General features: G+C 38.4%; 13 protein-coding genes across 17 annotated transcripts; 6 read left to right on the plus strand and 7 right to left on the minus strand.

The window, feature by feature from the left end:
* Nucleotides 1-5,655: 5,655 nt before the first annotated feature.
* On the minus strand, nt 5,656-24,479 carry LOC106178427 (uncharacterized). 2 transcript variants are annotated; one of them, XR_015333428.1, is made up of 10 exons: nt 24,348-24,479; nt 14,958-15,198; nt 14,122-14,180; nt 13,741-13,842; nt 13,035-13,253; nt 12,666-12,851; nt 7,990-11,682; nt 7,394-7,489; nt 6,925-7,008; nt 6,314-6,454 (listed from the first exon to the last, which is right to left on the minus strand). XR_015333428.1 is itself a non-coding variant. In XM_087008456.1 (9 exons), exons 1-9 carry the CDS (start codon nt 24,436-24,438, stop codon nt 5,835-5,837), a joined length of 5,307 nt encoding a protein of 1,768 aa, XP_086864582.1. In that variant the 5' UTR covers nt 24,439-24,479; the 3' UTR covers nt 5,656-5,834. The 2 variants fall into 2 exon arrangements, 1 of the variants encoding a protein (XP_086864582.1); XM_087008456.1 differs by lacking the exon at nt 6,925-7,008 and having other exon boundaries at nt 5,656-6,454.
* Nucleotides 24,480-26,728: 2,249 nt separating this feature from the next.
* LOC112042211 (leukocyte elastase inhibitor-like) lies at nt 26,729-28,418 on the plus strand. The gene is made up of 3 exons (XM_024076431.2): nt 26,729-26,734; nt 27,003-27,680; nt 28,011-28,418. Exons 1-3 carry the CDS (start codon nt 26,729-26,731, stop codon nt 28,416-28,418), a joined length of 1,092 nt encoding a protein of 363 aa, XP_023932199.2.
* Nucleotides 28,419-34,490: 6,072 nt separating this feature from the next.
* On the minus strand, nt 34,491-35,820 carry LOC106159101 (hepatocyte growth factor activator serine proteases). The gene is made up of 2 exons (XM_013535287.2): nt 35,661-35,820; nt 34,491-35,059 (listed from the first exon to the last, which is right to left on the minus strand). The coding sequence occupies exons 1-2, from the start codon at nt 35,743-35,745 to the stop codon at nt 34,692-34,694; spliced, it is 453 nt and encodes a 150-aa protein (XP_013390741.2). The 5' UTR covers nt 35,746-35,820; the 3' UTR covers nt 34,491-34,691.
* Nucleotides 35,821-38,887: 3,067 nt separating this feature from the next.
* LOC106159099 (leukocyte elastase inhibitor) lies at nt 38,888-41,694 on the plus strand. The gene is made up of 3 exons (XM_013535285.2): nt 38,888-39,575; nt 39,857-40,256; nt 41,006-41,694. Exons 1-3 carry the CDS (start codon nt 38,937-38,939, stop codon nt 41,182-41,184), a joined length of 1,218 nt encoding a protein of 405 aa, XP_013390739.2. The 5' UTR covers nt 38,888-38,936; the 3' UTR covers nt 41,185-41,694.
* A 670-nt stretch (nt 41,695-42,364) lies between these two features.
* Nucleotides 42,365-57,755, minus strand: LOC106159103 (leukocyte elastase inhibitor). The gene is made up of 5 exons (XM_087009510.1): nt 57,550-57,755; nt 47,098-47,214; nt 44,707-45,110; nt 43,608-43,688; nt 42,365-43,275 (listed from the first exon to the last, which is right to left on the minus strand). The coding sequence occupies exons 3-5, from the start codon at nt 44,852-44,854 to the stop codon at nt 43,193-43,195; spliced, it is 312 nt and encodes a 103-aa protein (XP_086865636.1). The 5' UTR covers nt 44,855-45,110; nt 47,098-47,214; nt 57,550-57,755; the 3' UTR covers nt 42,365-43,192.
* Nucleotides 49,040-65,309, plus strand: LOC106159080 (uncharacterized). Of its 2 annotated transcripts, XM_013535260.2 has the most exons (9): nt 49,040-49,186; nt 49,412-49,652; nt 57,968-58,026; nt 58,307-58,408; nt 58,569-58,805; nt 58,980-59,165; nt 59,585-62,248; nt 62,780-62,875; nt 64,444-65,309. In XM_013535260.2, the coding sequence occupies exons 1-9, from the start codon at nt 49,102-49,104 to the stop codon at nt 65,061-65,063; spliced, it is 4,290 nt and encodes a 1,429-aa protein (XP_013390714.2). In that variant the 5' UTR covers nt 49,040-49,101; the 3' UTR covers nt 65,064-65,309. The 2 variants fall into 2 exon arrangements, with proteins under 2 accessions (XP_013390714.2, XP_086865635.1); XM_087009509.1 differs by lacking the exons at nt 49,040-49,186; nt 49,412-49,652 and adding an exon at nt 57,666-57,705.
* LOC147762988 (uncharacterized) lies at nt 52,285-55,876 on the minus strand. Its single transcript, XM_087009348.1, has 2 exons — nt 55,749-55,876; nt 52,285-55,634 (listed from the first exon to the last, which is right to left on the minus strand). Exon 2 carries the CDS (start codon nt 55,469-55,471, stop codon nt 52,292-52,294), a length of 3,180 nt encoding a protein of 1,059 aa, XP_086865474.1. The 5' UTR covers nt 55,472-55,634; nt 55,749-55,876; the 3' UTR covers nt 52,285-52,291.
* Nucleotides 65,310-65,810: 501 nt separating the features above from the next.
* LOC106159072 (D-beta-hydroxybutyrate dehydrogenase, mitochondrial) lies at nt 65,811-69,293 on the minus strand. Of its 2 annotated transcripts, none has more exons than XM_013535251.2 (6): nt 69,187-69,293; nt 68,200-68,394; nt 67,827-67,979; nt 67,330-67,514; nt 66,765-67,010; nt 65,811-66,416 (listed from the first exon to the last, which is right to left on the minus strand). In XM_013535251.2, exons 2-6 carry the CDS (start codon nt 68,378-68,380, stop codon nt 66,324-66,326), a joined length of 858 nt encoding a protein of 285 aa, XP_013390705.1. In that variant the 5' UTR covers nt 68,381-68,394; nt 69,187-69,293; the 3' UTR covers nt 65,811-66,323. The 2 variants fall into 2 exon arrangements, with proteins under 2 accessions (XP_013390705.1, XP_013390701.2); XM_013535247.2 differs by lacking the exon at nt 69,187-69,293 and adding an exon at nt 68,774-69,175.
* Nucleotides 69,294-70,609: 1,316 nt separating this feature from the next.
* Nucleotides 70,610-71,011, minus strand: LOC106159074 (N-acetyltransferase 8-like). Its single transcript, XM_087008009.1, has one exon. The coding sequence runs from the start codon at nt 71,009-71,011 to the stop codon at nt 70,610-70,612; it is 402 nt and encodes a 133-aa protein (XP_086864135.1).
* Nucleotides 71,012-81,536: 10,525 nt separating this feature from the next.
* Nucleotides 81,537-81,944, plus strand: LOC106159085 (N-acetyltransferase 8-like). The gene has a single exon (XM_013535266.2). It carries the CDS (start codon nt 81,537-81,539, stop codon nt 81,942-81,944), a length of 408 nt encoding a protein of 135 aa, XP_013390720.1.
* A 72-nt stretch (nt 81,945-82,016) lies between these two features.
* Nucleotides 82,017-86,782, minus strand: LOC106159073 (retinol dehydrogenase 5-like). The gene is made up of 6 exons (XM_013535252.2): nt 86,569-86,782; nt 84,956-85,150; nt 84,572-84,724; nt 83,993-84,171; nt 82,946-83,188; nt 82,017-82,673 (listed from the first exon to the last, which is right to left on the minus strand). Exons 1-6 carry the CDS (start codon nt 86,780-86,782, stop codon nt 82,599-82,601), a joined length of 1,059 nt encoding a protein of 352 aa, XP_013390706.2. The 3' UTR covers nt 82,017-82,598.
* Nucleotides 86,783-86,909: 127 nt separating this feature from the next.
* On the plus strand, nt 86,910-90,191 carry LOC106159098 (putative N-acetyltransferase 14). Of its 2 annotated transcripts, none has more exons than XM_087009581.1 (2): nt 86,910-87,060; nt 88,465-90,191. In XM_087009581.1, exons 1-2 carry the CDS (start codon nt 87,029-87,031, stop codon nt 89,222-89,224), a joined length of 792 nt encoding a protein of 263 aa, XP_086865707.1. In that variant the 5' UTR covers nt 86,910-87,028; the 3' UTR covers nt 89,225-90,191. The 2 variants fall into 2 exon arrangements, with proteins under 2 accessions (XP_086865707.1, XP_086865708.1); XM_087009582.1 differs by lacking the exon at nt 86,910-87,060 and adding an exon at nt 87,800-87,947.
* Nucleotides 90,192-110,914: 20,723 nt separating this feature from the next.
* On the plus strand, nt 110,915-114,868 carry LOC106180299 (uncharacterized). The gene is made up of 2 exons (XM_013564257.2): nt 110,915-111,962; nt 113,660-114,868. Exon 1 carries the CDS (start codon nt 111,046-111,048, stop codon nt 111,943-111,945), a length of 900 nt encoding a protein of 299 aa, XP_013419711.2. The 5' UTR covers nt 110,915-111,045; the 3' UTR covers nt 111,946-111,962; nt 113,660-114,868.
* The last annotated feature ends 1,527 nt before the right edge of the window (nt 114,869-116,395 follow it).

A 116,395-nucleotide genomic window follows, 5' to 3' on the forward strand; every position in this document is an offset into this window, starting at 1 on the left:
AAGGCAAGTTGCTAAATATTACGTACGTCTTGATAAGTGTTAAAAGGTAAAATCAGCGATTTATTGGGGCAGGATGCCATATATTTCTTGATATAAAATTGAATTGCGAAATCAATATTTTCTTACATTTTATTAAAATAAAATTGGATCGCTAATTCATCATTTCCTTCATTGTCTTTGTCAACTTAACACTCTCTTCGTTATTTATTCATAAAAACAAAGTAAACGTATATTTTAGATCAGTTATTTAATGTCGTTCCATCCGAAAAGAATTTAGCACCTTCTTTTGATGCACCAGGTGCGCTTTACAATCTCTGATGACAATGCCTGCTTTGCCTTTAACAATTGAATCACGGCTACATAGACGTTTTAACCGCTTGAGTTTGCAAAATTTCGCCTATCAAGAAACAAGGACGGGATACACCACGAGGCTTCTATTATGTCGAGTTTTATTCGATGAACTAAATTTTCTAAAAAATCACCTTTCACTTGAAAGCGACCGTGAAACTGTTACAGGCTCAAAGGAGGCATGGTGTTCGCTTAGACTACAGAAAGGATGTTCCCGGGCTGATAGCCCTGATAACGCTATTGACGTCGGCGATTACCGAAGTTTTTTCCCAGCAAACAAGTAATAAATAGCTCAATTAAGGAACACCACAACTGACTGCTGTCACGTTCTGTACTCAGTTAAAATCCCACAAAAACCTGGGTTTTTCGTAAATTTCGCAGATTTCTACCGCAAAACCTGGTGTATGTATCAGAAAACGAACCTTCGGCATGGATTTTTTCGTACTTTGTCAAAAAATCTGAGAGCCAATATCACCACTTCATTTGTGACGTTGTTGTTTGTGTTTTTTTTCAGTACCTGCTTATAAAATTTTTCAAATATTAAAACAAGTCTTTGTTTTTTTTTTTATTCATTAGTCAGTGGTTCATTTTACAGAGAGACAAACTGAAGCTGAGCTAAAAGTCCGTATGACCGCGAGAGGTTTCCGTGCCATTGGTGGGAGGGTAAATGCTGCCATGCACTTGATGCTATCCTCTCAGTAGACAAGTTTGATGAGTCCACACTGATTTAATTTTATCCTCTGGAGACCCAGAAACTAACGAGAAGACAAAAAACAGCAAAAGTGACGCTTTTCCATAGTAAAGGCCCTACGCCCAAACAAACAAACCGTTACTCTAGTCTTTAAGTGGCTCTATAAACCAATATATCACTGTTTGTTCACTGTGCGATTTTTTCCAGTACCTGATTATAAAATTGTTCAGTTGAAACAGTTCTATGTTTTTTATCCATCTGGCGGAATTTTCATAGAGGAAAATGCTAGACTAAACGACCATTCGTGCCATTGATGAGAGGGTAATGCTGCCATGCACTTGGTGCAATCCTCTGAATAAACAATACCGATAAGGCCACGCTGATTTAATTTCATGGACGACATCCGCTGCAGACCAAGGAACTAATGCAAAAGGGGAAAAAAAAAAAAAAAAAAAAAAAAGATGTGGCAAAAGTAAATGAAAAGACAGTTCTGAGAATTAACACTTAATAGTCAGCAGCCATCTACTTTGTCTCAGTGTATGAAACAAAATAGTCTTTCTTCGCGCTGAGAATATTAAAGAATTTGCTCTCAATTCACATGCGTCACCTTTGTATCATACAAACAACTGTGAATATTTAGGGTCACCATATATCTCACCCCCTTCCCCGTCTTCTCGTTAAGTAGGTAGAGGTGCACTACAAAACACACAACATGCTGAAATAATGTAGCATTACCAGCATTATAAATTATGCACTAATATTCTTCGTTTGCAAACGCCAAAACAAGGCATAAATCAATCATTGTCACCGTTATTTCAGAGTCCCGCTTGACATCTTCATAAAAATGGATTTAGTGCTTAAGTTGCATCTACCTTACCTTCACCTCTAACGTTAGATTGACTCGTTATTGGAGAATACGTTGTTATCTGTCTCTTCCCAGTAAACGACAATTATCCTTCATTCTTCCTCTAAAGCTACCGCCTCAAAAACATTGATAGTTGCTGTTTGTTACTGATTTACATATCTATTTATTTATTTATTTATTTATTTATTATTTTTATTTATTTATACAAAATGCTTGACAAGAAAAGAATATACATTTCAAAGTAAATTATTTTAATTTTATTTAGAGAAAATTGCATTGTTTTTATCGACCTTCAATAATTTTCTAGAATATTTCTGTTTTTTTTAATCAAAGGTGTAAGATTGATGAAAAGGCAAAATGGAAGTGTAAAACAAATAATAATATAATTATATTATTCATTTTCTAACATTTACAACGTCTGTGCAGCGTTTTATTTGCATTCAGTGAATGTAATTGAAGCTTAAAATGGGAGAACCTGTTGCATTTAGTTGTGACTTAATTTAATGCAAAAGGTGAAGCACTTACAAGTATCCCAAAAGTTATCGTAGAACGAACACCTTATCGTCATACACCCTAGACAGAGATCATAGGCCATCATCAGTGAAAGGAAATGTTGTGAAATATTGATAGTGCTATCGCTAATTGAATTGGTTGGTGTCAGCAATGTTATCAGAGCTGATGAGTATAAATATCATCTGATGAACTGCCCACTCTTTAATCTATGTATTAGTTTATCGTCTGTACATACAAGGATCAAGAAATAATGTTAATGCATTTTGCAGGAACGGATGCAGGAGCGGCAATAGCCACGGGAGGCCCGTCCGCAATGAAGCTTGTGGAATTCAAAGCAGATCATCCTTTTATGTTCATGGTATACGAGAACATAGCACTGAAACCATTCTCTGTCTGGGGACACTTTTTGAGGCCCCGGGGAAGAGCATTACAGCTCTGAGATTTAATTAGCAGCAATACGGTTGTTCCAACTTTTTCTTTGCCTGTTGACAGTGTGTTTGACAATTTGATAAGGTTTTCAAAGTCCATGTTATAATTCATATGAACTGCATGTACTTAGAGGCATATGATTATAGTTGCAAAGTAGATTTGTTGCAAACCTGCCTAAATCAATTGTTACATGTACATTGCTAAATTTATTAAGAGTCCTGAATTGTGTTATATTCTCATAGTCCGACAAAAATGAAATATAAGTTATTTAGTTTACTTTTTTGTCTGCCCCAATGTCGATAATGACATTAAGATGCCTGCTGATTTTAATCCATTTTTAAGAAGACTTCCTAACGGCATGAGTTCCAGATGCTAAATGAGCTCCAGCAAAATTATAATGACGTGTTCTTCATGCTAACTAATTAATAACTTTGTTGAAGATTTAGACTAAACTTGTGCATTTCAATATGAAAAGCGGGAAAATTGTTTTAAGTATATTGACCATATCATCAAGCCAACATTGGAATTAAACATTTATCATGGTTTTGAACGTCTGAACCTCTCAGTGTGAGTTGTTTGTAACCACGTGCCTCACAAATTCCCATTGCGTTTCCAATTAGCAACTCCAAACCGTATACTAGGTCTCTACCACCATCCACCTCAACTAGGGCGCCACTTGTCGGTGACTAGTCTGATTGATTTGTAGGGGATGGTTTTTTTAAACCAACTCGGCCTACATGTATAATTTTGTTCTCTCAACCTGCACACACAACGCGCGTATTGAAGTGTGTGTACAATTTAGGCTTGCCTGCAGGACTCGCAGCGAATATTCGATTTACACCGTAATACCAGCCAATAAGCCACCACTGAACTGACATCTAAGACTGGCCAGACAGGACAAACAAATCAGTAGTTTGGTAAAACAAGACAAAATAACACACGCCACAGCAATCCCAATAGGTTGTTTCATCACCCTCATCAGTTCGTACGTACCATTTGGGGTCTTCTTTCAAGGGACGGATAGGGACGTTGCTCCCGTTATTGGTCTTTGTTGCCTGCATAGTGATTGGCTGGTGAACAATTTCTTCCTATTTTATAAGTAAGAAATTAAAATGTAGGGCTTACAAGGGCGATCAATATTGTACTCTTAAAGCCAAATATCTCTCAAATCAAAGAAATTACGAAGTTATACAGAGGCTGGTTAAAAGTCATAGGTGGAGATTATGACAGTATGAAATAAGCACTGATATTTGACCTATGTTTCAAGGTCAAATGGGCCAAAATATTGTAAAAAACTTTTGTAAAAAAAGAACAAAATAAGTACATGTATCTGTGTTTGTTTCTGTATTTTCTTTGTTTTGAACGACTGGTATGCTATTATGATGAAAAGAGACATCATTTTTAGACCATTTTTTTCCAAATGATATGCTGTTTTTTTCTCTTTTCAACATATACAATATGCGTAAAATAACACAATTTTAGGAAGACCAAGATACTTGCGTTGTCTTTAAACTTACAGGAGTGATCAATATTAGTATTAAAGCTAATTATCTCTGAAACAAAAGGAATTAATCGAAGTTAGTATACGGTAGAAGCCTGGCCAAAAGTCATATGTGGAGATTATGACAGTATACAATGGGCCAAATTTGCATTCTTTTTATTCTGTGGAAAATTTATATATTGATTTACACTTGGAAACTTCTACGTCTATAGCCACCGTTTAAGTTGATTGAGCTTATTCTTGTTTAAACTTAGTGTTGATTTTTCTGATTTTTCTGTTAAAAACTTTTAAAGGAGCATACAAAACGGCTTTACTTAGAAATTATTCACAAAAAGAGCACTTTCTCAGCATCAAACACTCCAAATAAACAAGATCTATTTCGAATATAACGTCTAATATGCGCCCAGTATGTAGAAATAAAGAACTAAAATTCGCATTTACATCCCGCGATTGTAACATACAATATTAGCGTATCACGTTACTCAAATGCTAGCATATGAATGAACGGGCGGGAACAAGCGTGGAAAAACTGCTCAAACTTTCCATCGGTGAAGGTCGAGTGAACAGGCGTACCAGGCGTAACAAGTCAATGCAGCGGACGATCCGAAGAAAAAAACTTTTTAGCACATGAGAGAGATAAAAACAAGGAAGTACGTACGGCACAAAACTTGCACGAATAAAAGTAGGGTTATAACAGAGAGGGCAATGGCATGTCAACAGAGGTAAATAAGACGTTTAACGTTCGGGAACTTTGCACTGACACAAAGTCGAATGATGCAATGGCCACAATGGTTAGGAAACCCTGATAGTACTAGTAGTAAAGGGTGCGCGCGCAGTGAATGAATTGTGCGTGCGGCAAAACGTTTTTGAAGACAACAGAGCGTAAACCTAAAAGCGAAGAACGGAGAAAAAACGAAATTAAAACCGCGTTTTGACGAATAATATTTATATATCTAATGGTGATGATAATTTAACAATTTTAAGCACCACTCTTATACCGTCTCAACAACTATGATAGCACCCTCCCTCGGTAAATGTATGCCGTTTTAAAAGAAAAATGACGACACTGCATTACAGCCATACACTTGTGGTAAACTGCCAATTTTGAGATAAAATTCTGTTCAGGGATAAAGTTACGCCGCATCCCGATTGCTGTCTCACCTCAAAATAGAAAGGTGTTAAATTGACGATTAAAGCTTTGAGTTGCCTATGCTTATGCATTGCAAACGCCGATGGTTTAGATTTTCTGGTAGATTTTCTTTGAGATTTTCGTTTTAAATCAGAACAAAGATAGATGCATTTCTGATTTATTAGATGCAGGAAAACATCATTTTCGGTATAGATGGCAATAAAGGTTACAATACCCTATAGGCGATCTATCTTACGTTACTGCCTGCATGGCTACATAGTTGACACACTTTCAAACTAGTATCACACAGAAAAGTGTACCGCTCGAGGTGAAAAGGGTATTTAACTCTTCCAATATTTTACCCAATCAAACTGCCAGACTTGACGTTACAGTCTTTGCCTGTGTAGCCAGGGTCACAGGCACATTTATAATCGTTAACCAAGTCAATACATGTGCCATACCAGCATGGATAGCTGTTGCACTCATTTTCCTGAGTCTCACACTTCTTCCCGATGAACCCAGCTTGGCAGCGACACACGTGGCCGTCAGTGGGACTGTAGTCACATCTACCTCCGTTCTGACACAGGCATCGCTCACAGCGGGTCCCGGTCCACAACTTAGGGCACGTGCAATTGAAGGTCCCATCGAGCTGTGTGATACAGCGTCCGCCATGAAGACAGGGGGAGCTGGTGCAAGGGTTGACACGGGTTTGGCAATGGGTTCCCTTGTGGGTGGCTGGACAGGTGCAGTTGTAGCCCCCAAGCTTCGGAGCGCAAGTGGACCCATGCTGACATGGGTTGGACTGACAGAAATCGATTAGGTTTTCACAATACTTGCCAGTGTAAAATGGAGGACATATACATTGGAAGTCACCGAGCTGGTTTTTAAACGTACCGGTAGCGCCATAATCAGTCTCCTTACATTGCGCGCCGCTTTTGCAGGGATTTGCAGAACATGGCGCTGTTGTAGATGTACTTCCTGTGAAAAAGACAAAAACATTAAATCGATCCAAGTCAGGGCCCGCTTACAAATCAGCCTATAATTAAAAGACGAGTCTCTATTTTAACTCATAAAACGAGGAATTAGTGATGATAAATTGCTGTCAATGTGCTTAATGCATATTTGTTATTTTTTCGCCAACATTTCCCCAGCTATCTCTTCAAAGCCTGTAAACACGAACTGGTTTTAATAACACATCACCGATAACTGTGGTAAATGCACTCTCTTAAAACCCTATTAAAGTGTATTTAGAAGGAACGTGCCACATGCACATATACGTGAGATACAAACTGCTGTGTAATACATGTGATACATGCAGCAAAACAGTACTAGTACAATGTATTATGGGCCTAGTGCCATATTATCTAAATGTGTTTCTATATTTTTTATGATTTCTAAGGGTAAACAGCACCTATGGATATTTCTACGTTTTATTCCAAAATACTGACCACGAGTTTGCTTCCTGTCGAATTGATAACTTGTAAAATTGTGACTGTGGACATTGGCTTACTAGGTTGCGTCTTGCCCAAATGCTAAGTTTTAAAAAACAAATGTTTACATAGAAATATGAACGATCCTTGTGTATATTCGTCTCTATATCCTTTTTTGTGACTCAGATATGCTAATTTTTTGGTATTTTCAAGAAGATTTTTTTATCACCTATTATTAATCAAATTTAAATTACCTTATGGTATACCCAGCCTTCATTCCCAGTCTCGGGCCAAACGTAGTGGATGTATTGAATCATGGCTGCTATGAACAGCACTATCATGCCCCCCATGCCTATGGTAAATATACTGTCTGATAATGCCAATATAAACTATTTATCAGTGCGATACTGATAAATTCCTTAGACTGACATGAGCTTTATAAGCTTCAAAAGCATCTTCAGTCCCCATGTTGTTTTCTAGCACTCACCATTGGGTGGAAAACATCCATAGCCCCCGTTAAAAGGTTGGCACATCATTGGTTGTCCTGGTTCTTTTTCTAAGCATGGGTTCGGATGGCAAGGATCTTGAAACCATTAGAAATACACGTGATGCCAAATGTTTAATTATTTATATATACTAGCTCATTACAATAGAGATGATGAGAAAATAGTTTAATCTAATACTTATTGAAACGGAGACCTTAACGTCCCGGGTCAACTCATTTTGAGTTGTTTCCAATGACGCGTGGTGACGTTCTTCCCTTCACTGTGTAGAAAACCCTGCCATAAGGTCGAAACGTCTTGATCTCCATTTCAACGTCAGATTTTAGTTTTATTTTTCTCATTATCGCAGTATAATTTAACTTGATGAATTAAAGTATTCACTTTCAGTTAATTTCCAGTTCCATTATCTTTTCAAAGGTAGAACTACTTGGTAGTAGGTAAATCGTAATCTTAATCCATTCTAGACAAATGATTATCTCCAATTTGAAGATGTACGTATACTCCTTTAGCCAATGCATATATATATATATATATATATATATATATATATATATATATATATATATATATATATACTCACCCTTTGTCGTCTTTGTAACCGTCGTGGTGGGCAGAATCGTGGTGGCACTGGCACTGGTAGTTAGTAACACTCCACACGTGTCTCCACTGTAACCAGCAGGACAAATACACGTGTATTCGTCCACTTTATCCACACAAGTACCATCGTTTAAGCACGGGTTGGAGGAACATTCATCAATGTCTATCAGGCAGGTTGGTCCGGCATATCCAGCCTGACAGAGACAAGTAAAACTGTCGATTCCGTCGAGACATAGTCCCTTGCTGCAGGGGTTAGATGCACATTCATCGACGTTTGTCTGGCAGTGAGTCCCTGTATAACCAACTTGACAGTTACACTTGTATCCGTTTACACCATCCAAGCAGGTTCCCCCATTGTCACAGCGATTAGATGAGCATTCATCGACGTTTGTCTGGCAGTTAGTCCCTGTATAACCAACTGGACATGTGCATGTGTATCCGTTTACACCATCCAAGCAGGTTCCCCCGCTACCACAGGGGTTAGACGCACATTCATCGACGTTTGTCTGGCAGTTAGTCCCTGTATAACCAACTGGACATGTACACGTGTATCCGTTTACACCATCCAAGCAGGTACCTCCGCTACCACAGGGATTAGATGAACATTCATCGACATTGGATTCACAATGCAAACCAATATATCCCGCTAAACAATTGCATTTGTACCTGCCAATATCGTCGGTGCAAGTTGCGCCGTTCTTACAAGGGTTGGAGGCACATTCGTTTATGTTGATTTCGCAAGTGGGACCAGCAAAACCAGAGCTACACATACAAGTGAAACTGTTTATTCCATCGAAACAAAGACCATTCTTACACGGATTAGAGGCACACTCATAGATATCAGTCTCGCAGTTTGATCCTGTAAAACCGGACGGGCAGGTGCAGATGTATCCACTGATTGCATCTTTGCAACTGCCGCCATTTTGGCAAGGGTTTGATTCGCACTCATCAACGTTGGTTTCACAGTTATAGCCTGAAAACCCTGCGAGACACATGCATGTATACCCATTTACGCCATCCGCACACATTCCTCCATTGAGACAGGGGTTGGATGCGCATTCGTTTATATCGATTTCACACAAAGAACCAGTATGCCCATCCAGACATACACAGTTATACCTGTTAACGCCATCTACACATGTTGCTCCGTTCTGACACGGGTCAGATGTGCATTCGTTGATATTGGTTTCGCATGTAGCATCGGTAAAACCAGGTTTGCATGAGCATGTGAATCCATTTATACCATCAAAACATGTTGCACTATTCTTACAAGGATTAGACTCACATTCATCAATATTGGTTTCGCATGTTGGGCCAACAAATCCAGGTTTGCATGAGCATGTGAATCCATTCACACCATCAATACATGTTGCTCCATTCACGCAAGGGTTAGATGCGCATTCGTTGATATTTGTTTCACATGTAAGACCGGCAAATCCAGGCTTGCATGCACAAGTAAATTCATTCACACCATCAATACACATTGCACCATTCATGCAAGGGTTAGATACGCATTCATCAACGTTAGTTTCGCAGATAAGGCCGGCATATCCAGGTTTGCATGAACATATGAATCCATCTATGCCATCAATACATGATGCACCATTGTTGCAAGGGTTAGATGCACATTCATCAACGTTAGTTTCGCACATAAGGCCGGCAAATCCAGGTTTGCATGAACATGTGAATCCATTTATGCCATCAACACACGTTGCTCTATTCTTGCAAGGGTTAGATGCACATTCATCAACATTGGTTTGGCATGTCAGGCCGGCAAATCCAGATTTGCAGACACATGTGTATTCATTCACACCATCAATACACGTTGCGCCATTCTTGCAAGGGTTAGATGCACATTCATCAACGTAAGTTTCGCACATAAGGCCGGCAAATCCAGGTTTGCATGAACATGTGAACCCATTTATGCCATCAACACACGTTGCTCTATTCTTGCAAGGGTTAGATGCACATTCATCGATATTGATTTTACATGTAGGGTCGGTAAAACCAGGTTTGCATGAACATGTAAATCCATTCACACCATCAATACATGTTGCACTATTCTTGCAAGGGTTAGATGCGCATTCATCGATATTGGTTCCACATGTTGGGTCGGTAAAACCAGGTTTGCAGGCACACGTGTATTCATTCACACCATCAATACATGATGCACCATTCTTGCAAGGGTTAGAAGCACATTCATCAACATTGGTTTGGCATGTAAGACCGGCAAATCCAGGTTTGCATGAACACGTGAATCCATTTACACTATCAATACATGTTGCACCGTTCTTGCAAGGGTTAGACACACATTCTTCAACATTGGTCTGGCATTCAGAGCCAGTATAACCAGGCAGACATTCACAGCTATATTTGTTGACGGCGTCTCTGCATGTGGCACCATTTTGACAAGGCGACGATTTGCATTCATCTATGTCCAATTGGCAGTTATTGCCAGTATATCCTCTTTGGCAGGTACACGTATAGCCGTCGATCTCATCTTTACATAAACCGTTGTGTTGACACGGGATAGATGAGCACTCATCAATGGCAACCTCACATAACGGACCGGTCCATCCACCACGGCAAGTACAACTGTAGCCATTAACAGCATCATTGCATTTACCGCCGTTCTTACAAGGAGTAGAAGAACATTCGTCTACGTCTGTCTCACAGGTCAAACCCGTATACCCGGCCACACAATCACATTTGAATTTATTGACTTCATCTGTACAAAAGCCGCCATTTTTGCAAGGTTGAGAGGCACATTCGTCTATATTCGTTTCACACTGGACACCGGTAAACCCAGCTGGGCAGGTGCATTTGAATCCATTGACTGTGTCAACACATCCGCCATCATTTTTGCAAGGACCAGAGGCGCACTCATCAATGTTTGTTTCACAACGTTTGCCAGTGAAACCAGCCGGACAGAGGCATTTGTATCCATTCACTGCATCTATGCAAAGTCCTTTGAGACACGGGTTCGAGGAACATTCATTTACATTCACATTGCAAGTTAAACCGGAATATCCCGATAAGCATTCACAAGCAAATCCATTGACTTTATCTGCGCAGAAGGCGCCATTTTCACAAGGCTGGGAGGCACATCCGTCTATATTTGTTTCACACTGGACACCAGTGAACCCAGCTGGACAAGTGCATTTGAATCCATTGACTTCATCGACACAACTTCCGCCATTTGTACAAGGTTGGGAGGAACACTCGTCTATATTCGTTTCACAATGGATACCAGTGAACCCAGCTGGACAGGTACATTGGAATCCATTCACTCCATCGACACATCTGCCGCCATTTTTGCAAGGTTGGGATGCGCATTCGTTTATATTCGTTTCACAATGGACACCGGTGAACCCATGATCACAATGACAAGCGTATGCAGCCTTAAGGTCGCGGCAAGTGCCATGTTTACACGGATTCGATGTGCACTCGTTAATGTTTGTCTGGCAGTGTTTCCCAGTGAAACCAACATTACAAAGGCAAACGTACTTATTTATACCGTCTAAGCATCTTCCGTTTGAAAGGCATGGGTTAGGATCACAATCGTTAATGTTTACGTCACATCTTCTTCCAGTAAAACCAGTTGGACAAGAACACTTGTATCCGTCAGCAGTGTTTGTACATTTACCGTCATTTTGACAGGGGGATCTAAAGCACTCTGGAATAGATGGAAATTGACCATTAGATATGTAAGATTACAATATAGCATATGGATTATCTTGGCGTCAGTATCCATATTTACTTAATAACTAGTTAGTCTGGCTCTTGCTTTTACCAAGCGAAACAATAATTATCAGACGCGACACCGCTCTTGCCTAGTACGCGATGTGATAGTGACGATTCTCAGGGGTTGAAAAGTATTGCATCACCACTCAAAATTTGTTCGGGGTATGATACTGTGAAATGCGTACTGACTCACACCTTGAAAACGGGTAGTGTGGTCCGATCTACCGGTGAATTCGGGATCATTCGGTGCCGAGTCTGGTAGTTGGGTAGGCCTGACATACGTCCGCGGCGATTTAATTTTCATCCTGCGACAACGATGGACGCACGATCTCTTAGCACGCACGACGTGTTGTAAGAGAGGCATTTCCCTTACCGTTGGTACCAGAATTTTCCATTCCCCCGAAACTGTTTAATTCATAGCGTCATGTAGGAAGCTCGGAATTTTCAAAATGTTTATCAAAATACATACAGGGCTGTTATACAGCCCTACGAAAGCTTCTGTGAGGCGAAAAAGTAATAAAAATAAAATTGTTCTGTATTCCTCCATATGCAAGATAGTTAATAAAAGATGTACTAAACTAAATATTCTATTACTAATATTGCTTTACTATGGACGTGATTAATCTTTTCACAATTAGTCTTGCCTAATCGGATTTTAAAACTGCCTGGATTTCAATCTTGCAAGACAAAATACACACACACACACACACACACACACACACACACACACACGCACACACACACACACACACACGCACGCGCGTTCATGAGCCAAATCATATCAATTTGATTTGATTGTTATGCATAAAATATGTTTCCAATCTAAAACGCTCTATTGCGATGTAGGGTGTTCCATTCACAATAAATATATCAAAGTAAACTGTTACCGATTTTAAACAAAAGCAGCGCATTTACCGTTACGGACACACGTTGGTGCCGACCCACTCCATTTAGTTGACGATCCTTGAACTTCACATCTTCGCTCGAGATCCCCAGCAACAACTGTGTAACCAAAGTAACACCTGTAGATGATGTTTTCTCCTACGTTGTTTCGGTCCTGAATCGTTATGGTTTTGGATGGACTTGAAGGCATCGTGCATTCTGGGTAGTGGGAAATATCATGAAAAATTTTAATTGCATCATGATGTCGATTAATCCTCCTTTTTATTATTTTTTTTTTTTTCGTTAATTTCTGAAAAATTATATAGGAAATTATCACCTTTAATTATTTGTGATCTTTTTGGATCGTTTTGCACAAAACACGTAAACTACATGTATACCTACGTCTTTTTTCACAGTTGCTGCCACCGAAGCCAGCAGGACATTCACAACTATAACCAGTGTTCTCTGCGGAACTAGAATTCCCCTTCGGTTTAAATAAAGCGGAGACGAACCCCGAGATAGAGCTTTTATTACCAGCCTCCTTGCATTTTCCGCCGTTTTTACAGGGGTTTGCAGAACACACCGTTGCTGTTGATGTTGGTCTTGAAGTTGATGCACTTTCTGTGAAAAGGGCAAAATATTCAATCGATCCCATGTCCAGTTATGAATTAGGGCGTGGCTTCAGATCAACCGTGAAACATACCAGATAATGTAACAACGGTTTGGTACAAAAGAGGCAGTCAAGCCTACCAGGATTGATAGATTACGTCTTAATAATAATAATAATAATAATGATAATAATATTATTATTATTATTATTATTATAAAATCCATATATTATGCAAAATTTTGGACGTTTTCAAGAACACCGAGAATAACCTATTATCAATCAAACTTAATTATACTAATTTTACCACCCTTGATTTTCAGCATTCGTCCAAACGTAACCTCTATGTGTCTTAGCTGTCTAGCAGATGATATAGAATATTTCAATGTCCGTTCTGATCTTTTTTCTGGCTGATAGGCTTTCCATTTAAATCTTTTTCACAACAAAACGAAGACTATGCTGAACACCATAAGGAATGGAAAAAAAGGAAAACATATTTACCTGCCCGCTTCTCGCAAACAAACCGCCGTAATTCATTGCAGTCATCATCTCGTATTTTTGAAGTGTCGGTTGTTTTTAAATACCCACATGTGCTACCTCTTTCTTAAAGAACACGAAGGCATTTGTGTCAGTTTGTAAACACGTTAATAAGTGTAAAAATGTTCTTGAAAATTAATAAAAGTATTTATACGGCCAAATGCTCACAAACTCATCAAAGTTCTGTTTTTACCAAGGGGAAAAGGTACATTAGGTCTATTTGAGAAAAAAAAAAAACTATCATTTATCTTTTAAAACAAACATTGACCTGTGTGAGTCTTGGCCCAAAATGATTGATAAAAGACCCGAGTGGGAAAACAAATACAAATGTACTGAAATACTCACTAGTCTTACACCTGTCGTCAGAAATGGCCAGATAGCTGTAGTAAGTTCCCGTTACAGAACTGAAAATCAAAGACAAAGACCAAGCCTTAAACCAAGATGACGATCATACACACGCTTAAAGAAATATTCAGTTCCAATCTATATGCTTCATATGATTTATATTTCAGGCAATATCCTTCTTCGACTGCGTTCTAGGTCAGACCCTAAATTTGCCCTACCCTCCATCGTATGCGTAAAAGTACTTTGGGATGTTCAAATTGGTTAAGAAAATTATCTATATGACTCTATTGATTGACTATGATCTTCGTTTATTATTTCCCCCGTAGTCTCTGTTTGTAATTTAGTATCCGGGATATTGCTGCTGGCGTTGGGGGGAGCATGTATAAAATTGACCATTTTCTCTTGTCGTGCTTTTATTTACTATTTTATTAATAATTAATTATTGTTGGGGAGAAAGCTTAAATTTATATTTGAGGTATCAGAGGAGATATATGGATAGGGCATGTGCCACACTGTGTCTCCCAGGGATCCGTCATAATATAAACATACCTTTTTTCTTTATTTTGACTGCAACAATAAAGTTTAAAAAGTGATAAGATATAAAAAAGTGATATGATATAGCACAACAATCTTTCTTTCACTAAGCAGTCGCTAAACAAGAGGACAAATGTATATACTCTACCTTGATACATTGTATTAATACCCTATGTCTGTGATTGATATATATTCGCTGTTAGATGTATTAACTTTTCACATTTTAGTGAAGGATACATATATGCCTGTAAATATCTTTAAATTAACATAATTTGGTAAACAGCTTAATTTTTTGTAGTTACCTTGGTTTACAGGAAACTGACGATCTTCTGACAGTGTAGCCGACCCACGCTTCCCCCACGTTCTTTATCAAATCGGACAAAAATTTATTCTCGTCCCTACTGTCAACCACGGCGAGGGTTCCCCCTAAATCCTGGCAGACTTTGTGAGCGAATGCCCATGTCTGTTTGGTGCAGGATAGTTTAAACTGCGTACGAGAGTTGCCTCTTGGATACCCAACCCACTGAGAGTTTGAACATGAAACTGACAAAAGAAAAAGAAATGAATGATGTTTTTTGTCAAATTGTGAAATTGTTAACTTTTTTGTATCTTCAATTTGCCTCACATAACATGAATTGGCACACCGATATAAACAATTGAAGTTGTGGCTTATACATGTACATGTGCATACGATATCACGTTCATTTTGTCCTTTTTGTTTTCATTTTGGTATTTTCTTTTTATATGAAAATTCAAGATAGGAAAAGTAATCCAAACGTTTAATTAATAAAAGTGTGCGTGTGTTTTATGAAGCCGATAAAGTGTACGTTGAACCTATAATTTGCTTTGAATGTCCAGAATGCATATCGGTTATTACTTTTCGCCCAAATTTTCCAAGCTGTCTCGTTAAATCCGGTAAACACGAGCTAGCTTAAGATAACACTCCCCCGCTGTCTATGGTAAATATACTACCTAAAGGCCCTCTTAAAGTGTTTAGAAGGTACATGTCACACGTATTTACACGTGAGATACAAACTATTGCGTAATAAAAGTATAAAAACATAGTATGAGTTATTTTAGACCATTATTTGCTATTATTGCATGACGTTATGGGGTTTTATTTTTTGTTTTCCAAGGGTGAGCAGCATTAATTGTATATTTCTACGATTTATTTCAAAATACTGCGTGACAGTTGACCACGAGTTTTAGTCCCCCACCTGATACGAATAAAGGCGTTTAGAAAAGCTCTTTCCTTCAATTGGCCAAAGGGCCAAACAATTTTCACGTTGCATGAAGATAAACAGTTAAAGAATATCCACAATAAATTCGGCAAACGAGAGATGCGCCAACATATAGATAATCCCGATAGTATTTATGTCGATATATCAAAACGAATAGCCCCGCCGTTCGAGCCTTTTAAAACAAATGAAAGCAACGGAAAGGGGGTCACGTCACCTTCCCATCAGGCCAAGCTATGTAAACAAAGCAGCATGGCCGACTGTTATGGAGATTCTGAGGAGGGAGACGTGAAATTTTCGCCAACCCTTACGAAAATTTCCTATAGGATCCTTTCCTATAGGATTTCCTATAGGATCCTATAGGAAATTGTTGTAAGTTAAAATCTTGAGAAAAATGCATATCTTATAAACAAATATCATTCTAAACAATAAATATTTGATATAGGTCAATTTTATCAGTTGAATTGTCAATTATATATCACTATTAAAGTCTTTTATTGTTTATAATGCACAATCTTATAGTCTTCTATAGGATTCTATAGAAATTCTTTAATTTTTATAGAAAACTTGAAAAAAATGATCATTTGTAAAGTAATCTTTTATGGAGAAATATTTTATCATTAGGAATGTTTTTGTACCAAATCATTGAAGCTGAAATTATTTTTTAAAATTTTTGTTCAGACCATTACAAAAATTCCTATAGGATCCTATAGGAAATCTTATAGGAATTTCTATAGGAACCTATAAGAAATCCTATGCTAATTCATACAGGGAATTTTTATAAGGGCAGGTTGAATAAAAATAATGAATCTAGTCTAAATATCAGTATATAATTTTAATTTTAAATTTATGTTCAGACCATTACAAAAATTCCTATAGGATCCTATAGGAAATCTTAAAGGAAATTCTATAGGAATTCCTATAGGAAATCCTATGCTAATTCATATTGGGAATTTTTATAAGGCCGGGTTATATGAAAAATTATGAATTTGGTCTAAATATCAGAATATTATGTATTTTTACTTTTTGTGTGATCATATTCACTTACTTCATATTTCTTCTATTATATTGAAAGTCAACCTTATCTAATCAGATTTTACTTGACCTTGGCTGTTTTAAAAAGTGAAAGTGCAATCCTGCCTAATATATAAAATATAATGTAAAAGTAAGTGAACATTAATACTGTCCCTCATAAAGAATGGTAAACGAGGACAAATTAATATGTTTATAAAGATACATTTTATTATAAACCATGCCCAATCATTTGTAAGGTTTAACAGTCAACTGATGTTAGCTAGAGAATGCCCTACTTCACCAGCCATAACCACAGATTCAACAACTGTGAATTTCTTTTGTTAGCCTGGCACCTATTAGTAGGTCACTACTCCTGTAGCTATTGTTACACTAGTAACAGTGACCGCCTATTAGGTGTTATCAGATGTGTGGTATCCTGTCAAAGTCTTTGTATATATGAGACAAGCAGCAAATGAGTATACAGCTATCACAGGCCTACCCAACTACCAGACTCGGCACCGAATGATCCTGAATTCACCAAACCACACTACCCGTTTTCAAGGTGTGTGTCAGATCGCATTACACAGTATCAGACGCGACACCGCTCTTGCCTAGTACTCGATGTGATAGTGATGATTCTCAGCGGGGTTGAAAAGTATTGCATCACCACTCAAAATTTGGTTAGGGTATGATACTGTATAATGCGATCTGACACACACCTTGAAAACTGGTAGTGTGGTCTGATCTACCGGTGAATTCAGGATCATTCGGTGCTGGTAGTTGGGTAGGCCTGTATCAAGACAGTTTAAATTCAGGAGCATAGTGGAAGGGTACAGAGTGTAGAAAAATCGGATTTAGGAAGGTATGTATTACAGTAATGCATTGGATCATTTGGGCATCTAATCAAATTGAAAATGAGATAATTGATCTAATTTGTAGTGTACCTTGTAAACATCATACCTATATTACATTAAACAAGTTATAGTTTATAATGTATAGCTTCCTTTTTAGCCAACAAAGAAACAAGGATATACATAATGCAATCACTGTTTAGTACGTTTCTTTATTTCATATAAAACTGTGATCAATTGCTCATCATTTATTTCTTTAAATGCAGTTGAATCTAAAAAAAATTACATTTCATTTAACTTTTGGTTTGTGATTTATTAAAAATTATCTATTAAATGTTATCCACAACTGCCTCCAAGGGACCATCATGATATATAACTGAGAAAGACCCATGCTTATAAATAACATACAATTAACATGTTAGAGGGGCTGTCAGGGCAAATTTCATTACCTCACATGTTCTTCAGGATCGTTTATTTGCCAAGTTTTCTTTCCCTTCAATTTCTTTTCAACCCTTAATGTGAGGTAAACACCATAGTTTGTTTAAAATTATTTTTTGCTAACCTATACATAATGGAAATGAAATGTCCATTGTGAAAATCTGACCATTTTGCTTACACAAAGGCTATAAATTTTAACTTGGGGGTTGCTTTTTTGTGGTTTGGACTGATGATTTAGGTGAAGCAAAGACAGGTGAGAATATGGAATTACTGTTTACCCTCGGAAATTAGTTTTCTATGAGTTTTTGGGACTTTTTTTTGGCCCTGGCAGCTCTGTAATGGCCCAATTGCATATTTAACCAGAGTAGAGGTTTCTCCACTGCGGATTTCTGCATTTTAAAATTCGTTTCTGATTGTTCCTGTGGGCTTGGTCCTATGAAATATGTTCATGTTCTTTATATATTTTGTATTACAAATTATCCAGCTTTAATACCTTGTCTTTGAAAAAAATTCAGTTAACTAAAAAAGGCTATGAATTGCTCAAAATAGAATCGGTGCAATGATTATAATTGATCTCATTAGACAATTTTTCCTTCATCATTTTGCATTTTTGTAGACATGTACAATTAATTGAAATTCACAATGTCTTTCTTTCAGAATAGGTCTGCAAATGGTTCAACACAACTCAGACGGAGGTTAAGAAGGCTATCACAGTTAAGTTGAACAATGTGCAAAAGACTTTTGTCTGAAATTCTTCAATTATTAAGTGACTATAGCAGTATGCTGACAATGGACACGGTCTGGCCAAGGGAGGTTTTAGCCACTCATTCTGGCAGGAGTTCGAATGCACACAAGAAAAAGACAGTGACGCCACAGCTTGACAAGACATATTGGATCCTTGTGATAACTTATAGAACTTATAATTAAAAAGCAGTAGCAACACCATTAAATTTGCAAAAATCTATGAAACAATTCTCTAGTAAGCTGGTTGCATACCATACTGTGGAATATGTACATACATTTATTCATATTGAATAAAGAATGTAAACATGATACTCTCTTTTGTTTTGAGGGACCAGTGCCTATTACCAATTTTGCCCAAGATCCAACAATAAATAAAAAACTGTAAAAATATTCAAAGCAGTTAATATGAATTTCTATAGGTTCCTATAAGATTTCCTATAGGATCCTATAGGATTTCCTATAAGATTTCCTATAGGATCCTATAGGATTTCCTATATGATCCTATAAGATTTCCTATATGATTTCCTATAGGATCCTATAGGAAATCTTATAGGAAATCCTATAAGAAATTTTCGTAAGGGAAATTCTCATCTTTCGTGTTGAAGAAGGTAGCTCAGAGACTGTAGATACATGTACTATCACACGTGTTCGCTGGGTCACTTTTAGAGTCGCCGCTAAACAATGGCTGAAATATGGTGGCAGAGAAGCCGCTGCTGTTCAGTGGATCCGTACGGATTTAGGCAAAGGATTCCATGATTTGGAACCCAAACCACGATGTCACTTTTCTTGCTACAGAAAGCTAACAAACAAGAAGGGGTTATATCAGGCGGCAAAGAAGTATGAGAAAGCTGAGAAACAAGGCAGTCCTGCTGAAGAAGGTATGTCAACATATTGTAATTTGTTTTTAAGTCAGCCCCGATCGTGTGATGTTTACATCGTACGTGGCTGATGTTACATAACAACATGTGACTGATAAAAGTGATATGAAAGAAAGAAAAGAAGAAAATGATAAAAAAAGTTTATTAGTGTTATTATTATTTTATTTGTACATACTTAGAGGTTTTAAATTTTAAACAACTCATTTCCTGTTGAATAAGATAGTACAAGCTAGCTGGATGTTCTTGCCATGATTAACATCTCATTATTAGTTCATTGATATTAGCATTGCATTTACACAAAATAATGTAAGGCTTCACACAACAAGATATACAAACAAATGTTATGGTGGGATTTTATGAGACAAGGGCTTAAGTATCATGGTAGAATATTTAATGTTATTTGTGGAGTCCCCCCCCCCCCCAATACATTGCTGCACATGTGCACCCATTAGTGGATATAAAGATGTATAGGCTAAGCCCAACTTCAATGAGAATGTATTTTAGGGAATATTTACTGTATCTTGTGAGCCAGAAAAAGTAGGGTAGCTTTTCTCAGAACAGAGCTGCAATGTGATTAATTTAATTAGGACTGTTAGGAATAATCCTTTGACTTTCCCTTATGAATAGAATCAATAAAGGCATACATAAATAGCATCAATGAAGAAATGTGTTGACAAACAGTATCAATAAAGGAATAATGATAATGAGTAGGATGACTGGTAGATGTAGTTCAGTCAAAGAGAGGAGGCACTTTTATTCAAGGCATCTTATATTAATCTGGGCAGCAGAATGCTAGTGGGCTCCCTTTTACTTATTAGATCTATAAGCTTGATTAATTTGTCTTTGTTGCAACAGATATTTATTAAACAGTGGATCTCATTTGTCTGTAGTTTGTTACAACTTAAGCTTGATTAATTTGTCTTTGTTGCAACAGATATTTATTAAACAGTGGGTCTCATTTGTCTGTAGTTTGTTACAACTTAGTTCCTCATAAAAGGAACACGCTGAGCCACTAATATGTTTAATCCTATACAGGTACCTACCCTATGCCCTTTGAATCATGAGGATATATGTAATTAGTTGTCAGTATCACTTAGTGTCAATCATGTGATAAACTCACATGCTACTGTCTTATCTTATTTCATTATTATTAATTTATTTGATAGTTAAATCATAGTGATTGTATATACAATTGCACTTGCAACAATCAAGAAATTGCGGTCTGCTCTGTATTTTCTAAATCATTTGTGTATCCAGGTATCTAGATGTTTTTATTTGAAATATGTGTTCTCTCTTGTCTTTTTATGTACAAACACAGATGTACAGATGTGTCTGTAGATGTGTCTGTACATATAGCCGTCATCTGCGTCTGTCGTCGCCGTCGCCGTCGCTGTCGTCGCCGTCGTCGCCGTTGCCGTGCACTTTTGCCGATAACACTATAAGTGGAAAACTGTTTTTTCTTTTGGTTTGAAACTTACAGAACTGATGAATTTTCATAATTTGCAGGTCAAGTTCGAAAATCAGCATGATCGGGCCACTTTTAGGGAATTTATGCTGTTTTTTTCACTTTTTCAGCATATATGCAGCACCTATAACACAATATCAGAAAAATCATTGTACTCACAGGAGTGGTCAATCTTACTAAAACGCAGGTTGAGTTCGAAATCAGCGTAATCGGGCCATTATTTTAGAAGTTATGCTTTTTTTCACATTTCCTCAGATTCAATTCTTAGGCATGTTAATAGTCTCATTATTTAACTAATAAGATACGTAAAAGTGTTTGTTTTACATGTCCTGCATCTTTACAATATTGTTAGTTGATTATGTTAAAATGATGGTAAACTTGTTATCGTGTATTGTGTAATAAAGTGTCAAAAATGGAAATAAACATATCATTGCAGTTTGTCAGATTTAATCATCCACTATATTCAGAATCTCAGAATGGAGGAAATTGGACATTTGACGCTGTTCTATTGATATTTTTCCCATCTCATCAATTTTCTTAGTTGGTCATATAAAAATGGCAGTAAACTGTTTATTTTGTTTTATGTTAAAAAGTGTTAAAAATGGAAATAAACCCATTTCAGAACAGTGCTGTCTTGTTTACATTTTGGCATTTTCAAGATGCGACTTTGAAGTTCCATGGGCCTGGAGACCTTTGCTAGTCACATTTTCTGATTATCCATGATACTGATATTTTATTATTAAAATTTGATAGTCATTATGCTGTTAAACATTATGTAATATTGCATGAAAATTTGAAGAAACCCCTATTTTGGGCACTGCTCCCATGATGACCATTTAAGGAAAATCATGCCATTTACTGTTCTCAAACTTACAGGAAAGAAACACGGAACTAAAATACAGCTCCAGTAGGCAATGCACTCTGTTTGGTAAATTTTTCTGGCAATTAAACATTTTTTGTGAAAATTTAATTTTTCACTTATTGGCATTTTCTAGGTGTGACTTAGAACCTCCACGGGCTTGAAGACCCATGCTAGTCACATTTTCTGAAAATTCATGATACGTTTATTTTATTATAAAAAATTGATGGTCATTATGCTGTTAAGCATTATGTAATGTTGCATCAAAATAGAAGAAAACAAAATTTTGGTGCTGCTGCCATGATGACCATTATGGGAAAACCGTGTTACTTATATGACTGTCAAACTTTCAAAAAAGAAACACAGGACTAAAATGCAGCCTGAGTTGGAAAACAGTCTAATTGGCTTCTTTTTCTGGAAGTTATACATTTTAGTGAAACATTCATTATTATCTTTTTGGCATATTCATTGTGGGACTTGGAGCTCCCATGGACATGAAGCCAAATGGTAATCAAATGTTCTACATGTTCATGCTATTTATAGTCAATAAGTCAATAATCAAAAATTGGTGATAATTATTATGTAATGTTACATCAAAATTGACAAAAATCTTTTGGTACTGCTACTGCAAACATATTAAAAAGAAAAATGTGTTACTTATTGTTATTTTTAACTTACAAGTATGATTTTTAGGTTTGGCATGCAGTTCAATTTAGAAAGCCAGGTCAATTGGGTTTTCATTTATTATTGAATTTATGCAATTTTGTGTGAAATATTTCTCATTCTGGCACTTTCTAAGTATAAGCTTGAACTCTGATGGACCTGAAGCCTTATGCTTTTACTTTCGTCGGTGTTACCTGTTGTGCATAATTCAAATTTGATGTTGACTGTGCAGTTAAACATAATGTATTATTGCATCAGAATTGGTAGTCTCCTATTTTGTGCATTATTGTTTTGTGATTTTCTTAACATGTGACTTATGGGCCTGAAAGACCTTTGAGAGGGTCAGTCTGTAAATTTCCCTTGGGTATCACTTAGCTAAGCTCAGAGTTATAAAGTCATTTGCCAAATTAATAGGCCATTAAATGAGATTACATAAGGCACACTTGTTGATATTTCCCTGTAAACTCCCAAAGGTTAAGCTCTCTGCTAGATTAATAATAAGGAAGCAATGATAATTATGCAGGTGAGTTAAATATTGTTAAATATTGCAAATAAGATTTTAATATATATATATATATATATATATATATATATATATATATATATATATATATATATATATCAAACTCGAAGATTAAAAGTTTGAATAGCAGCTTCATTGGAATTATATTTACATCTGCCAAGGAGGTTATGTTTTCACCCCTGTTTGTCTGTCATCAACATAACTCAAAAAGTTATGGACCGATTTTGATGAAATTTTCAGGAACTGTCAGAAGTGGGCCAAAGAGGACAATGATAGTATTTGGTGGTTGTCTGGCTCAATAATCAATCAATAATCAATAATAATCAACAATTGCTGCCTTGGCAGAGGTCTGCGCTCTCGGAGTGCTTTTCTTGTTTTGTTATGTTTTCCTTTTTTTCTCAGACATTGGCATTTGTGACTGTGGCTGAGGCTGTGCACATTTTCTGTATTTCCACATAAGCAGTTGTATTGTTTTTTATGCCTTTAAACATTATGTAATATTATTTTATGCACTGTCATCATTTCTCAAATATTGAGACTTTCATCATGTGAATTTGAACTCTGTAGATCAAGTGGTCACTTGATCCCTTTCCGTTGCTTTGATTGATTTAAAGGGTCGAACGGCAGCACTCGGAACTACTCGAAAGTCTCCGCACTCGACAGCCGAGGACTGCCGATTGGAACGGCAGGGCTATTCATTTTGATATTTCGACATAAATACTATCGCAATTATCTGTATATTGGCGCATCCTACGGTTGCCGAATTTATTGTGGGTATTTAACTGTTTATATTCATGCACCGTGAAAATTGTCTGGCCCTTGGATCTTTTAACACAATGAAACGATGGGCCACTGTAGGTGAGGGACTATATATATTTGTGCCCTGTCGAACTGATAACTTGTAAATTTGCGACTGTGACTGGCGACAGTGGATAACTAGCTTGTTTCTTGCCGAAATGGTAGGTGGTAAGAGCTAGGCAATTGTATTACGAATGTTTCCATAGCAAAATGAACAATACCTTGAGAAGATCCGTCCTTATTTTTATCCGAATTAGCAAGGGCAATCGGACAGAAAACTGTCAAAAACCAAAGCTGTAAACGTATCTTCATCCTTGATGTCTTCTGTTCCCTTGGTGCATCAGGCAAGTGGGTTATCTCTCTAGGTGGCTTCAAAATCTAACATGTGTTTCCATGTAGCGAAAAATGACTGTACCTGGCTTTGACTTTATTTGATATCGGCCAACAAACACTTAATCCCTTTTTTTTTCTAGTTAACATAAAGCTAGACCAAAATTAGTATTTAAGATGGAGTGTTTTTATCTAAAACTTGGCAATGGTGTCTTTTCATCCTGAGGCGAACCAGGATCGCAATAAGAACAGCCTACTTTGCATGTTTGTGTGGGGAACTAGGTGAAGGCCAAAGCGTGTGCACGTGGCATCATCCATCTATCATGAAAAGAAGGCAAGTTGCCATTGCTCAAGATTACGACTGTATTTGATAACTGTTTAATGGTACGCGGCGATCAATTGGGGCAGAATACCTTACGTTTTATTAAAATAAAATTGAATCGATTCTCATTGTCAACTAAACACTTCCTTTGTTAGCCTATTTATCCGTGATCTTTATTGTGTAAATAAATAAATATACAGGTATATATATATATTAAACATATATATAATAAAGCAGTCATTTATTGACGCTCTATCCATAAAATTTTCTCCAAGTGGGCTTCTCAATATCGCTGACTAATCTATTTCTATTTAGGCACTTCAAATGCAAAATGAAGGACATACAGTGATCTATTGTGTTCAGCACCCAGAAAACAAGGTTACACATTTATATCGGCAACACCGTTGTTCTCTGCTTGAGTTTGCCAATGTTTCGCCTAACAAGAAGCAAAGAAGGGAAACGCCACGATGCTTATGAAATTCATTCCTTTTCATATTTCAATAGACGGTTAAATTCAGTCAAGTTTTTGTAACGAACATACCTAGTTGTTGATCACCCTGTGAACCTCACTTTCTTATTAACTGGCAAGACATAAACGTCCTGTCAGTAAATAAGTAATAATTAACTCAAATTAATCACAATTAGTTGTCACTCAGAGGATAGCACCAAGTGTACGGCAGCATTTACCCTCTTATCAATGACACGAGAACTAAATCTTACAATCATATGGCCGTTATGTCTAGCAATTATCTCTATGTAAATTCCACTACTGGCTGATTGATCAAAACAAACAAAATATATTCAATTTTTGAAAAATGTCATGACCAGGTGCTGGAAAAACACACGTGTAAAACTTGATAATAGATTTAAAGTCATCCACAAACTGTAGGATAACAGAGTTATTTGTGATTATGTCAGGGGCTTTACAATGTAGAAAAGTCACGCCCCTGTGACTTTATCATTGATGTCTGGTCAGATGTTAAACCCTGCGAATATTTGTCTCATTAACGTTCACTTACGGTTCTCAATCTATGCTAGGACATTTTTTACAGTTCTAATGGTGTTCCTGAATGAAGATCAAAAACTAGGTAAACATAGCCTTCCAGTATTATCATTTGACAGTATATGATCATTTGAGGCGGTTGTTCCATTAATTATACCAAGTTAGTTTCCTGAAATAAGAGAAAATGAATAATTATAAAATCCATCCCAAATCTATTTTCAATACTAGTAACCGGGCTTATGTGATTGTTATTGTTGTTATTGTTCTAACTTGTATATGTCAAAGACCCGGACCAAATCTAGTCCCATGCATAAAAAGCCCAGACCCTATGTTTATTACGCCCTGGCTGGACCCATTCTTAATGGTGTCTTTGCATTGTTAACAGCATAATGAGCAAGTTAAATGACCAAGTTAATTGACCAAGTTAATTGGCCAAGCTGCCAGTTTGTTTGTATGACAAGTGCAGGATATGTCTTAGGGCGTAATAAACATAGTGTCTGGGCTTTTTATGCATAGGACTAGATTTGATCCGGGCCTTTGACATATATACAGTATGTTTTTACTGTAAATCTCGGTTATCTTTACAAAACCCTCTATTTTTCTTACTTATTTTTTTATTATTTTTATACCTTAATTACTAATATAATGAAGGACATGGGGAAGATAAATGTAAAATTTAACGTGTTTTTCCTTAATAGAAAACATTTTATAAATAGATAAATGAAACCCCCCCCCACCTTATGGGTCACTATTATCCCCAGGAGCGGATTCAGAGATATTTTCTGACAGTATTTCAAATAATCTTTGTTGAACCATCTTCCATTTCAGATAGTCTTCCAACAGAAAAAAATAGATACCCGTCAATGTTAACTGACCGGAAGACCCACAAGACGGTCTCAATCCGCCTCTGATCTCCGCCGTCTCCACTCGGCTGAGATATGCTGAATATGCTGGTGAGCTTCCAGTAACCCCCTTAACACAAGATGTAAGTGCGCTTTACCGGGTAATCAACCTTTAATCAAACTTAAGTGTCTCAAGAGCTGAGAGATAACTTATAGTGCGATGAATCAGACTGGGCCTGTGGTTATGAATTTGTATATGTTGAAATTGACACATGTCATTAAACATTCATTGCGTATATCGAATCGTAAAACGCCCGATAAAATACCTTATTGGTCCCGATTGTTTGTCCATATAAATGACGTCCCTTTGATATCAAAGCCAAGCTGTCCAGCTAGAGCGCACAGTCTAGCAAAACGCTCTAACGTGGACCCTACAGAAATCAAACATGCCAGCGTTTGTGATATTTGTGACAATATACTTTCTGTGGTGTCATCTGGAGCCACGGTGCAAAAGCTAGCAGTATTAAACACTGAATTTGGGTTGGCTATTTACAAGCAGTTGACCGCCGATACAGAGGTTAAAGACATATTTTTCTCGCCTATTAACATCTCCACCGCTTTGGCCATGCTACAACTGGGCACTAACGGCACTTCTGAAGATCAGATAAACCGCGCGATGAAATTCGGCACACGCTGCGGCTTGAACGCTAAACTGCATAATGCAAGCAACAACTACACGTTGAAATCCGCCAACAGGTTCTTTGGGAGCAAACGTTTTCCATTTCGACAAACATTCCTTAGCGACATGCGAGACTATTTTAATGCAGTACCTGAGTCTGTGGATTTCATGGCAAATCCCGAAGGGTCTCGCGTGCATATCAATAAATGGGTGGGAAATCAGTCAAATGATAAAATCAAAGAACTTATGGCAAAGGGAACAATTACCAAAAGCACTGTCTTTGTTTTGGCCAATGCCATCTACTTCAAAGGACAGTGGAATATGCCATTTAACTACACCATGACATCTATCTTACCTTTCAGAAGCAAAGGGCAGGAGGTAGGTCTGCATAGGTTTTGGTTATTCATGCTAGTTTTCTTTTTTTTTAATGCTCACACGTCTAAAAAGAAAAAAAATCAATCATTTTGCATACATATAATCCCGTATTGCTTTTTACTTGAATATCTTTATTTTCTAGTATGACAGAGCCCTACTGTAGAACATTGTTTACACGACCGTCTCCGGTATTCGTTCTAATCTTCAGAAAAGTGATCACCTGAATATCATATTAATTCTATTTCATAATATAGTTTCTAAATTAAATTAAATTCTTAATGCTTCTCAAAGTACCACAACAAGTTTTAATACGGTGCGGTATTCTGATTTTAGGCAAAAGTTCCGATGATGAAAATGTTAGGCCAGGCACACCGTTATGGTATTAGCACAAAATGGAACTGCCAAATAATAGAACTACCGTATACCGGAAATGTCAGCATGTTGGTCCTTCTCCCCAATGAACCCGACGGTCTTCCTCAGCTTGAGAGTGCAATCAACAGCGTCGAGCTTAACTCCCTGGTGAAAAATCTGGCCAAAAGGCCCGTGGATGTTTATTTGCCCCGATTTGAAATAAAGGGCGTTACCATTAAGCTTGCGGACCATCTGAAGAAACTTGGTATGACGTATATGTTTGTGGACGGGGAAGCAGACCTGAGTGGTATAGGCGGTGCTCCGGGACAATTGTTCATATCTACAGCTGTTCATCAAGCATATGTTAGAGTGGACGAAGAAGGTCAGTGAAGAAATTTACAGTTTCACTTATCATAAAACATCTTTCTTTGAAAATATACAATTATTTCATTTTCGACTTTTCAAATCGTTAGTGTCCGATGTAAAATAGTGCACGGTACTAATATAATATCGTATAATATCATTATCGTGGTATATTGATAAAATGTTGGTCAATTCCAAATTCTTGTATTGAATGAAGTCGATGATATTTTTTGATAACAAAAAACAAATAAATCCTACGACCACAAGGCATTTCCATTTGCAGCACCCATTTTATATATGGAATGAACTACCCTCACACATTCGGACTATTGATAGTGTTGAGGTTTTAAAAAAATACTTGAAAACACTCTTATTTGCACAATTAAAATGTAATACCTGAAATTATACATGTATATTTTCTCATTTTATCAGATAAAGGTTTATTGTTTAGACTATTACTATTATAACAAGCATTAATCATTTTAATTGTTTTATTCACCTACGCTTTTATTATTCATATGATTATTATTAGTAGTATATTTGCAATATACCTGTAAATAATATTGTATATTCGTTGCAATGCACAGCGTGGACTAATGGGATTTTGCATAGACAAAGATACAGTATACATCAGCAGATTATTGTGTACTGAATTCATTATCATTCTTAGTATCCCAATACCCTGGACGGGGTCACAGGCTATCATCACGAAAGATGCAACTGTTTAGGGTAAATTGTATTATCTTAATGTAACTTAAAGGGTGTTGATACTGTAATCAAAATAGCTTGATGTTTAAACGCCACTTGGTTAATTATTAATACGATGTTTATTTATTTATGTCTGTGTTTATTGAAACAGTAATAATTTATTTCAGCTGGAATATTTATCATTAAAATTATATTTTTTTATTCAGAATTCCTTTTTCTCTTATAAATATTTATACAGTGGTTAAGTGTACAATGTTCGACAATTTAAGGATTTTTATATTGACAACTGGTGAACGTCACCAACGTCTATTTGTGTTTTATCAGGTTAAAAGTAAAATATAATGAAACGTATGTTACAGGGACTGAAGCCGGTGCAGCGACAGGTACGGGAGGGGCCGCAACCGTCAAACCCCCTGTCTTCAGTTCATGTTCATGATACGGGACAATATCACTGAAACTATACTCTTTCTGGGGAGACTCCGCGAGGCACCGGGAAAGAGTTTGCAACTTGGCTTGAGTGACTCCTCTGCGAGGCACTCAACGGCAAACTGGTTTTTACTGATTTTGTGTATTTTCTTTGCGATGTATTTGGGCGTTTAGTGTTCTCATATCTGTGGATGTCCACTAATTGAACTGGTTAGGAAAAATGATGTATTTGCTTCTCCGTTATAAAGCTAAAGTTGTAAAATATCATATTTACAGTTTTGGTAGAATATTGCTTAGGAACAAATGGTATATTTTACCAAGATGAAAGGCAAATATTTGTCCAAGTGATAAATGTATGTAAATTTGATTGTTCAAAATGAAAGATTAAAGTCACTGGACTACCTACAAGTTAAGGTAAAATGTGAAAAAAACATAATTGCGATATTGTCTAGACATACACAGTTGCCGTCAAGCAAGAAAAATATGATAGTTGGTTTGGACAAGAAAGTACATGTGATGTGTTTACCTCGCCCAACCAGCATAGCGTACTTACTCTTTGATTCTCATTTTCGAAACCAATTCTATTTTCTTGTTAAATGCCTCATTTCAGCGGTAGTCACTGTACAAATCTTATGCTGGCTTGCAACAGCCTATTGTTTCGAAGTAAGCTTCGGAAGGAATTGATTGGATTAAACACATATAGACGTAATACACGTTCACCTTAAATTTGTTACGTGTATTTCATGTTGCTTCAAGAACACGTCGATATATTTTGGATTTGGACATATTCTTCCTTATTTCAGAGAATTCGGATTAGTTTACTAATGAAATGTTTTCATCATCGTTCCACCCTCTCTTGAATAAAAGTCTGGGTTTGCAACTGTTTGCGGGATCTTTGTGAGACATTTGCTCTGAAAGATAAGATTCTGGCAGTTTCATATAAGATCAATACAAAATATGGTTCACACCAGCAAAGCGTATGTCTGTCTGTTTAAATAAGAAAACTACCAAACGGCATGCGATCAGACAGTTACTATCGCAGTTGGGGTTTTTACAATTAACTTAATGATACGACGCACACTGTATACGTAGGGTGATAGAAAGTGAAGTACATGTACAGTAAAATTCCATATGAATATCAGATAATCTTTAATACACTTGGACTGATTTACCATTATATCGTAAAGTCTTCACTGAAAACAGACAATCAACCTGTTTAAACAGGTCCCTATTTTTGCCGTTGGTGACTCAGTAAGACCAACATTCACTGTAGTTGCATTGTAAAACAAAATGTTTGGTTTTGCTGGGGATGCTTTTCGGTCCCGCACTCCTTATAGTTTCTCGATTTTTGACTGGGCCGCCTGGTGCCCTCTGGTTATAAGCATCTCGGATGGAGAAACATGATATATCCATTGTGTTAGCTGACGTTTCTACTGCCTGTATTTCTCTCTGTCGCTTTTGGTGACCATGCAATGTCCTTTTTGTCCTTCCTTCTTCAGTCTATTAGCCACCACTTTCCGTATCCATCATGTCAATCTCTGATAATAAGTACCTGATACCCCACATCATCCAATGTATTTAACTACCTGCTTGTACAGTGTATGCACCCCTCAGGGACGTACAGAAATAATTGTGTGCAGCAATATTTTCAGAAGTCAAATTATTTTACCAAATGTCAGTTAAGACAGATCGGAATGCACGAGGTGCATTACAGTCATTCTCTGTTCATGATGTGGGATGATTAAAAAATCAGTGTTACCAAAACGAAAAAGATATATTCTTTTATGAAAAGCACTTACAAAAATTATCCACATTTTGCAGAAACCACGTCTTGTTCCCAATAAAACCAGGAAATTATAGTTCTACATAAGATTAACCGAAATGATTGAAAAGTCATAATCGTTTACAACATACAACGTCTTGTTTACAAAAAAAGAAGAAAAAAACCCAGTGAATGTAAACCATAAATTAAATTTTACTCGATGCGGGATCTTATTTTAGTCAATAACTTAAAGGTGATTGTGCAATTTAAAAGTTGGGAATTCAAAACATTTTAGCAAGAAATGTTAATTATCTTGATGGTTGGGTCAATATTATACGATAATTATTAAAAAAAAAATTAAAAAAAACAAGCTTGAAGATTTTCATATGTATACCGTTGGCTCACGGCCAACCTTGAAGTAGGTCTTTATCAGACGATATATCATAACTCACCACTTAGTGGTGTAGCGGCCAGGACGCATACAAAATATTTTTGTTAGAATTTTTATATTTTTTATGTTATTTTACTTTACTTTATTTTATTCTATTTATTGGCCAAGAACATGAAAGCTTACACCATGAACGATCCTTCATGGTGATCATAACTGATAGAAAGCTTTTTGAATTAGCATCATGGTTGTGGCACTTAATTGCCTCACAGTCAGAATAAACTGTTTAGCCCCCAGTTTTTTTCTTTTTTTTTCTTTTTTTTTTTTTTTTTTTTTTGTTTCTGTTGTCTTTATAGTGTATAGCGCGAGTGTCACGGCATTAAAGATTACGTAAGAGCGGTTTGAAACATAAAGTATACCGATGTTAAATGCGGCGATATAACAGTATGCATCCTTGTTTTGTTAATTACTTCGATATTTCAAGTAAGCGATTTGTACTAACCCATTAATAGGTATATTGCGATATCTGATATGTCAGAAAAAGATTAACTAGTAACTGCACTTTCTCAGAATGGTTTTGTATTAACTGTATTTCTCTTTGACTTCTACAGAGATAAAGAAGGTAAAGAAATGTCCATTAACTTGAGAGGACACTACCAAATGTCACCAAATTTACACACAATTAACACTAGGATGTATTCGTTATAGGTTACGGCGTGTGTCTACCCGTGCAGCGGTTGCAAAAATTCCAGCTGTCAATTTAATGACACTTAATGGCTGAATGTTTTCCGGTAATGGCAACAAAACGTAGATATTATACGTTAATTATAACCTTAAAAGATCAGTTCATTTTAGGAAATACAACCAAAGGACTTCTTTTCAGCAAAAAACGCATACGTGTTGTCTCAGTCTCTATGGTCCCTTCCCGTTGAGCGATACACTTTTCTATACCAGTTTAACTGGTCTTAACACGTAATTGCGCTGTCAGAGGTTTAACCCCCCCCCCCCCCCCCCATATCACAAGTCCCATTGTACCAAACAGAATTAACCCAGTAAACTTGCTGTGTCGAGCGCAAGGGCTCCGTGAAGGATTATTGTACCCTGAAACTCTTTGCCAAAAACAACTTATTTACTACCTTACACACATTATTTTGGACAACAAAATTACTAAATTAATTAACGGTTTCTCAATATTTACCTTTACCTGAGCACCAACGAATACCGTTTTAACGCCAAATTATTGAGACTATTTATTATTCTAAAACCTTGTCACCGATTTTTCTTAAAGGGATAATAACTCTTCGTTTTGGTGAAGAAATGAATTTTCCTGGAGTAAACAACAATTTCCCCATACTTACCAATGGTTAATGAATCCATTTTTACATTCAAAGCTAGTCCTTGTTTTTTTTCTAAAAGGTTTTTCTTTTGTTATAATCTCTTAAGAGATTATGACTGGGTATAGCCATCATTGGAGGTCACGTGGTCTAAAGACACGCTCAGATATCAGAATAATAGCTATAACCGCTGTTTTTGTGGAACAACAGAAAATATTATACTTCGCATTGTTCACAATGTTTTTATTGTGAAATATAGATCTCATACGAAGAGTTATCCCTTTAAAATTCTCAGTTTAGATTTCACCATTAATAAAGTAAAACTGCCTTTGTTTAATGAAAATCTGCACTAATGGGGTCATAGCTTAATAACAAGCTCTTTGAAAGTAAAATGACGGCAAGGGATTGTGGCCCATACAAATGTAGCAAATTATGCCAATTTTGGTGATAAAATCTTGTTCAGGGATGAAGTTACGCCCCATACCGATAACTGCAGAAAAAAAAAAACATTTTCTGTATCGATGACAATAAAGGGTTACAATACTCTCAACGACTTTAGGCGATCTCGCTTACTTAAATGTCTGCATGGCTTCAAAGTTGGGACTCTTTCAAACTGGTACCATATAGAAAAGTGTACCGCTCGAGGTGAAAAGGGTATTTTAACCAATCAAACTGCCAGACTTGAAGTCACAGTCTTTACCTGTGTAGCCAGGGTCACAGTCACATACATAACCGTTTACCATGTCCATACAAGTGCCATACAAGCAGGGCCAACTGTCGCATTCGCTCACTTTAGTATCACACCGATGAACCCAGCTTGGCAGCGACACACGTGACCGTCAGTGGGACTGTAGTCACATCTCCCTCCGTTCTGACACAGGCATCGCTCACAGCGGGCACCGTTCTACAACTTTGGGCACGTGCACTGAAAGGACCCATCGAGTCGTATGATACAGCGTCCGCCGTGAAGACAGGGAGAGCTGGTGCAAGGGTCGACACGGGTTTGGCAGTGGATTCCTGTGTGGGTGGCCGGGCAGGTGCAGACGTAACCCCCAAGCTTCGGAGCGCACGTGGAACCATTCTGACATGGGTTGGACTGACAGAAATCGTCACAATTACATGTATAGGGGAATGTTACCGCTCTGCTAAAACACGGAGCTAACCCGAATAGTTTAGATGCTGACAATAACGCATCGCTGCTGTTTGCCGTTAGAGGACACCATGTCGATTTTATTTTATTAAATCTGGCCAAAGTCATGTGAAGATTATGACAGTACGACATAAGCACTGACATTTGATGTTTATATCAAGGTCAAATGGGCCAAAAATTTGTAATTTTTTTTCTGTAGAAAATTTATTTTTTTATATTTATTAATTTATTAATTAATTAATTTATTTATTTATTTATTTGAACATCTGGTTTGCATCAAAACATCCAAACCAAAGTTGCGACACTGCAAAGAGAAATATAAACGTTGACATTTTATATTTTCGGGGAATTTTTATTGCTTTAAATCACAACAAAGATAGCTGCATTACTGATTTATCAAATGCAGGAAAACATAATTTTCGGCAGCGATGGCAATAAGGATTGCAATACACTTAATGCAATCCCTCTTATGTTACTGCCTGCATGGCTACGAAGTTGAAAAATCCTCAAACTGATGCCATACTAAAAAGTGTTAACCAATCAAACTGCCAGACTTGACGTCACAGTCTTTGCCTGTGTAGCCAGGGTCACAGTCACATTTATAATCGTTAACCAAGTCCATACATATGCCATTCCAGCATGGGTAGCTGTCGCATTCGTTCTCATCAGTCTCACACTTCGTCCCGATGAACCCCGCCTTGCAGCGACACACGTGACCTTCACTGGGACTGTAGTCACATCTACCACCGTTCTGACACAGGCATCGCTCACAGAGGGCCCCAGACCACACCTTTTGGCACGTGCACTGGAAGGTCCCATCGAGTCGTGTGATACAGCTACCGCCGTGAAGACAGGGGGAACTAGCGCAAAGGTCGGTCCCCTTGTGGGTGGCTGGGCTTTCTGTGAAAGAGACAAAAACATTCAGTCGACCCCAGTCAAAGCACCCTTGCAAATCAGCCTTTTATTGAAAGAAGTGCATGTATTCTAACTGATAAAACCGTTAAAGTGCACGAAGAACGGCATGTAGTAATTATAAATTGCTGTTAATGTCCCGAATACATAGGTTTTTTTTTTCGCTAACATTTTCCAAGCTGTCTCTTTAAGTCCTCAGCTGATTTTGATATTATTTCCCTGATAACTATGGCAAAAATTCTTTCTGAAGTCTTTCGTAAAGTATCTTTAAAAGGATATGTCACATGTACACACACGTGAGATGAACACTATTGTGCTATACATGAAGAATAACATACTGAGGTATTCGGACCATTATTTGCTATTATCTAATGGTGTTATTAGGCCTACATTTTTTTTAACAGCACCGGTTTTATCATATATTTCTACGTTTTATTCTGTAAGACAGTTTACCAAGAAATTGTTTCCTATCAAATTGATAACTTGTAAAATTTTGACTCTGGACAGTGGACCACCAGCTTGCCGAAGTGCTTATTTGTAAAAAAAAATAAATGCATTAGGTATGTTTACACAGAAATATCAACGATACCTTCCGAATATCCGCCCTTATTCTCTTCACCGAGGGCAATCGGACAGAAAACTGCCAAAAACCAAAGCTGTAAAAGTATCTTCATTCCTGATGTCTTCTGTTACACTGGTGCATCAGGCAAGTGAGCTATCTTTTTAAGCGACTTCCAAATTTAAGGTGCATTTCCACGTGGCGAAAAATGAATGTACCTCGCTTGGACCTTAGATTTGATATCCAACCCCAAACATTCAAGCACTTTTTTCTAATTAACGTCAAGGTTTAAGTATGCAAAACAAAGTGACATCCACTTGATTCGTGATCCTGTTGTTTTTTCCTCAGGCGACCCAGGATCGCACTCAGAACAACCTACTTCGCATGTTTGTGTGGGGAACTCGGTGAAGGTCTCGAGCGTGTGCACGATAAAGGCGTAGATGTCACCATGGCATCAGCCATCTGTTCAAAAAGGCAAGTTATCCTTGCTAAAGATCACGTATGTCTTGATAATTGTTAATGGGTAAATATTGCAGGAAGGACGTCACGCGCTGATAGCCCTGATAATAGGCCTACTGCTGACATCGGCGCTTACCGTATAGTTTTTTTCCCCAGACAACAAGTAATGAATTAAGGAACACCTGGAACTGACTGCTGACGCCTGTGTTCAGTTAAAATGCTGCAAAACCTGGGTATTTCGTAAACTTCGCAGTTGACTTTATCGAAAAACGAATCTTCGGTACGTTTGTATTATCTTACTTTAAATATTTAAAAGCCAATATCACCGCTTTACTTATGTTGTTTTTCTTGCTTGTGTTCCGTGTATTCCCATCCATTAGTATGTCGTTCAATTCACAGAGAATCAACGACTTAACTAAATGAACATTCGTTTGTGAGAAGTTTTCGGGTCATTGATGGGAGTGTAAATGATGCTATGCACTTGGTGGCATCCTCTGAGAAGACAATTCTGATAAGTCCACACTGATTTAATTTTATCCTCTAGAGACCCAGAAACTAATGCAAGAGCGCAAAAACTGTAAAAAAGATGTCTCTGCATCGTAAAATCCCTACTCACAAACAAACAAATCGTTTCTCTGGTCTTAGAATGGCGTTATAAACCAATATCACTGCTTTACACGTGTGTCAATTCCACAACCGGATTATATATTTTTTGGAAAAGTGAAACGATTCTATGTATTCTTATCCATCTTGGTCTAGATTCATTATCACTGGATGGCGCTATCATAAGGATAGCACTGTCCACTGTATAAATTTGCTAGCCTATGGACAGTTGTCTCGAAGAAAGCAGTCATTTTTAACCACTGGATAGCAACATCAGAAACAAAAATATTTGTCTAGTATTAAGGAAACATTACTTTACCCACAGGATAATTGTCCAGAGGTTAACAATATTATCCAATGGATAGTGTTGTCCATAGGATAGCGCTATCCAGTGTTGATGAAACTGCACCCTGGTGGACTTTACAGAGGGAAAAACGTTAGACTAAACAGCCACATGACTGGAGAGGTTGTCTTGCCATTGGTGAGATGGTAAATGTTGCTTTGTACTTGGTGCAACCCTCCGAGTAAACAGTTCTGATAAGGCCACAGAGAAGCACTTCATGAATGACATCCTCTGGAGACCAAGAAACTAACGCGAGAGAGCGATAAAACAACAAAAAGATGCTCCAAAATTAAAGAAAAGACAGCGCTGGAAACACTTCAACACTCATCAGTGCATCAAACAAAATTCTTTCGTCGAGTCGAGAATATTAAAGAATTGGCTGTCATGTCATATGCTTCACCTTTGTATCATACAAACAACTGTGAATACTATTAATCTTCTATAGGGCCACCAAATACCTTAGCCCTTCACCGTCTTCTCGTGAAGATTTTATGTTTGTGTATTTCAACTTTGAAATCACGTTTGACGGCAATCAGCTTATGCCGATAACTTGGTGATTTCTTTGGGTAGTACAAGTATGGCTATTGCAGAGGATGGTTCAGTCAAAAAAGGTCCCAATACTTCGACAACGCCTTCACAGAAGATTTTTTTTTTTAAATTTTGCATATACGAAGCGAATGTTACGGTGAGCGTACTAAGCGAAGCACTGTGTTACAGCACTGTAGCTCCAGCTGCCCCAGAATGGCGCAGGAAAAGACATCCCCAGACAGAGTATTACAGCGGTATTCCCAGATCAGTGTGCCTGTACAGAGGTCACGACCTACGCATCCAGCTAGGACTTACCACCGGGAAACAGGATACGTTGTTCTTAGTATTTTGTTGGTACAATGTAACAAAGACAAATAGTTCCCTTCAGAATGAGGGGAAAACTATCACCAAGCGTTTTTCAAAGACCATTGTTAACAGGTTATTTACGCAGGTTATTATAACAGGCGCCCCTTGAGGAACCCTCCAGCACAGCCCAACATTGTCACAGAGAGATGTATAAATCGTTGTTTAATATACATACTAAGAGCAAAGGTATGGGTGTAATACAAAATACACCATATGCTGAAATACTGATACCAGCATTATAAGTTATGCACTAGTATACTTTGTTTACGTACACCAAATAATAATTGCCTCCCCATTATTTCAGAGTCACACTTGACATCTCCATAAAAGATGGATTTGGTGTTTAAGTAGCCTTAAACGGTGCTTCAAAAACGTCGATAGATACTGCTGTTTGTTACTGATTTATACAACCACAATTTATTTATTTATTTATTTATTTATTTATTTATTTATTTATTTATTTATTTATTATTTTGGTTCTCATTTACTTTCAAGGATACCCGCAGTTCTTTACATGGTAATTAATGCTGTTGATATAAACATTAATGCTGTCACTCGGATACATGTGGCAACTGTGACTTTCTTATCGTATTGAACAACAATGTAGCTGGGGTAGCTGTCATTGACTGCCCCTGATCATTGGCAATACATGGTGTGTATTTTATCGTTCATATGCCCGCAGTAATCGTGATTGCCTATTGTATACTTTTAATCCAAATCACGTTTTTCAGCACTATCGGCAGTGATTCGACAGGCTATAATATTCAGCTGTCTAGTGCTGGAAGAGTTTAACTGTTAAACTGATAATAAGATATGAAGACTGTCACAGCGGCACCTGTCGTGTAAAATACCTTAAAACAGAATGATAGACTTATAGATTATCAAGTGTCATGAGCTATTTTATCGACCTTGTTTGATTACTGATGCATATAAATGTCGCTCCACCAGTACTGCTGTCATTCTTGACTACAACTCATTATTACATTTTTTTGTCCCAGTATATAAGAATGTCCACTTTTGCGATTTTTGTAGCACTCCTTTGTGTGATGTCAACTGACGCAACGGTGAAGGAACTAGCAGAACTGAACACAGACTTTGGGTTCAGTATTTACAAGCAGTTGACCGCCGATCCAGAGGTTAAAGACATATTTTTCTCGCCTATTAGCATCTCCACCGCTTTGGCCATGCTACAGCTGGGCACTAACGGCACCACTGAAGATCAGATAAACCGCGCGATGAAATTCGACACACTCAGCCAAAACGAGAACGTTGCTGTTCTTTTCCACGACCTTAACGCTAAATTGTATAATGCAAGCAACAACTACACGTTGAAATCCGCCAACAGGTTCTTTGGGGGCAAACGTTTTCCATTTCGACAAACATTCCTTAGCGACATGCGAGACTATTTTAATGCAGAACCCGAGTCTGTGGATTTCACGGCAAATCCCGAAGGGTCTCGTGTCCATATCAATAAATGGGTAGAAAGACAAACAGCAGATAAAATTAAAAATCTACTGGCAAAAGGGACAATTACCAAAAGCACCGTCTTCGTTTTGGCCAATGCCATCTACTTCAAAGGATTGTGGAACACGTCATTCAATTCTAGCTTGACCGAAGAATTGCCTTTTAAAACTAATGACCAGGAGGTAGGTTAGGTCTACTGCGGATTAATTATTTATAACAATCTGCTACAAACTTTGCATTTTTTTCTTAATGATGATTTCATTTAATAGTTTACCTTCTTTTTTGTTATTAATTATCTGAAACTATTTAAATATATATATATTTCATGAAACGGTTTTATATGTATATCTAAAGTGCATATCTATAATTAAATTGGCAACATATATGTATCGAAAGTTATTATATTTAAAGTTTATATATATCACAATGGATTTTTAAGATAACACACGTATTCTGGTTTCAGACAAATATCCCAATGATGAAAATGTTGGGGGAGAAATACCGCCACGGTATTAGTGCAACATGGATCTGTCAAATACTAGAACTACCGTATACCGGGAATGTCAGCATGTTCGTCTTTCTCCCCAATGAACCCGACGGTCTTCCTCAGCTTGAGAGTGCAATCAACAGCCTCGAGCTTAACTCCCTGGTGAAAAATCTGACTAAAAGGCCCGTGGACGTCTATCTCCCCCGATTTGAACTTAAGGACGTTACTATTAAGCTTGCGGACCATCTGAAGAAACTTGGTATGACGGATATGTTTGTGGACGGGGAAGCAGACCTGAGTGGTATAGGCGGTGCCCCAGGACAATTGTTCATATCTACAGCTGTTCATCAAGCATATGTTAAAGTGGACGAAGAAGGTTAGTCAGGTGACTCTTAATTTTTAACGAGTACGTGTACAAAGTGCTTAACCATAAAGAATAAATATTCATTTCAAAATTAGTAAACTCATTATAATGTAACCATTATATATAGAGAAAACTGCGTTATTTTGATACATAATTTATTGATATTTTATTGGTGTCAGACTACTGAAAAGACAGAGCAGAAGTGTTAAATAAAATTTCAATCTCGGCAATATTTTTCAATTCATTAATTTTGACAAATTCTGTACATCATTTCATTTGCATCCAATGGATGTACTTTAATTTTCGAAATAATGGGAAAAAATGCAGCATTTGTTTATGACTTAATTTTATTCAAAATGTGAAATAGCTTGTATTCACTTATGCGATCCCAAAGGTGTTAAAATCAAAAGGTTAGAACGAATACCTTATCGTCAGACACCCCTAGGCAGAGATCATAGGCCATCATCGGTGAAAGGAGGTGTTGTGAAATGTCGATAGTGTTATCACTATTAAATTGGTTGGTGTCAGCAATGTTATCAAAACTGACCATAGGCCATCAATAGTGAAAAGAGATGTATTGAAATGTTGATAGTGTTATCACTACCGGTATGATGTCAGCAATGTTATCAAAACTGATGATTGAGTGCTGTTTGATGCATGATCCTCTAACTATAGTTATTCATCTTTTCGTTTTATCTTCTTTTATTTATCGTCTGTTTAAATTCGGTAAATCACTGTAAATAACGGTGCTTGTTTTATAGGAACAGAGGCAGGAGCCGCGACAGCCAGTGGAGGAGCCGCCGCCATGAGACCCCAAGAGTTCAAGGCGGATCATCCTTTTATGTTCATGATACGGGATAATATCACTGAAACCATTCTCTTCTTGGGCAGACTGCACGAGGCACCAAGGAAGAGCGATACCACTCTGCGATTCAATTAGCACTTTTTTCTCTGTCTGTTTTTTTTTTTTTTTTTTTTTTTTCTGGCAGTGAATTTGGCAGTGTGATTAAGTAATCATAATCCTTAATGTAATTACTCTGAACTGTTTACAAGCATATGGTGTATCATTTTTTTCTCCTGTTATACATGTATGGATATTGCTACAAATTTGGAAAACCATAGATTATTATTTCTGTGCAAGAACATGCACAGATTATTTTGGTATCCACATGTGGGACTTTCGGTCAGGTACCTCGCTGTTTGATTTTCATTTTACTTTACATTATGTAAGTTACCTTTGGGTTATATTTGCTATACTGTAATTGCAATGAAGGACACGTAACAAAATTCCTGAAAGTTGTAATAGTCGGCAAGGAAATTAACTTTTCTAAAGTATATAGAGATTTGACACTGTCATATATATATTACTTAATTTGTTGGCAGTCCTTCGTTGCTGGGCTTCCCATGACGGCATTCGAAGATAAAATTGAAACATAAATAATGAAGTTGGTATTGCGTGTTATTGCTTTCTCGATGAAGATGTCAACATTCGTGGCATCTTTCAATCACTTTAAAAGAAGTCACCCGCGCATATGAGTTTCAGTTGCTATTCTGAGTTCCATCAAATTATTAGCACGTGTTTTCATATATAAACCCTTTAACATGATTTAAAATAATGCTAGATTTAAAGCAGTGCCCTGCCGCCCTGTTGTGTAAATTTACAAAGTCGAGTTATGTTGAATGGGCATGGCATTCACCGGTCTTGAATACCTCTCCATTTTTTTCCTGTGGGGGGTTCTCAGAGATAACGTGTACCAGAACAACCCTCAAATGCTTGGTGAACTGTGGGGAGCAATCACAGCAAAAATCAGTGAAATCCCGAAGGAGGAATGTGTTTGAAAAATTTGCAATTTTTTCGCGCCGTAAACAGGTGTGCATTCAATGCATTTAAAGCTATTTGGAGCATTTTTTAAACAAATTGACTTTTTATGAAACGCGACCAAGAAAACTGAAACTTTGGGGAATGATCATATTAGTTTTAGTCCAGCAAATTTCTTGAACTTTGATGGGCCTTTATAAGATTTAATAAAAATTTTAAAGGGTTCTTTTTTTTTTTTTTTTTTTTAATTTTTTTATTTATTTTTTTTTTTTTTTTTTGGGGGGGGGGCAGGGGGCCACCCTGTATATAGATAACTTTAGGTAATAGTATAGCTGCACTGGTGAATGCAAAATTGACAAAAAATGACATATTTAACACAAACAGGTTGCTGTTTCATCAGCAGTGTATGAACATTTCTCACATTATAAAAGGAATACAAAATGATGGACGGTGGGTACATGTATTTATGTACTTTGCTGTAGATATAGTCTAAACTTGTGCATTTTCAATCTGAAAAGCGGAAACAAATTGTCCAATGTATATTGACCAATTTCCTCAAAACCGTACTTCAAATAAAAACAAATAGCATTGTTTTGAACCTCGGATGTCACAAGGGTGAGTTCTTTGTAACCACGTGTCTTGCAAAATTCAATAGCGTTTCCAAGCAAAGCTGAGGCCGCTCCAAACCGTCTATACTCTTCCTCTACCACCATCCACCTCAACTCGGCCACAGTTCCCGGTGACTCGTCTAAACCGTTTGTTGGGGATGCTTCTTGGATACCAGCACAGCCTATAATTTTGTCATCACATTCAGCAACCCAGAACTGTCGCTCTACACGCATATTGAAGTATGTGTACAATTTACGCTTGCTTGCAGGACTCCCAGCGAATATTCGATTTATGCCGTAATACCCGTTCAATAAACTACCCCCGAGCACAGCCACACATGAGACTGCCCCTGACAGGACAATCAAACCGGTAGTTTGATAAAACAAGGCAAACGTGACAAACGTCACAGCAATCGCAATAGGCTGTTTCATCCCTTTGATGATGCTTTGCACCAGCAAAGCGTTAGAAATGTTGCGGACAATCATTTCCCAGACCAGTTCGCACTCTATATGGTCTGCTTTCAAGGGACGGATAGAGACGCTCTTCCTGTTGGTTTTTGCTGTTGTCTGCATAGTGCCAGGCTGGTTAAATATTTCTTTCTATCTAATGAATATGAAATTAATAAGATACTTTAATATGATCGCCATATTTATATTGTTTCTTAAAACGATTAAAATTGAAACAGAAACGATCACCCCTTTTACTTTTTTTATCATCTGCCGGCGTGGGTGCGTGCGTGTGTGAGAGAGAGAGAGAGAGAGAGAGATTGTGTGCGTGTGAGAGAGAAAGAGAGAGGGGGGAAGGAGAGAGATTTGATGGGATTTTTGCTCGCAAAAACCTACTCACAAGTGTCTGTGTTACCTACACCAGTTGGGACAAACCAACATCTAAAAAACTAAGTGAAATAACAACTGAACGCTCTACCTGTTACTTACATAATAGACTACCCTTTTCAACCTGCCAGGCGTCCCTGAGTTTGTTCTTAGGAATGCATGTACAGGCATACTCTGACCTAGCTATAAAATCAACTTAAGTCTTTACGTTATGTATATAAATCTTATCTTAAAGCCCTTTATCTACTGTATTCTTATTCGCCAGCACCTTAATGTATCAGTGTGTTGCATATAAAAAGTGACATAAAACACGCAGGTCTTGTGGGGAGTGATGTTTTTTGACATAGTGTTTTTTTTTTTAATTTGTGGTAGAAACCGAGAAAATCTGATGTCAAAACGTACGAGAAGGCAAAAAAAAACTTGCTGAATGTGATTTGTATTTTCTTTGAATTTGCTGTTATTACTAGACAGTACTGCAATTGATTACAATAAATAAACTATCATTTTAATAAAATATTATAATACTATACATTAATTTATACTATATTATAAATATATATTATATAATATTTGATGTTATGCCAACGCTTTAATATTTTCAAAATAATTTTTGAGCACCATGCAACTACCTGTGCACTCATGACTGGTGATGGAGCAAAGGCTTTTTTTGTGATATGGTTTGTCTGTACACAGGCAGAGGCACATCGACTCCTTGTAAATTATAAATAAAATTTGAAGATAAAGTGTTTTGGGTTGTTGAGGGTTGTTAGACGATAGATAATGTATATAAGTTTAAGCATCAGCGAATTAGAATATTTTAAAAACCTCAACACTATCAATAGTCCGAATGTGTGAGGGTGGTTCATTCCATTAAATGGGTGCTGCAATTGAAAATGCCCTGTGGTCGTAGGTTTCATTTGTTTTTTATTATCAAAAAAGATCATCAATTTCATTCAATACAAGAACTTGGAATTGACCGACATTTTAGCAATACACCACGATAATGTCCGAATTTCAGTGTGCATACGATATTATATTGTGTTTTACCTGATATGATACAAAGGAGCAGTACAGTGCACTGTTTTACTCTCAAGCTTTATATCCTGTCATCTAACGATTTGAAAAGTCGAAAATGAAATAATGATATATTTTCATAGAAAGATGTTTTATGATAAGTGAAACTGTAAATTTCTTCACTAACCTTCTTCGTCCACTTTAACATATGCTTGATGAACAGCTGTAGATATGAACAATTGTCCCGGAGCACCGCCTAAACCACTCAGGTCTGCTTCCCCGTCCACAAACATATCCGTCATACCAAGTTTCTGCAGATGGTCCGCAATCTTCATTGTAACGCCCTTCAGTTCAAATCGGGGCAGATAGATGTCCACGGGCCGTTTGGTCAGATTTTTTACCAGGTAGTTAATTAAGCTCGAGGTTGTTGATTGCACTCTCAAGCTGAAGAAGGCCGTCGGGTTAATTGGGGAGAAAGCCGAACATGCTGATATTTCCGGTATACGGTAGTTCTAGTATTTGACAGTTCCATGATGCACCAATACCGTGGCGGTATTTCTCCCCCAACATTTTCATCATTGGGATACTTGTCTGAAACCAGAATAAATGTGTTTTCTTAATACTCATTGTGATACACAAAGACGTTTAAAATAATAATTCGATACATATATATTTCAAATTTAATTTTGAATATTATTTTAATATAATTATAAGTATAATCGTTTCATAAAATGTAAATTTCAAATGATTAATTACCAAAATGTGCAATTAAAGATGGGCAAGTATTTATATAATACAATTTTTGCAGCAGATTGTTATAAATAATTGTTCCGCTGTAAACCTTATCTACCTTCTGATCATTAGTTTTAAAAGGCAATTCTTCGATCAGGATGGAATTGAATGACGCGTTCCACATTCCTTTGAAGTAGATGTCTTTGGCCAAAACGACCGGTGCTTTTGGTAATTGTTCCTTTTGCCAAAATATTTTGTATTTTCAAGTAATTCAATTGCTTAAGTAGGCATTGTCATCAGAGATATACCATGTTTTCAACACAATATGATAACTGTATGCCGTTTATTTTGTATTTCAAATGCCTAAATGAAAATAAATTAAGCAGTTACATTGAACAAAGAACATGAAGGAAAATGCTGAATGAGGGATACAATTTTATTTTAATAAGTGTAGAGAAATGTTGATTCCTCAATCTTATTTTATTTTAAGAAATTGTATGTGTTTCTACCCCCAATAAATCGCCACTTTTACCTTTTTACAATAATCATTATAGACGTGATCTTTAGCAATAGCAATTTGCCTTTTTTGAACAGATGGATGATGCCACGGTGACATCTACGCCCTTATCGTGCACACGCTTTGGCCTTCACCTACCGTAGTTCCTAACACACACACACATGCAAAGTAGGTTGTTCTTAGTGCGATCTCGAAAGCAGCGCGTATTGCTTATGGAATCGAGTTATGGAATCGAGACGCTTGCGCACGGCCGCAAATTGCGATGCTTTCGAGATACGGGGCCCTGGTTCGCCTGAGAATAAAAACAACGGGGTCACGAACCATGTAGATGGTGCTTTGTTGAACATACTAAAACATTTATGTTAATTCGAAAGAAAGGGCTTGATTGTTCGTTGTTGGATATCAAATCTAAGGTCCAAGAGAGGTACAGTCATTTTTCGCTACGTGGAAATGCACCTTAGATTTGGAAGTCACTTAGAAAGAGAGCTCAATTGCCTGATGCACCAGTGTAACAGAAGACATCAGGAATGAAGATACCTTTACAGCTTTGGCTTTTGACAGTTTTCTGTCCGATTGCCCTCGGTGAAGGGAATAGGGGCGGATATTCAGAAGATATCGTTGGTATTTCTGTGTGAACATTCCTAATCCATTTTTTTTTTACAAATAAGCATTATGGCAAGACGCAAGCTAGTGATCCACTGTCCGCAGTCAAAATTTTACAAGTTATCAATTGGACAGGAAGCAATTTCTTGGTGAGCTATCTCACAGTATTTTGGAATAAAACGTAGAAATGTACAATCGATGCCGTTCAGAACGGAGGCAAATGTGACGGATTTCCTTATTTCGGTTACGTGTGTCGCTGCCAAGCGGGGTTAGTCGGGCTTAAGTGTGATTGGCCTATTGATGTGATCGAATGGACAGCTGGCCATGCTGGAATGGAGTATGCATGGACTTGGTAAACGGTTATAGATATGACTGTGACCCTGGCTACACAGGTCAAAACTGTAACGTCAAGTCTGGCAGTTTGATTGGTTAAAATATTGGCAGAGTTAAAGACCCTTTTCACCCCGAACGGTACACTCCTCTGTATGGTACCTGTTTGAGAGAGTGTAAACTTTGTAACTTTGCAGGCAGAAACGTTAGAGAGATCGCATCAAGGATGTTGAAACCCTTTATCGTCATCGATGCGGAAAATGACGTTTTCCTCCATCTAATTATTCAGTAATGCATCTGTCATTGTTGTGATTTAAAACAATAAAAATATCCCCGAAAGTATACAATATCGGCGTTTATATTCCTCGTTGCAATGTATAAGCATAGGCAACTCACATAAAAGGAAGATCCGCCTTGAACTCTTGGGGTCTCATGCCGGTGGCTCCACCACTGGCTGCCGCGGCTCCTGCTTCTATTCCTGTAAAACAGGGACCGTCATTTACAGCGATTTACCTAAAATAAACAGACGGTAAATAAAAGACGATAAATAGGAATAGATGAATAACTGCGTTTAGAGGATCGTGCAACAAATAACAGACACTCATCAGCTTTGATAACATTACCGACACCAACCCAATCAAATAGCGATAAAACTATCAACATTTCACAACATTTCCTTTCACTGATGATGGCCTATGATCTCTGTCTAGGGGTGTATGACGATAAGGTGTTCGGTCTACGTTAACCGTTCGATACATATAACACATTTGGGTATACGCGTAAGTGTCTCACCTTTGCATTAAATTAAGTCACAGCAAAACGCTGCATGTTTCCCCATTATTGCGAGCTTTTTACATTCACTGAGTACAAATAAAACGATGCACAGGCGGTGTAAAAGTTAGACAATGAATGGTATATTGTTTAACACATTCATTTAGCCTTTTCAGCAATCTGACACTTTTGATTTAAAAGTAAATGTCTGCTGAAGTGTTTTAAGGGCTGTCTTTTCTTTTACTTTTACAGCATCGTTTTTGCTTTGATTTTTTCGCCCTATGCAGTAGTTTCTGCATGGGTCTCCGTAAGGTGTCACTCATGAAACTGAATCAGCGTGGACTCACCAAAATGGTCTACTCATGCAGAGGATATAAGCACCAAGTGTATGGTAGCATTTACCCTCTTATCAATGAAACGAAAACTTCTCGCAATCATACAGACCTTTAGTTCAGCCGTTGTTTCTCTGTAAATAGAACCAGTGACTAATTGATAAGAATACGTAGAATCGTTTATAATTTTATAATCAGGTACTGGAAATAACACTAACAAAAACAACACAAGTAAAGCGGTGATATTGCGGCTTTTAAAACTTTTGACAAACGAATTCGAACCTTCTGCATGTGTGTCATTTATCATATCATTGTCATACACACGTGCTGTTGGTTAGCTTTTTTTCAATAAATTCAACAGGTTTTGCGGTAGAAAACTGCCAGATTTACGAAATACCCAGATTATATAAGCTTTGTGGTGTGTCCCTTTCTTGTTTCCTGATAGGCAAAATTTTGCAAACTCAAGTGGTTATAAACGACTATGTAGCCGTAATCCAACTATTAAAGTAGATATGTCATCAGAGATAAACCATGTTTTTAACACAATAACTGTATGCCGTTTATTTTGCATCTGAAATGCCTAAATAAATAAACAGATTAATCGGGGACAATGTGAAGCGCACCAGGATTCAATTATAAGTCATCAAAAGAAGGCGCTAAATTAATTTCGGATGGAAAGACATTATATAACTGATCTAAAATATACGTTTAAATTGTTGTTATGAATAAACATCAAAGAAAATGTTTAATGGGCGGAGAAAACGAGAGAAAATGCTGGATTAGCGATCCAATTTTATTTCAATAAAATGTAGGAAAATTGATTTCGCAACCCAATTTTATTTCAAAAAATGTATGGTGTTCTGCCCCAATAAATCGCTGCTTTTACTTATTTACAGTAATCAAGACATAAGTAATATTTAGCAACTTGTCTTCTTTTCATAACAGATGGACGATGCCACGGTAACACCTACGCCCTTATCGTGCACACGCTTTGGCCCTAACCTAGTTCTCCACACAAACATTCAAAGTGGGCTGTTCTTAGTGCGATCCTGGTTCGCCACAGAATTAAGAAAAACAGGGCCACATGTATGGTTCAGGTCGCGATGTTTAACATACTAAATTTGTTTCAACTTAATGTTAATTAGGAAAAAAGGTCTCAAGTGTTTGTTGGATATCAAATAATGTCAAAGCCATGCACAGTCATTTCTCACTACATGGAAACACACCTTATATTTTGAAGACACCTAGAGAGATAGCTCACTTGCCTGATGCACCAAGGGAACAAAAGACATCAAGGATGAAGATGCTTTTACACCTTTGGTTTTTTACAGTTTTCTCTCCGATCACCCTTGCTACATGGGGTAACGTCGGATATTCACAAGGTAGCATTCATATTTCTATGTAGACATTCTTCGTACATTGTTTTTATAACTTAGCATTTTGACTGGTACAAGAAAACTAGCGAGATTTTATATGCACATGTAGGCCTTTATGCTACAATCTCAAAAGTTCATATCGGTTTACTGAATCATCTTATAAATGTGAAGCAGATTTCAGATACACACATAAAAATTGGCAAAACAACATACATGTTTCTCTTTTGTCAGGTTCATGTTTAAACTCTCGGTGGGTTGAGTATCCAAGAGGCAGTCCTCGCACGCTTTATAGACTATTCTGCACCAGACAGACATGGACAGTGGCTCAGAAGGTCTGCCAGCGTTATGGGGGAACCCTCGCCGTGGTTGACAGTAATGGCGAGAAGAATTTTTTGTTTGATATGATAAAGAACGCAGGAGAAGCGTGGGTTGGCTATACTGTCAGAAGATCTTCATTTACATGTAAACCCAGGTAACTATGCATAATTAAACTGCCTGTTAACCAAGTTATGTTGCTTTACACACACACACACTGTTACGAATAAGCAAACTTCTTTAGTCTTTTTCACATCTATTTTATTTGCTTGTCATTGAAATTGTCACGTAGAAACTGAAATGAACAAAATACATCAAATTAAGAAATTATCCTTAAATTATGTTACAATTACAACTTATAAAGTTCCTATTAACTGTTTAAATTACTAAATGATTCATAAAGTCTTACCTCATTGCGGGAATTAGTGACTTTTAATGATCAGAACATAACTATGATAAGCGCGTGCTCTAGTAAAAAAAGTAAAACGCTATCTCCACCGATGTGCATAACAGCTAAGACGGGCCAAACCTTAACATGGCTCCCCTAAATTGTGAAAGCAATTTACACAATATATACTGTTTACCTTATCATTACGTATAAAAAAATATTTGCTCGTAAATTATTAAGAATTACCGTACCTTAAACACCTTTAAGGAACATCAAAACTTACAGTTGATTACCGTATTAAAACATAAAATACTTTGCAATCCCATAAACACAAATAGCTCAACATGTAACTGTCTTTAGAAAACAAAAGTGTTCATTAAATCTACACAAACTGTAGCATAGAATCATAACAAAACTGACATTATTGTCACAGTTAACAGTTATTTTGGCTCCTCGACGGGGTCTTCTCCGGTCAACAAAAGAATTAACTTGTGCACTGGTCTCTCATATGTAGAGTCCCTAACTTTCCACTTGACCTTACGCACATATCCATCTGCACTTTGAAAGGTTTCTACTATGCGACCAAGTGGCCACTGATTTCTTGGTGCACTGTCATCTATCATGAGAACAATATCTCCAACTTGTACATCTCTATGTTGTTTGATCCACTTTTTTCTTTCTTGTAATGTAGGAAGAAATTCCTTTCTCCACCTGCTCCAAAATTCATTGGCTAGATATTGAACATGTCGCCATCTTCGATGAAGATATGTGTCTTTCCTTATGAAATTCCCAGGTGGTGGCATCACGACCTTAGTTTTCAGGGTCAGGAGCTGATTTGGAGACAAAGGCATTGGAGAATCTGGTGACTGTGTATCAATGTAGGTCAAAGGTCTACTGTTAACTATGGCTTCTGCCTCAGCTAACAATGTGGACAAGGAATCATCATCTAAACGGTCACTGTGAGCTGTGAGAAGTCCTGATAAAGCATTTCTGGCTGATCTGATCATCCTTTCCCACACGCCTCCCATATGTGAAGCATGAGGAACATTCATTTCAAACTGAATCCAGTCACAATGGTCTTTCAGAAGTTCTCTCCTGATCTTGTCCTGATCCATATCCATAAAGGCAGTTTCTTGCTCTCCCTTAACTCCAATGAAATTGGTTCCACGGTCTGCTCTGAGTAGACGTACTGGTCCACGCCTGCATACAAAGCGTCTGTAGCAGTTAATGAAAGAATCTGTGCTGAGTGAATATGCAACTTCTATATGAATAGCACGTGATGCTAAACATGTAAACATTGCACCGTATCTCTTAATCTGCTTTCTTCCCTCCTTCACATAGAATGGTCCAAAGAAATCTACTGCACTGTAGGTGAATGGAGGTGCTGGTTCCAGTCTGTCAGCTGGAAGATCTGACATTTTCTGACTCTGTGGGTTTGCTCGAAGCTTACGACAGGTCACACATTTCCATATATATGATCCAATCTTGGCACGGCCAGAAATTATCCAATAACCACTAGCTCGGACTTCATTAAGAGTAATGCCACTTCCTGAATGTCCGCATCGTGTATGATAGTGGTCAATTATGAGATTTGTAACGTGATGATCCTTAGGCAGAATCACTGGGTGTGTAAGCTCTCTGGGTAGATTTGCCCTCTTTAAACGACCACCTACTCTGAGTAGTCCATCTTCACATAAAAATGGGTCTAGGCGGTATAGTGAACTGGTTTTCTTGATTTGTTCGTTGCGATATCTTGCCTGTTTTCTCTCTGTGTGTTCACTGTTATCTTCTCTGTTAATTGCTTTCAGTATTTCAATTTCCTTCTCAAATGTAACAGTCTGTGTTGACTTGAGAATGATCTTTTCTGCCACTTGTATTTCTTGAACATTCAACGGTTCATTGCTGGTCTCAACTGTGTTCTGCTGTGTAGATTTCCTGTCCTTAGCTTGTTTCAGCTTCTGTATGAATCGTAAACACCACGCAACAACTCGTGTTGCTCTGTTCCAGGAAGAAAACCTTTTCAATACATCAGACAAGTGATCGTGGTTGGTTTCTACTTTAGTAGCAAATACATTGACTTCAGATTTGCGTACTTCTGGGTCATCTGGTGCTAGTCTGAATTGGGTATTAGTGGTAGATAGTGGTTCATCAATGAGCAGGAAGTCTGGCCCATTCCACCACTGTTCATTCTGTAGTAGCTCTGTCACACCTGTTCCCCTGGAGGCTATATCAGCTGGGTTGTCACTGGACTTAACATGCCTCCATTGCGATGGCTGACTGACTTCTCTAATTCGTTGTATTCTATTAGCTACAAAGACATGAAATCTTTTAGCATCATTATTGACATACCCTAGAACAACCTTGCTGTCAGTCCAATACACATGGGTGATGTCTTCATACTCTAACTCCTAGGCAAGAAAGGTCCCCACCTTTATAGACATCACTGCTGCTGACAACTCTAGGCGTGGGACTGTCACTGGTTTAGAGGGAGCTACCTTGGACTTGCCCATAACTAATGTGGTTGCTATTCTTCCTGTGTTGCTTTTAAGTCTCAAGTAACTACACTGACCTAGGCCTTCTACACTGGCATCTGAGAAGTGATGAAGTTCTGCAGTAGTCACTTCACCAAAATCATTTGGCTTATAGCACCGTGGTATATTCAACTTGGTTAAGTTCAGCAAATCTGAGCGCCATCTTTCCCACCTGCATCTAATACTCTCTGGCACTTGATCATCCCACTCTGCACCGTCTCTGCATAGCTCTTGGAGAATTTTCTTACCGGCAAGGATGAATGGTGAGACAAGGCCTAAAGGGTCAAATATGGAACTTACAGTGGAGAGAATTCCCCTTCTTGTTAATGGCTTATCATTGATCTGGACCTTAAACTGAAAACTGTCCGCTTCTACACACCACTGTACTCCTAAAGCTGGGCATATTGGCAATGTGTCTCTGTTAAGGTCAATGTTTCTCATTTCTTTGGCTCTCTCTGACATTGGGATTGTATTCATCACTTCACGGTTGTTTGATACTAGCTTGTGAAGTCTTAGGTTACCTTTGTTCAGCAGCTCTCTTGTTTCACTAACAAGACGTATAGCTTCTTCACTTGACTCGATGCTCTTGAGTCCATCGTCTACATAAAAGTCATTCTTAAGAAAGGCAATGACGTCTGGTGAATACTCATCTTGGTAGTCCTCTGCTAGTTTCCTCAGTCCATACAATGCGCATGCTGGTGAACTTATCGCTCCAAATATATGAGACGTCATTCTGTATGTGATGGGATTACTACTGAGGTCACCGTCTTTCCACCATAGGAACTGTAAAAACTTTCTATCCTCTTCTTTCACTTTAAACCTGTGAAACATGTTCTCCATGTCACCCATGATTGCTACTGGCTGCTCTCTAAACCTCAATAAAACACCTATGAGCGAGTTATTCTGATCAGGTCCTTTCAACAGGCAGTCGTTTAGCGCAACATTTTCATGTTTTGCACTGGCATCAAACACCACTCGTAATTTCTCACGTTTCTTGGGGTGATATACACCATGATGTGGTAAGTACCAACCTCCATCTTCATGAGGTGATTCTTCTGCATAGCATTTATCTATGAGGTCCTGCATAAAACTGTTATAGTGCTCATAATACTTCGGGTTGTGGATTAGCCTTTTCCTTAGCTGCTCTAGTCTGATCTCAGCTGCTGGTTTGTTGTTTGGCAATGCTGGATGTCCATCTTTAAATGGTAGTGGCATCTCATAAAAACCCTCGTTGACATGTATGCCTTCCTCCATAATCTTCATGAACTTCTGGTCTTGAAGGCTTAACTTCTCATCTTTCTGTTGGTCGAAACCTTGGTCAAAGAGACTGCAAACCTCAGCGGGGCTGATCTCTGTCACTTGTGTTCTAAAGGCAAAGGCATGTGTTCCAAAGCTCTTGTTCTCATCTATGGGTCTTGATTTGTCCACTGGCCCTACTATACCCCAACCTAGGTTACATCTGTATGCATATGGCTCCTCTCCTCTACCATGTATGTACTCCAGACCTCTAATGGCTTTCATACAGTTTACTCCCAACAGCAGTCCTACCTCTATGTCTGGGCGATAAGGAGTAATCTTATCAGCAATTGAGTGCAAGTGTGGCCATTTCTTAGCAGTTTCTGGTCTGGGTATCTGTGATCGCTTAACTGGAATGGAGTCTCTGGAGTATGTATCTGGGAGCTCAATCAATGTCTCTTGGTTCAGACCTCTCACAACAAGTCCTCTAACTTTCCTGCTCGGGACGGTTTTTTCTCCAAGTATGGTTGAAAGTCTGATGTCTACATGCTTCCCTTTACATTCGAGTTCACTGAGGGTCGAGGACTTTACAAAGCAGGCATCTGACTGCTCGTCTAGTACTGCATATACCACTGAATAAATGTCTGGATTATCCTCGTGGTGTACTACAACTGGCACTATCATGGAATGCACATTCTCAGAACTGTGGGTGGTATGGCATACAGCTGCTCCCACTACTTTACTAGTGTAATTGTCATCATGTAGAATTGTTGGATGATAAGAGTTACATTTTTGGCATTTCATTTTACTTCTGCATTCATGTTTTCTGTGACCATATGCAAGGCACCCAAAACATAACCCATTATTCTTTATAATGCCGATTCTTTCATCCATTGTCTTTTCTTGCATTTCTGGGCATTGGTGAAGTTTATGTTGTTCCTTGCATAATATACACTTGTGAACGTGTCTTTCGTTGCTGGATGCAGAGGTACTAGACAGTACTGTTTGTGCTGGAACTCTTCTCCTCGGTGCTGGTATAGGTCTCTCTGGTGGCGGTGGAACCTTTCCAAAAATGGGGTCAGCCAATTTTCGTGCTTCTTTCTGCACAAAATCGACGAAAACCTGAAAGGTTATCTTCTGTCCCCTTTCCTTCCTTTCATATACTATGCTTCTCCATTTATCATGCAATTTGAGCGGCAGCTTCGTCATTAGCCTCTTAAGGTTATCAGGATACTCGAGGACTGGAATGGCATCTATTTCTTTTACTGCATATTCACATTCCCTTAAAAATATGCCGTATTTGTCTAGTGCGACATAATCATCATGCTTTATCACTGGCCACTGTAAGGCACGGTTTATATACGATGTCCCAATCTGTTCTTGGTCCCCATACCTTCTCTCAAATTCCTTCCATGTGGCCTTGAAACCAATGGATGCATCTAAGTGAGCGAAACCTAGCGTAATTTCATGAGGCTCACCTCTGGTGTATTGCAGTAGATAGTTCAGTTTTTCATCATCAGAGTCGCATGTTTCTATGATTCTACTTTTAAACTGTCTCTTAAACAGCACATATTTGATCGGGTCACCTTCAAATACTTGAATCTGAATTCTTGGTTTACTGAGTTCCTTTGCTATCGTAGTTTGCTCACACAAAGTGAGTGGGGCACAAGATGTTAGTGTGTTTTTGGGCGTAGATGTCTTTTTTATGTTTGACTTTGTGAAGTTAAAATGCCTTTCTAACTCACGCATGGTTTGGTCTATATCCGACTCTACCCTTTTTAGTTCTGCTTGGAGAAGTATCATTTCTGCTTGTGTTGCCATCTTTTCTAAATACTATGCTGATCGTCTTTCACTAAATCGTCGCTCAGTTTCTACTATCTTTCACTAAATCGTCGCTGAGTTTCTACTGTTACGAATAAGCAAACTTCTTTAGTCTTTTTCACATCTATTTTATTTGCTTGTCATTGAAATTGTCACGTAGAAACTGAAATGAACAAAATACATCAAATTAAGAAATTATCCTTAAATTATGTTACAATTACAACTTATAAAGTTCCTATTAACTGTTTAAATTACTAAATGATTCATAAAGTCTTACCTCATTGCGGGAATTAGTGACTTTTAATGATCAGAACATAACTATGATAAGCGCGTGCTCTAGTAAAAAAAGTAAAACGCTATCTCCACCGATGTGCATAACAGCTAAGACGGGCCAAACCTTAACACACACAAACATATATATATATATTGAAAGTAAAAGTGTTTTTCCTATACGAGTCTACGAGTCTATATATACAGGTATATGTACGTGACAAAAAGAAATAAAAAACAGCAGTTATTTTACCCCAAATAAATAACTGCTGTTTTTTATTTATTTTTGTCATATATATATATATATATATATATATATATATATATATATATATATATATATATATATATATATATATATATATATATTTCACTTTATTTAGAAAAGTGTGTACATCTAACAGCGAATTTCGGAAGGTATTGGGGATTCATACACTGTATCAAGGTACAGTATATACATGAATTATCTTGTTTATAGACATGAATTATCTAGTTAAGTGACGGCTTAGTGAAAGGTTATACTGTGCAATAATATATTACTCGATTGTACCTTTTTTGCACTTTATTTTTGCAGTCAAAATAAATAAAAATAGATCCATTAAGGGGCACAGTGATCAGAGTCACATGCCCTCCCCACATAGCTCTGCTTGTATCTTTCGTACAAAGTAAAGCCGTCTCCAACCCAAAACCCAAAAATAATAATAATAAATGAATTAGTAAATAAAAACACCACAAGAGAAAAGAGTCATATCCAAACAATTTCCCCAACATTGAGCCATACAGATGGAAGTACCGCTGACCTCGCCTTTGAACTATTCTAAACCTGCCCCCCCCCCCCCCAACCCCCAATACCAGCAACAATATCCTGGATCCTGAATCACGAACTGAGACAACAGGGAAGACAATAAACGAAAATGTTCGAGTCATATCTCGGAATAGGTTATTAACTTAACCGATTGGACATCCCAAAGTTCTATTACGTGTGAGATAATACACTGTCACCCGAGCGATATATACCATAACACCTCGAGCGTCAGCGAGAGGTGTTCATGGCATATATCGCGAGAGTATGACAGTGTACATGTATTATTTGAGATGCATACCGAGAAAAAATACAGTCATTTCATCCTAAAACACCCCTAAAACCGAATAAAGTGACCCTATATCACGCTCTAGAGAAGTTATGCATACAGAGCGCACATAACGATGGAGGATAGCGCAAATTTACCCTCTACCAGGGCGACATGTTGATTTTTCACAGATATTCACAGATCTGTTCCTACAGGTAGATACATAGTCATTTGGCTCTGTGTCGCCCTGTGGTTAAATCTCAAGGCTGATTACATGGCTGGTAATTGATTGCATAACTGCTCAGGCATTGCCACTTGACAGGTCGAAGCTAAGACCTCTTGACAGCAATCAAGACAGTTAATTGCTCTGACCATAATCAATCGCTCTTCCGTGACAGATAAAAATAGCTCCTTATGAATAGCTTGTTACTTCAGGCAGAGGAATCCCCTGTAGTAGTTGTAGAGGTAGAAGTACTGGTGCAGTAAAAAATTTTATAAAAAGTACTAAAGTAAATAAAAGAGAATCAATACACCACTGATAATGATATTATGAAATCAAACTTAAGTTGTACGACAAACGCACGTAGAACGTCGATGTTGCACTTCGTAGTTCTATACCCACGACCACCAATCTATAGCACTTCATAACTGAGGGAGACGTTTTTCAAGAAGTCCGAAACAAGTAAGTCATATAAAAGACTAAGCGGAGTCTATATCATTGCATCAAAAAGACAATACCTCCAGTAATTAATCGTTAGACGGTCATTCCTCCAACCCCTTCCAACCACGTGAGTATAGCAGACAGCAGAGCCTTATAATAGACAGGTTGCGTAACGAGCAGTTATCACATCGACAGAAAGCGAAGCTCTGTAGAGCGGGTGCAATGCCATCTGCGTGAGGCGAATTTCATTGCTTCCATTATGCCAAAAGTCACAGGGTGTTTTTTTTTTTTTTTTTTCATTTTTCCCTATATAATCTGCCACCCTGGTAGAGGGTAGGGCAAATTTAGACTGTGACCTAGGACGCAGTCGAAGAAGGATATCACCTGGAATATACCGTAGATCATGTAGCATATAGATTAGAACTGAATATTTCTTTAAGCATTTGTACATGTATGATCTTCATCTTGGCTGAAGGCTTGGTCTTTGATTTTCAGTTCTGTGACGGGGACTTACTACAGATATCTGGCCATTTCTAACGACAAGTGTAAGATTAGTGAGTATTCCATTACATTTGTGATGTATTTGTTTCCCACTGTGGACCAGGACTCGCATATGTAACCCACTGGCAGTGCCAATGTAACAGTATTGGTCTTAAAATACACATAAATGACAGTTTCTTCTCATTTAGACTTGATTTTCCTTTTCCTCTACAAAAATGCTTCGGTGAGTTAGTGAGAATTTGACACTACAAATACTTTTTTATACTTTTCAGAACATTTTAACACTAATTAACGTATTCTCAAAATGAAAAAAATGCCCTCGTGTAATTTCAGCAAGAAGAAGCACATGTGGGTATATAACAACAACCAGCACTTCAAAAATACGAGACGATGACTGCGAGGATTCACGACGGTTTGTTTGCGAGAAGCGGGCAGGTAAATATGACGTTTTTGTTTATTTTCTTTTCTGAGTGGTTTTAAGGACGAGTTTTATTTTGTTTAAATACAATTAAAATAAAACGCCTATGAACCAGAAAACACCGAAACCGCAATTCTCTAATCCACATGTGACTGAATGTTTTTGTTCCTTTCACAGAAAGTACATTAAGTGTAGGACCAACATCTACAGCAACGGTTTGTTCTGCAAACCCCTGCAAAAACGGCGGAAAATGCAAGGAGACTGATAATAAAAGACGCAAACGGAGTACAAACAGCTTGATCTCGGGGTGGGCGGCTTTGTTTAAACCGAAGGGGAATTCGGGTTCCGCAGAGAACACTGGTTATACGTGTGAATGTCCTGCTGGCTTTGGTGGCGTCAACTGTGAAAAGAGACGTAGGCATAATTTAAGTTATTGTGCAAAACAAAAGACCCCAAATAATTAAAGGTGACTGTTTCTAATCTTAGCATTGTTCAAAAATGAGCAACAAAAATTTTAATACAAAAGGGGATATTATATTAATATCATGATGCAATTTTTAAAAAAATATGATATTTTCCACTACTCAGAATGCACGATGCCTTCAAGCCCATCTAAAACCATGACGCTACAAGCCCGAAACAACGTAGGAGAAAGCATCATCTACAGATGTTACTACGGCTACACAGTAATTGCTGGGAATCTCGATCGAAGGTGTGAGGTTCAAGGATCCTCAGCTAATTGGAGTGGGTCGGCACCGACGTGTGTGCGTAACGGTAAATGCAATTCTTTTGGTTTAAATCTGTAACAGTTTATGTTGATATATTCTTTGTGAATAAAGCTAACCTTCAAAGAAATAAACTGTATAGATTGCTTACGTCTCCCATGCGCAGTAATTAAATCAAAATGTTTTGGCTTCAAAATGCTTTAACAGTATTTTTGTGGATAAACATCAAATCAATATTTTTTTTACTTCATTAACGCTTTAAAAGTTTTTTTTATGAACATCCGAGCAAGTTTAACAGAGGCGAGTTATATACATACCTTTATTTTTTGGCATGGTAACAGCAATATCCTGGAAAGCTAGTTATTAAGTAAATGGGGATTTAGACGTCTACATACATGTTATCTATCATAAACGGAGCCGATATATGATAATATCACATATCTAACGGTCAATTTCCATCCATTCCAGAGTGCTATAGATCCACATGTCAAAATGGCGGTAAATGTACAAACACTGCGAACGGATATAAATGTTCTTGTCCAACTGGCTTCACTGGAAGAAAATGTGAAATAAACATTAACGATTGTGATCCTAACCCATGCGGTAAAAACGGAAGATGTTTAGACGGTGTAAATAAGCACGTTTGCATTTGTAATCTTGGTTTCACTGGGAACCACTGCAAGACAAACATTAACGAGTGTGCATCGAATCCGTGTAAACATGGCACTTGTCGCGACTTAGAAGCTGCATACGCATGTCATTGTGATCATGGGTTCACCGGTGCCCAGTGTGAAACGAACATAGACGAGTGTGCTTCCCAACCTTGCAAAAATGGCGCCGTATGCACAGATAAAGTCAATGGATTCGTTTGTTCATGCATATCGGGATTTTCTGGTTCAACTTGCAATGTGAATTTAAATGAATGTTCCTCGAACCCATGTCTCAAAGGACTTTGCAAAGATGCAGTAAATGGATACACGTGCATCTGTCCGGCTGGTTTCACTGGCAAACGTTGTGAAACAAACATTGACGAGTGTGCCTCTGGCCCTTGCAAAAATGGCGGTGGATGTGTGGACAGAGTCAATGGATTCAAATGCACCTGTCCAGTTGGGTTTACCGGTGTCCAGTGTGAAACGAATATAGACGAATGTGCCTCTCAACCTTGCAAAAATGGCGGCTTTTGTACTGATAAAGTCAACGAATTCAAATGTGATTGTGTGGCGGGGTATACGGGTTTGGTCTGTGAGACAGACATAGACGAATGCTCTTCTACTTCTTGTATGAACGGCGGGCAGTGCAATGATGCTGTTAATGGCTACAATTGTACTTGCCGTGGTGGATGGACCGGTCTGTTGTGTGAGGTTGCCATTGATGAGTGCGCATCTATACCTTGTCAACACAACGGTTTATGTAAAGATGAGATCAACGGCTATACGTGTTCCTGCCAAAGAGGGTATACTGGCCATGAATGCCAGACCAATGTTGACGAATGTGCATCTAACCCTTGCAATAATGGTGCAACGTGTATTGATGGTGTGGATGACTACACGTGTGCCTGCAAAACTGGATTTGCCGGCCTTACGTGCCAAACAAATGTTAACGAATGTGCGTCTAACCCTTGTAAGAATGGTGCAACATGTATTGATGGTGTGAATGAATACACGTGTGCCTGCAAAACTGGATTTGCCGGCCTAACATGCCAAACAAATGTTAACGAATGTGCGTCTAACCCTTGCATGAATGGTGCAACATGTATTGATGGTGTAAATGGATTCACATGTTCATGCAAACCTGGTTTTACCGACCCAATGTGCAAAACCAATGTTGATGAATGTGACTCTTATCCTTGTAAGAATGGTGCAACGTGTGTTGATGGTGTGGATGGATTTGCTTGCTCCTGCAAAAGTGGATTTGTCGGCCCAACATGCGAAACCAATGTTGACGAATGTGCGTCCAACCCTTGTAAGAATGATGCAACGTGTATCGATGGTGTAAATGAGTATACATGTGCATGCAAACGTGGATTTGCCGGCCGTACATGCGAAACCAATATCAACGAATGTGCATCTAACCCTTGCAAGAACGGCGCAACATGTATTGATGGTGTAAATGGATTCACATGTTCATGCAAACCTGGTTTTACCGACCCTACATGTGAAACCAATATCGACGAATGCGCATCTGACCCGTGTCAGAACGGAGCAACATGTGTAGATGGCGTTAACAGGTATAACTGTGTATGTCTGGATGGGTATGCTGGTTCTTTATGCGAAATCGATATAAATGAATGTGCGTCCAACCCATGTCAGAATGGAGCAATGTGTTCGGATGGTGTGAATGAGTATACATGCACGTGTCTCGCAGGATTTTCAGGCTATATCTGTGAAACTAACGTCGATGAGTGCGAATCAAACCCTTGCCAAAATGGCGGCAGTTGCAAAAATGCAATCAATGGATACAGCTGCAGCTGCCCGTCCGGATTTACCGGATCAAACTGTGAGACTGATATCTTTGAGTGTGCCTCTAATCCGTGTAAAAATGGTCTTTGTTTCGATGGTATAAACAGTTTCACTTGTATGTGTGGCTCTGGTTTTGCTGGTCCCACGTGCGAAATCAACATAAACGAATGTGCCTCCAACCCTTGCAAGAACGGCGCAACTTGCATCAACGATATCGATAGGTACAAATGCAATTGTTTAGCAGGATATATTGGTTTGCATTGTGAATCCAATGTCGATGAATGTTCATCTAATCCCTGTGGTAGCGGAGGTACCTGCTTGGATGGTGTAAACGGATACACGTGTAACTGTCCAGGCGGTTATACAGGGACTAACTGCCAGACATACGTCAATGAATGTGCGTCGAACCCCTGCAGCAAAGGACTGTGTCTCGACGGAATCGACAGTTTTACTTGTCTCTGTCCGGCTGGATATTCGGGACCCACCTGTCTCATAGACATTGATGAATGTTCCTCCAACCCGTGCTTAAATTATGGTACTTGTGTGGATAAAGTGGACGGATACACGTGTATTTGTCCGGCTGGTTACAGTGGAGACAAGTGTGGAGCATTACCAACTACCAGTGCCAGTACCACTGCTATGCCCTCCCCAACAATCACAAAGGCGACAAAAGGTGAGTACATATGCACCGGCTTAAAGAGTGCGTGTACATGTTCATCTTGGAGAAAAACGGATAAAAGGATACGGTTTAGTTACTTTTTGTATCAAGTAGCTGGATAAAAGATTGCATATGTAGGAAATGTATATTATTTAAAGAATGAATTTGGTTTGTTATAACTATGAAAAGATAATGGAACTGCAAATGAGATCAGGTGAATATTTTGATCCATCAAGTCAAATGAATCTGAGAAAATGAGAAAATAAATCTGAATTCTTACGTGGAGATGGAGATCACGACGTCTCGACCTGACCGCAAGGTCGTCTACAAGGTCAAGGGCAGAACGTCACCACGCGTCACCTTAACCATCTCAACATCAGTTGACCTGAAGAAAACCTTGCAATAAGGCCGAAACGTTGTGATCTCTGCAGTTTCTATTAGTATTAGATTTTATTATTTTTTCAATTGGTAATGAATTATGGTAATGAGCTGGTATATATAAATAATTAAACATTTGGCATCACGTGTATTTCTTATGTTTTCAAGATCCTTGTGATCCGAACCCATGCCCAGAAAAAGAACTAGGACAACCAATTATGTGTCAACCTTCTAACGGGGGTTATGAATGTATTCGACCCAGTGGTGAGTGCTAGAAAACCACATGAAGCCTGGTTATATCTTTGAAAGTTTTTAATTTCATGTCTATCTAAGCTCGTTATCAGCTATTTACATTTGTACATAAACGGTAGCACCGATAAATGATTAATATTGTGATGATCAGAGAGTATTTATTTATTTATTTATTACTAAAACCACCTTAAAAGATGAGTAAAAAAATTAATATATGTGTAAAATAATACAATAAAAACAGTAATTAAAACGATTTTAAGAGCAGTCTCGCCAGCACATATTCTTTTGAGAGTCTGTTCTGATAGCTGGGGCTGTTTACCAAAAATCTCAGCGTATCAACCAGTCCTGCCGGTGCATGCAGGTCCGGGCCAGCATTTCGGATTCCCGACCCACTCAGACATAAGATCGGGTTCATACCGTAGGAAACAATCCTCTGGAGCAACGACCCCTGCACTATGGAACGATTAAGCATAAAATGAGACAGCTGATTAGTTAAAAGTTTAAGATATGGTGTGTCAACTCTCATTACCCTGCGGTATAGTGATTCCACATTTCTAGATATAGTGTAACTAATTTTCGGAACATGTAAGGCTTCTAGGAGAGCAGAGGTATGAGATCGCGAAGATAAACCCATGAATCTTGTGACCTGTTTGTTTTGTAATGTATCCAGGCCTTTTATATTTTTACGAGACATACAGATGGAGTTAGTTCCATAGGTTATGACGGGGGATATTTACCATAGGTATCAGGGTCATGATAGTGCTATTATGGTAGCTGATGATAAGATGACATGATAGCAGATATTTTAGTGATATTTTTTGCATTTTGGACCGAGGCTAGAAATTAAGACAGCTAGGACAAACCATTTAGAGTTTTATAAATCTTCTTGAAGGTGCCTAAAATGCCGCATAATTGTGTCACAAATAAGGAAAAAGGGGCGGATTTCCACAAGATATCGATCGTATTTCTATGTAAACATTCTTAATACATTTACATTTTACAACATAGTATTTCGGCAAGCAAGAAGTTAGTGGTCAATTGTCCACACTAGCAATTTTACAAGTTATCATTTCGTCAGGAACCAAACTCATGGTCAACTAGCTGTACGTCGCCCAGTATTTTGGAATAAAAAGTAGAAATATGCAAATCGGTGCTGTTCACCCTTTGCAATCAGAAAAATATAAAAAAAAAACAATTAGATGATAGGACATAACACCTTATACCTTATTTTGCTTCGTGTATTACACAAGTGTTTGTATGTCACGTGCATGTACATGTACGTGTGACCTGTACCTTCAAAAGACACTTAAAAGAGGAACTTAAGAGAGCATACTGATATTTACCATAGGTATGTTATCAAAGACAGCTCGTGTTTACGGGATTTAAAAAGATAGCTGGGAAAATGTTGACGAAAAATAACAACCGATATGCATTCAGAACATTGACACAATTTACGATTACTAGTTCCTCGTACACTTTACCGATTCTTTTTACTTAAAATACACTCTTTTTTTAATAAAAGGCTTATTTGTAAGCTTTCGCTGACGGGGATCGATTGAACGTTTTTGTCTTTTTTACAGAAAGTACATCTACAACAAAGCCATGTTCTTCAAATCCCTGCAAAAACGGCGCGCAATGCAAGGAGACTGATTATGGCGCTTCCGGCACATTTAAAAACCAGCTTGGTGGTTACCAATGTAAATGTCCTCCTTTTTACACCGGCAAACATTGTGAGGGCCATATCAATTTTTGTCAGCCAAACCCATGTCAGCATGGGTTCACATGCGCTCCGAAGCTTGGGGGCTACATCTGCACCTGTCTAGCCGCACACAATGGCACCCACTGTAAAACCCGTGTCGACCCTTGCCTCAGCTCCCCCTGTCTTCATGGCGGACGCTGTACCACACAACTCGATGGGACCTTCCAGTGCACATGCCCGAATATGTGGACCGGTGCCCGCTGTGAGCGATGCCTGTGTCAGAACGGAGGTACATGTGACTACAGTCCCAGTGACGGTCACGTGTGTCGCTGCCAAGCTGGGTTCATCGGGAAGAAGTGTGAGACTGAGGAAAACGAATGCGACAGCTATCCTTGCTTGCATGGCACATGCATTGACTTGGTCAACGATTATAAATGTACCTGTGACCCTGGCTACACTGGTAAAGACTGTAATGTCAAGTCTGGCAGTTTGATTGGTTAAAATATTTGCAAAGTAAAAAACCTTCTCACCTTGAGCCGTTCACTTTTCTGTACGGTACGAGAATGAGAGAGAGTGCATTTGTAGCCATGCAGGCAGTAACATAAGAAAGATCGCCTTAGGGGTATTGTTACCCTTTATTGCTATCGATACCGAAAATTCGGTTTCTCCTGCATCTAATTATTCAATAATTCATCTATCATTGTACCGGTTTAAAACAAAATAAATCTCCCAGAAAATATAAAATATCGGCGTTTATATTTCTTGTTGAAATGTGTACGCATAGGCAACTCAAAGCTTTTATCGTTTATTTGACACCTTTTTTTATTTTGAGGTGAGACAGCAATTGGAATGCGGCGTAACTTTATCCCTGAACAAAATTTTATCACGAAAATTGGCAGAATTTATCACAAGTGTATGGGCTACAGTCCGGTAATGTTACTTCGGATTAAGTGTGTTTTGTTATGGAGTTGTGAACCCCTTAATACATATTTTCATTACACAAAGCCATTATTTTGCTATATTATCGATAAAATGACAGAATGTTTGAGACAGTCGCAATATTCTTTATAGACAATGTGTGATTTAATACTCTGAACTAGCCACTCGTCCACCATCAGGTTGATTCCTGACCACTGCCTACTCCCTCCCTCAGCTGCCCTCCGATGTGCCAGGCCCTTCAACCCCCCCCCCCCCTGTAATTTGAATTAAGTAAAAACTATTTTTAGAATTATCATGTCAAATTATCGTGTAATATAATATGATATGATAACAGCTTTACTAGGCGTGACAGACATTTAAGCCGGTTACATTGATAGCAATTTAGTGAGACTCGCCAGGGAGATAGACCGTTCCCCCTAACGAGCACATCCTACTGCTAATTGTGTGTAAATTTGGGGACAATTTGTGCTGTTCTTTCAATTTAATGGGCATTTCTTCACCTTCTTTACCTCTGTAGAAATCAAACAAAAATACAGCTAATATAAAACCATTATTCTGAATTAGTTCCTACAATCTCTTACAGATACACGCTTGCGAGAAGAAAGAACATTACATCAGAGTTTGAAGTTTGAGCTTGAAGTTTGAAAATGTTCATCGGTCGGCAGACGGCATACCGTCTAAGCTTAATAATTATATACAGTATATCATTACGAGCCAGGGACTTGGAAATCCTGTGCTTACGAATTTGTCTTCAATTGGAGGTACTAGTTGGCCATATACAGTTTCTTCTAATGATATACTAGTACATTGTGCAGCTGGGTTTTACTTTTTTGAAATAACTCGATGTGGAGAATCGCCCTCCAGTATACGGTCCATGGTTCGGCAGGGGAGGAACCAGTTAAGAAAAACGTATACCTGCAATTAAATTAACAGTACATTACAATATAGGTAACACACATTTCATGCAGATCCCTTGAATATTTTTACGGTTGACCAAAGTGTCAATGCAGGGTTCTACAGAAAATGCGAGGAAACCATTATATGGAATTTTAATTCATAAAGTTATAAAATCCTTGAATTTTCAGTGATCAAAATATTAAATAAGGAATATCGCGTTGGTTCTGATGTCAACCTTTTTAAAGTTAAAATTTCATACGATACAAAACGACTATTTCTAAAAGGCAGCAGAAAAGTAATCAAACAACTCAACGTGAAGCATCCAACCAAATATATTGACAACAAGTAACAACATACACGTCTAACCTTCCCAATATCCATGATTTTGTCTGTGCCTCCTATCAGATAGCGGCAACATGGCTGCCGTGAGAATAATCCATCCAGTACGGCCTCGTTGATCGGGGTAGTATCTTTTTTGGCGCCACACATTTCTTTGTTCTTTATAGAATTCGCCAAATACTGCTCAACGTACTCCTCTCTCGGATACACGGATTTTAACTCGCCTGTAATGGTGTCCCAATCAGCCCTCAAAGGAATATCTAATTTTTCCGGCTTTGTGAGTTTGAAAATTGAAGAATATTATATAAATAGTGAAAGGAGTCAAGTTGTCTTATATTTAGTTCTGATTTGTACAGGGTTACACATATTTCATACTTTTGACCAAAACTTAAACCCTAGGCAATATTCATTCTTCGTACATATGGAGAAAGCATTGCTTAAAAACCTAATTATCTGAATAATTTTCCAAAAGTCAGTAGGCAATATTTGTTTAGAAATTATGCATTAACTGAGATTTTTTAGGAGTTTATCTGACGTAATTATCATAACGCAACATTATTCGATGCTTAATTTTTAAGTTGTAACTACTTACTGCACCTCCTTCAGTCGCCAGTGAAAAATTTGCAGGCTCAACGACGCTCACATGAACACCAAAACGCTTCATCTCGCGTCTCAAACTATCCGAGAGAGTTTCGAGGGCGAACTTGGACATACAGTATCCAGAGTTTAAGGCACGTGACGACAGACCTCTGACGCTGCTGATATTTACTATTCTTCCTTAAAATAGAAGTTGATCGTTACAGTATCCCTTCTATAATGGGAGCTAAGTGCATGCTACATAAAATAAGAGGAAATACATTTTCCCGTTTGAAAATTAAATGTTGGACACGATCGAGATTAATTATAGTTTCCATTTTTATGATAAATATACTGGATGGTCATTTGTTTTGGGTTTTGACTCATCTTGTACCGTGTATCTTGGAAAGCATATAAAGCAGAAGCATGTTAATTATAAACTATAATTATATTCATTTTAATAAGATGTAATTAAATGTAACGTCAGTCGCGGCTAATTATAGACTTACCCACCTCGTGAAATGCGGATTAACGGAAGGAACTTCTTACAAACGCGGACAACTCCATATGTGTTAATATCCATTGTTCTTTGTATCCACTCCATAGAAACGATCTCAACCGCTCCCCAGCAGCCAATGCCAGCGTTATTAACCACTCCCCATAACTCTGAAATATGCAATTTATGTATTTAGTTTTCAAAATCCCATAGACTATAGAATAGAGGTATAGCACAGGTTTGAGTAAATACAGTTCTCAATAATTAAATTAATCAAAAGACACCAGTATATTTCAGTACACATCTTGCATAGTTTATATATATATAAACTAAAACGCCATTGACATCAAATATGCCCGACGTTGAATGCAAGGTAATGTTAGCCTATACCTTTGCAGTTATTTTTGATCATGCAAAAAACTTCATCTATCTGTTCATCGTTGGTCACATCTAGCTGCACCACGTGTAAGTTTGATGAACACGTGGTTCGGAGCGTTTCAGCTCCTTTCCCGGCGCTGTCTAAACACCCTGCGAAGACAATGACACCAAGACTATCCAGACACTTTGCCATTTCATGACCCAATCCTATAATGTTTACAAAAGTATTTTAAATTAAAAACTTTCGGATTTGGTAGTAGGCTATTGATCATTGTACAATCAAGGACAATCGACCCCGACTTTTAAAGCCGGTATATGCTGTATTATCTATATAGTACATGTAGAACAATAACAATTCTACAAGTCACTCTTATTTTGGTTTCCCGTCAAACAGGGAGGGTCCAAGAAATAAAAGAAAGCACGCAATAAAGGCTCATTATTTTTTTAATCATGTTTTTGGGAATGGGGTCGTGCCGTCCCGTTACTTATAGATTTTAACCACTCCAGCGTTATTATCGTGGATCAGGCTATGTAAGTAAATACTGAGTTAGACTTCACCGCACATAACATAATATGCATTATTTACCCGTGTCACAGCCAGTTACCAAGACAACCCGCCCTGTGACTGGCATTCGATCCCGTTGCCGCATGCATTCAGTGAACAGCAAACATACTCCCCACATTGTAAGCCCGGTAGAAGTAGTTAGTGGTACCCAAGGTAAGTAGATCGTAAGCACTGTGAAAGCTACCCCCACTGAGAAGAAAATCATCCCAGCAGCTACTGTAGATGTCCAGAGCATTTCCAACCCTTATTCGGAATTTAAACAAATCGAATGCCACAAATGTGCCCGAGGCCAGTGAAACGCTTCCTTTTTTTAACCTGTGTGACGAAACTGACGGTCCGTACGTGAAGCAGAGTCTGCCCTTGATTTACTTAATTATAAAGGTCAAGCTAGCCTCAAATATGTCAGTCAAAATCTAGGGTGAGGCTTACAGCACCTGTACAAATGAATGGGGAACCGGACTCTCTATCATGGAGGACTCTCTGTCACGTCACACCGGTTTATACCAGCCTTAACGCTCTAGACAGTATACATTGGCTTGATAAGTAGGTTAAATTGTATATATATAAATCGTTTAAAGGGAAGGTTGTTTCCCAATATAGCTTTTCCATTAAACCGCAATTTATGCAATTGGCTTTTTTTCTTGTGGTAGTGTGTAATTGCCCGCAGTTTATGGGGAAATAAACTCAATTTGTGGTTGGAGAAACATCTAATGACTTCGTTGATCAATTTAATCTCGTTTGTTTTTTATAATCGTTTGTTTGTTTTTATAAGCCAAGAATTAACTACAGCTTTGGAAACGACTCACTCGCGCTGCTAGTTAATTACGCCGCGGGGTATTCAGGGCACAGACCGTGATCACTATATACCGCCAATGGATTTTTAGGTTTTTAGAATTTAGGTTTTTCATGTGAGCGCAGCCTTTATATACATACCAATACACACAAGGCACTCCTGATTCGCCTCCAATTTAGGGAACGTCGAACCTACAGTTGGACAACATTCACTGTGAAACTGCCATATTGTCACAAAACTATAATCTTACTATGCATAGCATTTATTTTAATTTTAAAAATTTGCACCTTCGTCAAGGTTATCTAAATAATGCTATCATGGCACATGTGTGTTTTCTGTAATTACAGCCACCAACGAAAGGGATTGTGTTTTCGCCAGCTAGGTAAAACAAGAAAACCTACAAGTCTTTTTTATTACTCTTCATCCATTTACAATCACCGTGCACTGTACTACGGATACATGGGAAGATCGACTTATTACCTCCGCCAAGGAGGTTATGTTTTCACCCCTCTGTTTGTTTGTCTCTCTCTTGTCTTTCTGTCTGTCTGTCACCAACATTACTCAGAAAGTTATGGATCGATTTTGATGATTTTTGGTGGTGATCCGGATCAACAATCAGTCAATAGTCAATAATCAAAATATCGAAAATTTAGGGGTGAAAAGGCATTGGACAGAGACTTTGCTGCCTTGGCGGAGGTCTGCGCTCTCTGAGTGCTTTTATAGTTTTGCTTTAGTTTATTTAGACAATTTTAGTGGTAAGTGTCGGAGGTAACTGTTCGAATATTCTCCAAAGAAAAGGTTTCATGGAAGTGAAATGTCATCCACAATACAGTGCATCACTTGGGTAGGCACCAACCAGCTATTAATCATTATAATTATCTACTGATATCTTAATGACTTACTGATCCATTCTAATAGAAATAAGCTGTTCCTGTAATCCCCCACTGCTACATTTTGGGTTTAAAATATATGGAATAATATCTAGAATATAGTAAGTATTCCTTCAAGCTTTAAAAGACTATCCAGTTGGTTTGATAAGAAGCAAAATTAAGATGTTAAAATTACTACTGGTATGAACCGTCTTTCAGATCTAGTCTGAACACATGCATCTTCAATTCAAAAAGCGGAAACAAATCGTCAAATGTAGAATGACGGATCTCTACAAAGCCACGTTTGTAATAATAGCGCATAACGTCATGTTGAACCTCCGATGTGGCCAGAATGACCTCCTCGTAGTTGTGCTCTTTGCAGAATTCCAAGGCGGTTTTGATCAAAGCGTCAGCCACGCCCATTCTTCTGTATTCCGGTTCCACCACTAACCTTTGCAGCACGGCGACAGACGCCTGACCCGCATCAGGAGAATTATCTGTTGACGTTTTTTCCTGGATCCCGACCGCTGCGATGATTTTCTTATCGCTTTCAGCAACCCAACAACGTCGCCTCTCTTTTCCGTAAAATGCAAACATATTCCGTCCCGCGTCTGAGCATAATTTATCACTATAAAGGCCATAGTATAACCCATAGTATGTGTTCACAAGACATACGCAGACTGAAACAACAATGGCAATTGCTCCCGACATTGCAAAATCACCAAGATATTTGTAAAGCAAGGCGAAAACGGCGAATGCACCAGCGATCACAAGAGGTTGCCGTATCCCCTTTAGTGTGACTCCGGATATCATAGCCCTACTCATATTCCGGACTACCATTTCCCAAACATGTTCATTTTCAGTCTGGTCGTCCCTCAGGAGGCGGATAGTATATTCCATCTTTGTTGTTCTTGTTGTTTTACCTGGTCTCTGCATTGCGGTCAGCTACCCGCGTTATTCTGAAAATAAATAGATCAGTGAATAAATAAACATCAGGCCCGGACCCAACAGAAGTCAAAAACATATCGGTTTGCAAAATGTTAGAAGGATATGCAGAATATCGAATCGCCTGAGTTAGTCTTCCTCAAGAGACAGTTTAGGTATATGCTCTTATAACTGGCTGACCAGATTAAGGCGACCATGTTGATAAACTTACTATACGTTAGAACCACACCCCGAAGCCGACGGAAAAAAGCCCGCTGAACTCTTGGCCAAATAAACTAAAACTCATGCGGACAAAATCCAAAATCCAACAGTGGTTCTCAAACAATGCATGGATTCCAACCCCCTGTGAAATGTGAAAGCACCGTGCCTCAGTTTTTTTTTTTTTTTTTTTTTTTTTTTTTCAATTTTTGCTGGTAAATGTACTAGTTGTTGCATTCAAGCAATATGTTGATAATCTTAATCGGCAATGTTTAAAATACAATGTCAGAATTCAATTAAAATAGTTTTCTATTTCTATTAACAAAAATTCGTTTAAAAATTGAGGCTGTTTGCCTTTAGCTCCTTCGTACGGGTTTCGCTGCTACAGAAGTCGGATTAGTTCAGCAGCATGCTCTTATGTCGCTGCCATATCTTCAAGATGAGAGTTTATAAGTGCCATCATAAATCAGCTGTCTGTGCAGATATGAATCGTTCCCTTCTGAGTGTGATTACATATCCTTGGCGCACATAGAGCAAAAGGAATAGATAGGTGCAGCTTCGATGATATAGTCTATAAGGTATGACCGGAAAATACGTTTAGGAATGAGCATGCTATTCCAATTGCTAGTGTGAAATATTGGGGTTTTATGAACTCTGATGTTCCAAAGTAATTCGCATTGGGTCCGTTTACTTCATATAACTCGGCAGACTGAATACAGAATACATTTATCTCTCCTGCTTCCGCTTAATGTGCTTTTAAGGCTTATAACTAACGTCATTTGCATGTTGCTCTATATCACCTTCTGTTTATTTTTGAAAGATTTGTCATTCAGTTTTTGCATATTTACATTCAGGATCCAAGCAATGTTTTTCATTTTCCATGAGTTGAATAAAGTGTCGCCTATACTCATATATTTGAGTAGTTTTTTATATTCGACTAGTTGACAAAAAGTTGTATCTCAGACCATTTTATCACGTGCATGATGCAAGTAGGCCAAATACGTATCCGTAATAGCTAAGTTACATTGTTGCATTGGAAAAAAGCAATGGAAAAATGACGATCCATATTTGTACAAAATAAATCAATGTTTTCTGACCATTATCTATTCACAGATCACATCTAAGACAGCCTGTCCTGTCACTAACTGTCAAACTTGTAGCCCCAGGTATTTGGCGGATAGCGTACCCTAACGTACCGATAAGCCACGAACGAGTGTAGGAAAGCACTGGCTTAGGTTACAGCTGGGCTCTGTTTCCATGCCAACGCTGAAGTATGACAGGTTGCAATACTTGTTTACGTGTCACCTAGCGGTAGAACACAAATATCACGATAGATACAATGCGAGGCGCCGAGCTGTACGCAAGATATAATTGTAATGTGTTGTCGAGCCGAAGGCTATGTTGTATTTTCAAAAACTTGTTCTTACAAATTATTGACAATTCAGAGACAAATTGCGCACATAGAATATTTGAGAGAGGTACGATAGTTTAATGAGCTAGTAGGAGCAAATATTTCTAACTGGAACAACAAATTGAGAGTATATCTTTTTCTTAAATACATTTTAAACCATTCTCTCATTATGGTTCCCATTTGAACAGGGAAGATCCAAGCAAGCAGGATAAGGCTATGATTTATTACAGCAATGTACACCAAACGCGTCTACATACAGACATGAACATGTACATGTTAGTGACAATAATTTACATAATGCGATTGTGTCATGTTTAAAATATTGCATCTAGCGGTGCTTGCTTTCATATACAGGTACCAGTAGGCCTATATGATTCCTGATTCCTGTGCTGCTATACCTTAGGTTGATATATTGAAAGATATACATGTAGGTGGCATTGAAAAGGTGAGGGTGATTATATCCAACTTATCTCATTATTGAGCCGTGAGGATTTACACGTACCTTTCAAACATTTCCTATATGAGTCCTATACATGACTCTTAAAGTAATCCTATAGGACTTTTCAGGAATCTAGAGGTATGCTATCGGTCACCTATGGGAATCCTAACTAGGGTGTACATGAGCCTGTGTCCTAAGGACCTTGTAGGATTTTGGACCTATATCCTATACGGGTCCTAAAAGACACTTCAGGGTGGTCTAAAGGACCCTATTATTGGGCCAGTTTATTATATGACCGAATAGGAGGTTCCCGTAAGGAATATACATTGACTGTTCCCGGTACACTGTGCCTTTAGAAAATGTGTATACGCACATGTATATATCTGTAGTAAGGTGGGGATGGGTGCAGGTGTATAACACAAGTTTCTAGACATGTTAATAAAAGATTAACTTTAAATATTTACCAAAACATGTGTTGAAAAAATCCATTTGCTATGCACTTTTATCGAAGTAATAGTCATTATGCCAATGGATTGAGAAACAAATTGACCAATTAAAATGTCTTTATGTTAAAAGCAGACTTAATCAGAATACTGGGCTGTGTTAGATGTGACAAAAAACACACACACAAACACTCACACACACACCTGGACGTACGTTATACTTACATTCACTTACATTTTCCTGGCATTTCTTCTCAAAACCAACTAAACGTTAAACAATCCTCATTGATCTACACATCTTCACTTAATCTTGCAGAATTCCCCGAACATGACAACGCCAGAACCAACCATGATGCAACGCGAAAAGCAATTTTCGGTACGTCTGAAATGAGGATCCGAACGAGTGCAAGCTTGTATGGAAAATGGTAGTCCGTAATATAAGCAACAGCATAATTTGGGGAATTACACTGAAAGGAATACGGCATCCTCTGTTGAACGTTGGGGCCTTGATAGTTTTTGCCTTTGTTTACCAATATCTGGGTAATATTGTCGTGTCTGGAACAGTCGCCTCTGGAGCTTTAGTGTGTGTAAGCTATGTGAACGCCTACTACGGGTTAAACTGGAGACTATTTAATGAGAAATCATGTCCAGATTCAAGTCACAAAATGTACGCGTACTACAACAGCGGACAAAGGGGACGCCGTTTTTTGGTCGCCGAGCACGACGGGGTCATCATAGGTGCAACAGGTATCCAATAGCAACAGAAGGCGCCGATGGGTAAATCTAGAGAGGGGAGGTACACTGTGGCAGTGCTGAAGAGGATGGTTGTGGAGCCGGTATATAGAAGAAAGGGTGTGGCCAAAGCCCTGCTGGACACCGCCATCGAGTTTGCCAAGGAGCAAGGCTACGATGTGATGGTTTTATATACAATTGAGATACAGTTTGAAGCTATGTGCTTTTACTTGAAGCATGGGTTTGAGAAAAAAGGAGTAGCCCCGTGCGATACGGTGTTTCCCCTTCTAAGCTTCGATTTACACAGCTTGAGACTTGATCTGAACAAAATTGCATAATAACCGTTTCGATTACTATCGTCATTTGTTGGACGCTTATATTAGGTAGGGTGGTTGCAACATATACAGGGGCGGACCCAGGATTATTTGAAGGGGCGTCTGTAGATGCGAAGCCGACCCTCCCGTCCCCACCTTGGCGTGGGATTCGAAGCCCGCCGAAGGACTCCGAAAGTTTGTTGTATTTATAAGAGGGCGAACAGTGTCATTTGGTACGGTTCAGAACATTGGTTCAGCTAGTCAAAATTATAATTTCAAGAGGGGACCATTGGTGTTATTTTTTGCAGAAATCGACTGTTGCCACTGTTGTATACATATATGCTAATTACAAATACCCTTAATTTATACCAAAGACTAATATGGTTGGTTCTCGACCTTTTATTTATTATAAGGGAGATATATATTGCTTAAATAGTTTTTCTGCTTTCCACCATTTAGAGAAACATTTACCCGAACCGACGTCGACATATTTTACGTATCCACAAATTAATTATCCCGTTTCGCTGGAAAGCCTCTAATTTGGTTAACGATGCACGTCTGACAGGTTCACACAGCTCACTGTGAAAATTGCCATATGGCCACAAAACTAATGTTGATACATGTATACACAGAATTCATTTATGATGGGTGGCAATTGTACATGCGTCAAGGTTATCAGAATATAAAATATCATCATGGCACCTGTATGTGCTTTTCGTAATTATCACAACTAAAACAACATAATTTGCCCGCTGGGCTTTGTATTTGGTGGCCATAATTGACCCTCGGACTAAGTAGTCCCCTTTTCTGAATGGGCCCTAAGACTTATCTACATATCAATCCACACAAGGCACCCCTGTTTCACCTCCAAGTTAGGGAACGTCGAACGGACAGGTGGACACATTTCACTGTGAAACTGCCATATGGCCACAAAACTAATCTTACTATGCACAGCATTAATGTCAGTGTGGCGAATTTGGACACTCGTCAAGGTTATCTAAATGATGCTATTTGTGTTTTCTGTACCTGTAATTACAGCCACCAACGAAAGGGATCGTGTTTTCATCAACTACGTAAAACAAGAAAACCTTTGAGTCTTTTTATTACTCTGCATCCCTTTACAATCACCGTACACTATATTGAGGGCGTGTGGAAAGATTGCCAAACGTCGCCTTTCTTTTGGCATAGTTTATTATTCTCGTATGTGCGCCAGGTAACTGTTCGAATATTCTCCTAAGAAAAGGCTAGGCACAAACCAGATGTTAGAAATGTACACTTGAAATGAAAAGATAATCCCGAGGAAACGGTAATCGTAACTCAGCGGCAAAGACTCTCAATTTGATATCAATTTAAAGAAACAATGTGTAAGTTACAACCTTTCGAGAATACGGCCCCAGGCACACACCGCATAAAATAATAAAAATAATAATAACGATTGTAATTTGCAATTTAAATAGTCGTACTGTCCAATAATATCAATTGTTAAACACTTAATAAAATGAGATTAATTAAGTAGTCATTAAAATGTTCAGATGAAATTAAAGTTATAGAAATGGTATAAATACACTGAAAATCCGATAGTTCTCAATTTTGGTACAGTTTTTTTTATTGTCACCCATTCATGCATCATTTAAAATCTGTTGAACTTTTGTTTAAATTCTAATTCATTCTAATCGAAATACACAGCTCCTGTAATCCCCTACTGATACATTTTTGTTAAAAAACATTTTAAGTTTGAAATACATGGTAAAATCCCTAGAATATAGTAAGTTTTTCCATAAGCTTTATGAGATTATTCATTTGGTTTGATAAGAAGAACAAGTAAGATGTAAAGATTATTATGACCTGTCTTTCAGATCTAGTTTGAACAAATGCATCTTCAATCCAAAAAGCAGAAACAAATCGTCAAATGTAAAACAGCCGATCTCTACAAAGCCACGTTTAGAATAATAGCGCATAGCGTCATGTTGAACTTCCGATGTGTCTAGAATGACTTCCTCGTACTTTTGCTCTTTGCAGAATTCCACGGCGGTTTTGATCAAAGCGTCTGCCACGCCCATTCTTCTGTATTCCGGTTCCACCACTAACCTTTGAAGCACGGCGCCAGACGTCTGTCTCACCTCAAGAGAATTATCCGTTGACGTTTTTTCCTTGATTCCGACCGCTGCGATGATTTTCTTATCGCTTTCAGCAACCCAGCAACGACGTCTCTCTTTCACGTAGTATGCAAACATATTCTGTCCCGCATCTGGACATAATCTATCACTATAAAGACCATAGTATAACCCATAGTATGTGTTCACAAGACATAGGCAGATTGAAACAACAATGGCGATTGCTCCCGACATTGCAAAATCACCAAGATATTTGTAAAGCAAGGCGAAGACAGCAAATGCACCAGCAATCACAAAAGGTTGCCGTATTCCCTTTAGTGTGACTCCGGATATCATAGCCCTACTCATATTCCGGACAACCATTTCCCAAACATGTTCGATTTCAGTCTGGTCGTTCCTCAGGAGGCGTATAATATATTTCTCCTCTGTTGTTCTTGTTGTTGTGCCTGGTTTCTGCATTGCGGTCAGCTGCCCGTGTAATTCTGAAAATAAATTGATCAGTGAATAAACAAGTTCAGGCCCGCACTTAACAGAAGTTAAGTCAAAAACATATCGGTTTGCAAATGTTACAAGAATATGCAGAATATGAAATCGCCTGCGTTTGTCTTTCTCACGAGGCGGTTCAAGTATATCCTCTTATACCTATCTGACCAGGTAAAGGCGATCATGTTGATAAAGTTACTATACGTGAGAACCACACCCCAATGCTCGCTGAATAACTTGGCAAAATATTGACAAGGTAAACTATAACTCATGCGGACAAAATCCAACAGTAGTTCTTAAACCATGCATGCATGCCAACTCCCGGTGAAATGTGCAAGCACGTGCAGCCGTTTTTTTTTTTTTTTTTTTTTTTTTTTTTTTTTTTTTTTTTTTTTTTTTTTGCAGGCAAATGTACTGGTTGTAGAAATATGCTGATAACCTTAAGCGACAATGTTTTAAATACAATGTACGTATTCAATAAAAATAGTTTTCTATTTCTATTAACTTAAATTTGTTTAAAAATAGAGGTAGTTTCCCTTTAGTCCTTCGTACGGGTTTTGCAGAAGTCGGATTAAGTTCAGCAGCATGCTCTTATATCGCCGCCTTATCTTCAAGATCAGAGTTTGTAAGTGCCATCATAAATCAGGTATCTGTGCAGATATGAATCGTTACCCGCTGAGTGTGGTTACATATCCTCGAAGCATATAGAGCAAAAGTATTACATAGGCACAGCTTCGATAATATAGTCCATTCGGCATGACTAGAGAATACGTTTAGGAATGAGCATGCTATTCCACTTGCAAGTGTAAAATATTGGGGTGTACTGAACTCCGGTGTTCCAAAGTAATTACTTTTGGGTCCGATTACTTCATATTACTCGCCAGACTGAATAAAGAATACATTTATCTCTCCTGCTACCGCTCAATGCGCTTTTGAGGCTTATAATTAACGTCCTTTGCATGTCGCTCTATATCACCTTTTGTTTATTTTTTGAAAGATTTGTCATTCAATTTTTGAATATTTACATTTCAGGTTCCAAGCAATGTTTTTCATTTCCCATGAGTTGAAGAAAGTGGCGCCTATACTCATATATTTGAGTAGTTTTTTATATTCGACGAGTTGACAAAAAGTTGTTTCTAATACCATTTTACCACGATACTAGTTGGCCAAATACATATCCGTTTAAACTAAGGTAACAATGATTGCTGCATTGGAAAGAAAGCAATGAAAATAATGACGATCCATATTCGTACAAAATAAATCAATGTTCTCTTACCATTACCTGTTCACAGATCATAACCAAGCCAGACTGACCTGTCACTAACTGTCAATCTTGTAACCCTATAGCGATCTGGCTCATTCCAGAAAAGCACACGCCCGGCGGATAACGTACCTTAACGTATCGATAATTAAGCCACGAACGATAAAGGAAAGCGCTGGCCTAGTTTACAGTTGGGCTCTTCTTTCCAAGCCGACGCTGGAGCATGACAGGTTGCAATACTTGTTTCCGTGCCACCTAGCGGTACAACACAAATATCACGATGTGATAGATACAATACGAGGCGCCGAGCTGCACGTGGTTTAAATGTTCGGTATAAAAATCGTACATATGACCAAATGGACAAGGTGGGGTGAATCCATTTCACTGAAGGAGGTATCGGATGTAGCGATTCCATTCCTTCCATGTGAAAAATGTCAGTTTGGGCGAGTCCATTGCAACTAAGGGGTGTCATATTGTGCAAGTTCATTCCATCAGAGATGGAAATTTGGAGGAGACTCCATTCTATTCAAGGCGGTGTCATTTGGGGCAAACCCATACCGCTGGAGGCATGTTAGGTTGGGTGAGTCAATTCCATAGTGAGGGTGTGAGGTAAGACCATCCATTCCATTCGAGGAGTGTCAGGTGAGACGAGTTCAATCCATTCAAGAAGTGTCAGGAGGGAATACTCTATTTCAATACAGGGGGTTGCAGGTGGGATGAGTCCATTCCATTCAAGGGGGGTCAATCCTATTATTGTAACAAAACATTTAAAATGACTTTCATTTTAAGCAGTTTGGACCATTGTACAGTTAAGGACAACCAAGTCCGACTTTAAAGACGTCGTTATTTGTTGTATTATCAAAAACTTGTTCTAAGAAGTTATTGACAATTCAAATACAAATTGTGCACAAAGAATCTTTGAGAGAGGTACGATTATTAGGGACTACTAGGAGCAAAGATTTCTAACTGAAACAAAAGTTTGAGAGTATATCTTATTTTTAAAGACGTTTTTAAACCATTCTCTCGTTATGTAACCAATCAAACAGGGAAGATTCAAGCAAGCAGGATTAGGCTGTGATTAATTACAGTATGATAATAAAGAAAACGCGTTTACATAAGACTTGTACATGTAAGTGACAATAATGCACATAACGCGGGTATGTCATGTTTAAAATATTGCATCTAGCGGTACTTGCCTTCACATACAGTACCAGTATATAAGCAATTGTTACCGTCGGTCTGCCTGTTTGGTTACTGTGCTGCTATACCCTGGGTTGATACATTGACAGACATACACGTAAGTGGCATTGCATGAAAAGGTGAGGGTGATTATGTCCAACTTACCTCATTATTGAGCCGTGAGGATTTACATGTACGTTTGATACAACCGTAGATCTGCATCATGAGAGACCCACTTTCTCAATCTTTCTCCGTTTACCTGGCCAAGAACACAAATCAAACATTCCCTATATTAGCCATTTCAAACTCAAAGTGACTCCTAAAGAAATCCTACAAGACTCTTCGGGAATCTAAAGGTATGCTATCGGTCTCCTATGGGGTTCCTAACTAGGGTGTATCATGAGTCTTTGGCTTCGTTCACATGCAATGTCTATTTTCTAAATTCTATTTTCTATTTGCGGTATGTCTTATGATCACGGTCTGTGGCCTGAATATCCCGCGGCGTAATTACTGGCAGCGCGAGCCAGTTACTATAAGTTACTAAAAGTAACTGGCTCGCGCTGCCAGTAATTACGCGGCGGGATATTCAGGGCACAGACCGTGATCATAAGATAGCGCAAATAGAAAATAAAATTAGAAAATAGACATTGCATGTGAACGAAGCCTTTGTCCTAAGGGCCTTTGTAAGATTTTTGGCCTATATCTTATGGGTACTAAAGGACACTTTAGGACGGCCTAAAGGACCCTGTTGATGATTGGGCCAGTGTCCATTCCATTACATGACCCAATAGGAGATTCCCGTAGGGGATGTACATAGACTGTTCCCGGTACATTGTGCCTTTAGAAAATGTGTATACATAATGTATATATCTGTAGTAATGCGGGGATGGGTATAGGTGTATAACACAAGTTTCTAGATATGTTTATAAAAGACTAACTTTAAATATTTACCAAAATATGTGTTGAAAAATTGCATTTGCTATGCAGTTTTATCGAAGCACAATTAATATCAAATGGCTTGAGAAACAAACTGGCCAGTGAAATCTCTTTATGTTACAAGCAGACTTAATCAGAATATTGGGCTGTGTTAGATGTGAAAAAACACGCACACAAACACTCACACACACACCTGGACTTAAATTATACCTACATTCTCTTTACATTTTCTTTGCATTTCTTCTCAAAACCAACTATATATGTTAAACAATGCTCAGCGATTTACATATCTTCACTAAATCTTGCAGAATTCCCCGAAAATGACAACGCCAAAACCAACCATGATGCAAGGCGAAAAATAATTTTCCATACGTATATTGAATGAGGATCCGAACGAGTGCAAACTTGTATGGAAAATGGTAGTTCGATCGATCGTAATATAAGCAACAGCATAATTTGGGGAATTACACTGAAAGGAATACGGCATCCCCTGTTGAACGTTGGGACCTTTATAGTTTTCGCAGTTATTTGCCAATTTCTAGATAATATTGTCGTGTCTGGAACAGTCGCCTCTGGAGCTTTAGTGTGTGTAAGTTATGTGAACGCCTACTACGGGTTAAACTGGAGACTATTTAATGAGAAATCATGTCCAGATTCAAGTCACAAAATGTACGCGTACTACAACAGCGGGCAAAGGGGACGCCGTTTTTGGGTCGCCGAGCACGACGGGGTCATCATAGGTGCCACAGGTATCCAAGAGCAACAGATGGCGCCGGTGGATAAATCTGGAGAGAGGAGGGGCACTGTGGCAGTGCTGAAAAGGATGGCCGTGGAGTCAGCGTATAGAAGAATGGGTGTGGCCAAAGCCCTGCTGGACACCGCCATCGAGTTTGCCAAGGAGCAATGCTACGATGTGATGGTTTTATATACAATTGAGGTACAGTTTGAAGCTACGTGCTTTTACTTGAAGCATGGGTTTGAGAAAAAAGGAGTAACCCCGTGCGATACGGTGTTTCCCCTTCTCAGCTTCGATTTACTCAATTTGAGACTAGATCTGAACAAAATTGCACAATGACGGGTTCGATTATCATCGTCATTTTTACGCTTATATCAGGTAAGATGGTTGCAACATGTACGGAAGCGGATCCAGGATTATTTGAAGGGGGTTCCGCAGATGCGAAGCCGACCGACTCTTTTTATTGTGAGGGAGATATTATTGCTTAAATAATTTTTCTGCGTTCAAACATTTTGAGAAACATTTACACCAATCGATGTTCGACATATTTTACGTATCCACAAATTATATCCCGTTTCGCTGGAAAGCCTCTAATTTAGAAAACGATGCACGTCTGACAGGTTCACACCGCTCTCTGTGAAAATTGCCATATGGCCACAAAACTAATCTTAATACATGTATATACAGAATTCATTTATAATGGGTGGCAATTGTACACCCGTCGAGGTTAACAGAATATAAAATATCATCATGGCACCTGTAAGCCTATGTGCTGCCTGCAATTACCACCACTACCCAATGTGGTTGTTTTCATCGACACTGGTGAAGCAAGGAAAAACAATTAATGTACAACAGATAAAAACACACATCCGTTTACAAAATCTGTACAGACTTAAATAGAGTCATAGGGGGAGATTGTCTAACCCCGTCTTGCATTCGGTATGTCGTTTTCAGAGTCGCATGTACCGTGGGTGAAAGTTCGTATATTCTTTCTCAACGAAGTGAAACGCCGCCTAGGATAAGGTCCATGACATGGGAAGGCACCAACCAACTGATGAAAACATACACCTGAAAAAAGAAGAAAATACAGAGAAAACGAAAACCAGAACTCAACGTCAAATAATTTCATCGTGCACACATTTGTTTGTCAGAAAAAAAATATACAGTTTACATTACGTGTTTACTAAAGCTAGATCATGAATTTCTCTGACAGTTATCGGGGATTCTTTGAGTTTTATTTTAATCAAAACATGCCGGCTATAATACTTACTGTTTACATCTTATTCCATTCATAGTGGACAAATTATAGCTTCCTTAAAATAAATAATTACATAACTAACTTTTTCTATGTCCATAAGATTATCAGTTCCACCGATAAGATAGCGGCAACACGGCCGCCTTGAGAATAATCCGTCCAAGACAGCCTCGTTGATGGGTGCCGTGCCAGTGACATCAGGGCGATCTTTGCCCTTCTTAAAATTCCCCAGAAACTGCTCTACGTACACCTCCTTCGGATACACGGATTTTAACTCTTCCCCCAATGCGTCCCATTCAGCTCGCAGGGGAACTTCCAATTTCTCGGGCTGGAAAAGGTTCAAATGTAAAAGGAATAAATCCAAATCCAAATGGTGGCATGTGAGAGCGCAATAAAAACAATAAAACGATGTTGCTTTCAGTACTTGTCTTCAAAACCAATTATCAGAATATTGGCTGGCAAAGTTTACTTATGATTTTAATGACTATAATTATCTAAAAAGCCAAATTAAGCGTGAAGTCTTCATTCTTCATTTCAAAGTCGGAAATAACGCATTTTATGCCATTTAATAGTAATACCACTTAAAATGCATGTTATAAACCGTTTATATCTAACTTTGAATATAACATTAAATGTGGAATGCACTCCTATGAACTGGTTGTGGCAGTAAATAACGTGATTTTAATGCACTCACGTTTTATATTGAAAGTGATTGCCAGTAAACTATATATTTCCGTTTTAAGGACCCTTTTATTTTCACAATCACGGTTTTTGGCATAAAGCGGTGAAGAGCAAAACGCTGGGCGTCAAAGTGAAATTAATCATAATCTAAAAATATAAAACGCAAACTTTCCGATATACGTTTCGTGTACAAGCACAAATTACAAACCAATGTTGTTCTGACTGTGAACTTAAAATATACGATTTATACTGGGTATATCAAATAAAGTTCCAGTAATTTTCCCTTAAGACAAATTTCTGATTTAAAGACCCGTTTTTCAGTCTGAATTTCTTATATTCATCGTTGCAAGTGAAATTTTCCAGTTCCCTGTTCCATTTTAGAAAAATATTTGCGCTATAAAATTTACAAATCTCGTTGTGTGTTTTTAAATATAAAATGATCAAAACTGACCGCAGCTCCCTTGGTCCTGAACCGCCCAGGCTCGACCACGCTCACATGGACGCCGAAGCTGGTCATTTCGCGTCGCAAGCTGTCCGAGAAAGCCTCGAGGGCGAACTTGGACATACAGTACCCAGAATTTGCCTTTTGAGACACCTGTCCCCGAACGCTGGAAATGTTCACTATGCGACCTTGAAGAGATAAAGGCATAATGTTATAGTCATATCCATGAATCCAAACCATGAACCAAGTATTGCATTTTACAACAAAGAATTTAATCAGATAGACGTTTTTTTTAGTAATAAAGATAAACTCACAATATTATCTCTCTCCTTGTAGTGCATTGTTTGTTTATATGTAATTTGAAAAAAAAAACATCATTGCAGCTGTAAAATAAATATGCTTACTTGTTTTAAAAATTGGTTTAATTGACTTTTTTAAAAGTTAAAACAGATCATCTTAGGCACTGTTATTTCAAGACCTTGCAGTTCATCTAGGTGATATGATTCAACGAGTACATGTAGTTGTCAGCTGATTCTTCAACTATATCAGGATGTGAAGAAACATTTACAATTTCACACGTGTTCTTACCTCGAGAGGAACGGAGCATTGGAAGGAACTTCTTACAAACGCGGACAACTCCATATGTGTTAATATCCATTGTTCTTTGCATCCACTCCATAGAAACTACCTCAACCGTTCCCCAGCAGCCGACGCCAGCGTTATTAACCACTCCCCATATCTCTGAAACAAGCATTTTATATGTTTTGATGTTTTACGAGTGTTGATTTGGAGCCATGTAGACGTGACAAATGTTTGTCCGATACTTATATATACACTGTAGTCCTGAACATTGAAATAAAACTAAGTTCACATTTTCACCTTGATGTGTCTGGTTAAGCGATGCATAGGTCCGTACATACATGTAAGTCATCTAATTTGTTATACTAAAAGGATAAATGCAGGAAGATGTACCTTTGTAATTCTTTTTAATGATGCAATAAACTCCATGTATTTGCTCATCGTTGGTCACATCTAGCTGCACCACGTGTAAGTTTGATGAACACGTGGTTCGGAGCGTTTCAGCTCCTTCCCCAGCGCTGTCCAGGCACCCTGCGAACACAATGGCGCCAAGACTGTCCAGACACTTGGCCATTTCATGACCTAGTCCTATAATTATTATAAAAAACGTCAAAATCCAATTGTTACTTTATATGCATAGTGGCCAGCCCAATACGTTCATGCGTTACTTCTTTCTATTTCATGTTATTATCATTATTTATCTTAAAATTATTATTATTTTTTTTTTTATTTATGTCTTGCTTGCTAATCACACACTCAATCATAATCAAGGGCACTAAAGACTTTATTTCGATGCCTCTTTGGTCAGTTTGTTCCTGTAAAGCATAAACAAAAGCGGAGCTGGTGTGACAGGAATGGCAGTCCTAGGAATGCAAACCGGGACCCATATGATTAGTACAATTTTTAAAGCAAGTAAGGGTAAGACGGAGTATCGGGATTAGAATATTGGACGAATGTCTGCTGTAAAAAATAATGGGGAACAGACGACGGTTCCTGGCGGACCACCATTCATGTCACACTGAGATGGGTATCCGAAAAGCCTGTAGTCCCCTTAAGCTTTCCATTTTATTCGTCCTTAATAACGGGTCGTATTATTTTATTCCACATACCAATATACTCCATTAAAAAAAACAAAAAGGCAAAAGGGTAATATTGGTACTTAAGACTATGCTCAGCACAGTTTCGAAGCAATATCTGTTTTCTTTCGGCATCTTGAAAGACACAGTTATCATAAAAAATCAAAATGCTGTTCTGAATACTTGGCTGAATGAATGTACATTTATTGGGAGGGAAGCACCTGTCAATGAGCCCAAGTTGTTAAGCGCAGAATTAAGCCTCGCGGTCACAACCGGACGCACGAATTTCAGGATCGTACGTCCCCTGCGATTTTTGGGTGTTGCGGAGGCCGTGGAGGTCGTAGTGGTAGAAGAAAGCCTGCTTTGCGAGTCGCAAGGGCCACATGAGATTTCCTTTCAAGCAGGGACGCTAATTGCAAGGAGCGATGGCCGTGGAAATTGTACTCATTTCTTGAGTTTGTCTTGCGTGGGACGTGAGATTCTGCGCAAAATTTGGACGCAAATAGCCCGTAAGAGCCCGAACTGCCGGTTGTGACCGAGGCTTAAAGGTTATGCTTGATTACAGCTTGATAAGAAAGTCAAACAAGTCTATACTCGTGGAGGTGGCCTACAAGCTAAGAATTTAGACGCCATATTAAAAACATCCATAAAGCCGGTACTTGCATTTATATATCTGTGAAACTATACCATCAATTCCCTCAAAATCGTGGGCATTAAAATGAATAGGTCAATGTCGGTAAAAATCAAACTCTGAAAATGTACCACATTATTTGTTTAAAAATTCAATAGCTGTGTACTTTAATAAGCACAGATGCCATTTTGCCAAAAGCTTCAGATAAAAATATAATTAAAATCGTTCTTAAAGTAACGCTGAACTATGCTATGTGTCGAGGGCTTCTATCAATCACTTGGCCCTTTTCTCCATAATACCTGTGTCACAGCCCGTGACCAAGACAACTCGTCCTGCAACTGGCATTCGATCCCTTTGTCTCAGGCATTCAGAGCACAGAAGGTATACTCCCCACAACGTTAATCCCGTCGAAGTAGTCAGCGGAAGCCAAGGGACGTAGATCATTAATAGGGTTAAAGTTGCCCCGACTGTGAAGAAGATAAACCCCACAGCTATTGCAGACACCCAGAGCATTTTCTGATGTTTGCTTGATATTTCTGACGAAGTGAAGACCACGAATGTGTCTCACTGTGCCAAAGCTGCCTGAAATGACGTAACTGGGACGTGTCGTGAGCAGTCCGTCAGATTTAGACTGTTCTATACCGCCTGTGAAAGAAACACGACTTGCGTGATAGAAATATTAAATTGAAATATGTTACTCTGGTGTTTTACGGGGTTTGTTAATGATGAAACAGAAGTACGTTTTCTGGGGAAAACAAAATGAGGATAGTCCAGGCACAATCGCACAGCAGGTACGCTCGTGACAAAAATATCTTTCTTGACACCTGGATCTCTCTTACATCAGTCATTAAATTGACAAGTAGGTCACAACTGCAGATTTAGATATTTTGAATAGATGTTTCTATGCTCTATATATCTGAAAGACCTAGGTCAAGGAGAGAATGATGGACGTGAAATACTGAAAAGGGGTTAGATTGCACTGCCATTAAACTAGATCCCACTATAGGGCCTACGGTAGCCTACATGTAACCCTACCCTGCAGTAGAATTTATAGCCACCATATCAGGATGCTGATTCAACAACATAAAAGTTTAAACTGAACAACCATAAGCCTATTCAATGCATAAGAGCATTCAATATAAAACACTGTGTAAAATCCAGGTACTCTACATGTATGTTAAAAGTAGGTTAAATAAAATATTGCACTTGCTATTTGTTTAACATGAAAAACAAGACGTGATTCAGACGGAAGACACTACAGGTATAGGCCTAAGTACATGTACGTGGATTATAAGACTACTGGTATAAGAATCACTATAAAAATAGTATAATAAAAGAAGTAGACTAAATTCACGGCACCTACCTATTGTACCTGATTTTTTTCACAGTGAGATCAGACTGAAAAGAGAAGTCAACTTCATTAATTAACATATAATTGCGCTTTGTAAAATTAAAATCACGTAGTACCTATTTACATTGTAATATGCATACGGTATAGTATGACCTTATACTTTAAAAACCTTGCAATTAGCACGTTTGAACAGTGGCGCCCCCTCTCTTCAAGAGGCTCCTAGATCACAGTCCCCAAGATACCCTAGATACGCCAGGGCACAAAAGATAACATTCCTTAGTTGGCCATATTGACAGATATTAGTAACAACGGTGGCATTAGGTAAAGGTGAGGACAGTCACATGTACAGAGTTCATTTTCATTATTTTGAAGCCCCCAGTGTTTAAACGTGTGTTTTGGTATGCCTATAGCCCTATAGGCCTACTCCCGCAGTACAAGTAGATGCCATTCCGCCTCTTATCATGTTAAAGTACATCGTAGAAATATGCAATGTACCCGGTGTGCCGGGGAAATTTGATAACACGTATACGTACATGTATACACTTGTCCCAATGCAGGGATAGATGTATGTCATACAATTTTAGCCACAAACAATGGGCATCAGACTCCGAAAATGCACCACAATATTTTGTTACAAGGCAAGATTTATCGGCATACGGGTCTGTAGTAGATCTGACAGCCCACATGACCCCCCCCCCTAAACACTTCTACTTCCACTCTGTTAAACGTCATATCCTCACAAAAATAAAAGAATGCGACCTTCACATCCTGATTTCATTTTATCTATTTTTATTAATTTTATTTTCTTATTAATTTGTTTGTTCATTATTTTGACATCTTGCAGAATTTACCGTACGGACATGACAACGCCAAAGCCATCCACGACGCAAGGCGAAAATCGATTTTCTATACGTCTTTTAAAAGAGGACCCGACTGAAAGCGATCTAGTATGGAGCATGGTAGTCCGCAACATAAGCAACAGCATGATTTTAGGAATTACACTTAAAGGAATACGACATCCCCTGTTGAGCGTAGGGACCTTGATGGTTTTCGCCGTTGTTTACCAATATCTAGGTAACATTGTGGTGTCCGGAGCAGTCGCCACTGGAGGCTTAGTGTGCATAAGTTATGCAAACGCTTATTACGGGTTAAAGTACAGACTGTTTAACAGTAAATCCTCCCCGGATGGAAGTCACAAAATGTACGCGCACTACAATAGCGGGCAAAGGGGGCGTCGTTATTGGGTCGCCGAGCATGACGGGGTCATCATTGGTGGCGTAGGTATCCAAGAGCAACAGAAGTCAACAACGAGAAAAAGTGGAGAGCGGAGAACCACTGTGGCAGAGTTGAAAAGGATGGCCGTGGAGCCGGAATATAGAAGAATGGGTGTAGCCAAAGCCCTGTTGGACACTGCCATGGAGTTTGCCAAGCAGCAAGGCTACGATGTGATTATATTGGATACATCTGAGATCCAGCGGGAAGCTATGCGCTTTTACTTGAAGTGTGGATTTGAGGAAATCGGTGTTACCCGGTGTGATACGGTGTTTCCCCTTTTCAGCTACAATTTACACAATTTCAGACGACGTCCTAACAAAAAGGCATAGGTACAGGTGCAATTATTTTTGTCAACTGTTGAACGCTGATCTTACATGAGATTATTGCTATATGCTGACAAACACCCTTAAGCTATATGCCTACCATAGGTTTATATGGACTGTTATTGATATTATTTTTGGGTAAAATTAAACAATGACTGATGGTAATTCTCTTAGTTACACTACTTGAAACTGTATGCTGGCATTTGGTTTGCTTTTGTGGCTAAAAATTGACTTCAGATGCATCTTTAAGATATGGAGTGATCAAATCAATAGAAGAAATTATATAAACCCGGTCCTGAATTTGATGGCCGCCCCTGGTACACTAAAGTAAAGGGTACACCAACAAGGGGGCGGGGGCGATTGTCCTAACCCCTCTCCCTCCTCCCAACCAGAAGGCGCTGGTCACTTTGGGTGCAGATATACCCTGACACCGAAATGATTTCGGACCTAACAGCATGTTAAGGATTAAGCACAGAGAAAAATGTTGAATAACCAATATGTGGCGACTTCCATCACTTCCCTCAGTGTAACAGCTGGCGCCGTCACAGTATTGGTTAGTGTATGCAGCGGTATCAGTAGTTTATTGGGACAATTAACCGCTATGTATACCGGTGTAACGAAACTGAGGGTCCGTGTAACAGAAAGCCCGCACTCCATATACTGTAGTTATAATGGTTAGGGTTATAGCCTGACCTAAATGGGTCGAAATATAGGGCAAGGCTTAATTACCTGTACAAATGATTCATGTTACACTGGTGACCAGTGGTGACAGCTGACCAGTGATGAAGAATCTGCATGCATGAATTTATTTGTATGACTGTGCGAAAAAAACATTTCTTCTGTACTTCAGTTTATTCCATTTATTAAATTATACCAAGAAACAGACATTAAATTGTGACATTATTTGTGATTGTTTGTATGTTTTGTTTCATGTCATCAACAATTTGTACGAACGGGCTGCTTAAGTCATAATGTCATAATGCTTAAGTCATAAAAGTACCTGTATATAGCCGCTCGGTGGAAATTCTCTCAAGAAACGATGCATCTTTAGACTTAAATAACTAGATATTTTCTTTGGGTAACCATCACATACCCTTGCGGTTCTTCATTCCCTCAAGAGATGTAACCCCCTACCCCCCCCCCCCACCCCCACCCCCGCCGCACGAAAATGCAGTAGTATCGAAGTAGCAAAAAAGCATTAACGCAGTAGTGGTGTGGAGCATATTTGCAGTAGAAATGCAGCATAGCCTACTACAATTCTACACCAAAAAGTACATAGGTTTGTACAGAGAGGAGAATTAATGCAGAAGATTAGCAGCATGATAGAAGCATGTTTCAAATATGCTAATTAGCTCCCAAATCGAAGCAGATTTGAAGCAAGTTTGCAGTATGATTGCAGTAGTCTATTCTGCTAGAGTATCTACTGCGTTTTCTTGCGGGAATTAATCATTTGTAATGAAATTCAGGGATCGTCTTATCTTGTCCGTGTACGCCGTTGTGCTCATAATTTCCCAATTTCTTCATAGACAGTAAGAGTGACAAACTTGAAGGGGGGTTGAAAAATAATACGCTGTATAAAGTATTTAAAGAGGTAAAGTAAGCCTGTTAATTAATCTGATTAAGAAGTAAAGTTCTAGGATTACTTCTCTTGGTTTGATGTTACAGGATGCTACATGTAAAACAGAAGAGTTATTAGCAAACTTCATTAATGAAATTTTGGTACAATGGGTTGATAAGTTAAAGCTTTTAGGTATCTACCGGCGGTGCATGAACATTAATTACAGTGCCACGTCTATCCTGCCCGACTGAAAAACAACAATATACCAGGTATTTGAGTTTATTTGTCTCATATCATTTCAGCAGTCTGGCGCTATCAGACTTTTAAACAGTTCTAGACCCGTTGCTGCTGCACATGCGTGGACGTCTTGTCTGTTGCTTGTGATATATAGTACGTGCATTTGTTACCTATGGCTTGCACATTACATGACAGTGCATTTAACAGCGTAGTCCAAATTATATTTTTCATTCATTGCACTGTGGACTTCCGAGTAGTTAAAGCCAGTGCCGAGTGCCTTAAATGATCGAAACTTCTTTGTTAACCAAACGAGCACATGCAATGTCTGTATTATGTCAATCTTGAGTAGAAACCAGCCTTAAAACAAAAAAGGGAGACAAATGCTCCGTATGGATTAACAAAAATATTTGTTACTTATTTTTTGCACATTATATGCGTGACAGTGCATTAAACACTTCAGTTCAATTGTTGTTGTGCTGCAGTTTAAAAATAGGTAAACCATGTTAATGTACAATCCCCATTAAGATAAATCCAGTTACCTTCAATGAGACCTTTTGATTAACAAAGGAGCAGAATGTCTGTATTATATCATTCTTGAGTAGATAACAGCCTTTTAACATAAAAGAAAAGCAGAAATGCTTCTTGTGGATAAAGAAAAACGGACGCTTTGTTATATTTCTGTCAAACAAATTTTGACGAATGATGTTTTCTTTCTTATTTGTATCTGCAAAGAACTTCTCCATACGTAGACATTTCGTGACTTTCTTTGGTAACGGTATCCCATGAGATGACGTTTCCTCCAAGATTTTCGCCACAATTTGCCATTGCTGTGACGTTAACATTGTTGGTGTTCCAGACATTGACGCTTGTGATGTCACCAACATATGCTTGATAAACATCAAATCCCCCGCCTACACTGTCTTGGTCTTGCCCAACAATCCATGTTCCATCTTTAAATAAAATTAGTTATTTCAACCTACCTTTACCTATTCGTGTATAAAGCTTATAAATAAACATGGCGCTTGTGCACAATGTATGTCACAACAAATTTGGCAACGATCCAAATTTTCATCGAATGTACTACTAATTCATAATAGTGTCAAATCTACCAACGTGACCTCCGAAACTATAATGAAAGAATTGTCAAGATTGATATTGACTTTGTGAGAAATGATTGGTAATTTCTTACTTGGCGGTATGCTCCTAGACGTCTGGAAACCAGTGCCCCTGGCTGCTGGCATGCCATCTCTGAATACTGACCACGCTCCAACGCCATTGTTCCAAGCGAAACACCAATGGTGCCAGGCTCCATCACTCATTTCAGAACTCGGAATTGATGTTGTGATTCGCTGTCTAAATATATAGAAAAAGATGTTTCCATTCCCTTCGTACCCAGTGAGGAACGCATTGTGGCTGCCACTCACGGCGTAAGACAGGTGATGTATAAGGTGCGATGCAGCAAAGGTTGTCTTGGCCCACAGACAGGCTGTAATGGCAGTCATCTCAGGTGTGGTGGTAGTCAACTTCACGTATCGCTCTGTGGACCGCGGAAATGGCCAACGGAAGATCGTAGTTTTATCTGAAAGTAAGAGAGGTACGTGTGTCTTACACATTGTGGGACCGTTTTCCAGAAAAGTCTTTTGTTTTGTTTTGTATATGGATTTTAGAGCAGCTTTACAAGCCGGTGTAACGAAATTTGACTGGTTTGCTTAAATACTGAAAGAGACCAAATGTCAGTATTTTCAGAGTAAAGTGAGAAAAAAGATCAAATTGAAAAAGAACATAATCGCCGCCAAAAACACATCAGAAGAGCACTGTCTTAACACACATTCACATTAAAAACACTTTATGCCAAGCATCAGTAAAATGTCTCATGTCAGCAAGAAACTGGTTGCAAATTTTCCCTAGTAGTATGACCACCATTTGCATGAATCACCGCAATACACCTTCTGCACATGCTCTGAAGAAAGAGGGGTAACTGTTGTTGATTGGGTAATCTGGTCTCACTCTTCCACCAAAGCATCCTAGAGTTACCGAATCGTTATGCGAGCGTTCTGTCGAGCTCGAATGCGGTTCAATGTTCAATGGGATTGAGGTCTGGTGACCTTGCAGGTCATTCCATACGAGTAATACCTTACTGCTCCAAGTAAGCGTTCACAACATTGGCTCGATGGGGTAACATTATCCTTCATTAGGATGAAGGTGTCCTTAACAGCGCATGCATAGGGACGGACTATAGGGAAAACTATCTCATTTCGATACATGAAACCAGTGAGAGTCCCATTACGGATCACGTAAACGTCAATAAGCCCATGCACTGAAATTTTACCCCATACCAGAACTGATGGTCCAACAAACTGATCATGCTCGAAGGTGTTTGGCTGACTGTTGTACTCCCCAGGTCGTCTTCACACCTCCTGCTTCGATCCAGAAAGTGTAAGCAAAACATGGACTCATGATGCCGGCGTGCTTGGAGGGTCAAGTAGCAGTCTTGCTGATGAGGTGTTGTCGGTCTCGGGCGACCGCCAACAGGACGCCGGTTCACCTGCCCATGCCTCCGGTACCTTGTCCAGGCTCTGGATATCACGCCTTAGTATGTGCCGCGGGGAGTGGGTACATGACACTGCGTATTGTTACCCTGGAGTACCCCGATAGCCCGATTAGTTTTGCTGGTGGTAAGTGATTTCTCTGTCTTCTTGGAGGCATTACAACATTGACAATTAAAAGCTCATCAGGAGAAAAAAGCTCACCCTTATTTGAGCTGAGGGACCAGCTTGGGTGTTTTTACTCGTGTGCATTCTACCAAAACAACAACAACAACATCAATGACTAATACGTACAGGTATGGTACAGGTATGGTTGTGCAACTTTATGTCGGAGACCAAGAAAATATACATAGGTAAAATTATCATTCCATAAGAATAAGATTTCTGGCAAATGTTGACTGGTGTAGTTAGGGTTAACCTGACCTCAGTGTGTCAATATTTAGGGCGAGGCTTACCTGTAGAAAGAAAGTGGGGGCGGACTCTTTATCATGGGGGACTCTGTCACGTTATATAAGTCGGTGAGACAGCATAGAATCAACTTATGACTGTTTACTAAATGCTTTTTTTATCTACAATGAAAATATCCTATCACCATGCATGAGTGTAAAATAAATCCAAAGAAAAACACACCGTGGCCCAGGTAAAAGATTTATGATTATGTAGTAATAGAAAAAACCTTTAGACATGGGCGTCTTTGGGAGTATTCACATCGAGAAGAACCGAGGTCTAGCAAGACCGGGACCTAAATATGGTGGACCTACATGAAAGGAAGACCGCGTAATCCATTAATGGTCACTCAATGACAATGGTTTTGTTGAAGAAAGAACCAGAAAATCAAAAATTATGTGTGTAAAAATTGTGTGCTAACACCAAACTCGCGTCTCACAGCATGCATGTCATGTCTCTGTTATTTATCACGATATCTTAAAAATTCTGACGAACTAATCACACAAAAAATACTGCAGAAGTAATAAGCTTGTTAGCCTGTACAGTATGTTATCTTATTATAATGTTTCAAGATGACAACTTCATGCGTTATATATGGTCAGCTATTCTATGATTGGCTATTGCTCATCTCTCTTAAATTGCATGGCTTTAACATATTTTTTCTTTTATTATCAACTTCCTTTTAATAAGGACGAATGACCTTGCCGGAAATCGTCACGCCCCCACCCTTATTCAACCTATTTCAGTTATACTTCCAAGACTTAATTCAATAAAGTATATATTTTAATATAAAAAACACAAAACCGTCACTTTGTTTCTTAATAAAAAAAAAAACAAATGTGCATCTTGTTTATCCGATTCAAAATATAAACGAATATTCTGACACTTTTTGTTAAGAGTGGCGATCTTGCTCTACTACTCAAATGTACATTTCTTCTAAGGGTCTCTTACCTGTTAGTCAATGACACCTGCTGAAAAGCACAGTGATTTATCAGGTGTGCATCTAATATCCACGAGGGAATAATTATCAAAACCCAGTGGTTTTGAAATACGGGCCGCTGGCTCAAACAGGCGTTGTCATGCATAGTTACAAATCCTGTTTAGGTATACAATTGCGCAAAAACTGTATGGCAGATGCATGCAAAATAGCAATATATCATTTTTGAAAGCAAAGTTTTCCCAACACCCTATCAAATTATGTCCGCCTTCGTGGTGGGTATTTGACACACACCCTTTCTCCATCTTAAATCATGTTGTTCACATGGCTCCTGAGATCAGGGATGTTTGCATTGCTGATAATTCGTGGCATCTAGCTCATGGACTTCTATGCCATTCAATTTAATACCACATAAAAAAGCAGTATAGTACTTCATACCTGTTGGAGGAACGAGGAACTGACAGCCGGCGTCTGCCACTACATCCACCATGTCTTTATTCGCATTATTCGCAATTGCCTCGTATATGGAACAAGTTTGCGCCTCCATGCAAAACTGAGCGGCGTACCCACCCAACGTCTGTATCCTTAACGAGCAGTCCTCGGCAGAGTTGGCCCTAAAGCTCCCTAAGCTGTTGACGCGGAGAGGTAGAGATTGTTCTGGCATAGACAGATAGCCTTGGACGACGTATCTTGCTGTCCGTATGGTCTGACTGGTCGCAACTCCAATCAGAAATCCCCAAATGATAACTAAAATGCAAGACAATGTGTCCGTTGTTCATTCTGTTCCATGCATTCTTGTATTCATTGCAATTGGATATTTTTTTAACAAAATGCCCGGAGGCATCCATAACGCCAAATTGAACGCTTCTTAGATATGTCAATGCTATTGTTATATTTGGTTATAGTAACAAACCACCCGGAACTTTTACGAATTTCGATTATCAACTAAAACTTGATGTGGATGCCTCATATTTGATACCAGAAATATCATCCCAAAAGCAAAGGTAACAAGAGGGTGTATTTTGTAACAATGAAGTGTTTTTAAATATGACATGTAGCTTAACTCTATGTTTTTTATCAGTCATGATTGACGAATTTTACTGCTGTTTCGGTTGATGGATCGAGCTCTAAACAGAAAGTTCAAAGCGCCGCTTAAACAAGACGATGTTTTTTTTAAGTCTAATAGACTGAATAATTTAAGGTAATTTTGTCTTCCTTTAAGCTAAGATCTTTTTAAATGTCAGTTATGCCCATTTCCATCTAGTAATAAAACCTCTTACTGTGAGCAAACATCTTACCCCAAAACATAGTTGATCAAAGACCGCAAAATCCTCTAGGAGAACGTAAAACAGACTTAAGAGGGCTAACACATATAAACCTTAATTTGTCGACAGGTGGTGCTGTCGTTAATGTATTAATTAATCATGTTCCGCTCTGTGATATTTATTTGTTTACCATTACCAACGTATTGTCTGTTTTTTAGTAACACACCGGAAACTGCAATCTGGCCTCTCAAGGCGTCTCTTGTAGACACCGGTAATTTGTCATCAGAGGAGAGGGTGACATATATTTGCAGATATTTGCCCATAACTGTAATGATGTTAAATTTCATTAGCAAATTTAATTGTAACCGCTGTCTGAAATAAGCATTGTGTTTTTTTTGCCACACGCAAAGGTCACCCCAAGACCGCGTAACTCGAAAGCATCGCACATTGCCACCGAGCGCAATTAAGCGTCTCGATTTCATAACTCGCCCATACTCGCCCCATATAATAGCCTCGAAATTAAAGGTGGTATCGCTATATTTGCAATTCCCAATATTGTAATTAGTTACGGAGCCCTGGTTATTTTTGTGACACTTTGATTGTGCATTCAGGTTCTACAAGGTCTCGTCTTTGTAGGCCGGGTATTTAAGCGGCTGAGCATATTTTGTCATCAGTGGCGATGGTAACATACTTCCAAATATGTCTCCATAACTGTGATTATGTGCCAATTCATCCCCAAATGTGATTATTACAACAATCTAAATAAGCATTGTGTTTTTGGCACACGCATAGGTAACTCCAGGCACGGACAGGCAGCACAATGAAGTTTTTTTTTTCCTTTGTGCCATTTCCTAAGCAATAAAAGTCTGTAGGATGAATGCAAACGTGGGTTCGATTATGTGCAAGACTCATAGCGAGGCGCACAGTATAGAAATGTGTCCAATAGATCACTTACATGGGTGGTAAATATTTTATGGGTGGACGGGAACCCATCGCTCGACACTTGTACTCTATCAAATGATGCTATGCAACTAATCATTACAATGTATATCAGGAAACTGGCAAAGCACTTGGTCAAATCTTGGTAAACATTAGAAAACTCCTTATTGTAGCTCTGTAAGAATTTATCAAACACTTAGCGTTCCACTAAAACCCTCATTTTTAATTAACTTTTTTAGTATTACTGTATCATTTTTCAACTCAATGTTCATGAAGACACCTAAAAGCTTTAACTTAATGAAATTTGGTGACTTGATTTTTTTCTAAAGTCTGCTAGTAACTGCTTCTGTTTTACATGTAGCATTCTTTAACATCAAACCAAGACAAATGATTCTTGAACTTTATTTCTTAATCAGATTAATTAACAATACTATTTTATCTCTTTAAATAATTTATACAGTGTATCTTTGAACCCCCTTCAAGTTCCTCACTCTAACGGTCTATGAGGAAAAAGCAAAAAATCGGAAAACTGCGGACGAGATAACAATATCCCTAAATGTCATCACAAATTTATTCTGCCCGACTGAAAAACAACCATGTGCTAGGTATCTGAGTTTATTTGTCTCATATCATGTCAGCAGTCTGGCGCTATCAGACAGTCTTAGATCCGTCAATTGCTGCTGCACATGCGTGGACGTGTAGTCCGTCGCCTGTGATATACGTACATTTGTTACCTATTGCTTGCACATTACATGACAGTGCATTAAACACCGTAGTCCAAATTATATTTTTCATTCATTGTTGTTGTTGTGCTGCACTGTGATGAAAGGTAATGCAACTTCGAGTGGTTAAAACCAGTGCCGAATGTCTTTAATGATCTAAACTTCTTTGTTAAACAAACGAGCACAAAAAAGGGAAAGACAAATGCTCCGTATGGATTAAGAAAAATGTTTGTTAATTATTGTTTGCACATTACATGCGTGACAGTGCGATAACACTGTGGTTCAAATTATATTTTTAATCCATTGTTGTTGTGCTGCAGTGTAAAATAGGTAAACCATGTAAATGTACAATCCTCATAAAGATAAATCCAGTTACCTTCAATGTGACTTTCTGATAAACAAAGGAGCAGAATGTCTGTATTATATCATTCTTGAGTAGATAACAGCCTTTAAACATAAAAGAAAAGGAGAAATGCTCCGTGTGGATTAAGAAAAAAAGGATGCCTTGCTATATTTCTGTCAAACAAAGCTTGACGAACAATGTTTTCTTTTTTATCTGTATCTGCAAAGAACGTCTCCATACGTATATATTTCGTGACTTTCCTTGGTAACGGTATCCCATGAGATGACGTTTCCTCCAAGCTTTTCGCCACAATTTGCCATTGCTGTGACGTTAACATTGTTGGTGTTCCAGACATTGACGCTTGTAATGTCACCAACATATGCTTGATTAACATCAAATCCGCCGCCTACACTGTCTTGATCTTGCCCAACAATCCATACTCCATCTTAAAATAAAATTAACATTTCTTTACTTATTCGCGTATAAAGCTTATAATTTAAAATGGTGCTTGTGCACAATGTATGTCACAACAAATTTGGAAACGATCCAAAATTTCATCAAATGTATTACTAATTCATAATAGTGTCAAATCTACCAACGTCACCTCCGAAACTATAATGAAAGAAGTATCCTTCTGCTAGTTGTCAAGATTGATATTGACTTTGTGAAAAATGATTGGTAATTTCTTACTTGGTGGAATGCTCCTAGACGTCTGGAAACCAGTGCCCCCCGCTGCTGACATGCCATCTCTGAATACTCTCCACGCTCCAACGCCATTATTCCAAGCGAAACACCAATGGTGCCAGGCTCCATCATTAATTTCAGAACTCGGAATTGATGTTGTGATTCGCTGACTAGATATATAAAAAAAGATGTTTCCATTCCTATCGAACCCAGTGAGGAACGCATTGGTGTTGCCACTCACGGCGTAAGACAGGTGATGTATAAGGCTCGATGCAGCAAAAGTTGTCTTGGCCCACAGACAGGCTGTTATGGCAGTCATCTCAGGCGTGGTGGTAATCAACTTCACGTATCTCTCGGTGGACTGCGGAGATGGCCAACGGAAGATCGTGTTTTTTTCTGAAAGTAATCACGGTAGGATTCGATTTTCAATTGAAATTGAATTGGTAGGTTTGCCTTTCACACCATTAGACACTTACCTTTTGGACCCGTTTCATAGAAAAGAGTAGCTTTGTGTTTTAACTTTGTGCGTTTTCTTTAATCGGTCACTATACTTTGCTTGCTACTTTTAAGTGCGTTTTAAACGATTCACAACAATTTTCATAATTGACATATTAAACCATTATTTTGAGGTATGAAATTCATTTTAAAGACAATCACAATGTGATCCCGTAGCGCACTAAAAGACCGACGAAAAGTGAACTTCTGTATTCTTTGCGAAACGCAAGAAACCAAGAGTAGTATATCACGATATTTTCTATTTTGTCACACAAATATTGTTTCTAAAGTACATACTCGTTAGAGCGTCTTGAATGACAAGAAACTTGCAGCCTGCATCCGCCACTACATACGTCATGACTTCGTTAATGTTACTCGTTCCGTATATGGAACAAATTTGCCCACTCTTACAATATTGGGCGGCGTACCCACCCAACCTTCTTATTCTTAACGCGCATTCCACGGCAGAGTTCGACCTTTTGACGCCGAAAAGTGAACGGTTCTCTGGCATTTGTAGATGTTCATGAGCAACCAATTTTGCTGTCTGTACGGTTTGACCAGCTGACACCCCAAGCATAAAGCTCAAAATGATACCTAAAAACAAGATGATGAGTGTATATATTCGATTTTTTTTCATGCAATTTTGGATTATGGTTGCTTCAACAAACCGTCCGGGTTTTTTCCCCTTATTTTTTTCTTTTGAAACGAAAGCTTCATTTGGATCTTTATCTTTTAACACCAGAAATATCATCGTCTTAGCGAAGCTAACATGCAGATTAATTTCATTTTTTCGGTTATCATTCCTTCAATTTCGATACAAATTGAACCTTGGATTTGTGATGCCAAACGTTATAAATCTAGTTACAAATCTGTACCATGAGAAAACATCTTACCAAAAAACATAGTTGGTCCAAAACAGCTCCTACTGCCCAAGATAAAGAAAATTCTGGATGAAAAATATAGTTTACGTACATATGTTAACAGCTGGTGCAATTGTTAATATGACAATTGATTATGTCTCACTCTGCAAAATTTTTCATCACTATTACCAACGTATTGATTTCTAACCCGATAACACCGGAAGTAGCGATAATGGTTTCTTTTTTATCTGTCTGTGTTATTGTATAATACCGGCATTTCAAGCAAAAGAATAAATGCACTTGTATTTTGCATATACAGGGTTACCACTTAATATGGAATATTTTTTATCATTGTTATTTTTGAGTGCTGATTAAATTTTTTTGGCTTGAGTCATTAAAAAAGTATGTCACTGAGTGATAATAACATCCAGTCTTCTGTTGTGAGATATTTTGGTCAATAATATTAAATCTGACATAAGATGTCATTCAAAAGAAAGGAACACCCCCAGAAAACCATAACAACATTTTGATGTCAGTATAAACTTTAAGATAAGATATTAAAGAAAATGATAGCCTCCGGACAGTGATATGTTACACAGTCAAAGAACTCACTACAGTAAATCATGAAAAGTCAGTAATTGCGGGTATGACCTCCAGCAGCCGCTTGCAGCGCCCTCATCCTACATGACATATCCTGTGACACGTTTTTTAGAGTTTGGGTGGGGATATCATCCCACGCAGTGATATTTGCCTGTCGCAGTTCATCACTATTTACCGGCCGAGGACCCTAGCTATTAATTCTGTGAGTTACTTCCGCCCACAGATTTTCAATTGGGTTCATATCTGGATAGTTTGCAGGCCAGGGCAGTTGCTGAACCCATTGGTTTTGAAGAAAAACAGTGATTCTGCGGCCTCGATGTGGGGTTGCGCAGTCGTCTTGGTACACAAAGTTGTTCCTGAAGATGAATCTTACCAATCGAAGCATTGTTTGCTGTAGAATGTCTCTGTAGGAATCCTGGATGAGGTTGCCTCCTAGAAAAACCAGCTGGTTCTGGGCACCGACATGAAATACTCCCCAAAACAGAGACGTTACCATCCCCTGCTTGCACCCTAGGCAGTACACAATCATTGTTTTATGCCCCTCGTACACGTCGGTGGACACGGATTCGACGATCAACCCTAAAAAATCCATATCTGGCCTTATCACTGAAAACAACGTGATTCCAGTGTTTTGGCTGCAACTGCACGTGGTCCCCAGCCCTTTGCAGACGTCGCTGTATATGACCTGCTGTTAACAGTGGTTTCCCTTCTGGCCTTCGTGCATAATAACCGGCTTGCAGAAATCTCTTGTTCACGTGGGATCTTGAAACGGGCGTTTGAATGATATTCTGCCTCTCTTTTCTGAGGACACTGGTTGTCTTTGTACGACCAGCACGGCGTCCACTAAGGAGAAGGCGATCCTGTCTTCTTGGTGTGATACGCGGACACCCTGGTCGAGGTATTGGAGTAGGTGCCCCTGTAGCAGCATTTCTTTGGAGGACTTCACAAACGGTTCCTGATAAATGTTGAATTACCTGGCAATGGCTGTCCGTTTCTGGCCATTTTCTCTGAGAGCAAGAATCCCATAGTAAGCTGCGTTGCTTTGCTGTCGTACCATATCTTCACTAAGGTACCTGACAAGTTTCAGAGCGATCCCTTTGTTGCTTCTCTAAACACGCTCCAAAGATTGACCAAACCCATGCGTTTTTATACAAGGGCAGAAATTGCCGAAAAGACCACCCCTCACATTTCTGACCACAGAACATGCAACTGCATGCATCAATTGTTTCGAGAGTTGTGTGGTAATTAGGTAACACATCTGGCTACACATGGAGTGACACCTCAGCTTTGGATTTAAAGTAGTTAGAGAGAAATTAAATATTTTGTAGAAAATTTATTCGCCAAAAAATAATATTCCATATTAAGTGGTAACCCTGTAGGTTTGCCTGTATTTTCATATGCTGTATTTCCATGTGCTGCGTTTCATACTACCATTTACAGAAATTGTTTCGTGTTTAATCAATCACGTTGAACGATATTCAATCGTACTGGTACCCCAAATATACATGAATGAATTTAAAAAAACAAAGAAAATAATGTTTTGAATATATTTATCACGTAAAGTGTTACAGAAATTTGATATATATTTCTTCCATGTCATATAAAAACGCTCTCTATACGGACACATAAATATGATCCCAGCGATACGTGATATGTTCCCAGACGGCCACAGGTTTCAGCAGGACAACGACAGCAAACATACCAGCCGAGTTGCTGCTGCATTTATTGAGCAACATGGTATTAATTGGTTTCGCACCCCTCCAGAAAGCCCCGACCTTAACCTTACTGAAAACGTATGGGCTGAAATCAAACATCACCTGCGTACGCGTGTTAAGCCTACCACGAGAGAACAACTTGTTGACGGCATTAGAGAGGCATGGGAAAATATTAACGCAGAAAAGTGTAATAAATATATTTATCACCTAAAGAAGGTGATTCCAGCGGTTATTGAGAGAGAAGGCCGTGCATCTGGCTACTAAACTAGCAACACATGTAATAAAGGTAATGAGACATTGATATTTATTTGATGTATTAGCTATTTAAAAATTTCCATTTTAACTACGATTTTGTTGATCGTGACTTATCATCATCAGATAAAATTGTTATACGTGTTTTAAAACTAAGCCTGATTTGTTCTTCAGAGTTTTGTTCTAATATTCGACTTGCCTTTACTCGAGTATCTGTTGCAGTTGATACATAACCCGGTATTGTTTGCTCATGTCGATAGCAATCTCTTTGCATCAGCTATAATAGAAACCTTAAGTTACCTGTAGGCAATTAAGAAGGGGCAGACCGTGTTCGTTGAACCGACTAATTTGGGTGTCCGATAAGGATTGCTTGGGGATTCCCCTACCTTGTAATTATCATACGGCCTCTATTGTTCGACCATATGGGGCAGGGTTGGGAAACCATACGGCCATTTGGTAAGGGGACATTCCGGCGGCACATATATATATATATATATATATATATATATATATATATATATATATATATATATATATATATATATAGTATGATAGTTGGTTTGGACAAGAAAGTGCATGTGATGTGTTTATCTCGCCTAACCAGCATAGCGTACTTACTCTTTCATTCTCATTTTCGAAACCAATTCTGTTTTCTTGTTAAATGCCTCGTTTCAGCGGTATAGTAAGTGTACAAATCTTATGCTGGCTTGCAACAGCCTATTGGGTGTATTTCGAAGTAAGCTTTGGAGGGAATTGATTGGATCAAATACACATGGACATAACACACATTCACCTTAAATGTGTTATATGTATTTTATGTTTTTCAAGAACTTTACATTTCGAAAGAGCTACCGGTAGGCACGTCGATATATTGTGGATTTGGACTTATTCTAGATAAGGAAAAAATGTGCCCACCCAAGCGCCTCCCTTATTATAGTGAATTCGGATTAGTCTACTAATGAAATGTTTTCATCATCGTGCCCCCCTCTCTTGAACAAAAGTCTGGATTTGCAACTGTTTGCGGGATCTTAATATAAGGTCAGCTTCATATAAGGCCAATACAAAATGTGGTTCGAACCAGCCCAGCGTATTTCTGTCTGTTTAAATAAGAATAAAAACTACCAAACAGCATGCGAACGGACAGTTACTATCGCACTTGGGTTTTTTACAATTAACTTTCAATGATACGACGCACTGTATACCTAGGGTGATAGAAAGTGAAGTACATGTACAGTAACGTTTCATATGAATATCAGATAATCTTTATTGCACTTGGACTGATATACCATTATATCGTAAATTCTTCACTGAAAACAGGCAATCAACCTGTTTAAACAGGTCCCTATTTTTGCCGTTGGTGAGTCAGTAAGACCAACATTCATTGTAGTTGCATTGTAACACAATATGTTTGGTTTTGCTGGGATGCTTTTCGGTCTCGCACTCCCTATAGTTTCTCGATTTTTGACTGGGCCGCCTGGTGCCCTCTGGTTATAAGCATCTCAGATGGAGAAACACAATATATCCATTGTGCTAGCTGACGTTTCTACTGCCTGTATTTCTCTCTGTCGCTTTTGGTGACAGATATCCTTTTTGTCCTTCCTTCTTCAGTCTATAGCTGCCACTTTCCGTATTCATCGTGCCAATCTCTTACCATGTAATACGTACCTGATACCCCACATCACTCAATGTATTTAACTTTCTGATTGTACAGTGTATACACCCTTCAGGGACGTACAGAAATAATTGTGTGCAGCAATATTTTCAGATGTCAAATGATTTTATCAAATGTCAGTAAAGACAGGTCGGAATGCACGAGATGCATAACAGTCATTCTCTGTTCATAATGTGGGATGATAAAAACTTTTAGTGCCACCAAAACGAAGAAGATATATTCTTTTATGTCAAGCACTTACAAAAATTATCCACATTTTGCAGAAAGGAACCACGCATTGTTCCCCCCCCAAAAAACAGGAAATTGTAGTTCTACATAAGATTAATCGAAATGATTGAACAGTCATAATCATTTACAACATACTACGTCTTGTTTTCAAATAAAATAAGATCAGTGAATGGGGGACTCATATACTCCATTGACAATTGAGTTTTACTCGATGCGGGATCTTATTTCAGTCAATAACTTACAGGTGATCGTGCAATTTAAAATTTGGGAATTCAAAACATTTTTTAGCAAAAAATGTTTATTAGCTTGGTGGTTGGTTCATATACGATAATTATAAAAAAATATTAAAAAAAACAAGCTTGAATCTTTTCATATCGTTGGCTCACGGCCAACCTTGAGGTAGGCCTTCATCAGACGATATATTATAACTACCTGACCACTTAGTGGTGTAGCGGTCAGGACGCATACAAAATGTTTTTGTTAGAATTTTTATTTATTTTATGTCAATTTATTTATTTGCCAAGAACATGAAAGCTTACACCATGAACGACCCTTCACGGTGATAACTGATAGAAAGTTTTTTTTTAATTTTAGCATCATGGTTGTGGCACTTTATTGCCTCACAATCAGAATAAAGTGTTTTGCCCTCAGTATTTGTTGTTTCTGTTGTGTTTATAGTGTATAGCGCGTATGTCTCGGCATTAAAGATTACGTAACAGCGGCTTAAAACATAAAGTATACTGATGTTAAATGCGGCGATATATGCATCCTTGCTTTGTTAATTACTTTGATATTTCAAGTAAGCGATTTGTACTAACCCATTGTTAGGTATATTGCGATATCTGATATGTCAGAAAAAGATTAACTAGTGACTGCACTCTTTCAGAATGGTTTTGTATTAACTGTATTTCTCTTTGACTTCTACAGAGATGAAGAAGGTAAAGAAATGTCCATTAACTTGAAAGGACACCACCAAATGTCACCAAATTTACACACAATTAACACTAGGATGTATTCGTTATAGGTTATGTGTCTAACGGCGTGTGTCTACCCGTGCAGCGGTTGCAAAAATTCCAGTTGTCAAGCAATTTAATGGCACTTAATGGCTGAATGTTTTCCGGTAATGGCAACAAAGCGTTGATATTATACGTTAATTATAACCTTAAAAGATCAGTTCATTTTAGGAACTACAACTAAAGGACTTCTTTTCAGCAAAAAACGCATGCGTGTAGTCTCAGTCTCTACGGCCCTTTTCTGTTGAGCGATACACTTTTCTATACCAGTTTAACTGGTCTGAACACGTAGTTGCGCTGTCAGAGGTTTAACCCCCCCCCCCCCCCCCCCCCCCATATCACAAGTCCCATTGTACCAAACAGAATTAACCCAGTAAACTTGCTGTGTCGAGCGCAAGGGCTCCGTGAAGAATTATTGTAAAAAACCACTTATTTACTACCTTACACACATTATTTTGGACAACAAAATTACTAAATTACTTAACGGTTTCTCAATTTTTACCTTTACCTGAGCACCAACGAATACCGTTTTAACGCCAAATTATTGAGACTATTTATTATTCTAAATCCTTGTCACCGATTTTTCTTAAAGGGATAATAACTCTTCGTTTTGGTTAAAAAATGAATTTTCCTGGAGTAAACAACAATTTCCCCATACTTACCAATGGTTAATGAATCCATATTTACATTCAAAGTTAGTCTTTGGTTTTTTTCTAAAAAGTTTGTTTTTTTTTTTTTTTGTTATAATCTCTTAAGAGATTATAACTGAGTATAGCCATCAATGGAGGTCACGTGGTCTAAAGCCACGCTCAGATATCAGAATAATAGCTATAACTGCTGTTTTTGTGGTACAACAGAAAATATTATACTTCACATTTTTCACAATGTTTTTATTGTGAAATATAGATCTCATACGAAGAGTTATCCCTTTAAAATTCTCAGTTTAGATTTCATCGTTAATAAAGCAAAACTGCCTTTCTTTAATGCAAATCTGCACTAATGGGGTCATAGCTTAATAACAAGCTCTTAGAAACTAAAATGACGGCAAGGGATTGTGGCCCATACAAATGTAGTAAATTATGCCAATTTTGGTGATAAAATCTTGTTCAGGGATGAAGTTACGCCCCATACCGATTACTGCAGAAAAAAACAAGAAAAGCAATTTTCTGTATCGATGAAAATAAAGGGTTACAATACCCTCAACGGCTTTAGGCGATCTCGCTTACTTAAATGTCTGCATGGCTACAAAGTTGGGACTCTTTCAAACTGGTACCATATAGAAAAGTGTACCGCTCGAGGTGGAAAGGGTATTTTAACCAATCAAACTGCCAGACTTGACTTCACAGTTTTTACCTGTGTAGCCAGGGCCACAGACACATTTATAACCGTTTACCGCATCAATACATGTGCCATACAAGCATGGCCAGCTGTCGCATTCCTTTACTTTAGTATCACACTTCATCCCGATGTACCCAGCTTGGCAGCGACACAGTGACCGTCAGTGGGACTGTAGTCACATCTACCTCCGTTCTGACACAGGCATCGCTCACAGCGGGAACCGGTCCACAACTTTGGGCACGTGCACTGGAAGGTCTCATCGAGCTGTGTGGTACAGCGTCCTCCGTGAACGCTCCGTCTCCTTACATTGCGCGCCGCTTTTGCAGGGATTTGCAGAACATGATGCTGTTGTAGATGTACTTCCTGTGAAAAAGACAAAAACATTAAATCGATCCAAGTCAGGGCCCGCTTACAAATCAGCCTATAATTAAAAGACGAGTGTCTATTTTAACTCATAAAACGAGGAATTAGTGATAATAAATTGCTGTCAATGTTCTAAATGCATATTTGTGATTTTTTCGCCAACATTTCCCCTGCTATCTCTTCAAATCCTGTAAACACGAACTGGTTTTAATAACACATCCCCGATAACTGTGGTAAATGTACTCTCTTAAAACCCTCCCTTAGCAAAATGAATAGTTTGCAGCAAACCAGCAAAAAATTTGCAGCAAATTTGCTGCAAACCAAATAGTTTGCAAGAAACTGTTTGCAGGTTGTTGCAAGAAAAATCACAGTTGTTGCAAATTTGCTGCAAATTTGCAGGAAGATTAAAAGTTTGCAGGTAGTTCGCAAATTTGCAAGAAAGCTTCTATTTTCTTGCAAATTTGCAAGAAGACCTTCATTTACATAAAAGTTTGCTGGAAGTTTGCAAGAAAGACTAACATTCTTACAAATGCTGTAAATTTGCAATAAACTCCTCATTTACATAAAGGTTTGCAAGAAACTCAGCTTTTATACACACCAAGTTTATTCATTTGCAAGAAATTGCAAGACATTGTTTCATGTTTGCAGCAAATTTGCAAATTCTTTTTCACATAAAAGTTTGCCTGAGATTTGCAAGAAAGTCCATACTTTTTTTTTACTAATATACAGTTAAATTTATGATGTTTGCACCGATCACTGGCGTTTAGGAAGTGCCATATTCAAGCCAAAATATCAGTATTAAGTTTAAAAAAAGAAAAAAAAGGCCAAGTTAACTAACAGCTTATGAGAATTTTGCACGAAACTAAGAAATTTATAAACTTTAGTTTATGAGAAGTCTGAAGACACCTGAAGACATTTGCTTATAGATTGCAAGAAGACATTTACTTACAGTTCACGATAAATTTGCAAGAAACTTAAACAATTACTTACAGTTTGCAAAAAGTTTGCAAGAAACTTAGATAATTACATACAGTTTTCAATAAGTTTGCAAGAAACTTAGACATCAACTTACAGTTCACGAAGAAACTTAGACAATTACTTACAGTTCGCGATAACTTTGCAAGAAACTTAGACAATTATTTACAGTTCCCGATAAGTTTGCAAGAAAATTAGACATTTACTTACAGTTCGCAAGAAGTTTGCAAAAAAAAAAGGCCATTTGCTTACAGTTTGCAAAAAACTTATAAAATTAGAAATTTACTTTTTTTGAAGTAAGCAAGATGTAGACATTTGAAACTTCTTTTCCATTCTCGAAACCATCCTTACTCAAACTAACAAAATGATACTAAAAAAAAAAAAAACAGTTCATGTACAGTTAAGGATTTTGCCCACTTTTTGGCCAAATTTATTTATTTGCATAACCCCACATAAAAAATAGTTCCAAAGGCTTATATAAATGATTATTTATTTATTATAACATTTGTATTTGATATAATCTAAGTTCTTATGTATTATTATCAAATTAATACTTTGATTTACTGCTTATAAAACCGAGTAACCAGGATGATGTTAAGAGTTCATAGGGTTTTCATGATTTAGGTAGATTTGGAGCAATACTGAATTATGATGTAACCCACCAACTATAAGTGAACATAAAAATCAACACTACAGGGGATGACATTTCTGAGAAGTACTTCTTAAAAACAAATAAACTCTTTAGCCCAGGGTGAACTTGCAAACCAGTGTACACTGATGGGCATGAAAAGAAGACTTAATTGACTCCCAGTAATTGCATGGGCACTGGCATACAGAAAAATGAGCAAAATACTAAGGTGCACTGTCAAGTTTTGATCAGGGTAAATTGGTTTGTCACCTGGGTCATCACAGGTAATTCCATTGAAATCATCATCACTGTCACAACAATCACCATCACAGTGCACTTCATTACTCAACTCTTTTTTTGCTATAAGAGAAGTTAGGACCACAGTTTTCTTTGCCACTGTCATTTTCACAAACTTCTTTTAGTTGTGTTATTGTGTCAGATATGTCACATACAGCTGTTGCTTTAACATTCTGTACATCCAACTCTTTGGCATTTGGTCTTTATCTTTTGGGTCTCACTCTACCAAGTTGGTCAGCCATCTTGTCTAAAATAAATAAGAAAAAAGAATTGTGAAAAATATATGTCACAATAAGCCTAGATTGATCAAATTTATTATAACAGGTCTCATAATTAAAAAAGGATGTACATTTTCAGTCCCCATTTACTATAGATTTCTAAGTAGCATTGTATTCAAAGCAGAAAGATTCTCATTTCATTATATAGCACCTACGTACATAAACAAACTGATTTCTATCTACAGCTAAGAACAGTGGTCCTTCAATTGAAATGCATACTAGTAAGGGTGGAACTTCAAATTCAAAGTGTCCTTGACACATCTGGTCTTTCAAAGTTTCATGGATAATTACAGTGCAGCAGAATGGCTGTTTGGTTCTTTTATGGAAACTACACACCTGAGAGATAATTAACTGTCTAAGCAGACCAACATATTACACACAGATTCTTATCTGAGAGGTCTTTCAATTCAATTTGTTAAATCTCTAAGCCCTGTGGATCATCAGAATGAAACAATGAAAGAATTAAATGCAAATTATTAAACCTTAGCAAGGACAAAAAAAAGCAAACCCATGCTTATTAAGTTCAGTTGCATATATTCCTTTTTTCAATTATTTGTCCTTCTTGAAAAGTAATCACTATACTCGGATCCTCGGTTTTCAGGATTTTCTGCTAACATAATTAGTGAAGTATGAATAAAATTTTATTTACAGTTATTTGTACATTGATTATTTAATTCTACCACCCTCATTTGCATATGAGATCACGTGAGATGCACAAAGCTTCCCAGAGGTCAATGTACAGTTTACTTCTGGAAGTCATCGGACGCGAGTTTTTAGCTGCAAGAAAATCTTCATTCTGATTTATATTTTGGACTATATTTTGGACTATATTACAATAGAGAGATAGCAAGCAACTTGCTACCATCTCTGATTACTTTGTTTTACTACCTTTCGAGCGGTAGATTACGTTCCCACACGCTGTTCCAATTCAGTGTTCGTGGTGAACAGCGGAGAACAGCTTTTAGACAAAGGGACCATAAGTAGGTCACCGCCATTGCTGAATCTACATCAGCAACTGATGTGGTCAGTTCAATAATAGAGGACATGGATAAGACGCGCTCAAGAAGCGACAGCAAATTAGAGAAAGCGAGCGGCAGTAAATCTGCCAGTGGAAAAAGGGATGGCGGCAAGAAGCAGAAAGATCGCCAAACACCACTGCTCGCTACTGGTACGGCAAAGATGGGGACGACCACTAGGTCCCAAGACAGGGCCGTCTCCGATACTGGAGCAACAAAACCTAAAGAGGTTATTTTTTCTCTTAAAGAGCTTGAGAGCTCAGGCCCCGCCTCAGATGAGGTCGGTTACAGCGGAGGTTCACACAAAGATGGCGCCGAACATACATGTCAGACGCGGGAGTTACAGGCGCAGATAGACACGCTGATCGACTAAAGCGGTGTCCACAATTTTGCCAGTGGTGCAAAGAATAAGTGCAAACATGGGTGCACATGATTCCTCGGACGAGGATGATAATATACACGTCGAAGATGAAGACGATCTCGACGAGTCACGTGACCACACAACAGCGGGAAATGAAGCCACAGCTGGCAACGACGACTTGCTGGCTCTGCTCTCACAGTCGCTTAAAACGAAAGAAGCATGCGGCCCGGCTGTAGACGCGGAATTGGCAGAGAAAATCGACACTATGATGTCAACTGGTATTTCTGACCAGCGGCTGACCGAAGTAAAGGAGAAATACTTAAGACCGGATAACTGCCAGTATTTGGTTGTGCCGCAGTGTCAGCGAGAGGTTTGGACTGGCGCAGGTGAGATCTTACGTAACCGAGATTTGAAATTACAGAGAGTGCAGGGGCCTCTCGTGAAAGGCATGACATGCCTTACTGAAGTAATGAACAGCCTCATGGGAGCAGTGAGGGATAAAAATGACATGCCATCTGGACGAGAATTGTTAGAGAAGCTCTCGGACTGTTTATGCCTGCTAGCAGGCTCCAATGCCGAAATTAACTTGCGTCGGAAAGACGTATGGAAAACAGAAATGCCGGACAACACCAAGGGTCTCTGTGCAGCCTCCAGGCCTGTCACGGATTTCCTTTTTGGTTCTGATTTGTCAACCGCAGTGAAAGAATTAACAGAAACACATAAAATGACAACCCAATTCAAGAGATTTACTCCCTCTTTCAAAAGGTTCAGTCCTTACAATAAGCCCCATGCCAACAGACAGGGAAAGCTGACGTTACACCACCAGAGCCAGAGGCCTTTTTTAGGGCACAGAGGCAAGAGCTCGCAGAAGCAGAGCGGCAAGTCAGGCAGTTGGAGTTATGGCAAACAAGGCCGCAAGCCACCCAACACCAAGGGTCAGAGTCACAACTGGTACTAGGGCCAGTATTCACATCGGTGAGTCCTCAAAAAATTCATGATTATGATATACCCACTAGTGGGTGTGACATGCCAGCAGGCAGACTAAAATTTTTTGTCAGTCAATGGAAAAATCTAACTCACGATAGGAATATCTTACAGATTGTCAGTGGCATGACCATTGAGTTTGCTCATACGCCGTTTCAAACTCTAACGCCTACTTGGTCAGTTACTCAAGAAGAGTGCAAGGTGATTGACTGTGAGATTAAAAAATTAATTTCTAAAGGGGTTATATCTCACTCTATGCCAGAAGAGGGACAATTTATTTCTACTATATTTACTCGCCCCAAGAAAAATGGACAAGTTAGACTAATTTTGAATTTGAAAACATTAAATGAATTTGTCACCTATCACCATTTCAAAATGGACACCCTCCAATCATGTGTCAATATGATGCAGCCTGATTGCTTTATGGCCTCTATAGACCTGAAAGACGCATATTATACAGTGCCCATTGCATTAAGTGACCGCAAATTTCTCAAGTTTATGTGGAAAGATCAACTGTATTCCTTCACCTGTCTGCCTAATGGCCTTTCTAGTGGACCATGACAATTTACAAAATTAATGAAGCCAGTTTTAGCACATTTAAGACAGAAAGGTCATGCAATTAGTGGGTATCTTGATGACTGTTTTTTGGTCTGTGCTAGTCAAGATGGATGTAAGACAAATGTGGTAGAGACTGTGGAGTTGCTAGAATCACTTGGGTTTCTTGTGCACTATGAGAAGTCGGTCCTCACCCCCACTAAATGTCTGGAACACTTAGGATTTATTCTGAACTCTGAATCTATGACTGTCAGGGTAAATACAGAAAAAATTGAAAAATTGCTTAATTTAGCATATTATGCTCTCCAGACTAGACCTTTAAAGATACGCGACATAGCAACATTGATTGGACTAATGGTTTCTTGTTTCCCTGGTACACAGCATGGGCAACTTTTCTACAGGGGACTAGAGCATGATAAAAGTGAAGCACTTAAACATGCTAGAGGTGATTATGATGATTTCATGGTTTTATCCTCTCAAGCTATATCAGACATCACATGGTGGATCAACAATATACGTACGACATTTAAACCTATTTCTCGGCCAGCTCCATCATGTGTGCTAACTACAGATGCCTCTTTTGAAGGGTGGGGGCAGCCATAGATGAGGATAAGGTTACAGGAGGCAGGTGGACTGATGCAGATATGTGTGAGATCAACATCAATTACTTGGAGATTAAGGCTGTTTTGTTTGGACTACAGTCCCTTTGCAGTGATATGCATGATACCCATATTCTGGTGCAATCTGATAATGCTACTACAGTTTCCTACATCAAACACACGGGTGGCAGCCACTCCCATTCTTGTAATAGTATTGCTAGGGAAATATGGCTGTGGTGCATAGATAGAAATCTCTGGCTGACTGCTACCCACATACCAGGCAGACTTAATGCTATTGCAGACAAGGAATCAAGAGTCTTTGATGATAAGACAGAGTGGAAACTAAATCCTGACATATTCCATTACATAACCCACATTTTTGGACAACCCTCAGTAGACCTATTTGCCTCCAGACTTAATTACCAGTGTCTCCCTTATGTGTCATTGGAGACCAGACCCAGAGGCTGCAGCGGTTGATGCATTTACTATCACCTGGAACTCTTATGACTTATGTTACATTTTTTGCCCTTTCAGTGTTATTCCAGTTGTGTTAAAGAAGATCAGAGAGGAAAGAGCAGAGGCTATACTGGTGGTGCCACAATGGCCAACGCAAGCGTGGTACTCAACAATGCAGTCGCTGATGACCAGGCCGCCACTTCATTTAGGCAAACAGAAAGACCTCTTGACTCTTCCATTCAAACCAGGACTAGTGCATCCACTTTTGAAAAAACTGAACCTCATAGCTTGTCGCCTGTCAGGCAGAGACTGCAGAAAATACAAGTTTCAGAGAGAGCACAACATATAATTATGAATTCTTGGAGAATTGGCACCAAGAAACAATATAATGTTTACCTCACTAAATGGATTAATTATTCCAGAAAGAATAGCATAGACGTTGATAACCATAATATTGCAGATGTATTGGATTTTTTAGCTGAGCTGTTTAATGACGGCGGTGGATATAGCGCACTTAACACCGCAAGGTCAGCACTCTCCACATTTATGTTTTTTGAGGGTAAGCCTGTTGGCACACACCCATTGGTTATTAGATTTATGAAAGGTGTGTTTGAAAGTAGACCTAGTTTACCGCGTTATTGTGTTATCTGGGATGTGGCATCAGTACTTAGATTCTTGGAAACCTGGCATCCATTAGAACATTTAAATATGAAACAGCTGACATGGAAATTAGTGACACTCATTGCATTAAGCACAGCTCAGAGATGCCAAACAATTCACCAGTTAGATATTGAATGCATGACTATACGGGAAGATGAGGTCATTTTTAGTCTAAGAAAATTGATAAAACAATCGGTGCCTGGCAAACAGCAGTCTGAAATTGTTATTCCACGCATTACAGATAACGTGAAGTTGTGTGCTATGTCTGCTCTTTTGCATTACTTGGATAAAACCAAGGGTTATAGGAAATCTTCAAACTTGTTTTTAAGCTTAGTAAAGCCGTATCAACCAGTCACTAAAAGTACTATATCTAGATGGATTAAAGATGTACTGTCTTTGTCAGGAATTGACACAACACAATTTTCAGCTCACAGTACAAGAGCTGCAGCGGCAAGTAAAGCCAAGATTAAATGTGTCCCACTTGAAACTGTTATGAAAACTGCAGGTTGGAGCAATTGTGGGACTTTTGGGAAATTCTATAGCAAAGACATTGTAGACTCTCATGTAATTTCATTTGCTAAAACTATTATGAAGTAGTTACTATAATAAACAATATATGCTAACCCATCTGGATTGTTCATGATCTGTTCACTGTTTATGCTCATAGCCAGGTGAACTTTAAAATCTCACGTGATCTCATATGCAAATGAGGGTGGTAGAATTAAAAAATTAAACGAGACTTACCTGTAAGATGAAGTTTGATTGTAATTCTACCACCCGAAAGTTGCATATAGAGATAACGTGCCCTGCCCTCCCCTCCCTTTATCTCTATTGCAACTTTCGCATTATTCATATAACATAACAGTTCTCTCCAGACCACATCCATTCACCTGGCCATTCGCGTTCAATATTGACCTCTGGGAAGCTTTGTGCATCTCACGTTATCTCTATATGCAACTTTCGGGTGGTAGAATTACAATCAAACTTCACCTTACAGGTAAGTCTCGTTTAATTTTTTAATTTTCCTCGACTTTAACACCCCCCTCCCCAATCCGACATTCTTAATAGTAAAAATGTATTTCTGCCTAAGCATGCTGTGGAATAGATATTTAAGAATAAAACCCTAGATGTCACACAAACCACGTAATTCACAGGCTCTTAAACTCTAATTAGTGCCTGAATACCTTTATATTTCTTCTGCTAGTTCGTGCAATGATAGTCTTCACATAGCAATACATGTATTTATTCCTTATGTCTGTGGCATTGGCTTGTTCGAATAGAATTGCACTGTAAAATCAAGTAAATCTTGATAGAATAGTCCTTAATGCTAGAAAATGATATTTTCCTTGGCACTTGTTATTATTTTCTGAATCTTTTCTTGTAGTTTTTTTTTTCACTATTGACCTAATAACCTTCAAATTTTTGCAATGTATCAAACTTATTATTTTTTTCAAGAGACACCTTCCAGATTCCCCCACCATCCCCCCATTCACCATCCCCCCAGACACAATATTTTGTTACAATGCAAGCTTTATCGGCATACGGGTCTGTGGTAGATCTGACAGCCTACATGTATTCCCCCCCAACCCCCCCCCCCCAAACACTTCTACAAGTACTTCCACTTCTACAAGTACTTAAACGTCATATCCTCTCAAAAATAAAAGAATGCGACCTTCACATCCTGATTTCATTTTATCTATTTTTATTAATTTTTTTATTAATTTGTTTGTTCATTATTTTGACATCTTGCAGAATTTACCGTACGGACATGACAACGCCAAAGCCATCCACGACGCAAGGCGAAAATCAATTTTCTGTACGTCTTTTAAAAGAGGAACCGACTGAAAGCGATTTAGTATGGAGCATGGTAGTCCGCAACATAAGCAACAGCATGATTTTAGGAATTACACTTAAAGGAATACGACATCCCCTGTTGAGCGTAGGGACCTTGATGATTTGCGCCGTTATTTACCAATATCTAGGTAACATTGTCGTGTCCGGAGCAGTCGCCACTGGAGGCTTAGTGTGCATAAGTTATGCAAACGCTTATTACGGGTTAAAGTACAGACTGTTTAACAGTAAATCATCCCCCGATGGAAGTCACAAAATGTACGCGCACTACAATAGCGGGCAAAGGGGGCGTCGGTATTGGGT

This window comes from Lingula anatina, chromosome 3 (assembly GCF_051362555.1).
Source record: "Lingula anatina isolate TDL-2025a chromosome 3, LinAna3.0, whole genome shotgun sequence".
Lineage (NCBI taxonomy): Eukaryota > Metazoa > Brachiopoda > Lingulata > Lingulida > Lingulidae > Lingula > Lingula anatina.

Excerpts from the sequence above, each read along its gene's own strand:
- LOC106159098 (XM_087009581.1), top strand. The coding sequence starts at position 87,029 with ATGAGGATAGTCCAGGCACAATCGCACAGCAG. Across the intron at positions 87,061-88,464 it reads CAGGCACAATCGCACAGCAG|AATTTACCGTACGGACATGA; the intron begins GTACGCTCGTGA and ends GACATCTTGCAG.
- LOC106159080 (XM_013535260.2), top strand. The coding sequence starts at position 49,102 with ATGAAGATGCTTTTACACCTTTGGTTTTTTACAGTTTTCTCTCCGATC. Across the intron at positions 58,409-58,568 it reads TGTTTGCGAGAAGCGGGCAG|AAAGTACATTAAGTGTAGGA; the intron begins GTAAATATGACG and ends TTCCTTTCACAG. Across the intron at positions 62,876-64,443 it reads TGAATGTATTCGACCCAGTG|AAAGTACATCTACAACAAAG; the intron begins GTGAGTGCTAGA and ends TCTTTTTTACAG.
- LOC106159072 (XM_013535247.2), bottom strand. The coding sequence starts at position 68,987 with ATGCTCTGGACATCTACAGTAGCTGCTGGGATGATTTTCTTCTCAGTG. Across the intron at positions 67,980-68,199 it reads GATCAAAAATAACTGCAAAG|AGTTATGGGGAGTGGTTAAT; the intron begins GTATAGGCTAAC and ends TGCATATTTCAG. Across the intron at positions 67,515-67,826 it reads GTTAATCCGCATTTCACGAG|GAAGAATAGTAAATATCAGC; the intron begins GTGGGTAAGTCT and ends TTCTATTTTAAG.
- LOC112042211 (XM_024076431.2), top strand. Across the intron at positions 27,681-28,010 it reads TCAGAAGCAAAGGGCAGGAG|GCAAAAGTTCCGATGATGAA; the intron begins GTAGGTCTGCAT and ends TTCTGATTTTAG.
- LOC106159074 (XM_087008009.1), bottom strand. The coding sequence starts at position 71,011 with ATGTTTGCATTTTACGGAAAAGAGAGGCGACGTTGTTGGGTTGCTGAA.
- LOC106159073 (XM_013535252.2), bottom strand. The coding sequence starts at position 86,782 with ATGCTCTGGGTGTCTGCAATAGCTGTGGGGTTTATCTTCTTCACAGTC. Across the intron at positions 83,189-83,992 it reads TCAGGACCAAGGGAGCTGCG|CCCGAGAAATTGGAAGTTCC; the intron begins GTCAGTTTTGAT and ends AACCTTTTCCAG. Across the intron at positions 82,674-82,945 it reads ATCTTATGGACATAGAAAAA|GTGTATGTTTTCATCAGTTG; the intron begins GTTAGTTATGTA and ends TTCTTTTTTCAG.
- LOC106159099 (XM_013535285.2), top strand. The coding sequence starts at position 38,937 with ATGTCCACTTTTGCGATTTTTGTAGCACTCCTTTGTGTGATGTCAACT. Across the intron at positions 39,576-39,856 it reads TTAAAACTAATGACCAGGAG|ACAAATATCCCAATGATGAA; the intron begins GTAGGTTAGGTC and ends TTCTGGTTTCAG. Across the intron at positions 40,257-41,005 it reads TGTTAAAGTGGACGAAGAAG|GAACAGAGGCAGGAGCCGCG; the intron begins GTTAGTCAGGTG and ends CTTGTTTTATAG.
- LOC106159085 (XM_013535266.2), top strand. The coding sequence starts at position 81,537 with ATGTACGCGTACTACAACAGCGGGCAAAGGGGACGCCGTTTTTGGGTC.
- LOC106159101 (XM_013535287.2), bottom strand. The coding sequence starts at position 35,745 with ATGAAGATACTTTTACAGCTTTGGTTTTTGGCAGTTTTCTGTCCGATT. Across the intron at positions 35,060-35,660 it reads TAAGGGCGGATATTCGGAAG|AAAGCCCAGCCACCCACAAG; the intron begins GTATCGTTGATA and ends TCTCTTTCACAG.
- LOC147762988 (XM_087009348.1), bottom strand. The coding sequence starts at position 55,471 with ATGGCAACACAAGCAGAAATGATACTTCTCCAAGCAGAACTAAAAAGG.
- LOC106178427 (XM_087008456.1), bottom strand. The coding sequence starts at position 24,438 with ATGAAGATACGTTTACAGCTTTGGTTTTTGACAGTTTTCTGTCCGATT. Across the intron at positions 13,254-13,740 it reads TGTTTGCGAGAAGCGGGCAG|AAAGTGCATCAACTTCAAGA; the intron begins GTAAATATGTTT and ends CCCTTTTCACAG. Across the intron at positions 12,852-13,034 it reads CAGCAACTGTGAAAAAAGAC|AATGCACGATGCCTTCAAGT; the intron begins GTAGGTATACAT and ends CCCACTACCCAG.
- LOC106159103 (XM_087009510.1), bottom strand. The coding sequence starts at position 44,854 with ATGAAGATTGCGGACCATCTGCAGAAACTTGGTATGACGGATATGTTT. Across the intron at positions 43,689-44,706 it reads TGTTAAAGTGGACGAAGAAG|CTAGGTCAGAGTATGCCTGT; the intron begins GTTAGTGAAGAA and ends TTGATTTTATAG. Across the intron at positions 43,276-43,607 it reads TGAAAAGGGTAGTCTATTAT|ATAGAAAGAAATATTTAACC; the intron begins GTAAGTAACAGG and ends CATATTCATTAG.
- LOC106180299 (XM_013564257.2), top strand. The coding sequence starts at position 111,046 with ATGGGTGCACATGATTCCTCGGACGAGGATGATAATATACACGTCGAA.